This window comes from Acanthochromis polyacanthus, chromosome 12 (genome assembly GCF_021347895.1).
Source record: "Acanthochromis polyacanthus isolate Apoly-LR-REF ecotype Palm Island chromosome 12, KAUST_Apoly_ChrSc, whole genome shotgun sequence".
NCBI lineage: Eukaryota > Metazoa > Chordata > Actinopteri > Pomacentridae > Acanthochromis > Acanthochromis polyacanthus.
The window spans coordinates 5,019,042-5,163,220 of record NC_067124.1 but is presented as its reverse complement, the minus strand read 5'-3'; the positions used below and the strand labels follow the sequence as shown (position 1 = coordinate 5,163,220).

General features: G+C 39.8%; 3 protein-coding genes and 2 long non-coding RNA genes across 6 annotated transcripts in view; 1 reads left to right on the top strand and 4 right to left on the bottom strand.

Annotated features, from left to right (window-relative positions):
* The window catches only part of enpp2 (ectonucleotide pyrophosphatase/phosphodiesterase 2), a 38,144-nt gene extending 33,837 nt beyond the window's left edge, over positions 1 to 4,307 (bottom strand). The window contains exons 1-2 of the mRNA XM_022222153.2: positions 4,182 to 4,307; positions 3,427 to 3,532 (exon numbers count right to left, since the gene is read on the bottom strand). The gene's annotated coding sequence lies outside the window, so the exon portion shown is untranslated. The remainder of the gene's footprint in view (positions 1 to 3,426; positions 3,533 to 4,181) is intronic.
* A 2,755-nt stretch (positions 4,308 to 7,062) lies between these two features.
* taf2 (TAF2 RNA polymerase II, TATA box binding protein (TBP)-associated factor) lies at positions 7,063 to 48,565 on the bottom strand. 2 transcript variants are annotated; one of them, XM_051956413.1, is made up of 28 exons: positions 48,303 to 48,565; positions 48,025 to 48,202; positions 47,726 to 47,780; positions 46,528 to 46,688; positions 45,175 to 45,293; positions 44,448 to 44,589; positions 43,940 to 44,171; positions 41,377 to 41,561; positions 41,052 to 41,165; positions 37,836 to 37,935; positions 37,368 to 37,453; positions 37,111 to 37,246; positions 36,807 to 36,961; positions 36,364 to 36,478; positions 36,048 to 36,157; positions 35,616 to 35,681; positions 35,102 to 35,228; positions 34,295 to 34,420; positions 25,056 to 25,196; positions 24,276 to 24,386; positions 23,985 to 24,178; positions 22,285 to 22,424; positions 19,943 to 20,012; positions 19,551 to 19,660; positions 12,944 to 13,173; positions 11,927 to 12,091; positions 11,583 to 11,685; positions 7,063 to 8,728 (listed from the first exon to the last, which is right to left on the bottom strand). In XM_051956413.1, the coding sequence occupies exons 2-28, from the start codon at positions 48,072 to 48,074 to the stop codon at positions 8,430 to 8,432; spliced, it is 3,642 nt and encodes a 1,213-aa protein (XP_051812373.1). In that variant the 5' UTR covers positions 48,075 to 48,202; positions 48,303 to 48,565; the 3' UTR covers positions 7,063 to 8,429. The 2 variants fall into 2 exon arrangements, with proteins under 2 accessions (XP_051812373.1, XP_051812372.1); XM_051956412.1 differs by having other exon boundaries at positions 48,025 to 48,565.
* Positions 48,566 to 66,632: 18,067 nt separating this feature from the next.
* LOC127536376 (uncharacterized) lies at positions 66,633 to 70,154 on the bottom strand. The gene is made up of 2 exons (XR_007945370.1): positions 69,947 to 70,154; positions 66,633 to 68,518 (listed from the first exon to the last, which is right to left on the bottom strand). It is a non-coding gene; the product is annotated as an uncharacterized LOC127536376 (long non-coding RNA).
* Positions 70,155 to 77,797: 7,643 nt separating this feature from the next.
* cndp1 (carnosine dipeptidase 1) lies at positions 77,798 to 91,727 on the top strand. Its single transcript, XM_022216916.2, has 12 exons — positions 77,798 to 77,919; positions 78,196 to 78,306; positions 79,831 to 79,974; positions 80,646 to 80,808; positions 85,191 to 85,279; positions 85,928 to 86,125; positions 86,238 to 86,322; positions 87,534 to 87,694; positions 87,787 to 87,951; positions 88,048 to 88,189; positions 90,397 to 90,544; positions 91,230 to 91,727. Exons 2-12 carry the CDS (start codon positions 78,196 to 78,198, stop codon positions 91,306 to 91,308), a joined length of 1,485 nt encoding a protein of 494 aa, XP_022072608.2. The 5' UTR covers positions 77,798 to 77,919; the 3' UTR covers positions 91,309 to 91,727.
* Position 91,728: 1 nt separating this feature from the next.
* Positions 91,729 to 130,670, bottom strand: LOC110967346 (uncharacterized). The gene is made up of 3 exons (XR_002596797.2): positions 130,197 to 130,670; positions 117,910 to 117,981; positions 91,729 to 93,558 (listed from the first exon to the last, which is right to left on the bottom strand). It is a non-coding gene; the product is annotated as an uncharacterized LOC110967346 (long non-coding RNA).
* Between the last annotated feature and the right edge of the window lie 13,509 nt (positions 130,671 to 144,179).

The following is a 144,179-nucleotide window of genomic DNA, read 5'->3' as shown; positions in this document are numbered from 1 at the left end:
GAGCAATTACTTTGTACATTTAACAACTATTTTATTATTTTAAACAAAAATTGTTTAGGATTTATTGAGTTTGTCTGTTGTAAATGGCAGTATAGTGACCTTTTTAGCTCTGGACTGCTGGTTAGACATGTTTAGCAAACATTATCCAGTATATTTACTGACAAAAAGGTCAATTGATTACGCGAGATAACATTGTTTAGTTGTAGCCTCGCTCCACTATTAACTTTGCATTGTGTGCCTGGAAGGACACTGTTGCACTATATTGTAAATATGTTTACACACTCTGTACGAATTATTTAGGAAAAAACAAAGGAGAAAACACTACAGTGGTCTACACCTCAAAAAGGAGTTATTTTGGAAAAACATAAAAATGGTGAAGGCCTTTTCCCTCACCGGAATGGGAGTGCTGCTGAGCAGTCAATCTTCTATGGTTTGTGGTTCTGTTAGCAGAAACAGCCCCATAAGTCAACCAGCAGGTTATCACAGCATTTGATTGTTAAGCAGTCACTGGCAGTCATGTGAAGCAGTATTAGTTGTTTCAGCAAATACCTCAAAAACAGCATATGCTGACTTTAAAGAAACAGAAAAATATGGAGGAGGTCAGGGTGATGGATGGGTCAACCAAACATACAACTAGAACTGGTGACTGTTTTTATTTTCCATTTCAAATGTCTTTTTTAACCATGGCCATTACATAACCTCAACTGTTTGTCATTGTAATTATGATGACAAAAGTTGTATTAACAAAGTCCTTATTTTAACCCAAACCATGATCTCTCTGTAAATCTAACCAAGTTCCTGTACTAGATTTCACAAGGCACTACATGGCTGAAATGTCCAGGTTCATAATGAGCACAAATGCCTTTTTAATTGCATCTACTGCACAAAAAAATTCAAAAAAAGGCTGCAGCCATCATCTGCTGCTGTGACAGTCTGCACAGTTACTGTACAGTGCAGAAAAACTCTATGCCGACAGGGATTAAGATTTGGGGGGAGAAATGAGCTCCAATGCTCTCTTAATATTGACTCAAGGTAGTGCAGCACAAACACTCTCTCTCCTGAAAAAAACACTTGGGCTGTCCAATCACGACCTCACAGGGTCACAGTGAACCGTTGTAACTCCCCCCATCAGCACCACCACATGGTCTGCTCGCTCATTTCATATGCACTGGCAGACACTTCCTCACCCAGCAAATAAACGGAGCCAGAGAAATTCCACCAAAGCTGCAGTTGCTGGTTCTCATCTAAATGCATGTTGTTCATGTTCAGAGCAGTGATGGTGGAGATTGCATTCTGCTTGACATCTAGGTGACTGATTGCATTTGAAGCTCACATTGAGTTCAACACTACTTGAAAAACAACCTCAAAAGCTGTTTCTTGCTTGCATCTACAACCTGGAGAGCAGCTCCAGGCATGTCCTACCTGCACTAGGCCAAGATACATTAATGTGTGTCCAAAATACACTTTCACATTGCCCGTGCTGAGCCACTTTGGCAACTAAATTAAAGTGCATGTCATTTTTTCTTGTGTTGGCATTGCTGAACACGTGTGTAAAACACTGTTCTGAAAAGATTTCAGCTAAGCTTCTGCTATGCTATGAAAGACCAGGTATGAATTATTCTATATCCACTGTACAAACAAACAACTACACAATATGTGTAGATTGTTACTGGATTATTCTTGTGCACAAAATGTTAGAAAAACATCGATCTATCACCAGCGGAAAATCCCTAAGAAAATTCATTCAAATAGCAGCAGCTGAAACAACAGAGTGCCTGGCATATTTGCTTGGCAAAAGACTTAACCCATAAGAACCCACGGTGACACCAGTGTCACAAGCACTTTGAGCGCCACAGTCTCTTCCTGTAAAGTTTCATGTCTGACCTTAACTCATTAAGTCCTTTAAGGAAAAATGGGTCTGGGTTCTTATGGGTTAAAAGGATTGATTTTCAAAATGATTGTTGGCTTATTTTGCATTGTTTGACATTTGACTGATTTATTGTGACAGCCCTGGTGTGATGCAGTGATTATTGATCAACCGCCATATATAAAGCTAGAATACAATGATAGGGTCATTAGAGACATTCTGTTCTCTACAACACACCATGAAACAGCTACAGTTCATACACTCTAATATTGTGAAACAATCCCAAAACAAGTTCTCTCTCAAGTTATGCTAAAAGATATAATCTAAAAGGACAGAAAAAAAAGCTCAACCTGACAGAGGGGCAGTAAAACCTTTAAGCATAAAAACTACTCACAGCAACGAGTCACTGAAAAAAACTATGATTTGTAGATTGTTTTTTAATGTTAAACTGAGTAAATGTAAAAAAAATATATATTGGCAGTGGTAGTTAGCATGCAGGAAGTATCAAGCATACTTCTAGGGAAAAGAGAAGAAGGAGAATGGAAATAAATGAATAAAATAAACAGATAATGAAAGCAAAATATTAAAGAAAGCAGAGGAGAAACAAAATTGGGAAATAATATTTTCATGGATCAAGCTGTAGTAGGAAATGGAGATGAAGCACTGTCCACAGATGTTGTGCTAAGGATATACTCTCTAATTAAACGAGCTCTCAGATCATTTTTCAATCAAACAATAATATTCCAGTCCACAATCAATAGAACTGAATCCCTTCTTCCAATTCTCAGTCCAGTTTCTAATTCATTAAAATACTGTCTCTTGACTCGCCTTTCACAATACATTTAGCAACATTGTACATATAAATTAGTTGCATGAATGTACGAGTGTGAGTTTAACTGCACGGTATACTTTAATGCTAAAGTCAGCTTCCCACTTTACGAACAAAAAGGGTCCTACTAAACCAGAAAATGACACTTCTGCACAAAAGGGCAACAAATGGAGAGTCAACATTATGCCTACAGTTTGATTCAAGCTGTCCTATATTTCTATGGAGATCAATGAATTTAATATTTAATGTGTGCACATTTAATGCTACAAACATATTGTTCAATTAAGCCACAAACCTTGGCTCTGGAATGTTTACATGAGACGTTTTAGAGATTAGAGAAAAGAAACATTTTAATTAAAAAGAAGATCTTTTCTCTCGTCATGCTTTTAGTGAACAGGAACACCCTTCTGGAGCCAATTAAATATTACAACTTGTTCCAGTCTGTTCCAGTCACATTCATAGACATATGCATATCTCATGGCGTAAGACGATGGCTAAAATTAAGGAAATACTGTTGTTGTTGAATTTGCATGAGGCTAAGGGAAACTTTTCTCCAACTTTAGGTCATGAGGACATCTAAGGTCCCGGTTCTTCGGTTACAGAGTAGCCAGCTTGACACTGAGAGAACTCTGGTGTCCTTTCCAAGGACCTCAGCTGTGCAAATGCTTGCCATCTCAAGGTCAAGCAGTTCAAAGATGTTCCCTATACTTCCTAGGAATAATGTACTCACACTCTGTCCTGGCTGAAGTCCCATCCTCTCCAGAGCGTCTGGGCCGGTCATAGACAAATCCCAAACACGTATGAGAGCCACACAGAAGTGACAGGAAGCACACAAACTGAGAAAACAACATCACACCTGACATTAGAAAAGGCATTCATTCAGTATAAATGTGGCATGTGCTCATAAAAGGTCATGGTGTTTATTCATAAGAGAACAAAGGCAATAGGTAGAGGAAGGACAGCTTTACTCCAAGACTCTTTTCATGACTTTCATGCACTGTGTTTGTTCTAACGCTGTGATTTTTGTGTTATTTTGGTCAATTCTGAGCTTGGTGTGATTACTACACAATGCCTCAAAATGCAATAATTTGGAGCTTTACTGTACTACAGAAAAAGTAAAAGAAAAAAGCTTCTGACACATTAAAATCCTGCCACCGAGCCGTGCACTGACTGGCAGAGTTGAACGGAGCTCATGAGGCTGCAGTACAGCAGCGGTGCTGAGGTCAAAGTGAATGAGGACCACCCGCATCCGCATAACAATCGCCTTTTATAGTTTGAAAGAGGAATCAGCAATTGTTCTGCAAATGCTTAACAGCAGGAAAGGGAGAAAGCGGTGAAAATTCTGAAAACAGCAAGACGACGTCCTTTCACGAAATACCAAAATGCACTGCCAAATGCGTAATTGCGCACGGATTTACGCACCGCAATATGTATTCTCTGCAGGGTCATACAGTTAAAATCTGTAGACATGGACTCTTACCGTACCAGTTTCTGTAGCAACATGTTCCTCTGTATGCCTGAGTGTAGTCTTGTGCTGTAGGTTGGAGAGTGACTGATGCTGACTCCGAAAACGAAGGACCACCGGAGAGGAGGGACGATGGGGGAGGTGACTGAAGGGAACGGACCGGATTGTTATTGGTGTCGGTTTGGAGGAGGACTTTCATCTGAGCTCGTATTTAGGTAATATGTGTAAAGGGAACCGCAGCATGCAGTCAGCAGTAGGAGTATACAAGCTCTAAAGATAAGACATAGTTATTATGTAGAACACTGGGACAGACAGTTTCACAGCAATCCGCTGTATTAACATTGATAAGAAGACTGGATTGATTCGTGGACAGTATGGTGTAAATAAATAACGTAAATATAATAGTACCGGCGTAGATAATAAAGCACTGTAACAGCCTATATATATGCATTAGTCTAGTACTTTGCAAGCGGTGGTTGAAAGTCAAAATGCTGTATAACACAAGCAAAAATACAACTATGTTAAAAGTGGTAAAAACAAAGGCGTGCTGTGCAGAAGAACAACGCTGGAGAAAGGATATTTGTCTTTTATGCAATCTGCAACTGGCAGATGCTTTTTTTTTGACACAGAAGAGAACTCACAACAAGGGAGACAAAGCAGGAAGACATTAAACAAGCTACCCTTCACACTCACGGTCCTGACAACATAACACTTAACTAAACCAACTAGACTGACTAAGTAACAAAAATGAAATCGCTACAGTATTTTTTTTTTTACTAAATATAAATAAGTCCATATTTTGGTGGGAGTTGATAAAAATAAGTGTAATTTCACAAATAACCAAAGCATAAAATAACGTAAAGCAGCATAAAATTGGTTGTTTGTCTCGTTTGTTGATTTTCTTTCCTTTGTTGGAGATTTTACTCATTTAGTAGCCCAAAATAGGCAAGTCACTCTCCTTACCTTATTCTTGCAACAGTTGTCCTTTTAGGAGAGGCCCTTTGTAAGTTGAAAAGCAACTTTTTCTTTTTTTGTCTCATCACTGTTGTGAAATTTAGCCTCATTTTAGTTCGTTTTTGGTCTTCGTTATTAGCATAAATGGGATTACCAGCTAGTTAACCACTGATTCTCACGGGCAATGCTTAGAAAAACAAAACACTTACCAAGACTGTCCTTCAACAGAATAATAATTATAAATATAATTAACATTTTTAGTTTTCTTTTTTCGAATCTTTTTCCAGATAATACTCGCTTCACAAACCGTCTCCTACCCAGGTCATGTATTAGTGCGCATGTGCAGTGGGTCGATCAAAGTTAAAAGAAGCCTTCCATCACTGCATGTTGAACTAGACCAGCCCGCAGTATGGCAGAACCATGCCCAGACCTACTGAGCAGGGGACCTTAGACCGATCTTCAGTGCAAAGTTTGATTATCCTGTCTTCAGCACTTGCAGAGATATCTGAACGGACATACACACATGCATACTTACCCAGCCAGCTATGAAGGTAGATTTGTTTCTTTATTCTTCAATCGAAAAAAAAGTTGCTCCAATCGCAAAACATGTTTTCAATCAGAAAAAACTTCTTTTCAATCAAAGAAAAAACTTGTTCAAACGCAAAAAAAAAATTGAGATCCAAAAAAAATTGCATATAAACACGTTATATTAATCCGTTGTACTTCAGTTGCGCTTCAGTGTCCCGCCCGCGGTTCACTTTGAGATCTGCATAAGCAATTTGCTAAATGTCTGAAACTGCAAACATGAATATACAAACACTATACGCCGATGGAAAGCTCAGATTCTCATGAATCCGCCGGTATAAACCATATAACGTGTTTAACAGTGTTTATATAGCCTATAATATGAAGTGTGCTGAGGGCATTGTACTCACAGTAAATTCAGTATCGTGGATACTACAATGCAGCTGCAGCTGGTGGTGGAATAAGTAGTGGCCTGCGCCTGCAACCACAGATGCAGTGTCAGCTGCACAAACATACGACTACAGAAAAGACTGACTTCCCCGCACACAAGTAGCTTCTTCTGGAGAGAGATTCGTCATTGGTGTGGACACCTGTCACTCAAACATGCCCGACCAATGGAGAAGCATCCGCCCACTGTGGGATGTTTGTGTCAAAATGATTCAATCGCAAAAACAGGCTTCAAAACTTTTTTCACTTCGATCGGAAAAAAAGGTGTTTGAATGCCAAAACAAAGTCGAAACACTCCGAACACTTTTTTTTTTGCTTTGATTGAAAATATTTTTTTTGATTGAAGTTATATCTTTTGTGATTGAGTAATAAAGAAACAAACGTCCTACTCATTTTATGGCTCAAATCCAAAAATATGACTTCAATCAGAAAATATATTTTCAGTCAAATAAAAACTGAATTCAATAATGAAAAAATTTCAATCAAAGAAAAAACGTGTTCGAATGCATTTGTTTTTTAGTCTCAAATATTTTTTTCTATTGGGTAAACGTTTTTTCTTTGATTGAATTTTTATTATTATTATTGAAGTGACCTTTTTTTTATTGAAAACATTTTTTGAGATTGGGGCTGCTTTTGTTTTCATTGAGTAATAAAGAAACAAATGTCCTACCCATAATATGGCTCAAATCCAAAAATATGACTTCAATCAAAAAATGAATTTTCAACAAAAAAAAAAAAATTCTATCAAAGAAAAAACGTGTTTATATGCAATTTTTTTGGATCTCAAATTTTTTTTTTTTTTGCGTTTGAACAAGTTTTTTCTTTGATTGAAAATGTTTTTTTTGATTGAAGTGAAGTTTTTTCTGATTGAAAACATGTTTTGCGATTGGAGCAACTTTTTTTTCGATTGAAGAATAAAGAAACAAATCTACCTTCATAGCCAGCCAAATACCGAAGCGAATGCAGTAACCCCGCTGACGTTATATCAGGCGTGTTTAATTATGCACAAGTATTTAAAAAAAAGAACATATTTACTTCTTTCAGAAACAACAAGAATTGCAACACAGAAAATATTATACCCAGGTTCCTAAGTTACATTGCATCAATATGAATTCTTCTTTCAATGAATATCTTCTACATTTCTGTCATGACTGGAGCATCTACTACAGTACAGTGATATCACCTCAGTTTTCAGTAGATGATGGTGTTCAATATAAGAAACAGGCTGGTAGAAATCCTATTTTTACCACTTAGTAAGCAGTTTGAAATCTCATTCATCTCCTACTATGCAGGAGAGAAGGGTTCCCTAAATAATTCACATGCACTTAGGAGGAATAAATGCAAACATTTACTAATTAAGAATCTTCATATAAATGTCAACACTTTGTCTTTTATTGTCTTTAGACAAGACAAGATGGCTCATTACATGAGGAAACCATTCTTGACCCTTGGATTCACAGTTTGTAGCTGGGGGTATTGAATTCTACATCTTCTTTTCATTGTTTAAAACCACCTAATCAAACCTAAGAAACATTGCCAGAGAAACCCAGCCACAAATGCCATTGTGGAGCTGGATTTGGTCTAGTTAAAACATTTGCAGATACAAAAGCATCTTTGATCAATGACAACAGTTGGAAAGCAAATATACTGGAGAAAAAAAACAAAACAAAATACTAGTATTACTTGAGTTTCAATCGACAATACAGTCAATTTCCCCTGTTTAACTTTGATTTGTGAGCAAACTGGGAAATGTGATTTGCAGGATGTTAAAGACACCAAAGGCTTAGTCCATACAGAATCCACAGCATGATCCATCATGTTTCCCCTCAGAAGCCGCTCTCTGAATGTTGGGATTGAGCTGTGGGGATGAGGCACACCAAAGTGGTGTCTCTGTTCAGGGGAAAAGTGTATGAGTTTGGTTAAGACTGTACTTGACTGTGGAGAGAGGTGAATGTGGTTGCATGCCTCACACGGCCTGGAAGCAGCGTTAAAAGTCCACAAACATGCGAGTGTGTGTGGTTTGATGACACAGATGCCTCTGGAGAATTTACCCTAATGACACAGGAGCCTCAGTTCAGTCCATTTTTCCCCTTTTAAGCAAACATGCACTTCTGTTTCTGGGGGAAAAAAATCACTGTTTATGTGAAGATTATGACTGAAGTGCAGTTTTGTCCAAATCCATCTTACTGCTTGTTAACCTACTTACTAATCAATACTGAGCTCAATTAAACATTGACACAAACTCTGAACAGGGATGCAAGCCTTCTACTGTAAGACAAATATATGCAGATGGCCCTGTTGGAGCCAACGGCAGCAGGAAACCGAACCACCCTCCAGAATGTTCAGTCAGACAGAGAGGGTGAGCGCAGGGATCTGCCGCTGGCCGGGCTGTTGCTGTAGGCGTGAGAGTTGTCCCTGTCTCTGTCCTTCTCCTTGTCTTTGCTTTCATGTTTGTGCTTGTGCTTGTGTTTATGCTTGTGCTTTTTCTTCTTTTTCTTGTGTTCGTGATGGTGGTGGTGGTGGTGGTGTCCATGGTCACCTCCGTGCTTTGAGGATGAGGAGGTGGTCTCCTTAGCGAAGGATGGCACCGGTGTGGCTGGCATGGAGAGCAGGGACTGTTCAACCGACGGTGGCTCTTTACCTGAAAAGAGAAATACGGCGAGTTTAAAAGGGGGTATTGATGTGTAATCCATGGGCATTTATCGTTAAGAAATAACATCAAATATTCTAACAAAAATGTGGTAAATACATTAAAAAAAATTTAAAAAATAGTTTTTGATTAACCAGTTAAAGGGCAGGTTAACCCTTTAAGCTTCAGTCAATTCCAGCCGTTTTCAGTACAAAAAAATCGCTAATATTCTATTTTTAAATAAAAAAAATTACGAAAAATACAGGGAATATTGGACGGGCATCGCGAGGTGCATTTCCTTGAAAACGACCGATTCGTGGATTTTATACCGACTTCAGGACATGTTTTGGATAAAATAGTTTACTGGCTTGTGTCATCTGGATGTAAAAGGTTGGATTATGGCCGTTTTTTGTGGAATCTTTTTTTTGTGTGTAATAATGAACCCGGAAATGTGAGTCGCGCTGTGTACGTTGAAGCCGTGTATAGAGAACGGATGGATGGATATTCGTTTTTGTCGGACAAATGTGTTTTTCTCACCCGCTGTGGTAATCGCATCTGAAAGTGGTTTATACCGGCGGATTCATGAGAATCTAAGCTTTCCATCGGCGTATAGTGTTTGTATAATCAGGTTTGCAGCCGTCGGACATTCTTGAAATTCCTATGCAAATTAGTAGGTGTACCGCCGGCGGTACACTGAAGCTTAAGGGGTTAAACAGTCTTTAGGTTCACTAGGACTATCTAGTTGACATTTAACAACTGTAATGGGTGTTATTCTAGACCTGATCCAATCTGGTCTGAATAGAGGAAAAAAGTGAACGAATCAAATCCAAGTTGGGTAATTATTAACGTAAGTGTTTAAAACCTGGAACCAGCTAAGTAAATATATTTTAGATTGGTCTGCAGCATTAAACCAGCAAGCTAACTATTGTCACAAAAAGAAGCACTGATATAACCAAATATTATAATTCTAATTATATTATAATCCGTCAAAGTTAGCAACAAGGGATGGGAACGAGGGAATTTAACTGACTACACACTTATTAACCGCTAAGGCGGAAGAGGAAAGACATGCAGGTCTAAAAATGAACTGCAGTTTAGCTGTAGTACCTGTTTAGACCACCAAGTGGAGTCTCTCACTGTTTAACACTAACAATGTGAGCGGTGAGAGGTGTTCAGCTAGTAAAGTGGCACCATGACTCCTGTGACATTTAATGCCTACTTGCTAGAGCGCTTGTCTCATCTTTGGAATAGTAGCGGATTGTCTACGTGATATAAGCCGCAGGAGCAGCTTCAAAGCAGCTTCACAGAATGATCACCGCTGAGATCCTTTTGTGGGAGTGAATAAACTATTATTGATTGATAACGCTGCCAAATATAAGTTAGGAAAATGGTTCAAAATTTAACACAGAACTAAAACCTTAATCAAATTATGATTTGAGATAATTATGTTTCATGTGCACCAGATTTTGATCATATTCTAAATATGGTGTTTGCATGGGGAACAGAGAAATCAGGCTATTTATATCCTTTTATACATGAAAAATTGTAGTATTCCAGTCGCTGATCAGTGTGTGCTGCGTGTGATTACGACACAAACTATCAATATAACCTGATATTCCTGTAATTGTTATCCTTACCCTCAGTTAATTGAAAATAAGGCTACCGTGGCTTCTAGCATGCTTAGCACTATTAAATGCCAACATGTTTGGCATGATGTGTAGAGGCCAAAAATACAAAAATGAGTCCCATCATCATTTGCATTCTTCAATCGTTTCCCAGTAAAATATTCTGTTAAAGAAGCTGTTAAACTAATAGAAGTGTTCAATGCAGTTTTCTGCTGGAGTGAAGGGAGTGAAGCCAGCGTCTGGTCTACTGCTGTCTGGACTGAAAAAATACAGTGAAACTGCCTTTTTTGCTTTTATAAATGAATGATTTACATATCTAAAAGTAGGTTTCAAATGGCAATTTCTATAATGTTTAAAGCCCCTTTGCAACAGTAAGCAGAGCAACAACAAAAAAATCTATCCAAGTCAGTGTTGCAACTTAAGTTTCCTTTACATTTCCCACTAATGGATTAATTGGAAACCAACTTCGGTGTTATGTCTGTACATAAATAAATCATATCTAAAAGTAGCCAGTATGCAATAAAAAATACAGTGGAAGAGTAGTTAGTGAACAAGGAATATAACAGAACAGCAAAATAAAAACAAAAACAACATAACTTTCTATGAGCAAGTTCTTGTCATTCTCATTTATTTTCATGCTAAGAAAGACCACGAAAACCCTGTATATGTAAATGTACCCAATCCAAGCATAGGATGTATGTTTGTAATGCAGATTTGTTCACTTAATCCTGTCCATGTCCTTTACTACAAATGCTACAGTGTATCCTGTTATATAAAAGATGATTTTTCCAAAACACAGATGAAGTGTATAAGTACAAATACAGCACAACTGTCTGTGGTTCAGAATTACAAAAGATGAACTCATCATCTATGTCAGCTACTTTTTAAAATGATTGTATTTTCCAATTGGCATAAACATAGCTGATACTGAAAACCACAGCGAGGGAAGCATGGCGTCGTCCACACTGTGCTCTTATTAGTGACAGTAATATGTTGTTGTTGTTCTAGTTGTTCCTTACATAATGCAAGCTCTAAAAAACAACATCTGCTGATAGATCTTTGAGTTTTGTTGGCAGTTCTGAATGCTGTGGTTTCATTCAATCAGAACATTCATGCTGCCAAACCTTTTTTAAAAATGTGTTATCAGATGACAGATATTTTATTTCTTTTTCTGAATGATGTAAGACATGCCATGTCAGCTGAAGTTATGGTCACACAAACGTGCATGTGTGAGTGTTTACCTGGTGTAGAAGGTCTTTCTAACAGATTGAGATGTTGGTGAATGAAGGCCTGACTGTCATGAACAGTCTCCATATCAATGTCTTCATCTTCCATAGTGTTGAACTGCAGCAAAGCAGAGAGAACTACACTGTAACATCCTACGAATAACATTGATTTGTTGTATTTTCAGTCAACACAGATTGATCTGATCATTTTCAGAGATTCTCTTGATAACGGAGATGCTTCTTAAGAAAACACTGCAGATGTCAGTAAAGAGTTAATTAATTTGCTGCCTAAATTAAACTCAGAGCAGCCCATGCAAAAGAAATGGAAGTAGTTAAGAAGGAAAAACCAAATATCTTACCCTGATCTTGAAGCGCCCTCCTCTTCCATCATCATCCTGTTGCTGCAGTACCTGTCCTGGCTCTGGAGGAGACCCCAGTGGGGTCTCAGCTTTCCTCTTCATGCCCTGAGGGGGCTGACCTACCCCACACACTCCCAGTGAAATAGGATCTGGCTCTTCATCCACCTGACAGAAAAAAATTAAAAATATTATGTTGCATTTTGCCTTTATTTTTGTTATAGTACTGTAATATGAGTAATGCATTTGCAGCAAATCCAGATGGTGTATAGAAATCCATTGAATATATTTAATTTTGAGTAAAATAACAATAATGTAGTCAACATGGGTATTGGCTAGGCTAACAGAGGATTAATCAACAGTCAGAGATTTTATCATGAAAAACCAGCCACAGGGCCACAGGGCTGCTCTCTCTGGTAATTCTGAGTGATGCAATGAGAATGAGATATAGCCAAATACTGTTGGCAGCACTAACCTGTTGTGCCCATAATTACATAGATCCAATCTAAGACAACCCAGTTTTCATGGAAGTAGTTTCTATGTGTACTATGCAGTACTACTAAATCAAAGGACCACCAAGCAGCTTGCTGCTTACATCACCACTGAGATATAAAAGCCAATGAAACCTGACACATTATACTGACACATGACTCATTATTATAGTAAATTGCTGCTTCTGGAGACTGGAAGGGTCCTCCAAGGCAAACCACTGCCATATATCCTGGTCTTGCTCAATATTAAGTTCAGAAGGTTCATAAAGTTTTACAAAAAGATCTCCAGGTTTAAATCAGTCCTCTTGCCTGTAAGGACAGATACTCATCTTGGATTAGTTGAAGCTAATTACTGACTAGACTGAGATGATTTCCATTTTTTAACATGGAAAGAACAACTTTCTCTTTTTTATCTTTAAAGTGATCAAAACATCATAATATTCAGGTTCTAGTGATCAGTGGACAACATAGCTAGCTCAAACCTAAATAATTTGCTATACTGATAATTAAATGGCTCCACTGCACTTACCGTTGTGTAGCTCATGCCCACACCATGGATGCCTATACTGGCAGGGGTGTCCATGACAGTGCTGACACCCAGCTCAGGCTTGATGGTGGGGTTGAGGACAGCTTTCTTCTCCTTCAGGTTGAGCACCAGGCCCAGTTCTGGCAGTGGCAAGCACGAGGGCCGAGTTAGACCAAACAATGTGTAGTAAAGATTCACAGCATCGCAGCGAAGCCGCCAGTCATTGGAGGTCCCTGGAAAAACAAGGGGCAATGTGGAACAACAGTCTGGGGTGACGAGTAAATTGTCATTGCATGCTACATTTTGCAATCTTATCACCACACAAAACAGAAAAGTATGAAGGAAGAGCTGTTTCAGGTAAACTAAATCCAGTGCTTTACAAGCTAATCAAGACTGTCAAAACCCTGTATAAGGCAGCACGCTTAAAAGAAGGGCTTGTCATAGTATTGGACCTAGCACCTGTCAATCAGAAGCCCTCCTGATGTAGGCGTCACTTCTGACACCCAGCTGGGGCTGACATAATGGTATCTGAGCTTCTGATTAGGTCACACAGGAGGCGTACCGTAGTAAGACACCAAATGAATGCTAAGAATGTTGTGCTTTGAAATTTCCATACATACACACACTACCAGTCAAAGGTTTGGACACACCTTCTCATTCAACGCTTTTCATTTATTTTTATTATTTGATACATTTTAGATCAATACTGAAGATGACCTTTTTTGGTTAACATAATTCCATATGTATTCTTTTATAGTTTTGATGTCTTCAGCACTAAGCTACGATGTGGGCGGCTGTGGCTCAGGTGGTAGAGCGGGTCGTTCATCAATGATCAAAGGGTCGGCGGTTCAAGACACTTTACCCACCTTGCCTCCAGTGCTGCTCTCACACTGGTGTGTGAATGTTGGTGGTGGTCGGAGGGGCCTTAGGTGCAGATTGGCAGCCACGTTTCCGTTAGTCTGTCCCAGGGCAGCTGTGGCTACAAATGTAGCTTACCACCACCAGAGTGAGAAATTGTTTGAGTGTATGTAAATATTGGATCCATTGTGAAGCGCTTTGAGTGGCCCGAAAAGCACTATATAAATGTAATCCATTATTACTATAGAAAATAATTAAATAAAAACCACTAAGTTTGTGTCCAAACTTTTGACTGGTAGTGTAAATATATAATGAGCATTATTGTCATGGAAACATTGTGCTTTTAATGATTTTGTCAAAGTGTTCTTATTTGGGATGCAATGAAACACAACAGTTGGGAAAATCATTGAAAGCACAATATAGTGTTTGTAAAGTTCAGACCATAACTGCAACTTTTAAATGTGCTCTGCTTGTACCACTTCTAGTGCGATCAACACTGAAAACCTTGGAGTAAAGGCTGCCAAAAAAGGGTGCTCCATATCATCACCTTTTGCCCTTCTCTGTAACAACAGGCTTTTCATCCTGTGTTTCTGTGCAGCCATTCAGAAAATCATCATCAGCACTGCAGTGACTGTGTTCCTTCTGACACAGTCATTGCATGCATTACTTTTTTAAGGAGTTAATCCTGAGCTGCACACGCTTCAACCACACATTTTATTTGACATTCCCGCAGAGACAATACCAGCACAACTAAACACAAGATAATAAGCTCTTAGTGACACGAGAGCTAAATGTACCATGATATGAGTCATTTGAGAAGCTGAAGGAATACATGAAGCACCAAATCTTCGTAAAGCTGACAATCCAAAAGCCAGGTGCCTCACATGGGGGGTGGACTGTGGCTTTCAGAGGTGGTTGAAATAAATGAATAACAGCAGCAGAAAGTCCTCTGAGTTTGTGTTCTTACAGCACTGACCTTCAGCCAGTGAAACATCATCCTGTGTGAATGTGTGTGTTTAACACATGGGGGGCTATTGGATATGGGGGAAGGGGAATAAAACAACCACCACATTTCCATAACATCGTATTTAAGGTAACCACACTGTTCACTATGTATTTAAACTGGCAGTGCTGTCCAGCAGCCACCCACGCTAACCTGACCAACAAATAGAAGTTCACTGGAAATAATGATCAATCCATATTTTTGTCCATTCTTCAAGCTTGTAAGTCAATAAACTAAATAACATGTTGCAACAAGATCCCAGTGGTCTACAGGAATATGGAACTGTGAACATATACTGGTATTTGGCTTTTGAGGTGGTGTGTATTTGGATTGGCAGACTAAACCTTTATGGCCTGGCTAGCAGGCTGAAAGACACACAGGACCCCCTGAAAGAGAAAGAAATAATGAAACCTGAGGACACAATAGAAGGCAGAACCTTGTGTGTATATAGAGGCAATGCACCAAGACGTAGGCCTGAAACTTTTTTTATAACTGCAAAAATATAATCAGGAAGTAATTAATGAAAGAGACAAGGAGCATATTTCATCTGAGACACGCTCTCAGCCAGTAAATAGACATCACTTCCATGGGAACAATATTCCTGGTCCTGACATTATTTAATTGGTTCTTATTGGACCTAACAAGAATATGTGTTGTCTAAAAATAACACAAACAATAATACATAAGGACAGCAGATTCAACAGCAGTTCCATTAAATGATCTTGATTTTACCATGGCATCACCCAAAGGACCTAGTATAGGTTCTACTATTATTGGAAAAATGTAATAACAATGAGGAGAATGTACCAAATCTGGAGTGGATTTTTACTACAGCCCCGATTTTAAGAGAACTGAATCACAAGAGAAAAAAATTATGTGGATACAAAAAAGCAGAGAAAAGCAGTTATATTATCCCGAGGATAAAGCAACAATGTTCCTATAAAAATGCAAAATAACTAAAGTGTTCTGAGAATTTTTTGAAACGTCTGTATTACATTGGCTTCAGTATAAATACTCACAGCAGCGGGACAGACAGAAACTCTTGATTTCTAACAGCTAAAGACCATAAATAAGAAACTAGTTCAGATGGCTGTGAGCTTTCAAAGAGATTTTTTTAGGTAAAATAATCAGCCTCAAAAGACAATAATTAACAACCTTTCCATATGTATTACAGTTTGCTGTCCTTACTTTCTTAACTTTACTGCCTCTGTTGTAACTGCTCTCTGCCTTTGCAGGGCAGACTACTTTCGAGAACAAAGAATTAATTAGCAACAACAAAAGTTCATTCCATTATGAAAATATTGCTTAGTTGCAGCCATGCTATGGAACCACAACAGTAGTTATCGGGCATAATCTGTCAACTACAGGACATGCGGCTATAAATTTACAGGGAATGAGTGTGCAGCCACGTGTCTGGAGGTAAGCAAGTGGAGGATAAGCCCAGACTACTTTATGTCTAAGAAGTCAACTTAAAAAGAAGAGAGAACACAAATATGAGGAAAGAGAGTTGAAAAGCAATCAAATCTTAGATAATGCAGCAAAAAACTGGCAAAAACCAAATGCTACTTCACTTCAGCATGTGGCAGTATAGCAAAGATTTGTGGTTATTCTTTTCTTTTTTTCAGAACAGCAAAAAGCAGAGTCTGGAAACCAGCTGACAGATACACACAAGTGTTGCATTACCAATCTAAAAACAATAATTTGAGGCAGAATCAAGTCTTTCCTTGAGATTCCTTTAAAGTTAAAGCCTAAGTATTTGAAATCTATTCTAGAGGATTATAGTGAATCGTTTAATAGTGTCAGAGAGTTGATGAACAGCAGATTGGTTTAGTCTGACAGAAGTCTGTCCTTTGATGCACATGTGGAAAAGGAATGTTTTTTTAAGCCTGACTGGCCTGAAAGACAAAATGAGATTATAGATAACAGGTTATCAAATATCAATAGGAATATATAACACGTGTGTTTTGGTTCTACTTTGTGCTCTTCTCTAGTTCTCTTCTCTGAACAACACAAGGAATGGCAAACATAGCTTTAAAATAAGCAGCATGAAATAAATAAGGTACAGAAATATGATTCACACAATGTTTTAACAATGTCTGTATGCTCGAATAAACTGCTGTTTCTTTCTCTGTTACTGGAAAACAAGAATCCTGCTGGATTCTTGTTCACTTCCCTGACCAAAGCCCTTCCTGCCTAGTTACTGATTGTGGGTTTAAGGCAGTTCAAAAAGAAGCCCTGGTGGCTCCAAACTTCCATGTCAGTGACAGAGCCAACTGTGTGGCTTGAAACTTTAAAATTAACTTTAAATCAAATCCATAACACAACAAAATCTGCAAAGTGTCTTACTGCTTTCTGAAGCCACTCTGGCATTTGTCTTACATTCAGAAAGTCCCACTATGTTTTGAAATATCTCCGAAGAAGTTTGCAGCTACAGTGTTTTGAGGCCAGAGGAGTACTAATAGAACAAAAGTAGCTGCTGCCGTGCAAGTTTTGAGAGTTTCAGTGATACAGAGAATAGACATTGCTGAATTTGATAGACCATAAACAGTCAAATATCAGAATGAAATCCTTTAACCCTTTAAGCTGCAGTCAATTCCAGCCGTTTTCAGTACAAAAAAATCGCTAATATTCTATTTTTAAATAAAAAAAATTACTAAAAATACGGGGAATATTGGATGCGCATCGCGAGGTGCATTTCCTTTAAAACGACCGATTCGTGGATTTTATACCGACTTCAGGACATGTTTTGGACAAAATAGTTTACTGGCTTGTGTCGTCTGGATGTAAAAGGTTGGATTATGGCCGTTTTTTGTGGAATCTTTTTTTCTGTGTGTAATAATGAACCCGGAAATGTGAGTCGCGCTGTGTACGTTGAAGCCGTGTATAGAGAACGGATGGATGAATATTCATTTTTGTTGGACAAATGTGTTTTTCTCACCCGCTGTGGTAATCACATCTGAAAGTGGTTTATACTGGCGAATTCATGAGAATCTAAGCTTTCCATCGGCGTATAGTGTTTGTATAATCGCATTTGCAGCCGTCGGACATTCTTGAAATTCCTATGCAAATTAGTAGGTGTACCGCCGGCGGTACGCTGAAGTTTAAGGGGTTAAATATAATCAGGGTTCTGCAAGTTCTCATCTACAAGGAGGAAGCTCTTCAGCTAAAATGGATTTACTGGAACTTTGTCCCACAGGAAACCAAAGACAACATGTTATGAGAAAAAAGTAATGTTTTTTTGGTTCTGCTGCATGCCGTGTGTGTTAGCTGTGACAGCAGTTCCTGCAAGGAAAACTGAGTATTCATTAACTGAATTCCCACCAGTGTAATGTGCCCTACTTGTGGTTGGATAAGCCCATTCGTGGTTAGATTCTATGTCATGAGAGGAAAAGAAAAAGCTACTCTGATTTGTTTTTGAGGAACAAAAGCCAGAAAGCAACAGTCCAAAATCCATTCATCATCAATCAGATACAGTATATTTCCAAACCTCCTCTGCAGTCTGAGAGTGAAGCAATACCATCATTTTAGCAAATGACCAATAGCAATACTGTCACCAGTGAGAAATGGGTCATAAAAAAAATCGCCTCAGTAGTCACAGGCACATGAGGTTCTGCAAAACTGTTGAGTGACTAATATGATTGAATTTGACATGTTTGTTCAAGAAAATGACAAGATGAAAACTGTAATTAAGTGCCACATTTGTTTTTGAAGCCACAGTCACACAGCTTTGCATCAGATCCCTAATACACTGTCAGCTGAATTTAATTAAAAGAGCACGCAGGACTTAGAAAAGGTTCAGTCATATCAAGTCACAGGCTTCATAAAAACAAAAAAAACTCCTGATACACAACACAGACAGTACTACAGTGAGAACCTGTTAAAGATTTAGCATCCTCTTTTAGGTAAAGATAGACTCTAATAGCGGGTTCTGTTTTGGATAAAAGTCCTAGCTGGCAAAATACTTGGATTCATTAAGCTGCAAGACTAATAAATCTCTCAGGAAATCTTATTAACAAAGACCAGGGATGGAAAAATGCTGCTCATGTTAGCAGTTCTCGTTTCTTGCCGTGGCTTCTCCAGTTAAAATCACCAGTGTCACCAATGGCAGACTGACATCAGCTGCAGTGGACTAACTTTAAAAAATAAATAAATAAAAAATAAACTTTAGTCGGTTGGTTGATGTTGGTTAATGCGCTCTATCCAAGCTGCTGACTGAACCGTCCCACAAATTGTAAGTGAAGCGAGACATCATCTGTATCGTCAATCCACAACCACCAGTAAACATGTGATCAGCCGGTCATAGCACATATTACACATTCAATCAGCATTTACAATCCATTAAGCTTCTAATAGTGAAATAGGGTCTCCATATAGGGAAAAAAAATCAGTGTGTTCATTAATATCAATGCTGACTCACTTAGTAGCAACAACCAAAAGCAACAGTATTTCTGGCTTCTCGCTCAACAACAGTTCATCAGATTTCTAAAGTGAGCCCACAGCTCGTATTTAGCTAAGTTACTTGCAAATGATGAAACATAAACTTGACAACCGAATAATGAGAATCCACAAAGGATTCAAAAGGATTAGGGTTTTATAGCTAGATTAAAATCAATAAAATGTTATCCCACCTCTCACCTTGTTTAAGCAATCCTTTTTGCACACTTTGTCAGTTTTAAAGGCATCAACAACATACACTCTTATCATTAAATTAAGAGTGCAGGTTTGTGTGTGCGTGCGTGCGTGTCTTACCTGAGTTCATAAGTTTCCAGAGCTGGTCCACCAGAGCTTCATTACACAGAGCCGAGTCTGTTGTCTTGGTAAAGGGTGGATTCTTACACAGCACACCCAGGATCTTATGTCTGATAGGACATAAAACAAAAAAGATGAACAATTAGAATCTGGATTTGGACTCTTGTGCAGTCAGGGAACACTCGCTGGAGACCAAGCAGCAACTTCTCGGGCTGAAGCAATTTAGGCTAACCCACTAGTGACAGAAACTGCAGTTCATTGAGTTGCATGTGGACCACTCCCCATTGATCCTCATGTTAAAATGCACAACTGCACAGCAGAAATGAATATGTTCACAGCAAACATGGTACATCCTCAAGAGTTAATGTATTTATTATAAGGTGTGAGCTGACCTGACATAGTGAGTTGGATCATTCTGGACCAGGTTGAGCAGCCACTGCAGTTCTGCTGAACTCCTTTCAACTGTAGAACAAAGAGAATGAACACAACAAACCTAAATACAAGGACACATCTCTATGGAAAACTATACATGCTGAAGATAGGTCTGAATAAAACAATGCTTTAGCAAAACAGCATTTCTTTTAAAAACATTCGAATAGGGTTGTATTTATACACGTATGGGCACATTAAGGAGAGATTTGATCCATGTTGTCAAGTGGGGCCTAGTTATTTGAGATCCCAGGAGCAACCACCACCTCAACAAAAGCTTTAAGCAAACCAATGAAAAGTTAAAATGAGAAACTATATAAGTTAACCACATGATTATGCTTATGCTTGATGCAAGAATGATTTTAATAGGCTGATATATATTCTGGAAATGATGATTGCTATAGAAGAGAATGACTTAAAATGAGTTATTTGATCATGCTAAGAAGAATGATTTAAAAAGTGATTCAGTGTAACTAAATGAGTTTTGAATGGAAGTAATCTGTGCTGTTCTGAGCTGTGTGCAGGGCAAAAAGCAGAAGTCACCATGACACTGCAGAAAGGAGGACATTGAGGAAGTTCTGTGGCCAAATATGGTCTTGGCAACATGTCTCAAGCAATGTGTGTGTGTGTGTTAACAACGGAAGGTGGATGCTGTGTACTTGCTGGAAAAACATGATTTCTGTGTAACTGATGTATGTGTAATAGGAAGAAGGTTGTGTCTTAAACCTATGAATTAATTAATTGGGCGTACCTACTAGTTAGAATTGTGTGTGAAAATGTGTATGTGCTAAGCTGAAGTCGAGCTACGGTATAAAACCCAGAGACACAGACAATGAGTTCGGAGTTCTCCCCCGGAGGGGAGAGATGCTGCTCGCCGGAGCTGCAAGAGATGCTGCTCGCTGGAGCTGCCGGAGAGCATTGCCAAAGTTCTGAAGAGTTGACACCGGACTCTTTTGCCCAAGAGACGTGAAGACAACGCGGGACTTAGGCTCCAGGGATCGCTGAGAACATCGTTGGAAGCAAAGTTGTTCTAACTTTGTTCAACAAGCGAGGACCACACTCTGCCAGACGGAGAGTCCTGAGAGGTCTGCAGTTATCCAAAGAGATGAAGAGAGGCAAGCACCTACGACATCCAGAGAGGCAAAGGAGGAAGCAGCAGAGGGCTGCTCCACTCCAGGGGCTGGAGGACCCAGTGACCCACCACAGCCTGATGAGACGGGGGCTTTCCACCACCACCATCCGACTGAGAAGACAGCTGAGACGCCCGCACTTGTGTTCCAGCTGCTACTAAAGATAACTGCCAGACCAACGATTGGCTATCGGGACCTTTCCACTCCCCCTGCCTAGGAAGAACACCCTCCATCCACAAAGAAGACTTTGTACCGAGTCTACTGGTCGATCGAGTGGCTCTCCCAGATGCAGGTCAAGACTGGGCGTGACAGCTTGGCCGCGCTGTCCGCTCTCTCTCCTAAATTTACTAATTAGAGAAGATTCTTAGGTACGCTCAGCTTAGTTTAATTTAGTTAAGTTAGAAATAATCAGAAATAATTAAATTGTTTAATCATGAATTAATGCTGTGCCCCTGCTAATAATTGCTTAATAAAACGCTATATTGCATTTAAAGAGAAGTCTAATGAAATGATTATGATTCACCTATTCTGCATAGTGGTAAAAAGTTAAGCTGATTGTGTGCATTAAATCTAATGGTTCTTAAAGGTTACTTTAATCCAACTAGTTATTTAAACATTACCCCTGAGGTTAGTTATCCAAACCTCTAAAACGAACCTAGGAATATCAACAAGTGCCACAGTTTTAAGAGGAAAGCTGTCGTTAACAAACGTGGTCAATAAATCAATTCTACTACTTAGGAGGGCTGCTTAGTGAGAGAGTATTTATTGGAGTAAGAGGGGTAAGACGTTTGGAAGAAGACAGTTAGGACCTAGGCGAGTATTCCTCGACACCAGCTTAATTATTCTGCTGAAACCTGTTAGGTGGAATACTAATAGGCAGATAGAATCTAACCCTTTAAACGGAGAGCTGGTCCTGATTTAACCTGAGGCAAGGGTTAAAGAAGGCTATACTGACCGACAATGTCAGCAAAGACACATCTCAATCTACCTAAAAAAATAAAGAAATAGTAAATAGGAAAACGTCCACTGAGTTCATCATACAATGACAAGTGGCTTGCCATAGTGTCTAAAATAAGTGCTGACTGAGATCCAGTAATGCTGGTCTCAAGTATCTGCGGGGTGGATTAACAACCTCTATGAGAATGCTAATGATGACAATAATAAGAATGCCTTACCTGTTGTGTAGTCCACCAGAGCTTCCAGTGCTGCAATGCGAACATCTACAAAGTGTCCGTACTCAGCGTAGGACTTAAAGAGTGACGGGTCACTGGGAATATGGCCATTCTTTTGAAGCTGACGAATTGCTCTCAAACAGCTGCGGAAAGGGAGGGTGGAAACAACATTTATTAGCTGTGTGAGATGAATTCAGAAAAATCACCAACAGAAAGGTTGGAAATGATTTTCTATTCAAAAAATGGCCGGAATTAGCATTTTAAATAGATCAATGCAAAAAATAAAAAATACAATCGTCTTTTCTTTCATTTGTTTGCTGCTCTCTAGATTTTCAAATATTTAGCAGGGGTTCACATGAGTCTATGCTACTCTGCATTGTACCTGTTACACACTCACTGATCGCTTTATTAGGTACGCTTGTTCAATTGCTTGTTCACACAAAAAGGATTAAATGACTTTGAACACGGCATAGTTGTTGGTGACAGACAGGCTGGTCTGAGTGTTTCACAAACTGCTGATCTACTGGGATTTTCATGCACGACCATCTCTAGGGTTTACAGAGAATGGTCTGAAAAACAGAAAATATCCAGTCAGTGGCAGTTATGTGGACCAAAGTGTCTTGTTGATGTGAGAGGTCATAGGAGAATGGGCAGACTGGTTCAAGATGATAGAACAGCAACAGTAGTTCAAATAACCTCCTATTACAACCAAGGAATGCAGAATATCATCTCTGAACATACAACATGTCCAGCGTTGAAGATGTTCCATAACAGCAGAAGACCACACTGGGTGCCACTCCTGTCAGCTAAGAACAGGAAACTGATGCTACAATTCACACAGGGTCACCAAAAATGGATAATAGAAGATTGGTACAACATTGCCTGGTCTGATGAGTCTCCATTTCAGCTGCAACATTCAGATGGTCAGAATTTGGTGTAAACAAAATGAAAGCATGGATCCATCCTGTCTTGTATCAACGGTTCAGGCTGCTTGTTGTGTAACGGTGTGGTGGAAATTTTCTTGACACATTTTGGTCCCCTTAGTACCAACGGAGCATCACGTAAACACCACAGCCTACCTGAGTGTTGTTGCTAACCATGTCCATCCCTTTATGACCACACTGTACTCACCTTTTGATGCTACTTCCAGCAGGAAGATAGATCATGTCAAGGAGTTCACTGTACTCCAACAGCCTCTACAGTCACCAGATCTCAATCCAACAGAACTTTTGGGATGTGGTGGAACGGGAGATTCACATCATGGATGTGCAGATGACACATCTGCAGCAACTGTGTGATGCTATCATGCTAATACGCACCTAAATCTCTGAGGAATGTTTCCAACACCTTGTTGAAAGTATACTACAGAGAATGAAAGCAGTTTTGAAGTCAAAGAAGTTCCAACCTTTAACTGGCAAGGTGTATCTAATGGAGTGACCAGTGACTGTATTTAGCTTCCAATACTGAACATTTTATGCAAACAGAAGTCTTACACACCTACTTATGCTTTCTCGGATGTGTATTTTGCACGAGATACTGATCCAAATATTGCATTCTATACACTCAATTTGTTAAATGGTTACTGTGTCAGAATTCATCGCAAAAACACATTAGAAAAATTTCTGGAAAGAATTAATGACTGGTTGCGGTTGGAGCTGTGACATCCACTTTAGATACACAGGCCAACGCATTCCACTCCGTACCTGACAGTGATGGTGTTTCTAAAGCTCGGCAACAATTTCTCCATATTTAGGCATCTTGTGATCTCCTCCAAAATGAGACGGACATCAGCATTTAAATTATCCACTGTCCGGACCTCATTGTTGATGCTGAAGGCTGGAGTCAAGGAGTTAGTCAGTGCTTCAATCAGATCCGCACGGTAGTAGTTATCTGAAAACTAGAAATAGACAAGTGGAGGGAGGGGAGAGATTTTACTTATTGTACTAGACTGTGACTATGTTACATATCAAGTTTAACCCGGTGAATGTCTTTACTTTGTTTTTCCTGTTGTCGTTGTACTTGATGAGGTCCAGGATAAAGTTGAGGACATCTTTAGGACAGAGGTTTTGCACATCTCTGAGCAACGCCATGGCAACTGGCATGGTCTGACATGAGCGACAAAGACAAAACAGCCATCATAAGCTATGGCTACAAATTAGACAGAAAACAGAATTTGTCAGCTGATTCTCTGTTATATTATAATGATGTTATGCCTAAATGCACTTCATGATTTCAAACTACTGCATAACTATGACTGTGAACTCATATAACCCAATGCACACAGTATTTCCCTGATTTCACTTTGACCATGTAAATATAACAAGTTGATCTGTAAGCAGGTTCAAAGTGGCTGCTCAGAAACTGATAATACCAAAGTAACTTGTTTATGTGCCTGCTTATTATCTAAATTGTTTCAACCTATTGTCAGTCACTCGTTCAGACCCTGCTCTGTTCAAGCGATTCCTTGTGCAAGTAAAACCTTGCTTTGACTTGAAGACGACTCTGAGTATTAATTTGGAGAAGTCAGGACTCCATTTTCCTGACATGCTCCCAATGTATCTGAGTGTACTATGTGGACTTGTAAGTAGAACCTAAACGATGACGGGATTTTGAAGAAGATTTTTGGAACATGGCTAATGTTGCCTTATTTAGATAGTTTCAGTAACAAGCATATTCACATATAGTCATGGCACAGTCATATAAATGTATGCATGGCCCGCTAAAAGTCAGTGTAGGAAAGGAAGGAACACGTTGGTTTGCTCTTTTTGATGTACCTTTTGCAGGAAGTAGCTCTGGAAGTTGATGAAGTTATTGGTCTTGACGATGTTGGGGCAGCTTTTACAGCAGAACATTCTGGTGAACAGCGACTTCATAGCTGGTGGACCTTGCCATGTGCTCATCATGGAGTTGGCTATCTGCAAGGATAATGCGATCACAGAAAAACACAATTACACAGTCAGTCAGTTACTTTATTTCAGATCTGTTCAAGTTGTACCATTGTAGAGGACTATATCTGTTAGCTGTTCTCCATCTTCTGTCATCGCAGTCAATAATAACAGTGGAGAACATGAAACAGTCAACATTATTGCAAACCATAAGGAATGAAAAATGTAAGCAGAAGCATATGCTGCATTCATGAGTTATAGTAGGTATTTAAGGAACACTGCATGGCTAACAAATGACAAGTAAAGAATGCTGTAATTTTTATAACAATGCCCTTTCTGTCCATTATACTTTGTGGTGAGAACGGTGCTACAAAGTAAACAGCAAATGTACCCAAGAGCAGTACATGAGTTTCTATAGGTATGAAGATCAGTGGCTCCAGTGGTCTTTGAGCTCCAACAGGATATTGGGGAATTTATGTTAATGTGGTAATATGGGGCTAAGGGTCACTGACACAGGATGTTGTCATTTGGTTAGATAAATAAAGGGGGGCATGCACACCGGAATGTTTTTGTATGTGTGTATGCTCGTCCCTGAATTTTTCCAGTCAGTATTTTGAACATATGCATGTATTTGTCGGTTTCTGTGTGTGTCCAAGCCAAATCCTTCTTTCTTCCCACATTTTCTACTAATAACATGCAACTAAAATCCATACCAACCAATCTTAATGCAGCCAAGTCCATCAGAGGATTAAAGTGTACGATACTTCACTCTTTGTGGTCAGTCTGAGTGTGGAAGTCTGTGAGTGCATGTGTTTATGTGCACGTCACAGTGAGTGTTTGAGCTTGCATGTCAATCTGTCTTTGTGTGTGCGTGTGTAGTGTATACCAAAGGTGATTACGATGGAGTCTGTTGGGGGTTTTGTGGCCATACGCTGCAACTTAATGGAAGTGTAGTGCTGCCATTTCAACTTCCACTCAGTTTATCATGTTGTGAAAATATTGTTTCAGGTGGGACCTGAAAGATGGAAATCCAGTGGGGTGAAAGTTGGAAGAGACCAGATCCAGAGAATAGAGAATTTCCTGTAGCCACAGAATGGGATTATTCAGTCAACTGAGTTTATATGCAGCAAGGGTTAAACTGGTGGACGGCTGTGCTTGCAGGGAATTTATATGTTGTTCTCCAACTGTACCTTCTTTGACAGCATTGTTTAAACCAGACATTTGGTCAAAATTCTCACTTTTATTAACATACTAAATGAACAGAGGTAACACTGTGCAAGAATTCTGGTCTTCTTTCATCTGTTAATCTATTTAGCAGAAAGCAGTCTCTGTGTTCTGCTTTCAATCATTATAATTTAAAATTAATTCATTCCTGAATCATTTAAAACATCAATGGTAAAACTGAACTCTGCATTGTCTTTCCATAGAAGCATATTAAGCATATTATTGTGACCTCTGAAACATTCATTGAGTTGAGATAAACATACACAGCAAAACCAGATCTTTTGAATCTTAGACTACATGCTTAGAATGGCAATGGTTGAGGAACTTGTAGTGTTAATCCGTTAAACAGTTTTAGTGGAAATAAGGTTAATTTAAAGTGAAAAGTATCATGTAACCAGTACTTGGCTTCAGGTTCAGAGTCAGTACACTCATTTTCATTACAAGAGGAGCTGAGAGAAGTTTACTTTCCAAGACCAAAACAGCAGACCAAGTTGAAATGTTGGATATTTACATTGAAGGACTGCAGGAGAAGGTGTTTGGTATGATCACTTAACAGACCAAGAGGACGGTGGACAGATGAGGAAAAATGCATTTACCTTTTGATAGTCAGCTCAAAACCTTGACACTACTCTCAGGGATGTGATTTGAGGAAAGTGAAATTATCTGAAAAATTCAGCCGGGGGTCTGGGGGTCAGCGGGTCCAGGGCAGCGCCCGGTGGGGGGACAAGGGGGGCGAACCCCCCAAAGCGCCTGGGTTTTAGTGTTATTTAAGTGTCAAAAGTGGACTAAAATAGCAAGTAAACATAAAAGAAACAAGTCATTATATTCATCATATACACATGTATTCAAGTCAATATGTAATATGATAAACTAACAAGGAGCAGAAGATACCATTCATCATGACTCAAAAAAAAAGATTTAAGAACTTACTGAGTACATTGTTGGCTCTAGCCATATATACATATATAAACAAAATACTGACTAATGAACACATTTCTATACAAAACAATATTTATATATATCTATATTATCATTTTCTGATATATCTTTTTTAATATATATGTATGAATTATATTGATAGTCTATATATGATTTATATAATAATTTTCTCTGATATATTGATTCTATTAATACTCCATCTATCATTTATATATATTCATTTTCTCTGATATATAACTTCTATTTATTGTTTTATATAGAAATATGTGTTCATTAGTCAGTATTTTGTTTATATATTTATATATGGCGTAATCATATACTGTCTCTTCAAATTATTAAAATAATTGACTTTACTGCCATTATCTGCTTCTCTAACATATATTAGTGTGTGTGTGTTTACAGTGTTTGCAAAATACCTGTCTACAGTCGAGCTTAATACCAGAATATTCTATTACTGTTAATCCCGATATGAATATTAAAATACGCCGAACCATTTGTACTGTATCATAGCTACATGTATGACATTTGCAGCAAAAAATAAAAACGCGTGAAAATCAGTTTAATATTCAGAGTTAAGATGGATTAAATGCGCTGTCAAACAGCGCTGAGTGGAGCGGGTGACCGGACCAAGAGGGCGGCCGTATTTCTCGCTGCGCAGCAGTCCGAGCGGCGTCTACTCTTTATTATGTCTATGGTTGCAAGTACACACTACTGATCCCGTATGTTTGGTCCTGTTGTCGCGTCTCTTCCCTCCGCCTGGTGAAAAAATTGCTGGGCATTTGGTGGTTAGAGCGCTTTTCGTACAATTTCCTGGCATGATTTTTCGTTTTCATGTGGTCTATCAGCGCTTGGCATCCTCTGTCGCTGTATTTTGTCTCATAGTCGCACACCATGCACCTCGCTTTCCCAGCTACATCTAACTTTCGATAATGCTCTCTAATCGTTGTTTCCAACTCGTGCTTTTGCCAGCGCACTGTTGACAACTAACCCTATACCCCTTACACCCTATATTTTTTTTTCTCATCGAATTTGGGCGATTCACGTTGGGTCTCAAAATTGATACACCACATAACATGCCTGATACGGTCTCGGAATATCTAAAAGTCGTACCTTGGGGGAAACGAAATCGGATTTTTTGGGGTGAAAAAAATCGGAATTTTTTTTTTGAAACGTAAAAAAGCGGAATTCCGCGAATTCGCGGAAAATTCACATCCCGGGACAAGGTACGTTTTATCAGTTTGTTTCCTGGCTATAAAAGACACAAGCAGAAACAAAAAATCAAGCCGTTTTTTCATTTCCTGGCTATAAAAGACACGAGCAGAAACAAAAAATCAAGCCGTTTTTTCATTTCCTGGCTTTAAAAGACACGAGCAGAAACAAAAATCAAGCCGTTTCTTCGTTTTTTCAAAAGCAAAAAAAAAAAAAAACAGGAAACGGTTCGTTTTTTCGTTTTCACCCCCAAAATGAAAATACGACTCTATATTTCGTTTCATTGGTGGGCGAGGCTTCGGAGCCCGCTGGTGCGGTGCCCTTCACAATAAAGCTCCCGAAATAATAACTCTAATTTAGCATTTCCCAATGTGTTTTGCTCGCGCAACGTTGCTCGGGGTGCTGCGCAGCGAGAAATACGGCCGCCGTCTTGGTCCGGTCAGCCGCTCCACTCAGCGCTGTTTGACAGCGCATTTAATCCATCTTAACTCTGAATATTAAACTGATTTTCACGCGTTTTTTATTTTTATTTTTTGCTACAAACGTCATACATGTAGCTATGATCAGTGGTGTAGTCTACGTGATACGCAGGTATACACCCCACCACTAGAAAACTTTCCAAATTTCTGTATACCCACTTAAAAATGCGCAAAGATACGTATACCCAGGGGTGTAAACACGCAGGTATACGCCTTATACCCACTAGAAAAGGTCTCGAATTTCCATATAACCACTTAAAAATGCGCAAACACATGTATTAGTATGTTTTTTTTGACATAACGTTCACTTTTCTCTGTGTCAGGAAGCGGTGAAGCTGTATGGGACGGGGGAAGGTGTCTGGCTGAGAACAGGGCTCACTAAAGGCCGACCGTGGTCCGGATCCGGACCCAGACGCCGTCTATACGGGTGTAAATTTGACAGGTCGCTTCTATTTAACCGGTGCAGCTTTCCAGTGTTTATCTTTGACGCTGTTCAGCCAATGACGTCGCTGAATCGCATCGCAGCTCTGCCTTCAAAAAGCAGCTGAGAGATGAGGGACAGAGAGGACAGTAATGATGGGAGTTCGGCTCTTTTTTAGAGAGCTTTTGGCACTGCTCAAAGAATAGCCGGTTCTTTCGGCTCCCAAACGGCTCCTAATTTATTATTCTTTGTAGCCTCATGTTTTTGCCTAACCAGGCAAATATGAATCATTTGTGTTTTGACAAACACTTTCTCATTCAGTGTTTTTATGAGAAGCCTTATAATTGACTCATTTTGTACATTTGCTCTGTTACAAAAACAGGTATTCTTACTTTTGTTTAATATTTCAACCAAACTTTTTTGCGCAAAAAATAAATGAACAAAACTCTGCACATTAACCCACAGAACCAGAACAGAACCAGAACCAGACTCAGTATTCAAACAGTATAAATGTCCTCAGAGCAGGCTGACATTTAGAAAAATCAGATGGCTGAGCTTGGATGGGCTGATACATTTCTTCTTTCAGTGAATATCTGCCGTGCTTTTGAGAAGATTCTCTCAGATGGAAGAAGTTGTCTCTCCTCCATCACCTTCACCAGGTGGGGCAGACTGAGGCCTTGTCCTGCTCCAGCTCAGAGGGTCGTCTGCTGGTTGGATGAGGGGTTCCTCTAGATATCATCCTCCATTACCACATCAGCTGTAGGATTTCTCCTGAATCATCTCCTGTAGCTCTTCCATCAAAGAGCCTCCACACAGCAGAAGTTTGAGGTTCCTCCTCCACTTGGTCCTCTAATGGTGGAGGTGTCAGGCTGCTGCTCTTATTCTCTGAAGTGTCTCATCAACAGTTCTGTTGTCACTGAAGGCAAGCTTCTTTAATCTAGGATCCAGTAACATGTTTTCTGCTAGGACAGTGTTAAACTCCATACTCCATTAAATACGTTAGGAGTCGGCTCTTCAGATTCACTACAAAGCATCGGCTCTGAGAGTCGTATCTTTTGTGCCTTATACATCTCTAGAGGACAGACTGTGGTCACATGCTGACCATGTTTGGCTCAGCAAACAGCTGTAAGGCAGCTTTCTCAACTATGAACATAATCAAAATATGTTTTGAGAATGGCTCAAACAAGCAGCAGCTCAGTTCTCCCATTAAGCCGCAGAGATATTAGGGGAGTGATATGAGACAGACAAAAATGTAAAAGTGTTCAAATGTTTACATTTATGAAATAGGTATTGTTAAAGATGTATAGAAGTTGATTCAGGTTGTTCAGTCATGCTTTTTTAAGTTCTGCACTTTATTTTAAGATATACAGTTATATATAAGTTATTTATTTATTTATTTATTAATAAATGTCAAAATGTTTTTGAACCGTACTGAATTTGTTTGACGGTCAGTTTTTGATTACAGGCAGACTCTAATAAAACTACCAGGTTACATCAGCATATATCACAGTAACTCAAGTTAGACATTATGATGTTCTGGACCTTTGTTGACTGGACCTCTCTGAATTTTAGCTGAATACCCCTGGCTTAGAAGAAGAGGGACATGAGTCTAGAACAGGGGTGTCAAACTCAGTTCCTGGAGGGCCACTATCCTGCATGTTTTAGATGTTTCCCTCTTCCAACACACCTGATTCAAATGATCAGCTTATCATCAAGCTCAGCAGAAGCCTGATAATGAGCCTGATCATTTCAATCAGGTGTGTTGGAAGAGGGAAACATCTAAAACATGCAGGATAGTGGCCCTCCAGGAACGGATCTTGACACCCCTGGTCTAGAACTTCTAATGACCCAACATCAGTCAGTGGAGAAAAAATAAGAAAAAGAAAGCAAAGCTAAATGAAACTATTTCAGTGTTTTAATAAGCCTGTTGCTTGTCCTGTGAATACTGCCACTTTAGGGAACACTACAGCTGGAGCTAAGGTTAAAGTTTAGGAAAGGGAGCCTGATGAAGAGGAAACATCAGGTCTACCTGATGAAGAGGAAACATCAGGTCTACCTGATGAAGAGGAAACATCAGGTCTACCTGATGAAGAGGAAACATCAGGTCTACCTGATGAAGAGGAAACATCAGGTCTACCTGATGGAGAGGAAACATCAGCTCTACCTGATGGAGAGGAAACATCAGCTCTACCTGATGGAGAGGAAACATCAGCTCTACCTGATGAAGAGGAAACATCAGCTCTACCTGATGAAGAGGAAACATCAGTTCTACCTGATGAAGAGGAAACATCAGGTCTACCTGATGAAGAGGAAACATCAGGTCTACCTGATGGAGAGGAAACATCAGCTCTACCTGATGGAGAGGAAACATCAGCTCTACCTGATGAAGAGGAAACATCAGCTCTACCTGATGAAGAGGAAACATCAGTTCTACCTGATGAAGAGGAAACATCAGCTCTACCTGATGGAGAGGAAACATCAGGTCTACCTGATGGAGAGGAAACATCAGCTCTACCTGATGGAGAGGAAACATCAGCTCTACCTGATGAAGAGGAAACATCAGCTCTACCTGATGAAGAGGAAACATCAGGTCTACCTGATGAAGAGGAAACATCAGGTCTACCTGATGAAGAGGAAACATCAGGTCTACCTGATGGCAGGAGGAGGAGCTGCTGACGCTATAATGTCTATAAGTATCTAATTGGTAGTTTGAAATAAAGGAGCTGCTGCTGCTGCTGTGTGTGTGTGTGTGTGTGTGTGTGTGTGTGTGTGTGTGTGTGTGTGTGTGTGTGTGTGTGTGTGTGTGTGTGTGTGTGTGTGTGTGTGTGTGTGTGTGTGTACATGTGAGTGCACGCGCACATATATGAGAACCTGACTTGGCTTTGGTTTATGAGGTTGGAGTATACCCAGTAGAAAAAACTAGACTACACCACTGGTTATGACTGTCATTGCTGTGTACACGACTTGCTGTGATTTAGAGTTAGGGGAAGTGCAGTGGGGGCAGGCAATACAATGAAAGTCAGTCTGTCTATGAATGCCAGCGCAAGAGCTTTATTGTGATGGGCAGGAGCTTTATTGTGCACTGGCAGGCTCCGAAGCCCCGCCCACCAATGGAACGGAATATTGAGTCCTATTTTCATTTTGGGGGTGAAAACGAAAAAAGGACCCGTTTCCTGTTTTTTTTGTTTTTTTGTTCAAAACGAAAAAAGAAAAAACGAACCGTTTCCTGTTTTTTTGTTTTTTGCTCAAAACGAAAAAACGGCTTGATTTTTGTTTCTGCTTGTGTCTTTTATAGCCAGGAAACAAACTGATAAAACGTACCTTGTCCAGAAAGGCTTGCCAACCGCCATATTCCAGGCAGGTAGCTTAGTTGAAGAATCCCGTATCCAATAACAGTTTTGGCTCACATATCATGGAAAGACAGTGTGTGACACTTGTCCCTGGCATTAAAACTGTTAACAAGCCAAGCTAACGCAGGGATTAAAGCAAATATTTTTCATCTGACTGAAAATTTTCTTCTGGTCAAAATAATTGGCCACTATTAAAAATGATGCAATACAATACTACTATAGCGTACAAGTTTATATAGTCAAATTTGGCAATACTGTAAAACACACTGAATGGGAGAGTGTACAGGTGTAGAAGATTAGTAACATGGATAGATAAAATGTCATGAGTGGTAGTGGGGGGTCTAAGGGTCCTGCCCCAGAAAATGTATAAAGCTTCAGGTAAATTTTGGCGCTCTCTGGTTAATTTTAAAGGGTATGAACACCTTTGAAGCAAGTGAAAATAATAACTAGAAGAACCCCTTACTGCAAAAAAAATGAGTGAAAAACGTCCTCAAGCCTCTGTCCACAAACCCCACCCGCCAATATCATGTTCTCTTTTGATTGGAAGGAATTATGTCAACTGTACGCAGTACAAACAGAAATTATATTCCGTTACAGATACTCTCTAAGGATATTTAAAATACAGTGGCTTTGCAAATACCAAGGGTATTACTCATTAATTCAATGTTATCTTCGTACTGTACCACACAGATAGAAATAAGACGCTAAATGGGTCAAAAAAAGCACTTATGCAGTCGGGCGTGTAACCGCATAAGGCCGCGGCGCGCACAGCCGCATGCATGGGAAGGGTACACACACACACACACTAGTCATATACCGGAGAAAAGCTATTAACCCAAACATGAAGATACATGTAGATCAGTTCTGTCTTCTTAGCTTTTCGCTGTGGTTCTTTCATAATGAAAGCTACTTGTTAGCACTAAACTACAGTTAGCGTCTGGAGGCTGAACTTCGGTAAAGCTTGACTTGTCCATGTGTTTCTGAGGCACATAATGAGCAGCGTTTCCTTCCAAAGATAAACAGTCATCAATCTCTCCTCCCGACATAAAAATAAAGAAGTCATCTTATTATCATCACTGTTAAACCTATTAGCCCCCTGTGCCTGTGTTAAACACCTGCAGACCGGAGCGCTGCAGATTCAGGACAGCAGACCCAGGACAGGATCGCGGTGCCGACTGAACTCCGCGAAACACGGGGAAGTTACTTCAATATGACTCCCCCCCCCCTCCCCCTCAATTTTTCCATTTGACAGAAATCCGTCGTGGTGACGGAGAACTTTAATCTGAGCTAAGCCCAGATGATTTGTTGAATGAACCATTAAATTCCATCATCCATCCATCCATTCTCTATACACCGCTTTATCCTCACTAGGGTCGCGGGGGTGCTGGAGTCTATCCCAGCTGACTCGGGCGAAGGCAGGGGACACCCTGGACAGGTCGCCAGTCTGTCGCAGGGCCCATTAAATTCCAGTACTGCTGAATTAAACACAAACATTGTGACACATACCTTTGCCAAACAGAAACAGGCCTGCATGCGGACTTTGTAGAAACACTGTTCCTGCTCGAGGATGTCAGTCAGAGCCAGTCTGGAGGCAGGAGTTGGGAATTTCTCCAGCGCTGAGATGGCCTCCTCCTATTAGAGTTGAGCCACATAATTAAATTGATTTTTTTGTAATGTAAGCAAGTCCTAACAACCCATAACATCGTTTTTAGCCACTCTGTAGTAGTTAGGGCTACCATTTGTTGCAAAACACAATGGAAGTTATAGGAACACTAAATTTGCTTCAGCTGTGACACAGATATAAATCCTACCAACACCTGTGTTCAAGATGGGTAGAAAAAACACTAAACTCTAAAAGAGCGGCATCAGAAACTTGTGAGAAACTATCAGAAACATTTATTTATGGTCATGGAGGTCAAATGAAGCCTGAGGCTCAGGGATGAATAACTCGTCTTGTAGGATGTTTTGTAGAATAATATATTTTTGACGAACGCCTAGGTTGGATTAACTAACTTCAATATTAGTACTACTTCTAAGTTCAACATTGTAATGTCAAGAATCACTGATATATGCATTACTAAACTTTGTTTACCTGTTTACCAAGGCTCTAGTTCTACGTTTTCATTGCATTACATTCACATTGTCATAGAATGTCTTGCAGATACAGAAGGTTGAATGATTGCAACCGTATATGCTCATTAGAAACACATCAAGCTGGAGTGCTGAGATTTGTCATATCTGTGGTTTAAAAAAAACACAAATGTTCAAACACAAAGGCCTGTGTGGACACTTGCACTCTCAACATTAGCCCACCTGTGCAACCACGTCCCTCTCGTAGCGCAGCTGATACTGCCACATAAAGTCCGCCTGCTCAAACTCCACCTTCCTCAGAATGGACATGTCAGGGTCGATTCGGATCCAGAGAAGAGGAGAGTCAGCACTGCAGAGGAAAGGATCGACAGTGACATTTTGAACAAAAGAAATGTTAAGTTGCTTAAGTTAACTCAAATGAGTCCTTCTATGCAGCTGTGGAAACTGCCTTGAAGAAATCTATTAGCATTTTCACAGAATGAATGCTAACACGGCATCAATGATATGAGTAAAGTGGATTTGATGTTAAGCGCATAGAGGAGCTGTTCATTTCAGTGAGACTAGTCCAGTTTTAGATACAGCAGCTTAAATAGAATGCAGATGTAACAGAAACATTCATATAATGTACTATGGATTAAATAATGCTAGAGCAAAATCCACATTAGTTCATATATGTCAAGTCCTCTCATTGTGAAGCAGCAGCTGACAGCAAAAAATGACCAGAACATGGACTTACTCCATTGCAGATAAATCCATGTCAACCTCCTCTCCATTCATCAGGGGGATCTTCTTCTTCTTGTTTCTGGAAAAAGAAATCAATAGAACAATCTATAATTAGTCAGCCAAAGACTACAAGACGAACATGGGTAGAATTAGTTTTGTTGACATTTCTGTTTCACTGTGGAAAGAAATGACAAAGATGGAATACAGATTTTAAGCATTAACATATTAGCAGGAACCACAGTGACCAGCAAAAGCTAAAGTTCGACATTGACGAAATAGAGTGTCTGACAGTGAAATACTCCACTAGATGGCCAAACACTCCCTCTACACTGCTGCTGCTGCAACATCAGCAATTCCAGCACGGCAACAGCACCAAGACTGAGAAGTCTGCAAAAATACAGTCTTTACTGAACTTAACAGAAGGAACTAATGTGCTTTGCTGTACCTTCTGCTCTTTGAGTGGCAGGGAATATCATGTTTGAGGCTGTTCTCCTCTATCTGCAGTGTGTGGTTGAAGGACCCATCCAGCTCCTGGACTGTCACCTTGATGGGACCCTGCAGAGAAACATTCATGTGGCTGTTTCATAAAAGAAAGTCTTGATCTTCATCTGGAGGAGCATTAAGCAGGGTTTTGATATAGAATATATATGTTTTTTCAGTCTCTTTCACATGTGGAATCTGAAACATTACAAGCTTCATTAATTTAAGTCACACACATATTTTACATATTGTATGTTTTTTTGTTGTATCTTAAGGCTCACCACATATTTCTGAGTTCCAGATGATGTGTAGTCCTGACGGATCTCCAGCTCTAGTACATTCCTCTTCCTGTTGAAGGCAAAACTGCCAAAGAATTTCACCACGCTACTCTGGTCTCTGGATTTGAAAAGTTAAGCCTAGAACATGTGCAGATAACCACGAACAGTTGGAGAAATAAAATCCAGTGCAGAGATCATGGAGAAATATTTATCATGAATACTGCAGTGATATTTTATATTATGAATTAGGTTTCTTTTTAGTTCAAGAAAAAAAACCCTGCTGAGGAAATATATTTTGAAAGGCAATGTAAGGCCCGACATGACTCATGACTTGCCTTTGCAAGTTCCTGTGCTCTATTGTTCTCAGTGTAGTGAGGTCTATAGTGCAAGCAGTTTGTTTAGCTAAGTTGATCTGTAAACACGAATCCATAGTACAAAAGGGATACACCCATTGTTTAATGAGGGGGCCTATGTCTTTGCCAGACACATTGGAGATGGATTTGAGGAAGGCGTGAGTGGACAGAAGCATCTGGCTCCACATGTGACTCTGGTACTTCTGTGATGAGGCGGTACTGGCCAGACTCAGGAGCTTGTTGAAAACCTAGAGAGGGAGATGCAACAGAGACCAATACAAAAAACAGACTTTAGATCAAGAAGAGGAGCAAAGCAGTTTGAAGGTAACTCTAGCCTCTTTACCTACAACAATTACACAAGCCAAAAAATACAAGAAAACCCTGGTTGTGTCTTGACCTGTAACATGAACTCCATGCTGATCCTGTTTTCTATCAGCCTCATCACCAGGTGGGCCTTACACTGGAACATCTTGTAGTACTCCCAGGACAGAGTGTGGGGGTGTTTGATGGAGAAGTGAAGGTGGGGAGTGGGACTGAAGAGGACAAAGCGCAGTTAGATATGATCCAGCAAAGTTACCTGTTATTTATACTATAAACTTTTAAAGAGATTCACTATAAATGCATAGTGATTCAAATTGAATTTTAATGTATTACTTGTCTTTCTCTTTGCCTCCGCTGAAAGTTGGATGCAACAGAACCCCTCCCATTTTTAGTTCATAGTCCACAATCTTGTCCAGTTCCTGTCGAACAACAAAATAAAATATATTAACTTTTATACAAGAAGAAAGCTCTTCCTGGAGTTCTCTTTCTCCTCTCTGTCAAAAGCACTTCTACAAGCACACCCCTCAAGTACATTGAGACAGTCAAGCTCAATATTTATGGTGGCATCACTTGAGATTCTAACCTTACTCTCCTGACAAAAAGTCCTCCACCTCACTCATTGTGCCACCACATCCTACTCTCAACACAGAACGTGTTGTCGTTTATACTGGCTCACCTCCCACTGAAGTATTTGATATTTTTTCTAAAGACTGGGTAACTATTACTACCTCCATTACCCAGACCTCTGAAGGAAATGAAGAAACCGATTTGTCACAAGATAATTTAAACTAAAACAGTTACCTCCTTGATCCAGTGCCGGTACTCATTGACTCCAAAGGTCTTCTTCAGATAGAGGCCGTAGATATATCCCGAGATTCCCTTCAACACCCACTCATCAGCCCTTCAGAGGTAACAAAATGTCAGGCCACTGCTATCTCACAAAATACAAAACATTACAAAATATCAGTGAATTTATGCACAGTTATCAAGTGTGTTTAAGGTTTAGGGTATAAACTTTTCAGCCATACTCAGAAGGAATCATTGCACAATGGCAGTAAATTAACATCTATTTAACTCCACAACTTTTGAGTGATTTGCTGTTGGACTCTGGGATTCTGGGGAAAAATAGTTGCTATTTAGCCAGGCAGCACAGATCAGTCTGAAACACTTTCCTATTAACAGAGTCAAGGCTGTGTGCACTGCACATTGCTCATCAGCGCACCCACAGAATTGATAGTTAGCAGAGTGTGAAGACGTGTTTACTGAATTAGACAGGAAGTGCAGTGAATTGCAATTGATTAATCTAATTTTGAACTTCTTAGTAAGTGTTTTATGGCACTAGAGAAGGCTGTTGGTCATTCTTTCTGCACGTTCTCCTTGTGGAGTTGAGTCATGTGCAGGTAAATGTAGTTGTGAGAGTGAACATCTGCTGATTCTCTCCCTTTTAATTTGTCCTAATCAGCACACTGCTTTGAGCTCTTTCACGGTGCATAATGTCTTGAAATCCTCCCTGGCCAAACTTGAAATGCGTCATTATTTTGCAACAGTAAGCTTTACCTTGGGTTATTTCATAGAATAAAATTCAGCACGACACACATTCATAAACTTATCTGTCACAATTTATTAGCTTGTGAAAACGAGACTCAGTATGGTGATACAAGTTTGGTGGTTTCACCGCCTGAGCTGAATCCAGTCTGGCTTACGTGGTGACGATGACTTCATCTGTGTATCTGCTATGATCAACATTGTGGAGGGAAATATTTTCCTATAAAGACTTCATCCTCCTTGTCCTAAGACTCTGTATATGGATCATATTATAACTGATAATTTAGACCCGTGGAACTCTTAAGCTGTGATTTCCTTTCTTTCATGATTTCAGCCTCACAGCTGTAAGAGAGCTTTCAGGAAAAGAACCCCCAGCTTCAGGCTTGGAAAACTGAAAAATGCCCTAAAACACAGCATGACAGATAACAAAACCCTCTGTAACTGCAGGTCAGGTCTCTCTTCAGCAGACATTAACCAACAAGAAACCCATTATCTTCTATATACACAAAGTATAAAAACTGTCTTTTCCAAAGCTCATAACCAACTTCACCATTTGTCAGTTAAGTTATAGATTTAGAAAAGAGCAGTTTTTTGTTAATTTGTGCGTTCTCTTTAATACGTCTGACAGGCTACAGAGCTTGGCCTGTTTTCAATTACAGGCCCAAGTTAACCCCCACTCTGATTAATTGCTAGCAGCCAGTGCCGTGCTTTGTTAAAATCAAAGAGATCTGACTTTCCTGAGGTTTTTTTCTTACACAACACCAGGCAGCTCAACAACATAAGCAAACCAAGGCCCCACATCTGATATATGTTTAGAGGTCAGTGAGGAGAAAGGGAAGGAACTGAAGATAAATGGAAGATGAATACAGAGGTAAATGAAGGACACCGTGTCTTTTTCCACAGCATTAGGAGAACTATAGTGTCAAAGTCCCACTGATGGGCCTCTACACACAAGCAAACCTCTCTGAATCACTCAGTCTCTCACGGACACCGACCACGCTGGCCAAGCTGCAGAGCAGTAACACAGCAATCCATCATACTGGGGAATACAGAGATTCAGGCCAGGGCTGGCCCGACTTCTGACTCCGAGTTCTGACAAAATAGCTTACTTCTGTTGTAAATCTCTCATCACCAGCCTTATATGAAAAGGTCTCAGCACTAAATGTTACCACACTTGTCAAAAAGACCAGAACGCAATGGGGAGAACTGCTTGGCACTGTTGAAAATGGTTTGCATGTTCTATGAGTATGCTTCCAAACAATAATGTCAGTTCTTTTCCATTACTTAAAAATGGCTTTTGAGGCCAATCATGGTCCTTCTCAGAATACTTAATACAAATTATTTATTTATTTAAGTACAACTAATGTGATCACATCTAAATGCAAAAGTATGCATAGCTGTTCTACATCACCACCTCAAAGGTGGGATGCTGTTTTACGGGCAGAAAGAGGTGAGACATAGCAAACTGTTACAACATACACTTTAAGACAATCTCTCCTTGAAGGTGTTGACAGGGTTGCAATTAGCAGGTTGTATAGAGAGTGAAGAAGAGGACATGTCTGCATTATCAAACAACAGGCATGTTGAAAGAACATTATCTCTTCAGTTGATGCAAACTACATCAATAAAGCAAGTTTTCATGGTGGACGAGCTCTTGTAAATTTCACCATCTCAAATAAACCACTCAACTTGTAGCCCTCAATGCAATATTTATACTGCTGACAAGAGACCCATCTATGTTTGTTTCTTTGCTTTTGTTTTATCTTCGTTTCTTTCAGGTACAGAAAAGTGCGCCCACATTGTCCACGGACACTGCCAACATGCAAGAGTTACTGTTTAAAATTGTAGGTTTGAACAGTAAATCTGACTTTAGTCATGCTTCCATTAAAAGTACACAGAAGTTTTTGTCCTACAAACTTCAAGAAACCAAAGATTCATTTTGATCACTGGTTAACTGTTGTTCCAACGCAATCTAAAGACTCCTAAAGATTAGGCAAATGAGTTCACCCAACGACTAAGAAAACAATGTTTTTTTTACACGTCTTTGCAGCAGTTAACTATGCATCAAACTGCTCCACTGCAGTCTTGTAGACGGCAGTGAGGCTGATGTTGATCATAATTTACTTCTCTGCATATGTGGTTGAGTAAATGCTAAATAAAGGACAAACACCAATAGCAAGGCATTTTCAAAATATAGAAAGGCTAGACTAAAATTAAGCAAATGGAGTGATGGTAAGATGACTGAGACGTACTGAATGAAATAAAACGATGCGAGTACTCGACTAATCAGAAACGTTTAGTAGTGCAAGCACCAACCCCAAAGTTACAGAACTTTTAGAAAGTACTACCCTCTGAGTTCCTGCAGAGGTTCCAAGTCCACAGGGAAAGCTCCTGTGGTGAAAACGTGGCTTTTGTGGGCTAGACCTCACGTCTCCGGTTTTTGCGTTGCCACTATCAAAAGTTAAGTCTCACCATGACATCCTGGAGATGAAACAGCCAAAGAACTGCTGAGCCAAGGCCTGAGCCAGACAACGGCGAGTCTGTGGGGTCTGGTCTATGATCATAGCACTGTGGAGCATGTTGGTACTGCAAGACAGAGGCAACAGCTGAAGGTTCAGACTTCATGAGAGAAATCGTAATAATACTGCAGTATGACCATAACTTGCATTAGTGACAATGAATGGCAAATTATCCTTGTGAAACCCACTTCATGTTGTAGCTGCTCATTTCTTGTGCCAATCCCATCTTTACCTCAAAAACACAGGACTAGAGGCATACAAACAATCTCATGGCCTACCTGAAAATACTCATAGATGCATAGGAGGACACTTGAACATAGGCCTCATCCACAAACACAGTTTTGAAACAGGCGTAAGGATAGCGGCAGGTGAGGATCTCCTCGTAGAACTCAAAAATCTCATGTAGGTAGGACATGGAGTGTTTGAGCAGAGGGAGCAGCTGCGGCAGGCAGAAATGGGTGACCTGAGAGGAGACAGGACAAAGCACAATGGTTTTATAAAAGCTTGGTGAGTGTAGAAATGATGTGAAATGATGGCAGCCCAATACATAATGAGTAATTCTGTCAGTGGTTAATCTTTTGCTTGCATATTTTAGTCCATAAATTGTAAAAAAAAAAATGTATGGTGAACAATGCACTAATAATTTCTTAGAGGCAAAATATAAATAAAACCTCAAAACAAAAAACAGAAATGACTCTTTTTAAGGTTTTATTTTGGACCTTTTTTGCCTTTACTAAAGAGGACAGTGGAGAGAGAAACAGGAAACTGTGGAGAAGACTGGGGGAAAGAGCAAATGGAGGTGGGTTGGACCTGAACCCATGGGCGCTGGGTCAAGACTATAGCCTGTTCATGGGTCGCCACCTCAACCTGTTGAGCTACCTAGGCACCCAGAAATTACTCATATTTGGTGAGCTTCCAAAACAGAAAACTAAGGACACCAAGGATCCTCAAGAACTACAGCTTTTAGTAAAAATACTTTTAGAATAGTCCAACCACACCTTACATAAATAGTTTGTCTTGTATCTCAATATGCTCTACTGCTACTCTTCCATGAAACTGTCTGACTGCCTGATAAAGACGATTTGACAAAAATTACTATTATTTTTAAAAATTCATAACACTGTCCTTTAGAAAAACACTTGGTAGAGGAGACCTTGATTTGTGTTTCACCTTGTGAGTAGTGACATCTAGTGGTCAGTAATAGAAAATACAACAGCGGAAAAACAACACAACCGTAAAATTACAACACGGGGTGTATGAAGCAAAATTAGCAGGGTTAGCATGGTATATTGATCCTAAAGCTAGAGTTTTTTTAATGTCATCAGGGTGGCTCTCTTTCAACCTGGCTAGATCCCCATGATAGATTATACTGCACAGCCAACCTGTTCATCAGGAGGTTATATTCAGAGTTACATATTTAAATTAGGTGTAAGAAGTATCTTCCTGTCAACAATTTGTTTCCTGGTATTTCTCTATGAGTGAAACAGATTGTTGGCTGACGAACATGTAGTATGTGCAAACCTGTTAAGCTGTGTGTTAGTAATCTTACTGAGGTCATGCAAATTAGTTTTGCACACCGTATGCACTGTGTTGGCGCAGACATAGATCAATTTAGTTGGTGAAAATAATTGTGTTAACAAAGACAGTACCCATTACCACCGATTGTGATTTTAGGTTTTTGTCTAGCCAGTGTACACAAAGTCTAAATATGGCAGACTTTCTTCACAGCTCCTACCTACAGTTTAAAAGACTTAATCTACAACTAGAAGTTTTATGCTTGTAAAGCATAGACGAGGGCAAATGCCATACAGCTGACACTTCCTAGGGCCAGATTCAAACTACATGCAGACGTAGGACTAAAACTGTGTGTACGCTAACAAACAGAAATACAGCATGTATCCTCAGTCTTTATAACAGATTTATAAGTTTAGTCCACTTCTATAAATCTCTATATCTCTATAGGGACAGAGTGCATGTGCACAAGCTTCATTTCCAATCCCATAATTGACCATACATAGATATAGAAATAACCTAAACATCAGTTTTCCATTGAGACTTGCATAAAATTCATTGCTCACTAGACCTGTTGGTGAGAAGAACAGCAAAGAAGCAGTGCAGCTGGAACTATTTAGAATGCTAGTACCAGTCGTTAGTCCTCTCATGCGTTTGCTGGGTCTCTCAGACGTCATTATTTTATGTCAGATCGATGATGAATTCACAATGGTCATGTTGAAACTGACTTTACTAATAATAAATGAGAAAGTTCATCACTCACATACAGACATTTTAAGTTAAGTTAATAAATGAGTCTTTCAGCAAAATGTTGACCAATTTTTGCTGTGTTAAAATAATCCTTGTACCTGGCTGCGACACGTTGCAGTGAAGAGTGAATCATAACAATCGTGTTTGTCATATACCATCTAATGCTGTCTCAGTGCTACAGAGTTACTTGATATGACACTTCATGCAACTGTCTTTGTGATTCGTGGAAATCACTGCACGTAAGCAATCAGCATATAGGCAGCAGGTAAAGTGTAGCATGCTTTGTCAGCTGAAACAAGTCACAAATAATATAATTAACAAACATATCATGACTAATCTGCATGATATGTTAGTTTATTAGTGTAGTAAGGGTAGTGTGAAACTTTGTCTTATGGTTCCTTTATAAAAGCAGTTTCAGTGTGTGTATTGTAAAAACAATTGTTTCAACTTAACGTTTTTGTTGGGAGTATTTTTGTAGTATGTTTTATGTTTCTCTTTTCATTTATCCTGTATTGACCATTTACTTGAAGGCTGAAATAAATGTCACTTTTATTTGTGTTGCATGTTATTTAAACTCACCTCGTGCATGTAGGGGTCTACAAGGATTTCAAAGGGCCCCACCGCGAGCGAGATGTTGGGGGCTGCAGTCGGGATGGGAAGGACATAGTGGAATGTCTTCTTCCTCATGTCATGTGTGTAGATGGTCTCCACCAGATCCCCACAAGACACTGCCACCATAGACGCATCCACAGTGAACTCTAACTTCCATGTGCATAGCTCTGAGTAGGAGTCCACACAGGGGAACCAGAACCTGGGGGAGGAGATGACTTGAATGAAGGCACTGAGGACTGTATAGTCAATGGTATGAAGACGGAGGAAATTAAGGACTTAAGTGTATTTTCATATTTTTTCATTTAACTTCTTACAGTAGTAGCATTTTGTCCAATTTCAACACAATGGCAACTTAAAAAGACAAGACAGCAAGAAGTAATTCAGTTTTACATATTTTAACTGCCATCATGGAGCTGAAGAATGTGTTGTTAATTATCCAACTAACTACTGGAAACCAAGATAATTGTTTCTAGACCTTGTAGAGTTCTGATATCCAAAAGAGAACACGTGGGCCCCTCTTTCAGCCATGCTGCCTTCCACATCAGGAACAACAAAGTGGAGACCCCCTTTTGGCTGGTCCAGGGAAAATTCTATGTATACCTTCAACACTTTTAGATCTGGAGAAATAAAACACAAAACAGCTGTCAGAGCAGTCTTTATCTTGCATAGAAATTTTCCACTTATTTTAATGAAAATTGTTATTGTGATCATATTATTTCAAGCTGAATTTTGATTATGGAGGTTAAATCTTATTTACCCATTTGACAACTACTGAATTTTAAAAGGACATGAGATTCTGAAAGTTAGACTGACAAAAAACAAGACAACATGGTCATCAATATCCCCCACCACATGTGATGTCTATGAGTCTATATCAAAAATAGTGATCAAGGGCCATAACTCTGTTAAATATTATCGCACAGGTCTCATTTTTGAACTTGATCAAGGTGTCCATGGTGTGAAGCTACACACTAAATTTCGTAATCCTAGCTGTAATAGTTTCCGAGAAAAGCTGTCCCCTTCATCTCGGACGGATGGACGGATGGACGGACGCACGGAGGCCAAACCTATATCCCCCTTTTCCACTTCGTGGAGGCGGGGGACAAAAAAAACCTTTCATATTCTGGCTTCTGCTTTTCACATCGTATATGATACCAAAGAACTATGTGTGCTTTGTAAATTTTCAGTAGTCAAACTCTTACCATCTCCTTGTTTCCAGAGCTCAGATGGAACTTTGATGACCAGCTCTCCATGTCCTGCATCTGGGTCCACAGCACTGACTGCAGCTGTGTAGGCGCTAGAGAAATAGTTGAGGTTCCTCCTACACATTAAAGATTCAGACAGAAAGGTCACATCATTACCACACAGTTCATCTTCAAGTAGACAGACAGTGAAGTTGATATTAATACACTCAGCCCATGGAAAATGCAAGACAGCGAGTGGAGTCTAAATGTGAGGAGATAAAAACATGCTCATTTTCTCTTCTTAATAAATGATATGGGTTTCTTACCCCCTGGTCAAATCTACTCAGCAAAATAGCAATACTGTTTAAAGCAGTAACCTACAATCAGATATTAAACAGAAGTACATATTAGGACAATAAGCTGGACATTCAATACAGAGATAGTCAACAGGTAAGAACAACTACCACAGCTACCATGGGAGTGAATTTAATGATTGATGTTGAACTCCTTTCAATCATGGACCGCCATAAAGAAATGCACTTTACTGTCCTCGGTTCAACCACAGGTATTAAAGGGAGACATTCCTACCATACAGACTTTTTTTTCTGACAGCATACATATGCACTGTATCAAATGGTAGACATCACCACTCAAAAGTCTGAACACACTCACTATTTTTTTGGTGCTATTTTCTACATTGTAGAACAAAAAACACGTATGTAACTATGTAGTAAACAAATCAAAATTTTGTCTATATTAAGGTTCTTCAAAGTGGCTTCCTTTTTCTTTAAAACCATCTTTGTGCATCATTTCTTGAGCATGTCTATCCAATATTGTGACTGCAGGCAGTTCAGTCATGTTGAAAGTGATACAGAAATCTTACTAGATAATTAATAAAAAGTAAAATTGAAAAAAAAAAATCTTACTAGGTAGATTGCTGTTGTGATTTATACAGAAAAATGACCAGGGTACACATTCTGCCATGAAACCGACACTGCCAACAGGAAGCAATGCATGTCTGATGGTGGCTTGTGTACTGATGTAATCATTCATATTTAAGAGCAGACAAATCAATTTGACATATTTAGAATGACAGCTAGCTACTCAACTCAGTGACTTGATGCCTTAGAGCTGATGAAGCAAAAATACCATGGCAGTCATTTTGTTATTTTAAAACTCCTAAAAACATGACTAGTCATCATCATTGTCACTCACTGCCATTTGGTGCATTAAGTAACCACTGAACTATGTTATGTTTGCTTAATTTAAAGTTCTGATTTCAGACAGCGGAGTATAGTTGGTGTGCTAAAAGCATTTCACCAGATTCTTTGAAATGTGCTTTGAAAGAAAGCAGTGGAGTGATATACTCACTGCTTGGACTCATGGTGACACACTTCCAGTGTGGGGTCATTGTAAATGAACGGGGCTTCAAGCTCATTGACTCGGACCCTGTAGATGCGGCACTGTTTGCTGTTCAGCTTGATCCTGTTCAAGTTGACCACTGTGGGGAAAATAGTCAGCTCAACATAGCCCTATGGGATGCAATAAAGAGAAGGAGGTTAGCAAAAACTAATGATTGTAAGGACAAAAAGCACAAAGTGAGATGCTACAGAGGATTTGTGCACAGAGAGTCATCTTTGTAACGTATGTTTGTTCCATAGAAACAATCACACATCAGCCTGCTTAACATTAACAAATGAAAATTATGAAACAAAGGACTATTTAATCAGGACACATCGTTAGTGGAATAAGTTCAGATTACAGAAAGTAATTCCCCTCGACTGGATGAATGTAAAGTGAAAACAGGCGGACAAAAGAGCAGGAAACACCTTTGTCAAGAATTTATGTCTTCCTCTTAAATTTCATTTTAAATTTTGTCTGTGTTGGATTAAGGAGATCTTTGGTACATGAATGCTTCTGCTCAATGTCTTCGAATGGTTGACACTGTTTACAATGCTTCTGTGATGTTTATTATGAATTGTGAGGTGTCAACACAATTCTTGGACTACTGCCCACCTACATTTGTTCCCTAACTACACAGAAAAGTACTGATCTTTACTGTCTCTGTTCACAAGATCATTTGTTGGTTTCTGTTCCATATGCTCATACTGAATTAGGTAGAAAGGCTCTTGTTTACTCTGCACCTTTTGCATAGAATATGTTGAAGAACGACTGGAAACTAATCAAGTTGATCTCCTTGAGTGCTTTTAAATCCAAACTGTGAGTTCTTAAGGCCAACTCCACAACATGTTTTTCATAACTTGCTTTCAAATACATTTTTTTAATTTTGCTTTTTACATGTGTTCAAATTACATTGTAACTGTGTAATTTCATAACTGTGTTTTGGATTTGCTGCTGTCTATCTTGGCCAGGGCTCCCTTGAAAAAGAAGTTGTTAATCTCAGTGGGATTTTTCCTGGTTAAATGAAAGCTAATAAATACATAAATAAATTTACAAAAGGTAAAATAACTGAAGAGTATGCAAACAAATGCACTATTGGTTGCTCTGCAAGAACTGTAGATTGACTGCAGAAAGGCTGATGTATATGTTTTGTTAAGGCTGTACTCACAATGACAGACTTCCTCTGGAAGTTGATGTTATTGATGCACACCACCTGGTGGGTCGTAAAAACAATAACAGAACCAAAAGAATGTTAATATGTGACGTCAACAATGCTACAAAGTAAACTAAACATCGCTTCTTCAGACTGTTTGTGAGCTCAGGGGACATTAAGTGAATTTCTGCCCTGCATGCAAGAGTTCCTCATTTCTAGCAACGTTAACTGTGATTCAGCTGCAGTCGAACCTGACAGTAACTGGTTTCATTCATTGCATGCTAATATGGATAAAATAATACAAAGATACTTATAATTTAAAGGGACGTGGGCTTTCAAATCCTTTATCCTTCTTCCTGTTCATCCTCGTCTATTGTTGTTGTGTCTTGACAGAGGTTTCAAAATGCCATAACTCCGCTCCGAGATGCTTCCTTTTCCACAGTCCTGAAGAGCTGCTTTGCTGTCTCAACGTTCAGCAACTACGGGCATTTGCTAGATAGAAAAGAGTAAAATATCTGCCGTAGCACAGTAATAATAACTTCATATGCAACACAGCCGATAATAGAGTCGAGTGTAGAAGCCTGTAGTGTACCAGCCGTTGTAAGCAGCTGTGTCTGCGGTTTGTATCCCCGGAGCCTGCAGTGTAGTATTTCACGGCAAAACCAGCGGACACATTGCTTCATTTAAGTCGACCATAAGTAACAAACGGTCCTTTAACGTTATAAAAAATAACTCCATTCAGTAGCAACTACACTCGAAGCGCACAAAAAAGTCCAACCATATCCTCTCCGTCCAGCTGCTCACAGCATTGTGACTGTAGCACCAGTGCGTTCGGCCATTTTGTTAGTAACCTTTGACCTCCCGCGTAAAAATAATATGACATTTTTTATCTATAAGACTAACATTTTCAAATATAACAGCAAATGTATTATAGACCACATATATCGGTTTATAAATCGAATTCAACATAATCAAAAACAGTTAAATAAAAAAAAAATATGGTATCCGTCTCTGCTGCGTCATAGAGGGGCGGAGACTGTCTTTCTAGCAGGAAGTTCACGAGCTCCACGGGAGCGCGCACAACAAGAGTAAAGCTTCAACCAGTTCACTTCACAAATGGAGTATGTAGGTGCTAGCAGTGAAACACTGTTACAAACACCTTTAGGTTGAGTTACTTGGCAGAGTTCAATTAATACACGGAACACTAGTGCTTTGTGAGAAGGATGAGTCCTCATGCAATAAATTTGGGCAGATATGAAGGATTGTGGGAGAGTTACCAGACCAGACTGCCAAGATATTATTTCATCATTAGTAAGCAGACCACATTAAAACTGTACAATAGCGCTGTTTATTAAAAAAAAAAAAAAGAAATATACTGCAGAATCCAAATGAAATAAAATCATATACAAATCAAAATAGCATAAATCGACCAGCAGACTGTGAGCCCTTAAAGGTTTATGCTTGGGAGGAATAAAAACCCAGTGGGAAAACCTTTCCTACCACCCCCCTGTAAGTTTGGAAATAGATCAAATGAACCAAATTTATGGAGTGGCGATCCTAGAGATCTGCACAACAGATAATTTGTCTGTTATCTAAGAGCTTCACCTTGCACAGCAAACAAGACTACTGTCACATTATTTATGTAACAGTATTATTTGGCATTATCACAAATAATTGTTACAACAACACATAATTGGTAATGATTATAAAATAGTAAAAAAAAAACATGCAAAATTCAGATCAAATTTGGATCAAAGGATTAAAAATTACACATAAACCTACAATTCATAATACTATCAATCATATTGTAAACATTTCAACAATATTATCACAGTACTATATCAAGTCATTGATTATTTGTTTCATTTAAAAATTGATTCAGAAATCCATATCCTCCAAACAACTGTCAACATTCTCTCCACACTTATCACAGACTGAATTAAATGGAGGAACCCACTGATCCAACTTAACTTCATCACTCACAAATCCAATATTAATCACTTGTTTGATCAACAATTGTGTTGCTGGTACATTTCATAGGACACTTCACCATGGTTATTACGCAGCACACTGTGAACAGAAATTCAAGCACAATATTAATATTGACGTTAGGAATCTCAACAAACTTGCACCCCAGGACCCAAACAGTCCTGAAAAATTACAAAAATCAAACCCATGTGTTTCATGTAGTTCTTTAAATCCCTGAACAGTATCATGTACCATATACTTTACCTTAACTGTAGCATCAGCGATATATCAGCAGGATCCATCACCTATCACCTTACAAATTCCTCCCTGAACTATGAGCAGGAGTGCCCTTAGATGACCCTATGTGAGATGTACAAACCATATGAAGGGAGAATAATACCCAGCACATGTTAACTGTGAGACACTTCTCTTCTACGCCTACAAAGTGGGTAATGTAATAATGCTATCTCTGCTGGCTGCACTTCTCTGCTCAATGGGACTAGGTAAGTTAGACAGCACAAACACCATCCAGCGATTGGTATGGCATGCAGCTATATGCTTTATCTCCACAAACCAAGTACAACCTTTCTGGGAGAGGAGATTGTTTTATCATTGCAGGTACCTCACAAATACATGTGCTGATCCCTAAGTGTTCATGGTTGTCAAAATGGGGTTCGAGAGGAGACATACGTTAAAAACACAAGGACACATTTTAGAGTTCCTGTGCCTGGATAGGTGGCAAGTATTGAGTGCAGTCTCTAAGGGGAGTTTTGTCGCTTGATATGACAGCGGAACAATTATGCACAATCATACTAATTCTTTTCACCTCTTTTGTTCTGAACAAATGTTGTACCTCAAGTAATACATCTACTAATACAGAGGGAGTGAATGGTTGCAGCACACATTTTGAGTTCAGATGGGGCTTATCACAATTAATGTGAAGTAGGGTTAAAGACATTCTGTACTTCAGTAACAGAGGCACACTGGACACTCAGATGACTTAGGTTGAGAGTAAAGTTTACTGATATATCAGGAGAAATGAAACAAGAAAGCAGCACATTCATGTGAGCATTGCCTGCGTCAATTCTCAGGATTCTCTTCGACCTTCGGGTAAACATTGGGTTGGGAGGAATGCTAGATTTAAACTCCAACTTAACATGGGGACAACTTATCTGCTCAGGCATGTCAGACTAGACAATATCAGTGCTTGACAAGGTCAGGGAGTCCTGACAAATCTTCCTCCTACAAGAGTTGTCTCTGTTATGGTCATATTAGCAGGAGAGAAGGCCTGAACGTACTTACAGGAGAAGTAAATAGGAACAGAGTTCAGAGATGATAACCTGCAGGATAATCTCAGGTGACCTATAGGAGCTACAGGATGATTTAAAGTGGCGACAGTTGACAGATGCAACCTGTATGAGGGGTGGACAGAACAAGTTCTGTCTGGTAGCTGACGTCTTTGGCTACCAGCTGCAAAGAAATACCTAAGTAAGGGGAAAGAGAGTGATTTGTGCTTCACAAGTCCCTCTTTTTTGATTGTAATATTAAGCCTAAACACCAAATCAAAAGGGAAAATTACAAATGGGGAACCCTTATCAGAGAATCATAGAACTGATCCCGTAACATTCAAAACAACACTTGTATCAATGCTCAGGAGTCTCTCTCTGACCTTGGGTATATATGGAGTTGGGAGGAATGCCATGTTTAGATTACAGCCCAAATATGGTGAAAGCTTTGTCTGTTCAGGAACACAAACTGGACAATAATCTAATCATGTTTTCTTTACAACAGTTGTCTCTTACTTATATATCTTCTTTGGCAGGCGTCTGTCTCAGGGCCACATTAGGAACAGAGAGGGCATAAACATGTTTACAGTCTCAATTTGAGAGAAACAGGTGTGAACAGGGGTCAAAAGTGACAGCCTGTAGGATAATCTGAGGTGACTTGTAGGATCTACAACTTGATTTAAGGTGACTGCAGTTGGCAGATGCAATGACATCTGGGATTTTGGAAACTAACAGCTGCGAGAAATTACCTTAATCAGGAGAAACCTTAACTTTAATCAAAAGGGAAAATTACCATAGAGAACTCCAGAAAACCAATGCTGTAACATTTAAAAACATTTCAAATCAAAATATTAATCAAAATACAATTGATCACATTCTCCAGTACATTTTGAAATACAAATATTACTGCAATCAATCACAAAGCAGATGGTATAATTGAAATAACAGACTGTGAGCCACAAAGGTTTAGATAGGCAGGAACCAAATGCCAGTGGGACAAAACTTTCCTACCATCCTGCTATAAGCTTGGTAATAGATTGACTACATCAAATTCATGGAGCAGTGATCCTGGAGATCTGCATAAAAGCTCTATAGCCTCTCTCCCTATGAGCTTCACTTTAAACAGGCAATACTGTTACTGTCTTAGTACTTAAATGGTTATTATCACAAATCAATCATATAATAAAGCAGACTTGATGATGAATCTCCATCAGATTACTGCTTTATCCAAATCTATGTGGTCCACTTAATGATTATGAACAGCAAAAACTCATACACGTGTGATAAGATGTGCATGAGTGTGGGTGTCGCAGGGCATTCCCATGACTGTGTATGATGTGTGTGTTGTGTGTATGTAAGCAGCTGCATTCCTTCTATCTGATCTGGTCCAATCCATCATGTATTCATTCCCTCAGAGCCTGGGAATGATGCTTTAACCCATCTTATTTATCTCAGGCAGTACAACCAAAATTGGCACAGCAATGTAATGTGTACATCAGTATAAAGCTAGCAACACACTGAATAAAATTAACAAACCCCAATACTAACTCTTTAATGATAATCATTGATCAATCATGTTGTAAATACTTAAATCACATTATTATATCCAGTCATTGTTCTTGATTATTCATTTCATTATCAAAATGCAGTAATCTTTCATCCAACGATCACTGTTCTCTACCCCTTTTCACAGTCTGAATTATATTGGAGAGCCATTGATCCATTTCAACTTTTCACTTACAGAGTCATAATTTGTCCTTTTAGATGCTTGATGAACAATTGTGTTGTCGGTACATTTCATAGGACATTTCACCATGGTTATTATGCAGCAGACTATGAACAGAAATGAAAGCACAAACACTAATATTCACATTGGGAATCTCACCAAACCTGTACCCCAAGACCCAAACAGCCCTGAAAAGTTTCCAAAATCAAACCATGTGTTTCATGTAGTTCTCTCAGTCCCTGAGCTGTGTCATGTACCATGTCCTTTATTTCTACTTCAGTATCAGAGATATATGTCCAGCACTCACCACCCATCACCTTTCAAGCAGGAGGTTGAGTGCCATTAGATTCTGCAGATCAATGGTTTTAACATCCTGTAATTCTTCCTGCTCTGCTCACAAAGCTCAACTAGATGCATCAAGATGACTTTCTAGCACCTTGGAGAGAATCATGATTTCCCTGTGTGAGATGTACAAACCATATGAAGGGAGAATACTACCCAGCACATGTTCACTCTGAGACACTTCTCTTCTATCCCTACTTAGTGGATTATGTAATAATGCTTTCTCTGCTGGCCGTCTGAATCATAACCAGGGTAAACAATATTACAGTCATCTCCTGTACACCTGGCATTTAAACAGTAAAAAATGACCTCAGTTGTAGGTATCTTTTCCATGAGATTACATACAGAGTCAGAGTTCACAGAGTCAATTTCTCTTTCCTTTTCTCCTTGGAAATCATCAGTGTCAGTGTACTAGGAGCAATTCAAACATTCCATTGTCTTTTCTTCCTGCTCCACTTCATGTATCAGTGCATGTATATGTTGCTGCAACTGCACAGGTGAATGCATTAGGTTTCAGAGTATCAAGGGAAACAGATGTCGCATGGCCAGGAGATGAGGGGCTCGTTCCTGTCGGGAATGCTCCACATACATCTCTCACCTCTCCGCCTTCTGTGGAGTGGTTGCTCACCTTCAGGAGTAATAGCAGCACCAACATCACACCTGTCCTGGCCCTTCCTTGCTGTCAGGTGCCAGCCGGCACCAAGTTGTTTGCACCCATTCTGCTCTGCTCTTCACAGCCATCCAGATCACCAACAGCACCTGCTAGGAACCTTTCCACCTGATGTATCTCAGTCAGACATTTCACATACTCAGTCATGTATTCATCAGTCCATAACAGAGCGACTTTGTGTGGAGTCAAATGTGGGCTAGCTCCTGTGGACATAGGTCAACCCATGAGAACCTCATAGGGACTCAGTCCTGCAGTCAAATTTGCAGCGCTGTGGATTGAATACAGTTCATTTGGGAGAGCATCAGGTCATTTTAATCTTGTTGTCAGCATTGTATTTTGTCAATTTTTCTTTGATGGTGGAGTTCATTCTTTCTACCTGTCCTGAGCTCTGTAGGTGATGAAACCCTAGTATTGCTGCTAGGCTGTATTCACCAACATTTATGAAACCTGTGTATTTCCCACTGCAACCACTGTGATCGAATGATTTCATTTATCCCTCCTTTTCCAACATGAGCTGGACAGTGTGCCAAAACAAGGAGGAGAGCACGGGGACGAACAGGACGATCATCGGGGTGGAGCCACAGCCTGTTGATGTCAACATTTCCTAACCCAAAAATTTCTCCTCATTGTCAGCACAGTTTTCTAACACTGCAGCATCATCAAGGAGTGTGTAGCTCTCTGTTAAACTGAACCTTCTTCTTCTTAAAAGTACTCCTAGTTTTCAACTGTAATGAAAATTTATGTAACTACAGCACTCTTAAAACAAACATAGACATCAAAGACAAAAGTAATCACATTCTACAGTAATTCATTAAGAAACCCATCAAATCAAATTCAATTCTATATTCTGCTGATTACGACAGAAAACTGATTCTCATCTTGAGTCACCTGTTCCTCACACAGCTTTAAACTCTGTGAAGCACTGTGAGGTCAGCGATCTAATGTTAATACATCGAATATCCTCTATCAATCAGTAACAAGTTATTTAGTGTAAAATACCAATAAGAAGTTTCTAGAGCCCAAAGGGACCCTTAAACTAATTCTCAGTTGTGATTATTAGTTTAAAACCAAAACACAAACCTAACAAATATAGCAAATCACCACCTCTGATAAAGTTTAAAGGAGATTTACATTCATAAATGAATTGAACTATCCAAAGTGGCTGATCAAAACTCTAAATGTCTGACAGTTCACACTTCTCTGTCTAATTTGGAACAAACAGTGTCATTACTGAAAGAAAAGCCACTAATACTCCAGCTACAACAAACTATATCATCCTACGACAGGGTCAGAAGGCTGCATTGAGGTACATTGTTGTACCACAGAAAGGAAAGAAACAGCTGGTTGTTTATACTTATTTAGGTGCTGCATCAACTTGTGCTTTTCCAAAAGAAACAGAGTCAGAACCAGAAATGTGTGCCTCACATTTTAAAATAGCCAGTTGTTTAGACAAGAAAATTGCATCAATCAAGTCATTGATCATTTGGTGATGTTTGGGTTAAATTTGAGCAAAATCATGAGTTGCTCCGAAAGCATAGCTTGAGTCTATGTAAATGATAGAGACTGTCCTTGGAGATAATGTAGGCTCTGAGAAGAGTGACCAGTTCAGCGTCCTGTGCACTTTCTTCTACAACTTCCCAGTCATTAACTACCGCATAACCTGCATGACGTGTAGATTGTCTGCTGGCTGAACCATGTCTGTACAGAGTCAAATCTTGATTTGTAATTGGTGTCTGCATCAGGTCAGCTCAAAGTGGTGTGCTGCTGTTTATTACCATCTCAGTCATAATTGTCATCTGATTCTGAAATAGGAAGAAATTTAGCAGGGCTTAAAACTGGCGCTCTTTTCACAACGATGTGTGGACTGGACAAAATGATTGATTCATAACCTGATCTACATGCAGCTGATATGTGTTGTGTGGCAGATACATTAAGTATGTGCAGCACTGAATGTGGAGCATACACAAAGCCGTCATGAGCTAACACCAGAGGCGCAGATTTCTCTATTAGCAACAGCAACCACAGACCTCAACCAGGCATGCCACAAACTACTGTACAGAGTCCTGATGAGTAATACACCACTGGGTGATAGTGTGATCCATGTTTCTGCACCAGCACACCTAAAGCAAACCCCTCTCTCTCACTGATGTACAGATTAAATGGTTGCATGTAGTCCGGCAGTCCCAGGACTGGAGCTGAAGCCAGAGCAGTCTTTAAATCTACAAAGGCCTTATGCATGCTTTCTGTCCATTGTACTACAGGTGGAGCCTCCTACAGTCTGGCAGCTCTCATCACAGAGTCCATAGCAGCAGAAACACAGATCCAGTGATGGCAGTGGTTCATCTTCCTCAAGAAAGAAAGCATTTCCTTCTTAGTCTTAGGAGGCTTCATGTTACACAGCAGTGTCAGTCTTTCAGGAGATAGCATCCACTGTCCTTCATTCAACACATGACCCAGACAGGGGACTTTTGGACTGCAGTACTGCAGTTTCACCAGAGAAGCGCAGTGTCCTCTTTCAGCCAGTCTCTTTAGCAGAAGCACAGAATCAATAAGACCAATAGATCATCAGCACAAAAAAGGAGAGTGCTACCACCAGCCAGATGCAGATCCACTAAATCACGTCTCACCACTGCAGCATACACTGTCGGACTCTCCACATAGCCTTGTGGCAGCCTGGTCCATGTTAACTGACGCCACTTACGTAAATGCAAATGCAAATGCAAACAGATACTGAGTTTCTGGATTCAAGGTAATAGAGAAAAGTGCTGAGCTCAGATCAACAACTGTGTGATATTTTGAATCTGGTGGCAAATAGATCAAAATAGTATTAGTATCTGGTGCAACTGGAGCAATTACTTGCAAATCTTGAACAAATCGCTGTTCATCAGAATGACTAGGCTTAGGAATTGGCAATATGGGAGCTTTAGAAGGACTATTTGTCTCCACTAGCACTCCTTGATCCAAGAGGGACTGAATTACACCCTCTTTGCCTGTAATTGCCCTTAGTGGTAAATTATACTGCCTAATCATAGGAAATTTAGTTTTTAGAGGTGTAACTTGAAAAACATGAGGTGGAGCAGTTGTCACACGTCCAACATGGTTCTTGTGTTTAGCCCTAAGCTCATTAGGGACCTCAAATACATCTAAAGGAGGCCCATAAAAAACAGGAAAGGGTGCTTTCTGTAAGACAAACATGCGTTCAGGAAGAGTGAAATTCACAGGAGTCTTTAATAAAAACATCTCATCTCCCAAGGCTGCTGTGGCAGCAGTCAGTGGACCAGAGACAGTCTCTTACAGATTGCTGTACCTTCTTATCAAATCACTCACTTGTTTTTCTTCTGCCCCAGTCAACACAGCAACCTTGGTAAGGGACAGGGTGTCTTGATCATTGTACAGAGTTTTCTGTGCATCTGTTAATTTTATTGGCAAAATGCACCCTTCAGGACCTACAATCGAGAAATCTTCACAGATTATCTCATCATGTTGTTCTTAGTAAAATGATGCCATATTTTGATACTCAGTGGATGGATTAGCAGCAGCAACACAACAATACAACACGGGTCTCATAGCAGACAACAAACATGGACAAATTGGAGAAGATTTTGCAATATTTTGAATGTTCTCCACAGTGAAAGTTTCTTTCCCTCCACTGTCCAACAATAACAAAAATCATTAGTTGAATGCAAACACTGTATTGCCTGTAAAACCTTATCATTAGGAAGAGTTAAAAACAATCAATCTGGAGTACAATGGACACTTGCATTCAATTTACAAAGATCTCTTCCCATCAGACTCAAAGGTGTCCCTGCAGAAATTAGAAACAAGTGTTGCACATCAGATTCTGTAACTGAAACATTAACTTGTTCAGAAATTAGTTGAATTATAGGGTTACCACCAGAGACTCTACTGTGGTGAGTAGTAGCAACGCACATATCATCAGTAGAGCGTGCAGCAGAAAGAGAAGCTCCACTATCAACTAATATTTCAATTTTTGTACCATCAATTTCAACTGGCATTACTGGATTTTCAGTGAGGAAATGACAAAGCGTGGTTCTGATTCTGTTTCTCTAAGGCCTCCCTATGGGTGAGCTCTGTCCTGGGTGCCAGCTGCTCTGTGCAGGAGGATTGGGAGGAGGAGGGGCAGAGCTGCCCACCTTCCAGGCTGCTGATCAGGCAAATAACACCTTGTTGCTCTGCAGTCTCTGGCCCAGTGACCCATCCTACCACAATTCCAGCATTTTCCACGTCTCTGCTCTGTGAAGGGAGCAGCCTTTTGAGAAAAAGGACGCTGTGGATAAACCATTTAATTAACTTTAGCAGATTGTTTATTGGAAAAACAACATTCCCTGTACCTGTCCATCAATATAGTCACTGAGTCTGTCCACTTAATAATACGCCATGACCGATTTGAGAATCTGTACATGCGAGCAATCTCAGGATGTACATTTTCCATAAATATGTGAAGGGCCATTGTGCTGTTGTCATCAATATCACTACCCATGGCTGACTCCCATGTGTCCTCAAACCGGCTTATAAATGTTGGCAGGGACTCATCATCTGATTGCACACAACAGAGAAGCTTGTGAGGTTTAGCTGTACAGTGTGCATGTTTATATACTGCATCCTTAGCTTTCTCTGTTAGCCATTGTTGAACATCCATGTGTCCTGGCCACTGGCCACTGTCAGTGTGAGGTAAATCAAAAGAAGCTTTAACCCTCAGCCCCTCTTGAGTGTAGGTATATTGCAACAATATCTCAATGTCTGGCACTAAAACGTTGTACAACGTGGCTGTAACCGTCAACCAACGAAGATATTTTGTGGGACTAGTGAAAGGATCTGGTGCATCAGAAACTATATCTCTGACCTCTGCAGGGGTCCAAGGCCGACACACAGCTGTGTTACAGAACATACATTTCCGGCAAGATTCATTAGCTTGGGAAGGTTCTGGCTTCTCTGCCTGACCTGCAGATCGCTCTCCCTGAAGTTTCACATTTCGAGCAGCAATATGTGAAACACGGCCAGACTTTTTTATCGTTTTCTTTCCTTTCTCTTGACTCATTCCGTCATCTGCATCACCGCCTCCTGAATCCAAACCTGATCCTGTGCTAGGTCCACGTTTCTGCTTTTCTTTCTTTATCTTTTTTGATTCTTCTAGAACGTTAGCACAGATCAAAAAGACTTTTTCTGTGCTCTTAACTCTGGCTAATGCCTCTTCTCTGTTTTGATGATGATTACTCATGATTCATTCACTCACTCATCAACATGCGCTCTTCAAACACACACACAAAAGAGACAAAAGAATCAAGGATATTTGCTGTCATTGCATTTGTACAATGAAAAAACACAGTTTAACAGTCAACAAATAGCTTTATAAAAACAAATATTTTAAAAAATGCAATGAGGTACAATGTCTGTTTATAATTTATAATAAAATATAGCAGCAGTAATTATAAGCAGCATATGCACATCCATTACTTTCAACTGCATTAAAGCTCTCATGTGTCAATCCTCTGTCAAAATCAGACAGACTGAATTTTACTCTTTAAATAAGGTCGGACAGATTCAACTCAAAACTGATGCAGTTATTGTGACAATTATCGTTTCAAGATGATTTTTTCAGCGCGCCAAAAAACTTCTCAGGAATTTATTTCTTCTGAGGCTTACAGCTGGTCTTGCAATTCCACAGATAAATATGTTTGAATTTACCTAAAACGTCTTCTCAGAGGTGGGAAGCTCACACACTGTCCCTTATGGTTCAGTCCGAATCCCCTTCTTAAAGGGTTGGACCCAGGATAAATACCTGATCACTGCCGACGCTGTAACTCACCTTTGAGTCAGTCAGCTGGCATTAACACTTAACAATACATGAATTCAAAATTTAACAGATTACTAGAATCTTATCAAACTCAGACATGGCAGTTTGCAAGAATTTCATTTGAACTTACCAGTCATCATTCTGTTGAGGTCCTGTTTGTTGTAGGATTACAGCGGTGTGCAGAGAGGATGAGGAGGGAGATGCAGAGAGACACTCTGGAGACTCAGATAGGCTGAAAGTAAAGTTTACTGACGCCAGGAGAAGTGACACACCAAAGCAGCAGTTCATGTGAGCTCTGTCAGTATCAGGTCTGAGGATTCTCTTTGACCTTCGGGTATATATTGTAGCTGGGAGGGAGACCGGATTTCATTTGCCCAACATGGAGACAACTAGTCTAGGCAAAATCTATTTACCTAACCTTGAAAACTCATATGTTCTTCCTACAACAACTGTCTTTCTCAAGTCATATAACATGGTGCCATAAAGTCTAAATCTGCTCGTGGCCTTAGGCATTCAGGGGTAGAAGGGAAAACAGAGTTTAAAGGATCAAAGGTGGTAACCTGCTCTAACCTATAGGATGATTTAGGATGACTTCAGCTAACAGATGCAAGGAGGTACCTTAGCAAAGGGAAAGAGTCATTATTCCCCTCAAACCTGTGAAATGCATCCGTGCTTTAAATACAGGATAAAATATATTGTTTTTATATCAAAAATATTTTTTCTGACTTGTTTTCACTTCATGTAGAATGAATATTTCATTCATCATTTCCCCACGTAAAACATCTAACTAAAGGTGGCTGATATATTAATATTTTGAGTAAAAACATCATTCGAACACATCATCTGTAAACCTGAAAAGACAATAAATGTTATAAAAAATGTGAGTTAAAAACAAAAATAAAGAGATACATGTATTAGATATTTAGTCCAGAAACGTCTGAGACTTCCTCGTCTCTGGGCTTCATTTAAACCAAACCAGGTCTCAGACAGGAAAACTACAAAGACTAAAATTATCCACTCAAGTTTTTTTTATTTTCTATTCCTTTTATTCTTTGTACAACTCCTTCCAGAGAACAAGCCAAACACTGACATTGACTCTTCAGCGGTTTTTATGGTCTCTGATGATGATATGGTTCGTCCTGCTGTCCAGTGAGTGTGAGGTGACAGCAGCGAGACAAAACTCCCTCTGAGAGGAAGATACCTTGGCAGAAAGTTTTTTTTATTAACAGAAGTACATCTCCCACTTTGAAATTCTCCTTGATCCCTTCCTTTTCATTTTGTTTGTGAACTCTTGTTCTTTTTTACTAGTGTCCTGTATATGCTTGTTTTTTTTTTAGTTGTTGTTTTTCAAAATCGTACATTGCACACCTCTTCCCGCAGCAGCAAATTCTTAAGACATTAATGGATTACCTCGATCTAAAATTTTTACAATTTTTTTTTCTTCTGTTGAGAATATTAAGACTGCTTGGTTTGTAATCCTTTGTCACCTCTGACAGATACCTGGCCTCCCTCCCAAACATCAGAAAATACAGACTATATCAAACAAATCTCATAGAATGTTCTGCAACTGGTTTATTTAGGGACCTTAACATTGAAAATTCAAGAGCAGGTAGGGTAAAATTTGACTTTTTATGTATATAAGACAGAACATATTCTGATTTTACTTTCCTTGTTCCAAGTTACAAAATCAATTAAAATGAGTTACCCTTTGAATTGTGCCATTTAACTAATCCTACAAGGTCATTTGTCTGGATGGTGTGGTGAGCAGAGGCTTCACTCCATACCCAAATAATTATCAAACAAGCCTTAATTCACCTTTAAAAGTTTTGTAGGACAAATAAAAAACAGGTCAGTGCAGTCAGAGTTATATGTTCAGGATTCATTCTGTATCAGTAGTGTGCCTTGAGTGCTGATCTGTTAACAGTTTTTAGGTGCGCCAGATCTGCAAAACCAATCAAGAATACAACTAATGATCTCACCTGCTGTTTCACTGTGCGTAGGCCTCTGCCCATCAGCCAGTAATTAACCATGGCACATATGTACTGGTTGTCACCATCTGCCAAAGTGAGTTTACCCACTAGGTCCATCCCTACCAGCTCTAGAGGCTCTATTACCTGGATGAGCAAAATGAAAAGGCAGGTGCATGACATCCCATCCCTGCAGGTCTGTTGGAACCTGACAGAGTATTCAGGTGTTTCCTTTCATATTGCAGTGTACACACGTGGACAAAATTGTTGGTACCCCTCAGTTAAAGAAGGAAAAACCCACAATTCTCACTGAAATCACTTGAAACTCACTAAAGTAACAATAAATACAAATTTAAATAATCAAAATCAGCCATCACTTTTGAATTGTTGATTAACATAATTATTTAAAAAAACAAACTAATGAAATAGGGCTGGACAAAAATGATGGTACCCATAACTTAATATTTTGTTGCACAACCTTTTGAGGCAATCACTGCAATTAAACGATTTCTGCATTTGTCAATGAGCGTTCTGCAGCTGTCAACAGGTATTTTGGCCCACTCCTCATGAGCAAACAGCTCCAGTTGTCTCAGGTTTGATGGGTGTCTTCTCCAAATGGCATGTTTCAGCTCCTTCCACATATGTTCAATGGGATTCAGATCTGGGCTCATAGAAGGCCACTTTAGAATAGTCCAACGCTTTTCTCTCAGCCATTCTTGGGTGTTTTTGGCTGTGTGTTTTGGATCGTTGTCCTGTTGGAAGACCCATGACCTGCGACTGAGACCAAGCTTTCTGACACTAGTCAGCACATTTCTCTCCAGAATGCCTTGATAGTCTTCAGATTTCATCGTACCTTGCACACTTTCAAGACACCCTGTGCCAGATGCAGCAAAGCAGCCCCAAAACATTACTGAGCCTCCTCCATGTTTCACCGTAGGGACAGTGTTCTTTTCTTCGTATGCTTGGTTTTTGAGTCTATGAACATAGAGTTGATGTACCTTACCAAAAAGCTCCAGTTTGGTCTCATCTGTCCAAAGGACATTCTCCCAGAAGCTTTGTGGCTTGTCAACATGCATTTTTGCAAATTCCAGTCTCGCTTTTTTATGAGTTTTTTCAGCAGTGGTGTCCTCCTTGGTCGTCTCCCATGAAGTCCACTTTGGCTCAAACAACGACGAATGGTGCGATCTGACACTGATGTACCTTGGCCTTGGAGTTCACCTTTAATTTCTTTGGAGGTTGCTCTGGGCTCTTTGGATACAATTCCAACGATCCGTCTCTTCAATTTGTCATCAATTTTCCTCTTGCGGCCACGTCCAGGGAGGTTGGCTACTGTCCCGTGGGTCTTGAACTTCTGAATAATATGAGCCACTGTTGTCACAGGAACTTCAAGCTGTTTAGAGATGGTCTTATAGCCTTTACCTTTAACATGTTTGTCTATAATTTTTTTTCGGATGTCCTGGGACAATTCTCTCCTTCGCTTTCTGTTGTCCATGTTCAGTGTGGTACACACCTTTTCACCAAACAGCAGGGTGACTACTTGTCTCCCTTTAAATAGGCAGACTGACTGATTATGAGTTTGGAAACACCTGTGATGTCAATTAAATGACACACCTGAGTTAATCATGTCACTCTGGTCAAATAGTTTTCAATCTTTTATAGAGGTACCATCATTTTTGTCCAGGCCTGTTTCATTAGTTTGTTTTTTAAAATAATTATGTTAATCAACAATTCAAAAGTAATGGCTGTTTTTGATTATTTAATTTTCAATAAATTTTTATTTATTGTTACTTTTGTGAGTTTCAAGTGATTTCAGTGAGAATTGTGGGTTTTTCCTTCTTTAACTGAGGGGTACCAACAATTTTGTCCACGTGTGTATGTTTTCTTTAATACTGGCTCACTTGGATTGGCACTCTTACTATGCACTCTAAGTAGACAAATCAGCTGCTATTGTTTCCATATTACAATCACTGTAAAGCAAATTAATTCTAATACTTAAAGTGCAACTCTGAGAACCATTAAGAATAATAAGTAAAATACGCCATTACACCTGCTGAGCAAAGAGTCAGTATTAAAACCTCAGTCTGGCTTTCTAAATATACTGTATGCACCAACAATGAGCCCGTGTGTATGTTTTGAAACCCATTCATTTGAACTCACTTTCAGATGTCACTTTCCATGCCAGACCAATATAACAGCTTATGATGGCACCGTGGGTCTTCTCCCAACCACAGTGGCCCCCAGAATGACTTCCATGGAATTCACAGTGTACGTCGATTTCCTCTTTTGCAGAGCCAACAAGTTTTGCTAGGTGCTCAAATAGTTTTTTCTTGCACAGATGAAGTATGTACAGATGAAAGTATAGGTGTTCTGTTTGAATGTGAAGAACAGTCGCCATCAAAGTATAGTGTTTCATCTAGTTTACCTACTATAAACCCTTACCCTACACTCTTACCCTTTAACTTGGTGCTCTCAGCTCTTCTTTTTATTTCATATCTCACCTGCAGTGTTCCCTACAGGATATTGGGTGCACAGTTTAAGATCAAGCACCTCTTTTACAACTTCGGGGCCAATGTGAGGCCCTTATCTATAGCTGCTAACCTTATCCATCTGTCTGTGTATCTACTTCTCTACTTCTAGTTAATTCTACACTTTCCAACCTACCTACCGAGTTTTTTTTACTGAGATATCTATCAGTCTTCACCACTAACATTTACCAAAAGATACATAGACACAAAAACAACACACAGAAAACATTTAGAATCACAGAAGGACAATTAACAACACCAGGCTCTCAAACAAATTCACACACCTCATCTTAGTCCCTCTCACTTCCTTACAATCACTGTGTCACATGCAACCCTAAATAACAACAACATTCACTGCATCTCCATGGATAAATTGCTTTCTAGTCACTTTTCTTCACCAACCCCTTTAAGTTTTCATGGTCTCTGCCCTGATTTGCTGACAGTCTCTCCTCCTGCTTTCCCTCTCTGGATCTGTCTGTGTAGGACTGAGCTGCTGCCAAACCAGCAGCAAATGAAGACACCTGTAACCAGTTAACACTGCTCTCTATTAAACGCTGGTTCAGACTATCACTTATTACCAGATCTTCATCTTTGACACATGCAAATATCCTTCCCTCCTTTGCATTTTTGGTGGTGGCATGTGCTGTCCAACATGTTAATCAAACAATGTCTTTACATGTTCGACTGGGTTAAGATGTGATGGATGTGAAGGTTCAGAATATTTTCTAAATTTTATTACCTTTCTGGCAGCTTTCTGTGGATTCATCCTTATTTGCTGCATTGTTTGTTGTCTAAAAACCAGTGGACTGGATTTGTATTTTTGTGCTGCCCCATCAGTGAGCTCTGGCTGTTCTTAGTCTATTGCCAGAATCACTACATTTTGGTAGCATGACAGAAGAGGAGACTCGTTACCAGCATGTTTAGTGTGCTTGTGAGGTTTTCTGACGAACGTTAGAGTGCCTGTATAACAGAGTGGCAACAACTGGGGATTTGACGCCATTTTGTTTCCATTCACTGTGCCACGCACTAATGCACCCGTGACTGTGTGTGTACTCGCTTAGTGCACGCTATGTGTTTTATTTGGATTTTTACATTCTAAGCTTTCTAGTCATCGTTCAAAAGTAAAAAAGGATGATTGCTTATCAATAATAATGATTTTTTTTTACAATTTAGAGGACACAGGAACTCTACTGGAGCTTATCCCAAATATGTGACGCGCAGCGCCAGGTGCACATTCACGAAAACTAGCTATTTGTGGATTGTTTACTGATTTCAAGACATGTTTTGGACAAAATATTTTCCTGGCTTGTTTTGTCTGGATGTCCAAGGTTGGATTATGGGCGTTTTTTGTGGAATATTTTCATCTGTGACTAGTTATGAGCCTTCAAAGGTGAGTTGTGCTGTTTACGTTATTTGTTGTTTGTTGGACAAATGTGTTTATATTACCCACTGTGGTAATAACATCTGAAAGTGGTTTATACCGGCGGATTCATGAGAATCTAAGCTTTCCATGGGTGTATAATGTTTCTATCATTGAGTTTGCAGCTTCGGTCAATTTAGCAAAATACGTTTGCACATCTCAAGACGGCATCTCAAGACGGTATGCTCACTGTCACCAGTAACACATCTCCATGCATGAAAATTATCAAAGTCAAAATAACTACAACTGCTTAAAATCACATCAAACTTTTCTATCTGTCATTCACCCATACATCATAAAATGAAAGTACATACATGGGACTAACCTGGCACAAAAACGATGATGAAGTCGGTTTCCATCCCACTCTCCGGACTTTATTTTCCTACAGTTTCCTTCTTTCAGGATCACTGGGAAACCTAAACATGTGGAATCCCTTCTCCAATCGATTTGTGCACCCAAAGGCACAACAGCCTGTCATTTTTCAGGGAATTTAGGAAGCGTTGGAAGACCTGTAATTACTCTCTGCGGTGTAAACAACATTAACAGGAAAACCCAGCTTTCATGAATAGGAAACAAAATGGCGCCCATAGATCACGTGACCAAAATTTTTTGGACCCGTCATGTCGCCACTCTGGTATACAGGCACTCTAACGAACGTAAGTGTAGGATGCCACCCTGTGGACACACAGAGAAATTGCTGCCAAACTACCAAACAGTGGAAAGCCCACATTTTCAAAATAAGGTCATTTTTCTTCTAACACCACAGAAAAATGAATGCACAGTTTTTACTCCTCGATTATATAACATTTCTTTTACTGTTGTATTATTCTACTTAATTGTGCTCAAGGTTTTAGTAAATCCTCATTTCTCTGATTGAATATGATCTTTCATTTATTTATTTTCCCAATTTAGGGACCTTGCTTTACTTCTGTAGCGGTACTACGTTATGATTTATTGCTCTCGTTATTAATAATTTGGGCACCACCCTAGATCTCTGGGGAAAAATATTAATTTTAATAAAAAATTAATATTCATAAAAATTTTGATCAATCTCATATCAAAAAGTCTTGAATCCTCGGTTAAATTGACCACATTCTACACAAAGAAACACTTAAGACTGTAGTTTGGTCTATAATGAGGTATTTATTAACTATTCTATGAAAATAATGACAAGTGAACTATATACAATGTAGATATGGTGTGTGTGTGTGTGTGTGTGTGTGTGTGTGTGTGTGTGTGTGTGTGTGTGTGTGTGTGTGTGTGTGTGTGCGTGCATGTGTGGAATGTGGGGGTGTGTGTGTGGTGTGTGCGTGTGTGAGAGATGTGGAAGTATGTGTGAGAGAGAAGGAAATATGGTGAGGATTAGCCAGAGCTAACCTGACGAGGTAACCGGTAATTTGGATTAAGAATTCTCATGATTTGTAAAAGAATAAATTGATTAAATGAATTAATTGACCCAGCGGTTAGTACATCACCCATAGAATGGAATCAGAGCAAACTCAGCTGGAGTTATTGAAGTGAACCGTCATGGGGCTGGGACTTGCGGGGCCTTCAGATTCGCAGCACAACCGTCTGGACTTGCAGGTTCGGAGCGGTGCGTCGTCGTTATGGCCGCCTGGATGTCCTGCCGCGGGTTGATCGGTTCTATGCAAAGACCTGATCCAGCAGGCCTCCGGAGTTCTCAGCTGAGTGTTGCTTGGTTTAAAAATGATGGTTCTCAGGCTTTAGCCAAGAAAAACGGGTGTTGATGAAAAATTGTCAAAATTAAGAAAAATAAATGCTGGTTCTGAATCGGTTCTTCAGATTAAAACGAATAACGAGCAAAATGTCTCCTTAAGTTACAAAAATATTAAGAGATAAATAGTTAACAAACTTAGATGGTGAGGGAATTTCAAAGATAGGAAAAACGCGCTTTAGGTAAGAAAATAGTGGGAATCTCTGTTATAGATTCCTCAGGTAGTGAAGAAGAGTAAGAGAGGGGTAAGAGAGTAGGTCGGTAAGAGACAAGAAGGCTAAGATAGCAAGAGAGCGAAGGTGGGGGCTGCTTAGGCTTATATCAGGCCAAAGGGACCATGGGAGGACCCCAAGGCGGAGGGAAGCTTCGGCGTGAATCTCTGGGTGGTAACATGACCCCTTCCTTTGTCTCAAAGAGGAGAGATGGAAAACTACTCCAGAGGGAATTAAAACATTGGGATATTAAATGATTAAAACGCGATCTGTCTATCTCTCCACCATATTTCAGTTGTGTGAAAGAGACAGGCATGTTCCTAAATGTGTAGATTAATACATATGTTCATATGATGTGAATCATTTCATTCATAACTATATGTTTATGTTTATGACATTAAAAATATGCATCACAGTGAAAATATAACAACAAGTCAGAGATTTGGTAACAGGTAAATACAATGGCCATCATTCAACCTAAATGGAGAGGAAATTCAGAGATTAATAAGGGAATTCAGTCCAAAATCATAGTATCCTGGGGAAGAAATGATTAAACATCACAAATTAATAAATCGACTTCTGTAACAGATATAACTATCAAATTCGGATATGATGTACAACATAATCTCACTATAACTTTGGTAATCAGGAAAGAGCAAAATAAATTTTAGAAATATGAACTTTGAAGTAATTAGTCTCTTCAGTTAAAGAGTGTGTCTCTCTCTGTTCCAGCCTTCTGCCATAAAGTTTTACGACTTGTTATCTGAGCTGTGGAATGCAGAGACGTCTCCGGCTGAGGGTCTCCTAAAGCTGACAAGGGATTTTAGCATGAAAATTCATTAAACAAACATCCATAGCATATAATTGAAAGTCATTGTCTTTTAAAAAGAAGAAGTTATTCCAGGGGTTTAAATGTTCACAGGAGCTCCATCCTTCTGTGAATGAAAACCTACAGAAATACAAATGTCTCAATCCTCCTATAGAGATGGGTGTTGGTCAGAGCTGAAGAGAGGGACAGCTTATCTGAGTTTTGATCAGTTCAGGAATTCCAGGGCCTTTGCAGTCTTGCTACACTTCAGTATTTGCTTTGTGTCTTTGTATGCTGCACAGTCGCTTTCGATTGCAGCCCATTCTCTCAGAGCCTGAAACACACATACAAACACACAACATTTAAAATATCATCACTGGGGCGCCCCTGTAGCTAGAAGATCCCTGGTTCGCATCTCGTCTGGGCTTGGCATCTTTCTGCATGGAGTTTGCATGATCTCCCTGTGCATATGCGGGTTTATTGTGCGGTATCCTGATCTGTTACCTGCTGCAAAATACAGTATCTTAGAGGGGGATGAGATCCATCCATCCATTCTCTATACACCACTTTATCCTCACTAGGGTCGTGGGGGTGCTGGAGTCTATCTATCTATCCGCCAGTATCCCGAGAGCCCTCACTGAAGACACGAAGACCCTCGTTGTTTCTCCCATTGTCAATAAAACATACTATTTCATTCATCAAAGCATAATGAGTTGTTATTCTTGAATATATATTTTGTGTATGTCTTAAAATGGTTATAGTGAGTCAACTCCTGCCTCATCAGAAGTGGCTGGACACTATCTGCTGAATGGACTGTTGTTACTCTGCTTTTCAATAACTCCCAGACTACGGGTAAGTGAATCAGAGAAATATAGACATTGTCTGGAAATACAATAATTCAGCTGGGCAAAAATTAACATCTTCAATCATCTTACATTTCTGTGTAAAAGTCGATTTTCCATGCTAACACGAATGTGAAACATTCCCTCCAAAACCCCGAAAGTGTCTTTAATATGTCATGGCTCAAAATGTAAAACTGACATTTACATACATACTCCAATGAATTAATAATCAAACAAGTACTTGGAGGTGTGATTTTATTCCTTTTTTACCGTGAAATCGAAGCTCTCAGTCCCATAGAAGGAAATGACAGCGCTGCCTGTTTGGAACTATTCAGGCTTACATGAACCACGTGACCGCCCCGCTGCGAGAGCATGAGTGTCGCAACTCATAGGCTGAATCCCAAACCGGCCCCTACACACTCCCCCTCCACTACCGAGTGTCACTCCAAAAGAAGTCACACTCGCAGCTGTGGAGGGCACCTATTATTGAAGGGGGAGGGTATAAATACGATCGTCAGGAATGGGATGCCCTGTCGCCTCACCGGAAAATGGAAGACGTCATTGCCATGGTAACACAAAGACGCCTACTGTGCATGGCTGTAGCGCTGTGGCACAGGTTGCAACTAACAAGGATCGCTGCTGCTTCCAGAAGACGAAAGCATCCCACTTTTTTTTCACTCACATGTTTTCCAATCCTATTATCTGGCATTTCAAATCCAACAAATGAATGAATGAATGAATAAATGAATTCTATCAGTTGTGTTCAAATTTTAAGGTGTCAGGGGGTGCACAATTAAATCAAATGTCAGCAGAGAAGAAGATTTGTTTCTTTTGATTTATCTTTTTTCACCACTCTTTTTGTGATGTTCTGTCAGTGTGAAAAAGGCGTGGGAGAAATAAAGGACGCACGTGGAACTCACATCAATATGTTGTTTCCTCCTCCATTTCGACGTTGCACTTCCTGAAAAAGTTGTCCAGAGTGAGCATCGATGCAGACTCGCTATTTAAGGGCTGAACAGTCCACTCCCCCTCCACACTACGCGGTTTGGGACGGCCCTTAATATGGAGGACCCTCCGTGGGAACGCACAAACGGAGGGGTAGTGTAGGGATAGTGTGTAGGGGGCGGTTTGGGATTCAGCCTTACTATCTCTAGGGCTCTGTGGGTATCAATGCTGTCAACCAATAGAAGGCTGGCGAGCTTTGACCAATCACATTATCCCTGTTTGTATACGGGTGCATTCGCTGTTTTTCCGAGGAGCGTCGCATAAGGGCATGCACTCTTTCAACAGGTTTTATCCACTCCCTACCTCCGGGGCTGTAATAAATGTGATTTCTTTTATTTTTTTTGACCACTGTTGGAATAAAATATCATTCAATACATACAACAGCGTCCGAGCTTCTTATGAAAATGGCTATATTGTATAATAATAGCGGCATCGAACACTGCTCTTTGAGGTGTGCTGGTGGAGAAAACAAAGTCACCATCCTGAAGCTAGCGGGACAGCTGGCTAAAACAGGCTGGGCTTACGCCGGTAAGCGTGGCTTGAATAAGCGGCAACTTTAATCTCAGCTGCAAGTAGATCCACGAACGAGGCTCAGCTGTTTTTCAGAGACGCTTATTCAAGCCAGGCTGATCCAAGCTGCAGCTGAGCGCGCGTCCGGGGGAGATAAAAAGCCCCGACGTGTCGGTCGTCGAAATGATGATATTATGTCTAAAAACAGAGCGGAGACTTTCTCTTTGGCGGAGCAGAAACTTCTCACGGAGTTGTACGAGGACTACAGGAAGATTATCACAAGAAAAGGCAACACGGTTGCGATAAATAAAGCTCCAGACGCTGCCTGGCAAAGTATTGCCGACCGTTTAAATGCGTGTTTATTTTCTTTTTAATGAAGCACTTAGTCTGAGTGTACACACGCACACGTCTGAAAATTTAATTTTCAGAGGGCAGGTTTTTGACACTGATTAGGGATAACCCACAACTGCAGTGGTTGATGACTTTTTTTTTCCTCACCCTGAAGTTTGTCACACTACTGTGGCCCAGAGGAGATCAATCTTCATGAAATAAAGCTTTTCAAAACCCATTGAAGACATTTTTTATGTGTGTATAAACACACACACACACACACACACACACACACACACACACACACACACACACACACACACACACACACACCTGAACTTGATCCAAGATTTGACCAAATTCTGAATTTAACCTTGTTCTAACCTGTATGCCAGACTTGAAAATGTCTGGCATACATTCAATTTGAAAGTAAACACTAATTTGCATTTTTTTAAAAAAAAAACCTTTGTCATCAAAGGTACTGAAGTGATGATGTCACTACAGCCAGTCCAATTTCTTAGGAATACAGCTCAAATCTGACAGATTCGCCAGGTACTAGGGAGTAACTCACTGATGAACCGTCACCGAACAAGTGATTGAACCAGAAACTTCACGATGACCGGAGAAGTTGAAAGTACCTTAGACTTCCAAGTAAAAACCTGCAATTTATTTTAATGATTCAGAAAAGACATTTCTTAGAAATGTGTTTGCCTGAATTCCCAGAGGACCGTCCAACCTGGAGGAGCTGAAACATCACCATGGATCAGATAACACACACACACACACACACACACACACTCACACACACACACACACACATATATATATATATATATATATATATATATATATATATATGAGAGAACGAGGCTACAACATAGCCTGGTTTTGTGTAATGTGATGGTGGTTTTCACTTTTTACTCTGGTAGGCCTAATTCATGTTCTTGTTTTGACAAATATATATCCACCATAGATGAATAAAGCAGCAACATAGGTAACACCTAAAACCAAAGTAGGAATACTTTTGATAAAAAGGGCAACTTCTTGTGGAGATGTTTCATCAAACACTCAAACTTTGAATGAAAAAGAAGACAAAAACATGTAGGCCTATAGAGGAGATGTCATTTTTATTAGAGATGATCGTGCTACTGTGCCCTCCATTTAAATAAGGGAGAAGACACAAATGAGCTTGTACACAAAATAGTTGTCTCATCATTTGGCATCACCTTTGGATTATCATCATGATCAGATTGGACTGCTGGTAAAAGGAAGGTATTCTTTCTGGAAAACTGTGGCTGTTGTGTCCTGCTTATTTTAAGACAATCTGTGCCTATTCCTGTTACGTGTTGACTGCACTTTGAGGGTGAAAGAAGAAAGAAAATCAGATATTTCCAAGTATTTACCGCTGGTGGATTCTAACCCATGGCACAATGAAAAGTGAAACCACATTTAATCTACTTAACTACGCTCTAACCACTGAGCCACAGTTGCACACTGTGACAAAATGTGTAGTGTAATATGATATAGTTTGATTCATGGTTATTCTGGCGTTATTTTAAAAAGGTCTCAATGTATGTCACCGAACAAGAACATCATTGATTACAGATCAAGATGATTTTAATGTGTAACATGCGGATCACAGGCGTCTTTCTGAAGCTCGTCAGAACCTTCTCTGACATGGAGCTAAAGTAAGCTTGACTGTTAGCCTGCCCCGGACCAGGCTTGTCGCTCTGGCTGAGTTACCATGGTTACCCAGCCAGGCTAGCCCTAAGCCTTGTTGGCGGAACAAAACTCTCACTAAAGTTAGCGAAGCTGACCGAAATAAACCAGGCTTAGACCTAAGCCAGCTTCATGGAATACCCCCCAGGTTGCTATATAATCCATAGTTTGTTTTGTAAAAACCTATTTCTTGCCTTAATCTCTCGCTCTTCTGTTCACAATTCGTTGTTACAGAAATATTGTAAAGCAAAACAACAAAATATTCCCCATTAGTGTGGAATAACAACCATGGACAGATTAACACAGGATGCATTCCACATAGCCTGTACTTTAAAAGTTATTTTCTCTGCACATTAGGTACTCCTTTCTGTAAAATCCATCTCATGTGCCAAGATCTAACTTTTTAGATAATCTGATTCTTAAAATACAGATTAGATGAAGGTCTGGAGACACAAACATGAAATCAATTAGCAAATACAGAAGAGCCATCTACTGTGTCGACTGATTAGCGGCTACACAGTTTCAAACTCTTTCTCCAACAGGAATTCCTGGATTCTAATTTTTACCCTGCACTGCCTCTCTGTAGGATGTTGTCAGCCTCCTCATGGCTGGAACTGAGCTCAGCAGGAAGAGTGCAACATCGTCTTTGTCACTATTCTTGGGCTGAGGCATCCTGAACTTCTCCACCGGATCAGGCAGCTACTCTGCCTCTGAGTCACTCTTTAATGTCAAAGTGAAAACAGATTTCTATAAAGTAATGTTAATGAAATAAAATTACATAAATGAAAATAATTATTCACCCCTTTTTAATTTAATGGTCTAATTTAGTAGAGGTCCATCAAATTGTTGCCAATAGTCTCACAATTAGTAAAATGAAGATCACCTGAGTGGTGTGGGTGTGTTTCAAGTGACTGAGTTGTAAAACACCTGTCTGAAGGGTCCAGAGAGTGGTTGATCAGTATTCCTGGCTACCATTACACCATGAAGACAGAAGAACACTCGAAAGGGTTATTGAGAAGTACAATTCAGGGGATGGTTACAAAAAAATTTCCAAGGCACTGAACATCCCCAGAGTTGAGTGAAATCAATTATCAAGAAAAGGAAGGAATATGGCACTTGTGTGAATCTGCCTAGATCAGGCTGCCCTCGTAAACTGAGTGACTGTGCAAGTAGGAGACTAGTGAGAGAAGCCACCAAGATCCCTACAACTACTCTGAAGGAGTTACAAGCTTCAGCTGAGATGGGAGAGACTGTGCATGTAGCAACTGCTGCCCAGGTTCTTCACCGGTCAAAGCTTTATGGGAGAGTGGCAACGAGAAAGCCACTGTTGAAGAAAAGTCATATTAGATCTCGAGTAGAGTTTGCCAAAAAGCACGTGGAAGATTTCATGGTCAAGTGGAAGAAGATTCTTTGGTCTGATGAGACCAAAATGGAGCTTTTTGGCCATCAGACAAGACGTTATGTTTGGCGGAAACCAAACACTGCACATCACCAAAAACACACCATCCCCACTGTGAAGCATGGTGGTGGCAGCATCATGCTGTGGGGATGTTTCTCAGCAACTGGACCTGGAAGGCTTGTAAAGATAGAGGGCAGAATGAATGCTGCAAAATACACTGAAATCCTGGGGGACAGTCTTTTTCAGTCTGCAAGAGAAATTCGTCTTGGGAGAAGATTTATTTTCCAGCAAAACAATGATCCAAAACATAATGCAAAAGCTACACAGGAATGGTTAAAAAAGAACCAGGTAAACGTTCTGGAGTGGCCGAGTCAAGGCCTTGACCTCAATCCTAGAGAGAATTTGTGGCTGGACTTGAAAAGGGCTGTTCATGCCTGATACCCGCGCAACCTGACAGAGCTTGAGCAGTTTTGCAAAGAAGAATGGAGCAAAATTGCAGTGGGCAGATGTGCAAGACTGATTGAGACCTATCCACACAGACTCACTGCTGTGATTGCAGCCAAAGGTGCATCTACTAAATACTGACTTGAAGGGGGTGAATAATTATGCAAACAATTATTTTCATTTATGTAATTTTCTTTCATTGACATTACTTTATAGAAATCTGTTTTCACTTTGACATTAAAGAGTTTTTTCCAATAATTTGTTTGTTAAAAAAGCTAAATTTATCGACCATGATTGATTTATGAAAGCAATAAAAGGGTACAACATCAGAGGGGGTGAATACTTATGATAGGCACTGTAGACTGCCATTCAGACATAACTAACAAGCTCAATGGATGTACCACCGAACATGCTAAAACTTCTCCCTACTTCACCACAGCAGAGAACTGAAGTTACTTGTAGATTACTTTCAAAATAAAATGGATCCAGTCCTCTAATCACCTCTTTCTTGTGGGAAACTTTAGTTCACAAATCATCAAAGAACCTTCCGAGAGACACAGTGATGCTACAGTAACAGACATGAAACACAACCCAATGAAGGAGTACAGAAAGCTGGAAAACCAGTCTGCATTTTACAGATGAAAAAAGTCATTTATGATATCTGCATCATCTTAGGCTGACAGTTTATAAAGATAAGATAAAATAATGTAAGATAAAATAAGATGAGATAAGATAAGATAATCCTTTATTTCTCCCCATGCCAGGGGAAATTTCCATTGTTACAGCAGCTAATGTAGCAATAGACATAGTAATAGTAATAAAATAATAATAAAATAGTAGTAATAATATTTACAATGTATAAAGGGATGAGAAATGGGAATGAGATAGCACAGTATTGACACACTGTAAGTAATACGATATAAAGTGGCTTGTGAAAGTAAGTTTAAAAAGTGCAAAGATGAAGATAAAAGTATAATAGATAATGCTAATGCATCGCAGAACATGAATAATAAATGTAGATAGTTAACCACACCTGATGTACGTCAGCAGAGTTACTGCATTCGCGTCGGTATCTGGCTGGCTGGGTAAGTATGTATGTATGTGTGTGTGGGGGTATGTCCGGTCAGATATCGCTGAAAGTGATGAAGTCAGGATAATCAAACTTGGCACTGAAGATCAGTCCTCTGCTCGGTTGTGGAGTTAAAGGTCAGCAGCTCAAGTAGGAAGGGATATACGTAGGATGATCAAAATTGATACAGAGTATCATGCATGGGCGTGGTTCTGCTCTCTATGAGGGCTCGTCTAGTTGCATCCTGCGTTGTCTTGCTTGTCTATACTCAGCAGACGAGGCATGCTTGCTGGTCTTTTAACTTTTATTATGACCACAACAATGCTTCATATATACTCGCGTGTCTCTTACTTCCAGCCAATCTACACGTGACTCGACGTCCGGCCACTTCCTCGTTCTGCCCCCCGTGGCATGCTGGGTTATGGAGTTCTTCTCCACAAAACACTCATTACATCACATCTTCCCCCTTTTAAAGAAAAACAATATCAACCAAAATCGAAGCGATGCCAATGCCTTGTAGCTTTACTCTCGTCCTTTAAAACACAATATATTAGCAGGAAAAACAATCTCTGACATTAGAGCTTAACTTTTTCTTGTCTTCACACCAACACTTGTTTTTATTTATTTTTTTTGAATTTGTAGCTATTGCTATTTGCTTATTAACCTGACATTCTATCAAGTCTTTAACAACTCTCTATCGTTCTTTTAGGAGGGTGAACATGTCTCCTCGGTCTTGACAGTAGTACAACAGCTGGTGACTTCACCTGCTTGGAAAGTTTTACAGCAGCTGGCGATGCAGATGCTGCTGTCGGCCTGCAATCAGTGGGTTCAGGCCCACTCTCAGTGTTCTCTGTAGCCTCCATTGAGTCCTTTTCAACAGTCTCTTTAGCTGGGTCTTCATCAGCTGACTGTAGTTGAAGATCCGTACGATTCCTCCTCAGGGTCGAACCATTTTCTGTCTGGATCCTGTAGGAACGCGGCGCAACTTCCTCTTCCATGTGCCCCTTCTGTCTCCAGGAACCTGTGGAAGCGTCTCTGAAAAGTACTAAATCTCCAGGCTTCAAAATAGGCAGGTGTTTTGTCGATCGATCATGCAACTGCTTTTGTTTCTGCTTTTCTCCCTCCTTTGCCTTTCTGACTTTGTGTGCACCTTTAGGTGTAAGCAGGTCTTCATTTACTGGCAGGTTGGAGCGAATACGCCTTCCCATCAGCATTTGGGCTGGAGACAGTCCATTTGGCAGAGGTGCACTCCTGTAAATCAGCAAGCTTTTCTGGAAATCATCTCTGTCTTGCGCTTTCTTCATCAGACTCTTTACTGTTTTCACAGAGCTTTCTGCCAGCCCATTGGATTTTGGATAGTTTGGGCTTGAGGTGAAATGTTGAAAACCCCATTCTTTTGCAAAGGCAGCAAACTCACAGCTAGAAAATTGGGGTCCATTGTCTGAGAAAAGTTCACACGGAACTCCATGTCTGGCGAAGATGGTTTTGAGGTAGCTGATGACGCTTTGCTTGCTTTAGACTGTAGCGCTCCTACTTCAGGATAATTAGAGAAGTAGTCTGTGACCACAATGTAGCTCTTTCCATCACAGTCAAACAGGTCAGTCCCAACCTTGCAGTACACTCATTTCATCACGCATCCCACCACTTTTTACCATTTGAACCCTTCTCACCAGGATATTCAAACTGGTGTTTAGAATAAGCTCAGATTAACCGCAGCCTGAAAGGGAGATCCTATAGATGAAGACGAAAAAAATTGGAGTGCTGTATTTTCAACTCTGAAGGTAAAAACCCACATGCAGGCGCAACACATGCTCACAGCTAAAATGCTGCATTCGCCAGCTAAGGGCTTTTTTCACCCCCATGAATTTTCTTTTCCTGTAAGGGTGACAAATCCTCAGACTTTTGTGCCATTTCCTGCTGAGATACATAGAAAAAAACAGGATGTTTTAACCAAGCACAATTTATCCAATGAACATGAAGAGGTGATGGGATTAAATAGCTTCAGACAAACCTAGTTTAGGGTATTAATCCAATTTAACACAAGGTTCAGCGCAGTGGGACATCTGCCTAATATGGAACAAGAAAAGCCGTCCTGCTTTTGTGTAACTGGCTGAGTTTGCTTGGAGATTCCAAAACACAAACAACAGGAATTTCACATGCTGCTTTGTTCTCGCTGAACCCCCCGGCACGCATTTTTGCAGCGACATCAATAGATTAGAGTGTAATTCTTGTGCCTGTCAGCAAGAAAAATTTAATTTGTCAGCTGTCTTGGCACAGTCAGGAAATGTTTGACTGTGTGACCCCAGGGCCCAGTAGGAGTGTGATATGAAGGGAGGGTGTATAAATGTCCAGCCAGCAGTGCAGGGCCACAGTCAGCCTGCCTGAGGAGACTGTCACACACCTCCAGCAGAGTAAAGGTAAGACAAAAGGTCATTTCCTGAGGATCGTTTTACTTTGAGACAATTCACAAGTATTGGACAGATCAAACTTAGAAGAAATACTGTCTATTATACGAAACTACCTGAAACTAAAATTTAATATAATCAAAGAATTTTATATTTTTAGTTTATCTGCTGTTCTTATTGTGGTTAAGGTTGCAGTAAATTAACTTAGCTTCATGTTCCTAATTTATGTGTTTACGTATTTTACAGCCATCTGCAGTTTCATTAACGAGTTTGTGACTTCCCCAACAGATGAATCCTCAAGTTCTGCTGTCCGTCTTGCTGGTCATTTCTGCTGTCCATAGCTTCCAGTATACAGAACTGGTGCAGTATGTTGACAACCACACAGAAGAATATGTACAGGTATCAAATATGCTTCTCTTGTATCACCACTGCCACAGAGTTTCTAAGTCACAGAGCAACTAAATGTAGTGCAAAATGACAAAAACAATTTTCACAATAAAATCACCATTGTTGTGGAGTAAAACGCAGTGTTGTGTAAGTTGTAGAGAAAAGATGGTGTGACTACCTGAATAAAAATCAATAACTAACTGAGAATTATTGTAACTAAACTAAAAAGATTAAACTGTGTATTGGTGTGTGTCACAATAATTAAGATAAAGATTTAGTTGTCAACATGATGACTTTTCTTTCACTATTATTTTGAAGAAAACGTATTTAGATTTTGTCCCTTCAAAGTAAAAATAAACAAACAAACAAATGTTTTTAAGAAACAGTGCTGTTAGATGATGCAGTTAACTTAACTTCCATGTAACAATATTGAACACAAAGCAAATATCACAAAGACACAGGTTGTCATTAAAGTATCAATTCTGCTCAAAAGAATTTTATGTAACCAGTTTTGAACACAAGATGGTGCTGTTGGCTTCCAGTCTTTAATTCTTCTGGAAAATTGACAAAGCCTCTTAAATATTTGTGCTCTTTCAATGTTATAGGGAATAGAAGATTTTAGACATTATTTTGATTATTATTATTTTTTAAAATACATTCATTCAGTCGAGCAGTCTAATTGAATTTACAATAACATCAGGGGTTTTCTGATCAAGTTTTGTTGCTCTTGATCTGACCTGAGTCATTTGACATTTAGTATGTACCTGTGCCCAGTACTATTTTCCTAATTAACGAACACTTCAAGTATTGTAGGTTAACTTCCGGCCAGTCACAAGTATTATATTATTTTAATGCAGGGAAAAATTACACAATTGCTTTGTAAGTCTTGAAGAAAGAACGGCATTCTTTAATTCTGTACAAGAAGCTGAGCATGATTGTACATTTTTAAAATACTGTAACATACTGATGGAAGTGCTGATTAAATCCTTGCCAGTTTTATACATAATGTTTTCTGTTAAACAAGAATTTTGATCATGTTTGACTGTAAGTGGATCACAGTGATTTGCTACAGTGACAAAGACAATTTGTTGTACCTCATGCATGACTTTGTGGATGATTTCCTAGTGCTCTTACAAACAAGAGTGTGATAGCCAAAAGGTGGAAGTATGATGAATTAACTTTTCTGATTAAATAACTCTGCATTTCTCTTTAAATTTCATTGATTTAAATTAATTAAGAGCACATTTTGGGTTTTTAACACCATCAGTGTGCAGCAATAGGGGTGTATTATATATAAAACTGTATGGAAGGGGATTATGGCCTGTTTGCCTTTATTATAGTGCACTTTATTATAGTGCACAGTGGACAGAGAGACAGGAAATGTGGGGAGAAGAGTGGGGGAACAACATTCAAACCCATGACTGCTGCATTGGTGACTAAAGCCCATATTTATTGGTCGCCCACTCAACCTGTTGAGCTACATGGGCACCCCAGTGATGATACTTTAAATGTTGTGTGTTTGTATGTGTGTTTCAGGCTCTGAGGGAATGGGTTGCAATCGAAAGTGACTCCAGCAATGTCCTGAAGAGACCAGACCTCCACCGTATGATGGAAATGACGGCTCAGAAGCTGAGACTGATGGGAGGGACTGTGGAGTTGGTGGACATCGGAGAGCAAGAAGTCAGTGACAGAGGCATCTCTCTCAATGAAAACCAGCCCCCTTCTTCTCTTTCAATAACACTGTTTGAGATATTAGAGCTTTGTATGCAATCATCAGCCTAATTGGTTAGTAAATGTTACGTGTTTCATGCAGACGTTGGCTCATCAGGCAGGGTGACAGTGGCAAATGAGCTGCTAACTTCAAAAACGGCAGCGGAGCGGTCAGGACTAAATCTACCTCCTCATTACTGGCAGAGACACATCAAAGCTCCTTCCCAAACTCATTAAACATATAGTGTATTTGAGGTCAAACTAGAGGTCAACATCCTCAGTTTCTCACCAGTAATTAGCAGCAACATAGCATGAGCTGCTTCTGTATTATATAGTTTTACTCAGTGGTAAAAACAATAGCTGATGATCTTTTGACATCAAACCACAGCATAGGGATGTTACACACCATGAATCATTGAAATTCCTTTGATATTTGAGAAATATGCACACAAACTGAGTGGGTAGCTAATTCAGCACTGGCCTATACTGCTGCAACCTATAAAAGCAAAGTACTTGATGCACCGTACAGTTCCACAGGAGCCGAGTTGACTTTCAAATCAAAAGTATAGAGGGATGATAAATGGACTATAAGAAACTATGCAGCACTTTTACTGACCTTAGCACTCCTTTTCTATCTGCAGCTTCCTGATGGCCAGACGCTGGCATTGCCTAAAGTGGTGACAGCTACGTTTGGCACTGACCCCAACAAGCACACAATATGTGTCTACGGTCATGTGGACGTTCAGCCGGCGAAGCTGGAGGACGGCTGGGCCACAGATCCATACAACCTGACTGACATCAATGGTAATATGATATTACAGCATTGTTCAGACACACAGAATGTCATTAAGAGTTTTAAAAAGTTTCAAGCTTCCAAAAATGCCAGTGTATCAGGGTGAATAGTGGGGATTTTTTTTTTTTTTTTATAAAATGATGCACAAAATATGTAGGATGTTTTAAAAGAATGGCTTTTTTGCAGCCTTTGAAACACTGGGTCTTAGGTTGGAAAATTTTATTCAGTATAGACATTATATACAAAGCAGCTGCAAGAGACTGGTGTATATTGACAGTGGATTTGATTGTCTTTTAACAGTACAAAACACGATAATCTCAACATAGTAGTGCCTGTGAGGTCCATCTACCAACTACCAGCTCATGACTCATTTACAGAGTAATCCTCATAGAATACACCAGACAGAAATAAGGACAAATGGGACACTCGACCAAAGATAAAGGAATCCACTCATTCCACTTGTGATTCCATAAAGAAGAATATTCCTAAACTATTAAAGGAAAGATGTTTTAGGAAAGCAAGTAAGTCATGAGACATGTTATTTTTTAGTTTATGAATAGAAATAAGATGATTGTTTCAACCGGATTCATAAACCTCGAAGAACTGCTTGTTGATGTCAATCATGAAACACTGAATGATTCAGTTATATGAGGGACAGGACTGGATTTTTTCTGAATTGTTCAAAGGGGACCTATTCATTGTTCGTTTCCAAAATGTAAAAGATTCTGAAATAGCCCTTTAGATTCCTAAATAATTTTCTGATTACAACAACAAAACAGCATCAGTTTAACTTAAACAAGAAAAGCATTCAGAGCGAGCAGTACTCCACCAAGGCTGTTCATTCCTCCATATGGCATTGTCAGAAATGCAGCGTTACTCCTTTTTTATTGCATTATTTGTTTATTAGTTATTGATGATCAGAAATCATGCGCGACATAGAATGTGGCCTTTTAGTGTGAATGTACCAACAAACAAAACCACCTTGCACTGAGCACAGGTGTGTGTTATGTATGTATATGTTATGTACGGATACTAAATCGTGTGACCTAAATTTGTAGCGGCCAGTGGGGATGGATGGGACTCAGAAACACCCCCACAATTTAATCAGTTGTTCCTTGTATGATTTCTGACAGATAAGTCCCGATAAGTCCACAGTGGTGGATTTGTAGTAGGATCACAATCATGTGATCGTCAGCAGACAGCTGACATAGTGTTCACTTGTTGTCATGGTTACAGTGACGCTGTGTCGCTATCTTGCCATGATACAGAAGCCTTTAACGAATCCATGGATCCAGACTATAACCCGCATCACTACCAAAATCTAACTTATCATTTTTGACCTTCCCAACGTTACTAATGGATTTGGATGAAATTTTCATTTCTTCCAAATCCGTCTGTTTTACAGTAATGTTGCACACAGATGGAATAACAGATGGACAAACAACTCCAGCTCCTGCCACCAACACAGCTCAAACACAAGACATGGATTTTTGAATACCTCTAAAGGTCAAATTTTAGCAGTAGATCCATCATGTTCTGGAAGCTGTGGGTGGGGCCTCCATGGATTGGACTTGTCATACTAGAACATCCCACAAATGCTCGATTGGACTGAGATCTGTGGAAGTTTAAAGCTGCTGTCCGGAGTTTCCGTTTGTTTTCAATCTCTGTATCATTTTTTTAACAAAGCTTAAATGTGTTAGTCTAGTTCGATACTATAATATAAAGTTAGAATAACGCGATATGAAAATTTATTCCTGAGCTCCGCCTTCCTCTCATAGACCCCCATGTTATTCCAAAAAGCGCCGGTCGCTGCCGACCAATCAAGTTCGAGCTTCAGCTTTGTCATGCTGTCAATCAACGGTTACGCGCACAGCAAGCAAGCCCATGCAGAGGTGGGCGAGCTACGCACTACGCAACCGCGCGCACATTTGTTTTGCTTGTGGAGGAGAGAGCATCAGGGCTCAGCAACTTCCAGAAAAGTTACCAATCCTACGGCTTGTCAGGCCAAGAGACTGCAGGACGTTTTTTGGCTCGGGGTGCTCGCGTCGCTCCCCGACCACGGCCTCCATAGCCCGCCTGACGGCTTCGTTTAGATGCCCGACCTCTGGAGGAAGATGTTGGGGCGTCTGGGACATACTCTTCGTCAGAGGAGTCATGCAATTCTGAACTCTAGATAGAAATAAATAAACAATGTAACACATATATACGCGTAAATGCACTAAGTTTGATAAACAACGTCATCAAGAGAGATACACGAGTGTAATCACATATTGAAACTTTACTCGTTCGTCCTAGCAGATTCATGTTATTTTGGTATTAGGACAAGTTAGACTCAATACAGCATTCTAACGTAATTCCTTTATTATTTACTAAATGTACTAAATGTAGAAGAGGGGAAAACAGCAAAACAGGCGAGATGCTGCAGCACTCCGGGCACTTCTCTCATGTACTGCGCGCGTGCACAAATAAAGGGGCGAAATCAGAGGGAGGGAGGGTGGGACCACCAGTGTTCTGGGAGACGCTGCGATTCAAACTCCGGACAGCAGCTTTAAGGCTAAGTCACCTTCAGCACTATTTGTCATGTTCTTCTATCCATTGCTGAAGCGACTTCGAAGTCGGCCCCTGCAATCTGGGAATATTGTTGCCATGAAGGGTGTACATGGTCTGCAACAAAAGTTAAGTTTAATCCTTATATTATATATGACACGCAACTTGGGTCAAAAGTGACCCAAATCCAATGAAAAATGTTTATTTCCTGACCCACACTGTGCATCAATAGATTATATAGGTAGTACATAACAAAGTACCATAAATGGTAGGACGCAAGGTGTCAAGCAGAGCATTACAACTGTCTCAGCTGTATGGTCATCACAGATTGGTCCTTGTTGCTCAGACTTTCATGCTTACTCACTCTTTCTGCTTCCAACGTATCAACATATTACATGTATTAAATTTAAACATAATAAGTGTTTAATCTTCTTTTTAACTCTAAAGTTGTTTCACCTACAGTCATCTTCACTGTGTTCATATAATCTTAAATGTGGCAACTTTAAGAGAAATGCTTCACCAGAGGGATTAATCAAAACTTTGGAAATTATTTTCAATAGATCAGATTCTTATGGCTTCACTAACACTAATGAACACTAAATATTTCAGTGCAGGGAAATTGATGGACAACTTCACAGAGTTCCAGCGTCATGAAGATGTGTATGGATTTTAAGCAGTTCATGAATCTACTATATTGAAAATTTGAATGTGAGGACATAGATTACCATCTTTGTTCTTACATAATGACTGATCGTAAAAGCAGTAGCATTAATGAAGATAGGCCTTGGGTAACAAACTTTTATCCAGCTGGGATTTTGATCTTCCCCTAGTATAAGCTTTTATAGATTATTGTCCTCTGATATGCAGTTTGACTGTTTGAATGAGAAAAACAAAGCAGTTTGTTAGACATCTGCTTCAGCCATGCTGTGGGGCGGCGTGGCTCAGTGGGTAGAGTGGCCGTCTTGTAACTGGAAGGTTGCTGGTTTGATCCTCAGGCCGTTGAGCTCATGTTGAGGTATTAGCGCCTCGCATGGCAGCTTCCGCCATCAGAGTGTGAGTGGGTTAATGTGATGTATCATGTAAAGCGCTATATAAATACAACCATTTACCATTTAGACAGGAGGGAGGAAAACAGAGAGAGACTCATGTATGTTAAAAATAAACTGCCAGTAAGCAGGTTAGCTTCACAGCGTTATGGTGATTTCAGTAACTGTTTCACAGTTAATGCCATAAATGTTTCTGGAATGGAAAAGTTTTACTTTCACAAAAGACATTCAACCAAGACGAGGATAGATTTGGATGATCACTGCCAAATACAATACATACAGTAAAAACACTATTTAAGAACGAGTGTGTGAGATTTAGTGGCATCTCGCAGCAAGGCTGCGAAATACAACCAACCGTCACCCCCCTCCCTTTTCAGGCATGCAGGAGACTACAGTGGTTGTCACTTCAGTGAAAAACACAAAGTTTAGAGTCAGTGTTTGTCCGTTCTGGGCTACAGTTGAAACGTAGGGTGCTCTGCAAAAGAAGACCTGCTTCCTATGTCGGTATGAAGGGCTCATTTTAAGCTGAGGTAAACACAACAATTATAGGTGATTATACACTAATGAAATTGCAATTTTGACAAAACTATATTCTATTTTTGCCAACAGATCCCCCTACATCCTACACACTGGTTCTTTACCTGCTTTCAGCAATGATAGATAAAGACACAAAACCCTGGATGTGCTGAGAATCTATTCTCTGATTTAATGGTGTACTTATTTTAAAAACTAAGGCTGTTGTGTTGGCAACAACTACATGATAAATAAGTAGAATGATTTTTCTGTCCTTGTGCTTGTAGGTAACCTTTATGGAAGAGGAGCATCAGACAATAAAGCCCCAGTTTTGGCCTGGATCCATGCTGTAGAGGCTTACCAGGCCCTCAGTGTGGTGAGAGCGAGTTTGCTATATTACTGGATGCATTAAAATCAAATGTGCAAGGGAGCTGCAGAGGAATCACAACTTCAAGACAGACAGAGCATTTACTCTATCACCTTTGTCTTTAAAACATTTCAAATATAATTTGGGGAACAGAGAGAGGTGCCTTAGGCAGAGTAGATTAAAAACATAACTTTCCCTTATTTAAGCAGATTGTTTAAGTCAAGTAAAGCATTCAGCAGGTTTAGCAGGAACATAGTGTGTAGCTTCAGGTTAGTGTGAGAGGAGAGCTGTGCTTCAGCCAGGCTAACTTGCAAAGTCACTGCTGTTTCTGCAAAGTCACTGCAACAGCCTCTTTCCACAGTCCTCGCTGCTGCTTTGTGTTGTGAGAGAATATGCAGTTGGATGTGCACATCAAAAGGCCTCTGCCAAATGCACCGAGCAGAAAGCAACAGTGTTAGTGTGGGTGCTGATAAGACTAGTTTGAAATAAAGTGCATGCTTCTGGAGTTTGCAAAGCTTCTTGAAATACTATTATACTTTCCAAAATAAGTTGTTTTTGATAAGAGGTTTTTTAATCGTTAATACCTCTCCCCATCCCAACTTCCTGGTGTTGCTTTCACTTGCTGTCAAACATGGAGCTGCTTTTACTGTCCACCAGGAGCTGCCAGTGAATGTGAAGTTTGTCATTGAGGGCATGGAGGAGACGGGCTCTAATGGGCTGGACGCCATGATTCTGGCCCAGAGAGACACCTTCTTCTCAGATGTGGATTACATCATTATTTCAGACTGCGGTTGGATCAGCAGTCGGCCCGCCCTCACCTACGGCACCAGAGGCAACTGCTACTTCTTTGCTGAGGTTGTGTATCAAAACTATAAAACAGATTTCAACAGGCTGAATAATTCTTTACAAACCGAACCTGTGTGCTCTGGTGCTCCTTCATGGTAATGGTTTCCTCTGGTGTGTTTAGGTTGAAGGACCTAAACAAGACTTACATTCTGGTGTTTATGGAGGCACTGTTATCGAACCAATGACCGACCTCATTGGCATTCTTGGTGAGTATTCTCCAAGTGTGTAACACTGGTTTTGTCATGGCAGATACCTATGAGAGGGGGAGTATCTCAGAAAGTCTCTTCAGATACTGGAGACATGTCTGTCCTCAAAGCCAACACAATGATTCAAGCCATATTTCTTAAAATGATCTATAGAAAGGATAGTAGTCGCTGTTTATGTTGATACTGTCACATATGCAAAGTTATTCATTCATATCAGTTTCAATAGAAAGAATAGAATTTTGATTTTAAGCAAAAATCATCTTTGGATGCAGTGTTTTAATCTAAGCAGTAAACGGACATTACGGACATTCCCATACACAGACTTTTCAAGTCTATTTATTAAATCCTGTTTGTATGGCATCTAATCATTTTAATACAGTGAGACTCAAGAAACCACGTAAGTCTTACAAACTGCCACGAACTCCATGCTCCATTGGTTCTGCTCTTGAAGTGTACTTTGCTCATCATGTAACATTCAGAACACTGCAGAAAAAAAATCTAATTTGTATGGAAATATCCACGTGCTGTAGCATGGAGTCCCTATATCCAACAAAACCTCAAAAATAGTTATCAGAAGGTATTCATTGAACTTATGTCTTATGTACTCATTAATTATGTCCAAATAGACAATATAAAAGGCATATTAGCAAGAAAGGGCTGCACTGTAGTATAGTGGTTAGCACTTTTGCTTTGCAGCAAGAAGATCCCTGGTTCAAATCCCAGCCTGGGCCTGGGATCTTTCTGCATGGAGTTTGCATGTTCTCCCTGTGCATGTGTGGGTTTTCTCCGGGTACTCCGGCTTCCTTCCACAGTCCAAAAATATGCTGAGGTTAATTGATTACTCTAAATTGCCCGTGTGTGTGATTGTGTGTCTGTATATGTAGCCCTGTGACAGACTGGTGACCTGTCCAGGGTGTCCCCTGCCTTCGCCTGAGTCAGGTGGGATAGGCACCAGCACCCCCCGCGACCCGAGTGAGGATAAAGCGGTGTATAGAGAATGGATGGATGGATATTAGCAAGAAAATGAATGCTTTGTCAATCTGCCACAAACTGTCTGACACACAGCAGGCATTTCCATTTCCAAACCCTCTAAGCTCTTGCAGCTCTGTTATCTTCTGCTCTTCAACAGAGCCGGGAACCTTTGTGAAATGTGACTTAGTTCGTTAAAAAAAAACACCACCAGTCAGTTCTATTGTTCCTCCACCCCTCAGACACTCTGATCAGTCCCAGTGGAAAGATCCTGATTCCTGGAATCAGAGAGGCCGTAGCGCCCCTCTCTGATGAGGAATGGAAAATGTACCAGGATATCCAGTTCGACATGGACAGCTACAAGAGTAAGATTGGTGTCACCCAGCTCATGTACAGCAACAAGGTAACAAGAACAAAATCTTGAAAATGGGTGATAACATTGTTCTAAGAACAGATGAACACAACAACTAAAGCGGTTATATTTCTATCTCAAAGGTGGACTTGTTGGCTCACAGGTGGCGCTACCCGACCGTCTCAGTCCACGGCATTGAGGGAGCTTTCTCTGATCCTGGCAGTAAGACTGTCATTCCTGCTAAGGTCACTGCTAAGTTTTCAATCAGACAAGTTCCTAATATGGACCCTGCTATGGTCAAGAAACAGGTAAAAGACATGATCACGACTTGTGTGTGTTCTATTCTATCACAGTTCCCTTTTTTAACAGTACCTCTGCTCTGACCTTGTTGTTTTGGGTTTTAGGTTACGGACTACCTCAATTCTGTGTTTGCTAAGAGGAAGAGTCCCAACAAGCTGAAAGTCACTATGGTGATCGGGGCCAAACCTTGGCTGGCTGACACTCAGCATCCTCTGTATGAGGCTGGAAAGGCTGCTATTAAAAGAGGTACAGAACACACATATCACCTGACATTAAACACCTATCAGTGCCTTAAAATCCCTTAGAAGCAAACGGTAAAACACTATAATGACATACAGCAGTAATAAACATACGAATAAAATGTTTTATTGTGATTCTTCTTAGGGGCTGAATAAGTTACATCAAGTGATGGAGTAATGCTCCACTGCTAGTTTCACCTCTGACCTTTATGCAGTTAATATAGCAGGTCTTCACAGGCTGTGAGATAATAGGTATTAAAACATTAAGATATATAATAATTTAGAATGACGTATGTTATTTTTCACCTTTTTAAAAAAAACAACAACCATGAACTAGAAATTGAACATCTAAGAAAACAGAAAATTGGAGTACCTATTTGAAGTCAAGTATTTGAGTTGAGACCCTGATTGGTAACACCAGATATACAAGCTGATACCAATTACCGGTATAGATGAGCAGCCCCTTTGGAGAAACTATGTCTTTCTTAATATCAGCATTAAAATGTAGTGTTACATATCATTTGTTTGAGGGGTGTTTTTCACCATTCACACTTTTCAGTTAGGCTTCTTCCTGCTAATATACAGGTAGGAAGCCAGTTTAACTCTGTTCTGTACTGCATCTCTTGTTGCTTAAGCAAATCTTCCTGAACACAAAAAGTACAGCTTCTGTTATTCTCACTAGAAACAAAAGTAACAAGAAAAGCACTCAGTGAGTGCAGTACTCTGCCAACACTGCTCAGTCATTGTTAGATTACCTCCACCGAGGAGGTTATGTGACACCCGGCGTTTGTGTGTCCGTCTGTCTGTCTGTCCGTCCGTCTGTCTGTTAGCAAGATAACTCAAAAACGCCTGGGCAGATTCAGATGAAATTTTGAGGGGATGTAAACTATGGTAAGAGGAAGAGCTGATTTAATTTTGGTGGCAATCCGGAAAGGATCCTGGATTCTGGATCACTTTGAATTTTTTAGTATGTTGTATGTGGTCCAAAATATGACAAAAACATCATAGGTTAGTATGTCTTCCAACAAATTGGAGCAAGGTGTCCAGATAGCTCAACTAGTTAAGAAGGTGATTCGTAAACAGATCTGTGTCAGAGATGCAGGTTCAATTCCAGCTCATGATCCTTTACTGCATGGGTTTCCTGTTTTCCTCTCTATCCTTGGCGGAGGTCTGCACTCTGAGTGCTTTTCTAGTTTCCAATGGATGAAATCTTGAAAAAATTTGTGTCAGAAATCACAGCAACATAGAATGTGTCCGTTTAATATAGATGTACACAAAATGACCTTGTGCTGAGCACAGGCGTGTGTTACGCATGTGTATGTTATGATACCAAATCGCGTGACCTAAATATGTAACAGGCGGTGGGAATTGAAGGGATTTAGAAACACACCCACAATTTAATCAGTTGTTCCTTGTGTCATTTCCAATGGATAAGTCCTGATAAGTCCGCAGTGATCGATAATGCAATCGCAATCATGTGATCGTCTTGTTGTCATAGTTGCAATGACACTGTGCTGCTATCTCACAATGAAACAGAAATCTTTACCAAATCCATAGATCCAGACTATAGTCCACATCACTACCAAAATCTAATCACTTGGTCCTTGTCTCTTTTCTGACCTTCCCTAAAAATTTCATCCAAATCAATCTGTTTTTGTGCAATGTTGCTAACAGACAGACAGACAGAGAAACAAACAGACAAATGTACATCAATCATCACAAAACTCCACCGAGTTCCTTTGCGGAGTAATTATTTCCCAAGGATGTTAGCTGGATTAATCTTTACTTTTGTGGATGTGGTTTCATCATGCTCTTTTGATAAAATAATCGTTACTGTTGACCACTCTTATCTGTTTTTGCTGTACACCTATATTAGTAATTTTGTTTTTGATCATTTTGTGGGAAAATAGCTAGCACTACAAGAGTGTGTTAAGACATCTTACTAAAATGGCACATAAGACACATATTCCCCCCCTTAGCTGTTTCATTCTATGGTGGGATCGTAACCAAGGCAACAGCTGGTGTTTTAATGTATCCTTGTTTAGCAGTATAAAGGTAGATAAAGAGTATAAAAGGTAGATTCTATGAAAGGGGGTTTCCAAAGAAGAAGTAATATATGCAGTATTTTAAATTGACTCTCGAACCTCGACTTTCCCTGAGATGTATGAGAATTCATATCTGTTGTAAAAATACAAAATGTCGTCCCTTCTGCAGTTTTCGATGTGGATCCTGATCTGATCCGTGAGGGCGGGACCATCCCTATTGCTAGAACTTTCCAGGATGTGACGGGGAAAAGCATCATCATGTTGCCCATCGGAGGCTTTGATGATGGGATGCACTCCCAGAACGAGAAAATGAGCAGGTTTGATGCCACCGGCTTTACACTCGTGTCTTCTTATTTCACATTACAGGAGGTTTTGGAGAATTGAAACGACAACAAGATGCAGAAGGGAAGCTGGGATTTAATCAGAAGGAAGGCAGCTTAAACAGTCTTTTCTTCTCTTAATCATCAATAACTGTGAACTCAAAAAACCCTTTAACCCTATATTCACCATACTGAAAACCCACAGAACTGCAGGGCAAGGGGGATTTAAGTAATGTGAGACATGCAACAACCTTAGTCACAAAACCAACACAGGAAACTGGCTATGAATGAAATATGAATGAAATTTTTATGCAGCCTAAAACACCACAAGGACAAATGAACAGCAACTGGAAAAGGAACATACGGCTAAAATGCTATTCAAGGTCCTAATAGTCATTTCTAAAAATAAGATGGATGCTGTGACACGTAAATAGCAGAAACAAAGATAAGTTGGTCTGTTTCAAAAAGATGTAAGTCTTACTAGCTGCTGGCAGCAGCGAAGCAGAACAAGGATTACATTTTTTTGTGCTTTGGGGACTTTTAAAAGGAAAATGTACCCATCTGTTGATGTGGCTAATGGTATGTTTACATTAATTCTATTTATGTTTTACTTGCTTTTGTTAATGTCCTGTGAGACACCAGCTTTAGCTGATAACTGTCCCTTTCTCCCTTTCTCTCCCAGGTACAACTATATTGAAGGAACCAAGTTATTCATTGCCTACCTGAACGAAGTGTCCCAGATTAATAAGACCAGTGTGTGATGTTCCATGCTATGATGACCTCTTCAGCTACCAGTCCAGCTACAGCGAAGTGTGGTTCGATATTTTCACTGTGCCTTTTTCTATATCTCATGCGTTGTTGTGTCTTTTGATGACAAGCTTCTCTATCTATCTATCTATCTATCTATCTATCTATCTATCTATCTATCTATCTATCTATCTATCTATCTATCTATCTATCTATCTATCTATCTATCTATCTATCTATCTATCTATCTATCTGTGTTATTACTTTGGCATTGTGACTGAATGTAATGACTACGACTTCTGATTGGTTGAAGAATCTTGAGTCACCCCTTGATGCAGTTTTGCATATGTGGCATATTTTTATGTTCCATATAATGTCAGTCAGTACTGTAAGAATGTGTGTGTGTGTCATCTAGTAAAAACTGTACAATGCAGTAGTTTGTATACGTATTTCTTTATTTTGTGTGTACAAATTCTCTTTTTTTAAACGAGACAAACACATTCATGTTGTTCCTTCAGCCATTTATTCACCACTCAAACATTCACTAAATACTCGTACAGTGACTTAATCCAGAGCCAAGTCTGAAGGCCTGTATGGACGCTGACTGTCCACTTTGAGGTTATGCTGCAAGCAGTCAATGTACGTATGGAACAAGTCCAATCAGTGTCTGATTCTAGAGAATTCTACCCAGAACTAAATCCTAATCGGGCTCAGGCATGAGCTGTATGCATTACATTCACCTTGACAGCTGGCATTGCTAAATTAGAATGTAAAAAAACATTCTAAACAAGTTCTTTAGTCTTAGATTTGGCTTGAAAGATGTGATTGTCACACTGTAGCAAGACAAACAATTAATTAGGATTAGTCTGCTTGTTCCCAGTCAAGTTTTTCTTTTTAATGTCAAAGTTTATTCTGAAATGAGTGTCTGTAGTTTAGTGTAAAATAAGACAGGATGAAAAACAGACAAAAATAAGAACATTTCTTAAAAATGTTTGCCCAAAAAAACTAACTTCTCTAATCATCTAATCCATAATTTGTGTATTTTATATATATGTACACCTTCTTTAATACATGTATCAAATATACATGTACAAATAATTCATTGGTGTCACAAAGACAAACGGTCGCATCATTTTATGTCAGAACATACATTATTCAGCCCATAGAATATAAATGTATCTGTGTCAGCTACATTATTACATCAAGTGTTGACCAAATTTGTATTTATTTCAGTAAAATAGTTGAAATTAAAGAATCCTGCCCAATGCAGTAAGATTATCTCACCTATTTCCAATCTGTCAAAGAAAGCCCCTTGTAAAAAAACTGTCTTTTTCTTTATACTCTTTCGTGCTGATATCCATATTAATAAATCTCTAAAGCAAGTGAAAATACAATGAGCACATCTGTGGTGGTATGTGTGGTCATTCCACATACATTTTAAAATAATATAGCATCATAAATGCCAAAAGAATAGTCTTTTTTGATATAATGAAACACAGTTGTTCTTGCACATCAAAAAATTACAACAGTTTTGGACACACTACATTTTATTTATGAATGCACAATTTACTTTCAAAAATCAAATATCTTTGCAGGAGGATGATTTCAGATGTCCAACCTTTAATTCCACAGGAGCATTTATTAAAAGCACACACACATGCTGATGTACATTACTGTCATGTTGCAGATGTGTCATGTATCCCAGCAGGAAGTGGTGGGGAGGAACCCTGGTGTTGTGAAGAAGCCGTGTCTGACACTTCAGCGGCCTGATTCACAACACCAGCTGACCCTCCCCACCCACTCACACTCAACACTCACACACTCACCACAGTACTGTAGTACAGTGCAGAGGCAGTGTGAAAGGAAGTTCGTCTTCAGTGACCCCATGACAGAAACGAGTCACTGACAAGATATCACCTCAGTGTTCATGTTACCTTATTGTTCTCAGACGGTGGCGCACACAGTGGAGCCGCCTTTTATTGGAAGCATTTAGGAAGCGATCTGCCATATTGGCAATAAAAGCAGAGATACACTCACCTTTCCTCTGCAGTATACTCATGGCTTAGGCTACAATTAAAACAGCTGACTGCAGGAGTAGTAGAGGTGTGTAACATTAAGTAACTCTGACTGGAGGCCAAGAGATCAGCATGCATGAAGTACACACTGTCTCCACTGGAGGGCACTTTGCACACAGCATCTTCCCCTGCTCCAGCACTTCAAGGCTGATTATCTGATGCCAAGCTGGTCACACACTATGACTTGACCTGTAGAAAACAAGACACAAAGAGGGAGAATAATTCACAGCTGGAGCATTTGGTTTTGAAAACAGCAACATTTGACCCATGGACTGCCTTTTAAATCATGTGGAAATCTGCAATATAAAGAGAGTGCATGATTATCTTTCACAAACCTTTTACAATAAAAAAATAAACTGTGTGTCTGCATAGTGAAACACAAGCCAAGGTCCTCAGATGTAACGGTGCTCTATTTGGTTGCCTATTTATAAAGTGCTTTGGAATTGAGGACAAGAGCTGAGAATAACTTTGGTTTCACAGCGGCAAGCCTTAATCCACCTTGAAGCATCCCGCCGTGTACGAAAACTCAAACCGTGTCATGATAAAGTAGGTTTACACTAAAATAATCTGCATGCAGAGTTTCAGTATAACATGAGATTTTAGCAAATAAAGTCCTTAATAGGTTCAGTCATTAAAACGGTCCTTGACAAACTGATATGAAACACCCAGAAGCAAAATGCACCATTGGAACGGACATATTTAGTGATTATGTGAAAATTAAAAACAGTACTCAATGATCACTAATATTTATTATTCAAGGACACACACACACACACACACACACACAATGATGTATTATATATATATATATATATATATATATATATATATATATATATAAAATTGTATTCTGAGCCTCATCTGCTGGAGGTGCACATTTTTCTGTCCTTTGATAGTAAGTAATATATTAATGCTTCATCCTACTTATTTGTTCCACCTATTCATCTGATCTGGGTTGTGCCATGCACCGTATTTGTGTTTGTGACAGGATGACTTTAATCAGCTGTCCCAGTGAGCTCTCATAAAACTTTAAGTCCTTGCTATCTTACTGGGCACTTTGGCACTTTGGCAATTACCCAAAATATGTCGCCCAAGTAGGCACTTGACCCAAAATCTAACCCTTCTGGGACAGAGCCAGACCCAGAATCTATATCCTGTAGAAGAAGCTGGCTCTAGTGGATCATGCGGAGGTCTCATTGTTCGGAAGTTTCAACGGTTTGATAGTTTGAGAGAGTATATCTGACTATAATAGTGCTATGATTTCTTATTACCTTTATGAATGCAATTGCAGTCGTGCTGAAATAAGCGAGTTAAGCTAATCCTGTTGACATATCAATATATAATGATAAAGAATTAATATGTTTAAATGTAATATGTATCTTTGCTCTGTTGTTAAACAAATCATTTCAGATTATTCCTTTTTGAAAGACTGCACTGGAATCCACTCCATTACAAACAATGAGCTGATTGTGAACACTGGAGCCAGACTATCATTAAAACAACAGGATTTGAACCAAAAAAAATTTACATTTCATTTTACAGGCCTCAGTGGTGAAATGTTCTCTTTTCACTGGGATTTCATCTGGGAATTTCCAGGTACTGATGGACATTTTAAATACACACGTGGACAAAATTGTTGGTACCCCTCAGTTAAAGAAGGAAAAACCCACAATTCTCACTGAAATCACTTGAAACTCACAAAAGTAACAATAAATAAAAATTTATTGAAAATTAAATAATCAAAATCAGCCATCACTTTTGAATTGTTGATTAACATAATTATTTAAAAAAACAAACTAATGAAATAGGGCTGGACAAAAATGATGGTACCCATAACTTAATATTTTGTTGCACAACCTTTTGAGGCAATCACTGCAATTAAACGATTTCTGTATTTGTCAATGAGCGTTCTGCAGCTGTCAACAGGTATTTTGGCCCACTCCTCATGAGCAAACAGCTCCAGTTGTCTCAGGTTTGATGGGTGTCTTCTCCAAATGGCATGTTTCAGCTCCTTCCACATATGTTCAATGGGATTCAGATCTGGGCTCATAGAAGGCCACTTTAGAATAGTCCAACGCTTTTCTCTCAGCCATTCTTGGGTGTTTTTGGCTGTGTGTTTTGGATCGTTGTCCTGTTGGAAGACCCATGACCTGCGACTGAGACCAAGCTTTCTGACACTAGGCAGCACATTTCTCTCCAGAATGCCTTGATAGTCTTCAGATTTCATCGTACCTTGCACACTTTCAAGACACCCTGTGCCAGATGCAGCAAAGCAGCCCCAAAACATTACTGAGCCTCCTCCATGTTTCACCGTAGGGACAGTGTTCTTTTCTTCGTATGCTTGGTTTTTGAGTCTATGAACATAGAGTTGATGTGCCTTACCAAAAAGCTCCAGTTTGGTCTCATCCGTCCAAAGGACATTCTCCCAGAAGCTTTGTGGCTTGTCAACATGCATTTTTGCAAATTCCAGTCTGGCTTTTTTATGAGTTTTTTTCAGCAGTGGTGTCCTCCTTGGTCGTCTCCCATGAAGTCCACTTTGGCTCAAACAACGACGAATGGTGCGATCTGACACTGATGTACCTTGGCCTTGGAGTTCACCTTTAATTTCTTTGGAGGTTGCTCTGGGCTCTTTGGATACAATTCCAACGATCCGTCTCTTCAATTTGTCATCAATTTTCCTCTTGCGGCCACGTCCAGGGAGGTTGGCTACTGTCCCGTGGGTCTTGAACTTCTGAATAATATGAGCCACTGTTGTCACAGGAACTTCAAGCTGTTTAGAGATGGTCTTATAGCCTTTACCTTTAAGATGTTTGTCTATAATTTTTTTTCAGATGTCCTGGGACAATTCTCTCCTTCGCTTTCTGTTGTCCATGTTCAGTGTGGTACACACCTTTTCACCAAACAGCAGGGTGACTACTTGTCTCCCTTTAAATAGGCAGACTGACTGATTATGAGTTTGGAAACACCTGTGATGTCAATTAAATGACACACCTGAGTTAATCATGTCACTCTGGTCAAATAGTTTTCAATCTTTTATAGAGGTACCATCATTTTTGTCCAGGCCTGTTTCATTAGTTTGTTTTTTTAAATAATTATGTTAATCAACAATTCAAAAGTAATGGCTGTTTTTGATTATTTAATTTTCAATAAATTTTTATTTATTGTTACTTTTGTGAGTTTCAAGTGATTTCAGTGAGAATTGTGGGTTTTTCCTTCTTTAACTGAGGGGTACCAACAATTTTGTCCACGTGTGTACTCTAATGTGGTACTTAGTAAGCAACAATTCGCAAATCATATACAAGACTGCATTAATATTGATATCTTTGGCTACATGGGGTCTAGTGAATGAGCTGAAAACATACTTCTGATGCATCATTACATTTTAAAGGTATTCATGCTAAAGGTAATAAGGATAATGGCAAGCTACTGCAAACTGACATTCAAGCATTCATGAAGAACATCATTATACAAACACAACATATGTCTGTGGTCTTTCTGACCATCAGATGAAAGCCAAAATTATTTATGAACTCAACCAACTCCTGAGATGAACATTTGTCTCATTGGTGGTATTGAAGACCTTACCAACACATATATGTTTGTTTGTTTGTTTTTTAAATATAGCTTTTTCTGTATGTTCTGACCATGAAACACAGTATTAGGTCAGTGAAAATTGAGCTTTTGTAAAACTTATTCTATGAGAACATTCCATGCAGATTGGGAGACGCTGAGGTTTTGGCTTGTGATGTCTGAGTGAGTTGTTATCTTGTTTGATCACAGGAGGAGGATTTTGTTCTGAGGCAAAGGTGACGAAAACAGCACGGCAGTGGGACTTTGTAAATGCTTACATAAAAATTATGTCCAATTGTTGTTAGCCTTATGGAAGTGGAAATAGTTTGCCTTTGTAATCTTCTCATTGGTCAACATGGTGTAAGTGTTGGGGTTATATTGCCACCTGTTGACGTTGGCAGTGTAGTGTAAATGGCAGGAAACCCTTAGTTTTACCTAAGCACATGTGGACTGTGTCATCGGTTCTAAACAGGAAGGGCAAAGTGGGGTTTTCCTTGAGAGAGGAGACTTACAGGGGTAAAACATGAACTGAAGGGATCTATTTTCCATTACACTAACATATTGGTTCTGTCGTGAAAAAATATTGCAAATAGCATCTTTTGATGTGGTCTGCATAGTGTCTCGGTGGTTAGCACTGTTGCTTCACAGCTAGAAGATCCCCGGTTTGCATCCCGACATGGGTCTGGGATCTTTCTGCATGGAGTTTGCATGTTCTCCCTGTGTATGCATGGGTTTTTTCCTGGTTCTCTGGCTTCCTCCCACAGTCCAAAAACATGCTGAGGTTAATTGATGATTCTAAATTGACCGTAGGTGTGAATGTGAGTGTGATTGTTTGTCTCCATGTGTAGTCCTGTGACAGACTGGTGACCTGTCCAGGTGTCCCCTGCCTTCACAATAAGTCAGTGGGGATAGACTCCAGCCCCCCATGACCCTAATGAAGATTAAGTGTATAGAAAATGCATGGATGTATCTTTTAGCGGACCACTCGAGTAAACATAGTTGCTGCAGACTGAACAACTAATCTACACAATTGTGAGATTGAAGTTATTCAGTTATACATGTTTGAATGATTTGGCCTCATCCTGAGTGGAGACAGGCTTTGTTGTGTGTGAATCCCCAAATGTCTATTGATTCACTTTTAATGTGGAAGTGCTCAGCCGTGGCTGCTCATTTTACTCATGATATGTCTTCTAGCATATAAAAAAACACCATTGTTTATTGTTTATTTCACAATTTTATTTACATTCATATTATATGTTGTTTTTTAAGTTGTGAAAAATGAACTCCCAAAAAGCTCACGCTTACAGACAGGGGTCCATGTCCACCCTTCCACCAGTTAACAGTCTCTGTGAAATGAGGAACAGCTTGTCAACACCAAAGTGCACCCATAAACCATAATTAAATAACACAAAATTAAATATATATACATACACATATTCGTATGCACATATACATAAAATATAGAAGCAATACATGAAGACAGCGTGTCCTGCTTTTAGTCAGATGTAATAAACACAAATGTTTATAATGATAAGACCATATGGACATGTTAACAAGGTGAAACCCTTGGTTTTCATTATGCTACAGGCAGTTAGTCCCTGATGCAAGTCACCGGCTTCAGTTAAAAATCAATGAGGCAGCAAGAGCATAAAACTATATCTGATATTTCTGTGTACAGAGAAGCATTAGTCCAGGCACGCTTCCTGCTCGGTGTCCGCCTGCAGCGTTGTTGGCTAAACTCTGCACCTTCACATAATGAAGCTGCACCCAGCTGCTTCAGAGTGCTGTGCTGAGCTGCTGATGGGAGCGGAGGTTTACTGTACCGCATGTGCTGCTGAGTAGGACCAGTATTCACACTCTTGTTGCAAAATTGAGTTTAAAGCGTAGCCTTTGACCACTTCATTAATCACTGGTTTGTCCTTCTGCCTGGCCAGTCCAGGACAGGTCAGACCTTCACTAATTCTTCCACAAGCTGCCGTGTCACACTCAACATAATATCCCAGCAATACATTTCTCCTAATCCCTTTTTATCAGGTTCGCTGGCCTTTCTGGTCAATCTAATTGCAACAAAGCCCACATAAGGGCTTTTGTGCCACAAGAAAGTTCTTTTACGGTTTCAATTAAACGGCTGGGCCGGCCCAGCGGAAGCACTTGGCTGAATGCCAGTGTCCTTCAGACAAAGAATGTCACTGCGCATAATGGATAGATAGAAACACTTCGGTGAGGAAGAAGGAAAAGAGGTGCAGAATGTGGGGGGAAAGAAAGCCCACCCAGCTGCTTGCCTCACAGTTTAGTTCATTTCAGAACCAAAGGTTTTAGATTTTTTTCTCAGAGGGAAGGAGCACAGAGATTTAAGTAACAATCAAAACTAGCCTCAGGGATTACGAGCTGGAGAAAGTGTGTGTGTGTGTGTGTGTGTGTAGATGTGTGTGTGTTGGTGTGTGTGTGTTGGTGTGTGTGTGCAGGTGTGTGTGTGTGTGTGTGTGTGTGTGTGTGTGTGTGTGTGTGTAGATGTGTGTGTGTGTGTGTGTGTGTGTGTGTGTGTGTGTGTGTGTGTGTGTGTGTGTGTGTGTGTTCTTGTACTTGCTACATTGTGAGAACCATTTTCTGCATTTAACTATCAAAGTGAGGACATTTTTACAAAGTGAGGACATTTTGGCCGGTCCTCACTTTGAAACAGCCATGTTTGAGGGTGAAGACTTGTTTTTAGAGAACAGGTATGAATTGAGGTTTGGTTAGGGTTAGGGTAAGGATTAGGGTTAGGTGATCAGTTGTGATGGTTAAGGTTAGGGTAAGGCTCTAGGAAATGCATTACGCCTATGGATGTCCTCACTAAGATAGAAGTACAAACATGTGTGTGTGTGTGTGTGTGCAGGTGTGTGTGTGTGTGTGTGTGTGTGTGTGTGTGTGTGTGGTTTGAGCAAATAGAAATACAGAGAATGGCTCAGTTAAAGTGAGTTATTTGAGGAAGTACATCAGAAGAGGTAAAAACAATAATCTGAGTTTGAAGGTTTTAGGGAATGGGTTATTTAAAGGTTCTGACTGATTTCTATTTTGTGAAATGTACTAACAAGTTCGAATTTTTATTTTTTTTTTGCTTTGGTTTTTCCTATCTTCAGCTACTTACTCTACATGTGCTGATTTCCAGTCTGCATATATTTACAGCATACCTTCCCATTATGATTCTTCCATCACCAGCAGGAGAACTCTCATCCAGGCCCAGTCTTCCTAACAGCTCAACCTTCCAAGTACATTACAGCAAATCTCTAACATCCTTGTTGGCTTCCTCTAAATGTCAGAATTGATCTCTCAGTAGCCTTGACATGCTGAACCTGTGAGTCAGCTAGACCTTGTTTCTCATCTGGATTGAGTCTTTGGTTTCCACAGCAGGTCTTGATACAGCTCTACACCCCGCTGTGTAGGAGCTTCAAAAAACTGAAAACATATTTCTTTGTCTACTTTGCTGAGTCTCTCGGTCAATATACTACTTAGCCTTGTGACCATTTTTTTCTACTTGGCATTCAAAAGAAAAACAATCCCAAGGATGTATTTTCCTCATCAACTGTCACTGTAAAAGAGAAGTCAGATTTTTTTTCTTTTTCATCATTAATTTTAGAGATTTTATATTCATAAAATGTATATGGGAAATGGGACAAATGGGAATCACCCAGTGGCGAAAGAAATCAGCAGATCTTTCACTTTACTGGAGTAAAAAGCTTAATTACAAGTTAAAGCCTTAAATTCTAATTTTACTGTAAATTATCTAATTTTACTTAAAGTATCAAAAGTAAAAGAAGTATTAATGGTAAACACTTCAGATATTTATTGATTAATTAACTGACATGTACATGCAAGCAGCAGTTAAATGCTGTTGAGTTAATTTTAACAACTGATGCTACTGATCTCTCTTCAGCAGTTGCCTGTACCTGACACCACTATAACTCCATATTGTCTGTCTGAATCCATTCCATCCTCATCTTATCAGGTTTCTCTCACTGACTGTTTAATGGAACTCAGCTGTCTGTCAGTCTACCTGACCATCTGTTTGTCTGTGACGGCCCCTGACTGAATCCAATAAGGGGAGAAAAACCTGCTCAGCACCTCTACAGACCCCCTGCTGGTTTCATCTGCAGTTTCATTCATCGTAATATTTTGCCTAGCAGACACCTCTGGCATGATGACTGATGCAGGAACATCAGAGGAACTGAAGAAAAAATGTATTCCCAAGGTGAGGATTATGCTCATCTTATGCGTCCATTGCAAAAGTGTGACACAAGGAATAACTAAATCATGCATGTCATCACATCTTTTATGGTGGAAAGCAGGCAGCAGCTTCTGAAAACGTCTAGATCCCTGCCACTGTTTGAATGTACTTGTATCATATTTTTAATCCTGGCAATATGCCTGTTTGTCTGAAAGCAATGGAACAAATTTACATATGGATTTGAATTGCATAGTGTTTCATTTTTATTTAATTATTTTTACTGATTTTGTGAGTTGCCCTGCAGCTAGAAGATCTCTGGTTCCGTATGGAAAGACCCCGGCCTTCCTGGGAACGTTCTGCATGGAGTTTCATTTTCTCCTTGTACATATGTGGGTTTTCTCCAGCTTCCTTCCACAGTCCAAAAGCATGCTGAAGTGAATTGGTAACTCTAAATTGTCTAAAGTGTGATTGTCTCTATATGTAGCCCTGTGACAGACTGTTACCTGTCCAGGTGTCCCCTTCTTCACCCTAAGTCAGCTGGGACAGACTCCAGCCCCCCATGACCCTAATGAGGATAAAGCGGTGTGTAGATAATGCATGGATGATTTTGTGAGTTTAAGGTGAACTTGCAATATATCTGTTCATCCATATTTTTCTTTTGGTTGTATTTTTTCCTGGTTTTTGGCAGCAGGATTTTTCACACTTAGTATCCTAATCCTTCTTTCTGAAGCAATACTTTTTAAATCATGTGAGTCCTCTGCATTTGAATTATTATTGTCCGTCTCATCCTCCTTAAACAAACTTTCTCAAAGAAATAGAGTCTCTGAAAGTAGCTGAATTAAAAGCTTTCTACTATTATGACCTCCTTTTCTATCAGCTCCAGCATATTTAACCTGCTGTAGCCTGAACAGGCTGACTGAAGGCAGACTGTCAGTACTGAGGATTCTCTCCACACAAAGACAGACTGACACACAGTTGGAGATAATTTCTGACACTTCCTGAGAACCTGTTCTGCCAGAGAAGGATGGCCTTAGGCAAACCTCCTAATATGGTTTATTACAGCTTGGGTCTTCCTTCTTATAATTGTGGCCAATAGGGCACGTAAGGATACAAAGGCAGGCTGCGAGGATTTGATTCTTCCTGCTGTACTTGAGCTGAAGCTTTGTGCCATGTGAACTGCTTTCCTCTGCAAGAAGAGGTTATCGCTGACCTACCTGACAACCTCACTTTCAGTTTCACCTTCAGACAATCTGCTTTAGATCATCGGAATCAACTTTTTGACAGCCTGTCTAATCATCTAACTGTTTTCTTTTCTTTTCATAGAAGAAAAAAAAATCACTTGGATTTTTTTTTCACAACTGAAAGTCAAATGACAAAATAATGTTGAAATTCAGTACCACATTTAGTGGCATTTAAATGTTTTACTTAATAAATTATTTTTGTCAGATTTGTTGTGAAAAATGTCCAGAACTTCATTTTTAGTGTTGTGGGTTTGGTCTGACAGAATGAAGTGAACATGAGAACAGAGGACTGATCGGTTGTTCATTTTTGATCATTAATTGTTTTATTTTTCCATTTTCTAATCAAAAACAAAACAAAAAACAAAACAACTGTAGCCACTTTAATCCACCTGCCTTTCAAAAATATTCAGGGTTTTATTTGAATTTTTTAAACCAATAGTTTCCTAAATGTTTCAAGTACATGAATTCAAAACACATGAATTCAGATAGATATTTCTGTGTTATTTAAACATTAGTATGAATTATGTGGTGTCTAAATTCACAAATAAGTGTTTAATTGGTTAATGTGAGTTTATTTATAATTCAAATCCATTCTTTGCTTCCATATTGGTCCCAGAGCCACAGTCATCATCTTGGTAAATACAGTGGCATCAATGCTTAGAAAAATGATGAAAAGAAAAAAGACCCAAGTTGGTAGAAATTATATTTACTAAAGCACCAACGTTATTTTCGTTTCATGCAATGTTTTCCTTCTAATCTGCTCCGTTTTGCATTTTACTCCACTACTTACTCTGACAATAAAGAATTCACATACAAAGCGTGTTACATTATAATCATGAAATATCATTTCTGTGGGTGTAGATTTAATTATCTTACAGCATAAAACATAACTACAATAATAAACGGCCTAAATCCATAATATTAATTCAATAAAATAATAACACACTGATGACTTAATGCTGCTGCTTTAAAATGTCACATTAAAAATTCTAGAAAGCAGGTTTTTGCTAATACTTCTATACTTTTACCAAAGGCAGATTGTCAGAAAGTCAGATTTTAACTTGTGTTGGTTTCATTCACTTTGAGGTTTTAATGTAAAAGATTCAAAACTTTTTTTGCCCTATTTCCTTTACATTTTATTATATAGCTGTAATAAATGACAAATAAATGATAATTAATAAACTTGAGCTTGCAGCAGTCATATAGATGTTACAGGCAGTAAGTACCAAAAACACAGCAGTGTACCCAGCAGCATTTACAGCCCATAGCAGCCTGATCAGTTTGCTGCTCCTTTTGTTATATCATCAAATAAAAATTGAGAGCAAATTAAAATGGTGAGCAAAGCTGCAATAGCACTGAAATAGATTTAGGCTCATAAATTCATGATCTTTTCATATTTAACTTGCTGTGTTACTTGTTGCTCACAAGCAGCTTCTTCAACCACCGACCCTTTTAGGATGAAATGTAATTACATCATAAAATGCTCTGAGCTTTTGTCCATCTTCATCTGGACCTTCTGGATGTGGAACATTTTACCTACAAAAACGAGTCATTTATATGCAACTAAACTGTAACAGTAAAGGGAATTTATTGCTTCTGGATTATGTTTTCTTTAAAGTGCTGAGGAAATGCTTATTAACTAATTAGTAATTTATTAAAAGACTATCTAGTTTGTTTGTTTTTTAATATACACTACCGTTCAAAAGTTTGGGGTCACATAGAAATGTCCTTATTTGTCAAAGAAAAGCAGTTCTTTTTGCAGTGAAGATAACATTAAATGAATGATAAACACAGTCCAGACATTGTTAATGTGGTAAATGAATATTCTAGCTACATACCATAATATCTGATCTCGCAGAACGACACCCACTTGAAACAATATTGAGCTTTTTTATGGTTAAGATTTAGCAGCTCCTGGTTTAGAAAGAAAAAATAATGTTCTTTTTAATAGAAAGCAACCAGCAGTTATCCTGCACCTAAACATAACTGGGAAACAGTTCAGTTGTATCTACGTATACACACGTGGACAAAATTGTTGGTACCCCTCAGTTAAAGAAGGAAAAACCCACAATTCTCACTGAAATCACTTGAAACTCACAAAAGTAACAATAAATAAAAATTTATTGAAAATTAAATAATCAAAATCAGCCATCACTTTTGAATTGTTGATTAACATAATTATTTAAAAAAACAAACTAATGAAATAGGGCTGGACAAAAATGATGGTACCCATAACTTAATATTTTGCTGCACAACCTTTTGAGGCAATCACTGCAATTAAACGATTTCTGTATTTGTCAATGAGCGTTCTGCAGCTGTCAACAGGTATTTTGGCCCACTCCTCATGAGCAAACAGCTCCAGTTGTCTCAGGTTTGATGGGTGTCTTCTCCAAATGGCATGTTTCAGCTCCTTCCACATATGTTCAATGGGATTCAGATCTGGGCTCATAGAAGGCCACTTTAGAATAGTCCAACGCTTTTCTCTCAGCCATTCTTGGGTGTTTTTGGCTGTGTGTTTTGGATCGTTGTCCTGTTGGAAGACCCATGACCTGCGACTGAGACCAAGCTTCCTGACACTAGGCAGCACATTTCTCTCCAGAATGCCTTGATAGTCTTCAGATTTCATCGTACCTTGCACACTTTCAAGACACCCTGTGCCAGATGCAGCAAAGCAGCCCCAAAACATTACTGAGCCTCCTCCATGTTTCACCGTAGGGACAGTGTTCTTTTCTTCGTATGCTTGGTTTTTCAGTCTATGAACACAGAGTTGATGTGCCTTACCAAAAAGCTCCAGTTTGGTCTCATCTGTCCAAAGGACATTCTCCCAGAAGCTTTGTGGCTTGTCAACATGCATTTTTGCAAATTCCAGTCTGGCTTTTTTATGAGTTTTTTTCAGCAGTGGTGTCCTCCTTGGTCGTCTCCCATGAAGTCCACTTTGGCTCAAACAACGACGAATGGTGCGATCTGACACTGATGTACCTTGGCCTTGGAGTTCACCTTTAATTTCTTTGGAGGTTGCTCTGGGCTCTTTGGATACAATTCCAACGATCCGTCTCTTCAATTTGTCATCAATTTTCCTCTTGCGGCCACGTCCAGGGAGGTTGGCTACTGTCCCGTGGGTCTTGAACTTCTGAATAATATGAGCCACTGTTGTCACAGGAACTTCAAGCTGTTTAGAGATGGTCTTATAGCCTTTACCTTTAAGATGTTTGTCTATCATTTTTTTTCGGATGTCCTGGGACAATTCTCTCCTTCGCTTTCTGTTGTCCATGTTCAGTGTGGTACACACCTTTTCACCAAACAGCAGGGTGACTACTTGTCTCCCTTTAAATAGGCAGACTGACTGATTATGAGTTTGGAAACACCTGTGATGTCAATTAAATGACACACCTGAGTTAATCATGTCACTCTGGTCAAATAGTTTTCAATCTTTTATAGAGGTACCATCATTTTTGTCCAGGCCTGTTTCATTAGTTTGTTTTTTTAAATAATTATGTTAATCAACAATTCAAAAGTAATGGCTGTTTTTGATTATTTAATTTTCAATAAATTTTTATTTATTGTTACTTTTGTGAGTTTCAAGTGATTTCAGTGAGAATTGTGGGTTTTTCCTTCTTTAACTGAGGGGTACCAACAATTTTGTCCACGTGTGTATAAAGAAGCTATTTTCAGTTTCAGTGTGCAGCACTTTTACTGAATCATTGTTTTCTAAATTGCATGTATCTTGTGCTAGTGCTAGCAGTATTTTACTACTGTATTGTGGAAGGCATCATTCTGCTCTGAATCTTATCAGAAAAACCAACAGTGTTTGAAAGAATAGATTCTTTACTTTGTTATAGGAGTGAGTGAATATTACTTTATTTTTTCTCATGTCTGTAGGGGTGCCTACCTTTTGAATCACTATGTGCTGCATTCTGTTTTCACTAATGATCAAAATACTTTCAAGATGTTAATCTCTTCAGATAAAAAAAATTAAAAAGGGATGTTAAGAAGTTAAAGGCCAATTTAAATGAGAGAATATCAACTATAACAGCTGAGGTGTGTGCCATTGGTTCGTGCTATAAACGTGACTTTGAGCCAAATGTACTTGACCTTTCAGCATCAGACTGTGTGTTTTAGTTCCCTGGTAGCTCAACAGGCTGACTGGGCGACCCGTAAACAGGGACCATGGGTTTGAATCCAGCCCCTGGCCCTTTGCTGCAGGTCTACCCCCATTCTTCTACCTGCTTTCCTGTCTCTACTATCTTGCCAATGAAGCCGAAACTCAAAAAAATAATAAAGAATACGTTTTTTAAAAAGCGTATTTATAGAAGGTTCCCTGCTCTGTTCGCTGAATGTGTAAAAGGAAAAGGAGGCAGAGGAGTTGTGATTGTGCTCACTGTGCTGCAGCTTGGCCACAGCTTCCCTCCGTGCGGCCAAAGAGCCACACCCAGTTAACACTGCTCTCCCCCGGGTCCGTGCCTCCCTGCCTCCCCCCTCCGTCTCCCCCGGCTCCCGTTAGAGGCGTCCATCCTTCACCCCGCTTTCAGACAGCTGTGCTTACTCTGCACTACACAGAGAGAGGCTGGGGAAGAAAGAGACGGGGAGAGAAATAGACTCTGCCTGCTGCTGGATAAAAGCAAGCTTTTTGTTTCCTAATGGAGCCTTGCCCATTTTATTTAGATCAGTCATTCAGACAGCGCCTGACATTGGCATCATTGATTTAACATCATTCATTTTATAAGGAGCAGGAGGGAAATGAGGAGATGAAGGTGGCTGACACTTCAGAGGAATGAGGAGAGCGACGGGGGATTCTGCATTCAGTCACTCATTAAGTCACATTCTCTTTAAATATATATGTATATAAATTAAATGTATGCTCTGTATAATCACATTCTTTTGATTTGAGTTACCCCCATTTTTAAGTTCTTTTCATGGCTTGAGCAGATGTTTTCCTATTTTTTTTTTTTTTTTGGTGTGTTTGTGAATCAGTTCCATCACACAGATTATTATGCTAATCTGAACAAAAGCTTGAATTCTCGGACTAAAACTGAAGCCATTTCTCAGCTACCGTATAAAAACTAAAAACCCACAAAAGGGATTTTAAAAACAAGCTCTTTTAGCCTAGTGGCTGGCTGACTGACGGACTGACAGTGAGAAATATGGGCTGCAGTTTGTGAGGAGACAGACAGAGAGGCTGAGCGATCGGCAGACGGCCAGATTGAGTCCAGTATTTTCAGCCCCAGAATAAACTCCAGTCTTATCACAGGAGGAGCAGCTGGCTGCCGAGCAGGACAGGTGACAGAGATGATGCTGACAGCAGCCCAGCCTGCCAATCTAACGTCTCTCCGGATTCCCAGGGCAAAGGGGGGAAAGTGGAGGCGAGCTCCACTGATAGACGTCTGAAAGGAACTGTACAGTTAAAGTTGTGGTCATCTTAAAGTCGCAGCTATATGAGCGGAAAATTCAGCTGATTTGGTGATTGATGGAGCTGCATTTACAGCTTGTGTAACCCGGGGAATGCAAAATTTGACTCCTTGACAAGCACGATCTAATAGGATCTAGGAATTTGGAGCAATCCCCATGTTGAATGACTGATACAGCATGCTGAAAATGTAGTGACAGAGGCTGATCTCAGACAAAACTCCCTCAAACTTTCCCCAAAATAAATGTTGATGAGCTGAGCTGACACAAGACGCTTTTATCGGCTGAACGGGGAACGTTTCTCTGTGCTCATCTTAAATCTTGGTTTACCATGTGGATGTACAAGCAGGATTTTGTCACAATTAGTTCTTAGCTTTTAATGGTCCAGAACCGCACTTAGGAACATGTGATATGGGAGCATGCAATCCATTTACATTACAAGTCACTTTAAGAGGGTGACTAAACTCTTTTTTTAGAAACAATTATTATTCAGAGCAACATATTTTTAGATAACTGTGCCTAGAGGATCCATAAAAAAGCAAACCAGGGCATCATACCCAAAAGCATATTGTTTTCATTCATTTCAGTCTTTTATACTTGTGTTCTTTCATAGGTGAGTTTGATGTAAAAGGAATGTTAAATTACAAAATAAAAAAAACTATCACTCACAGATTAATCCAACACCACTGTTACAACAGTGTCTGTCATCATCCTTTCTTACTAAAATGCCTATATATATATATGTATATATCTATAGGGGGACAGTACTACCAGCAGCCGGGCTGCCGCGTTCCTGTTCCCGCTGGGGTGGGAGAGATCCAGTTACGAACTTAAAATGTGTGTGCATGCCATAGTGGAAGTGCTACGACAGAGCAGCTGTAATTCAAGTTCATAACTCTGGAACGGTGATGATAGGTAGGGAGCTGAAATTTATACACACGTGGACAAAATTGTTGGTACCCCTCAGTTAAAGAAGGAAAAACCCACAATTCTCACTGAAATCACTTGAAACTCACAAAAGTAACAATAAATAAAAATTTATTGAAAATTAAATAATCAAAATCAGCCATCACTTTTGAATTGTTGATTAACATAATTATTTAAAAAAACAAACTAATGAAATAGGGCTGGACAAAAATGATGGTACCCATAACTTAATATTTTGCTGCACAACCTTTTGAGGCAATCACTGCAATTAAACGATTTCTGTATTTGTCAATGAGCGTTCTGCAGCTGTCAACAGGTATTTTGGCCCACTCCTCATGAGCAAACAGCTCCAGTTGTCTCAGGTTTGATGGGTGTCTTCTCCAAATGGCATGTTTCAGCTCCTTCCACATATGTTCAATGGGATTCAGATCTGGGCTCATAGAAGGCCACTTTAGAATAGTCCAACGCTTTTCTCTCAGCCATTCTTGGGTGTTTTTGGCTGTGTGTTTTGGATCGTTGTCCTGTTGGAAGACCCATGACCTGCGACTGAGACCAAGCTTCCTGACACTAGGCAGCACATTTCTCTCCAGAATGCCTTGATAGTCTTCAGATTTCATCGTACCTTGCACACTTTCAAGACACCCTGTGCCAGATGCAGCAAAGCAGCCCCAAAACATTACTGAGCCTCCTCCATGTTTCACCGTAGGGACAGTGTTCTTTTCTTCGTATGCTTGGTTTTTCAGTCTATGAACACAGAGTTGATGTGCCTTACCAAAAAGCTCCAGTTTGGTCTCATCTGTCCAAAGGACATTCTCCCAGAAGCTTTGTGGCTTGTCAACATGCATTTTTGCAAATTCCAGTCTGGCTTTTTTATGAGTTTTTTTCAGCAGTGGTGTCCTCCTTGGTCGTCTCCCATGAAGTCCACTTTGGCTCAAACAACGACGAATGGTGCGATCTGACACTGATGTACCTTGGCCTTGGAGTTCACCTTTAATTTCTTTGGAGGTTGCTCTGGGCTCTTTGGATACAATTCCAACGATCCGTCTCTTCAATTTGTCATCAATTTTCCTCTTGCGGCCACGTCCAGGGAGGTTGGCTACTGTCCCGTGGGTCTTGAACTTCTGAATAATATGAGCCACTGTTGTCACAGGAACTTCAAGCTGTTTAGAGATGGTCTTATAGCCTTTACCTTTAAGATGTTTGTCTATCATTTTTTTTCGGATGTCCTGGGACAATTCTCTCCTTCGCTTTCTGTTGTCCATGTTCAGTGTGGTACACACCTTTTCACCAAACAGCAGGGTGACTACTTGTCTCCCTTTAAATAGGCAGACTGACTGATTATGAGTTTGGAAACACCTGTGATGTCAATTAAATGACACACCTGAGTTAATCATGTCACTCTGGTCAAATAGTTTTCAATCTTTTATAGAGGTACCATCATTTTTGTCCAGGCCTGTTTCATTAGTTTGTTTTTTTAAATAATTATGTTAATCAACAATTCAAAAGTAATGGCTGTTTTTGATTATTTAATTTTCAATAAATTTTATTTATTGTTACTTTTGTGAGTTTCAAGTGATTTCAGTGAGAATTGTGGGTTTTTCCTTCTTTAACTGAGGGGTACCAACAATTTTGTCCACGTGTGTATATATATATATATATATATATATATATATATATATATATATATATGTGACAGTTTAATGTCATCCTGAGCACTAGGAAATTTTAGTACAGGGTGTCCCTAAAGTCTGGACCCATAGGAAATTAATTGCAATTATTTTATCTCCACAGACTAAATATAGCTTTGTCAAAAGAAGAAAGAGTTGAACTGGTACTAGTGGATGTGAAGGATGAACATATGGAAAGACAGCAGATGAATTTAATGCTGGTCATCCAGGGAGGATTCCACTTGGCTTTTCCAAGGTGGTGAAGGTGGTTACAAGGTTTACAGAAACAGGCAGTGTCACGGACAAACCTCGTTCTGGATGACCAAATCTATCAGACCAAACTAAAGAACTGCTCATGGCTAAAATTCATGCTAGCCCCCAAAAATCACTTCCCTAAGCTTAACCCTATCTTTCCTTATGTCCATTCTTCAAGTCCACTGAGAAGAACCAACTCTTGCATCTTTTGACGAAGCCACATTTAATCTGTGGAGGCAAAAAAAGATAGTTAAGATTTCCTATGCGTCCAGACTTTAGGGATATCCTGCAGAATTTATTTATTTATACCAGTTTACTTACATTTTATCAGTTAAACCGTGATTAGCTGAGAAACTAATCTGCACATTAATTGATAATGAAATGAATTAGTGTTCACAGCTCCAGCTGAGTGACAACACATCCTGTGTGCATGCAGCATCACATGAAACACATCCTTTGAAAGTTTCACTGAGAACAACTGCTGCTGAGTCTCCAGACTGAATGTCTGTAAAGCAGCATGGGAACGATCCACATTTGCTTCCCAAAGTGAAGATGACAGTATCTCCAGGTCCATCAGGACAGTGGCAGAGCAGCAGGAAGAATAATTAATGCCAATAAATAGGAAACTGAGTCTTTCTGTACTGTCTGTACTGGTAGACAGTCCAAACTTAACCAGTCCTTAACAGACTGCATCTGAATGCAAAAAAAAAAGGATATTTAAAAATATGTTTCTCTTTTTCTCTCTCCCGGTAGATTTTGTCTTGGAGAACTGTATAAATGTTGACTTTCTTCTTTAAGAATGCAACTTTTAGTGCTTAATTAGTTCATAAAATCTTGTAGGGTGTGCCAGCCCTGAAGCAGGGTCCCCACGGCAGACCAACAACAGTCTGCTCATTAGAAGAAGCCACTGGTCTGTGTCTGTCGCTCTGCATGGGCTGCTATCAAAGTCTCTGTGGTTTAGAGCAAGCTACAGGAACAGACATGCTTAAACCACATGTACCACAAAACTCTGCTCTAAAGGGTGAGATTTGATATTTCCACACAAAAAGACCAAAACTAACAGTGACTTGATCCTTCTAACAAATATTGTGTGTGTATCAGAGCCTGATCTATGTTTTTCCTCCCTGCCACAGAGCGTCACCATTCTCCACAAACTATTAAAAACACATCAGCTGACATGTCCTGGAGTTTATTTGGACTCAGTTCCCTCATCCATCAGAACACTGCACTGCTGCCAGAATTACTTTGTGACAAAATGTGTACTAATCCGCAACAGAAAATAGACCCCTAGAAATGTAGTGTTTCCATATTTTTTAGTAACATTTTCTAAAAACTACATTGACCAGCTGTGTTAGGAAATTTCTGATATATTTGAGAAAATCTTTAAAGAGATTCATGTGTTCATTCTTTTGTGTGAGTTATGTTTTTGGTTAGGGTTGGCTAAATCAGATAGAGGGCTGCCTCTTCTTAGGTCGTGCAGAATGCAACTGTGGACCAAAAATATAGACATAAAAAAGGGAATCTTTCAAACTGTATGCTTCGATGAAACAGAATTTAAAACAAGAAAAACGAACTAACAAAAATTGTACAGCACTGTAGGATGTGATAAGAAGTGGATATGGAATATGAGGAGGTGAAAAAAAGATGTGTTTGAACACTGTAAACGATAAAATACAGAGCAGTATGGATCGTAAAGTCTTGAAATCTGCAAGCGAGCATAACACTGTAGTTCATTAAATATGGTTACATGTAGTGTTCTAAAATGTTCTATGTAGAGATGGATGTAATATAACTAAGTACACTCACATACATCACCAGTCAAATGTTTGGACACACCTTCTCATTTAAAGCTTTTTATTTAGTTGCAATATTTTAATACAGTATAAATTAATACTGAAGATGAACACTTTTTTAAAGAACATAGCTCCATATGTATACTTTTATAATTTTGATGTCTTCTGTATTAATCTACAATGTGGAAAATAATGGAATAAAAGCCATCGAATCAGAAGGTGTGTCCGGACTTTCTATTGGTAAGTTCTCAAGTGTTGCACTTGAGAACAATTTTGAGGTTTTTGTACTTTGCAAATATCTGTCTTATGCTAGATTTACTCTTCTCAGTTATATATATTTTAGGGGTCATTATATTTAGTTTTCATCTACATTACATTCTGCACAACCACTGTATTTACTAGTTAATGTGTAGATAAGGTTTCACGCACAGGGCATGCTGTGAGGTTATGAAATATGTGTATTTATTAGATAATCTGTCTCACACAACACAGTAAAATTCCAGTATTCCTTTGAAAACAACAGACTACAGCTATTTCGTGAAATTATTTAAGCTTTTTAATATATGAAACTTTGCATAAGGAAGCTGTTTTTTGTTAAGATGCATGAGTTTTTCTTGAGTCGGAGCTGGTGGGTAAGCCAGCAAGTATGGAGACGGTAGCACGTAGCTGGCTCAGGTCTTTCTACTACATGTATTACTCCTTTCCTCTTACACCATCTTTGTGTAGCACTGTGTCAGTTTTAAACCGTGCTGCATTTGGTTAAATGAAATCAATCCTTAAGCATCATTTTGTAATTTTTCCTTATTGTGATTCTCTGTGCTGTTTTTCTTTCCCTTTTCAGGTTCAGCATGGCAGTTCCTCAAAGCCCCAGCGCAACAACATTACTGCCACCTGTGCCTGCAAGTGAATGGCACAATGTAACGAAGTGGCGTGTCATGTAATAGCAAGGCGAGGCCGTGGAGCCGCTGATAATTTCATGATGGGGGAGCTATTGTATTGCAGCTGCAGGGAGGAGGGTGGGGGGAAGAGAGAGTGACTCTAGACTGGATGTTTGGCAGGCTTGGCACCTCGCAGCAGCTCTGAACCAGCTGGCATCCACGGATAGACAGAAGGGAAGACGGAGAGAGACAGGAAGGAAGACGGGGAGGGATGCAAGTAGCATGACGGCTATGAGACAGATGAAGAGGTGGAGAAAGAATGAGACAAGGTTAGGATGGAGGAAGAGGAAGGAAAGAAGGAAAGACAGTTACTCAGTGTGTATAAAAGTGCACGAAATCAGCCTTTCCAGGGCTGCACCATCATCCCTGCCTCTCCCTCCCATCTCTTGCTGTGTGCAGCAGCTTCAAATTGAGTTGTCATCTGCAGAGCCAGTGGTGCAGAATTACCAGCTCCTACTAAATTGTTGCTTTTCCTAATTAGCTCCAATGTGAACTCGGAGGCTCGGCGTCCTGAAATGTGTGTCACTTTTTATAATCCGTCCCGCAGAGTAATTTAAATCGGAGGTAGCTACCTTTAGGCTGCACCGTGGCTGGAGTCATTTCCAGGCCACATTAAATGATAAGATCTGTAATAAGACTGAAATATAGCTTCGCTGATTGAGCCAGGTGAAGGAGAGAGCTCTTGTTATATTAATCCTAATGTGAAAATGATGGAAGAAAAATGAAGTCAGATAGCGAATAAATGATTAATCACACAAGTAGCGGGATGTGTGAGCGGCGCAGCCCAAATTATATTGATGCATTTATACAATTATGTAATTTGCTAAATACCTCAAAGAGTGTGAATGCAAATTGAATACAGTGACTCATGGCTACTAAGCAGGTGCACACGAGCAGAGGCAGGATTATCAGATTGAATCCAACCCAGAACTCCAAACTAATTAAAACATTCTCAGACACAAGAGCTTTATCTTCCAGTCTTTATGAGCAAGTTTGTTGTATATTTAGAGGAGATTTTGTCAATAAAGTAGGAACTTTGAGGCATAAGAGTGAAGGCGCGGGATTGTTTGCAGGGAAAAAAGAGGTTGCTATGGCGGCCCTCGAGAGCTGCGCAGTGTGGCCAACAGTTTGCTTTATCCCTCTAGTTAACTGAGTAGAATGTCTGCCAAGTTCCCGAGGGAGAGTGTGTGTGTGTGTGTGTGTGTGTGTGTGTGTGTGTGTGTGTGTGTGTGTGTGTGTGTGTGTGTGTGTGTGTGTGTGTGTGTGTGTGTGTGTGTGTGTGTGTATGTTATTGAAAGAAAAAAGAGAGAGAGGAAGGAGAGCGGTTCCACTGGGGCAGGATTTGCTGAATGGACAGACTGACAGCCAGAGACTTCCTGTGTGCGGCCCGTCTTAACGCACACACGACCACACCAGAGGACAGACGCCTGACATGCTCAGGCTTTTGCACCTCAGCTGGCTGACAAATTCAATTTTCATACTATATAGGCAAAGTCTCAGCGAGAGGCCACGATGCTATGTAGGTCACAACTTGGCGGAGAAGTCAGGACATGTTCAGGATTTCTATGCTTGCATCTTGTACATGCTGCTGTTGTACAGAAAAATAATTCTATACATTTAAGACATTTTATACAACTAGCAGCAGCAAGAAAAACATATTGCTGACTGGATTCTAACAGTAAAATGAGGAAATGTTAATATAGTTGACAAGTCAGTAAAATGTTGGCTAACCATGTATTAACTTTTGTGGTTAATTCAAAGCACTGGCAGTACTTAATCTAGATTATAAGGCATACGTGTTGCTCATGTTTAACCAAAGTGCTTCTCTATATTGTGGCCACCCTGGTTTTGTGCTTTGAATGCCTTGTTTCTTTCCCAACCACCTCCTGCTGACTGTGATGCAGTGAACGAATGTGTTTTTCATTCTTTCAAAAAAGAAAAACACAAAAAACATTGGTTCTAAATCTAATTTATCCTGTGATTTTGTTTGTTAGTACATAGTAAATGGGAAGCAATTTAGTAAATAAACGTAATTTTGTAGGACATAGAGGTGGGTGAGCAGAATCAACACAAGTCAATGAGAAAATCTTTATTGTTGAAAATGTGAAGGAATCTTCATTTTTCGCTTTTGCAAATTCTTTGTATACTCGCTGGTGATATGTCCTGTGTAGCTGCTATGGTTGGTAAATACCTGACAGGAAACTATGGTGTGTTATATGTAGCTGAGAACCTCATCTCAAATACTGTGGTTGAGACCACTTCAACTAGAATGACTTTAGGGGATCCTGAGGGGTCCGTGAAGACACATATTCATCCGTTGAGCAGTCTAAGGCGTTACACATGTGCACAGCTGTTACTTGTTGATTAGTTATTTGTACCACTATCTTGCAGCGTAGACTAAGGTGGGTGCTGAGTTACTAACTAACCGGCCCCATCTTGTGGTGGGACCCTGTGAGATATCCTGTGTTAAAATCTTTTTTGTATTGTCCTCATGTGGAACATGTTCCCAGATAAAGCTGTTTTTAATCATTTTACTACAATCTAAGACGTCCTGACTTTGATTTCTGCACAGAAGCTGTGGTTGTTATAGGTCACATATTTGTTGGGGACTGAAAGCACGTTTTTGCCCAGGGGACCCTAAAAGGAAAGTCTGAATGTGCTCTGGACCCGTCTAAGAGGTCAGAAAGGATCTGAGAGAATTAGGAAAAAATGCCATATTATTTACACAAAACATTTAAAGTTTTTTAGTCTGTTCTTTCCGATTTTTACTGAATACATTTCCCTCTTCACCTTTGAATCCTCAGTTACTAGAGTCATCAGTCATTGCATTACTTACACATGTTGCACTGCTCTTTTAAGGACTTTAATTTCCCTGTTTGCTGTACATTTTTAGTTAACATTTGACACTTTATGGTACATTTTTTAAAATTTTGTACATTATTATATTCATAGCATACTTTACACAAAATAAAGATGCTTTCTAAAACTCCTTATTTCAAATTTTGGGGATTTTGTGTTTTTATTTATTTGTATAAATGTAACACTTGATCTGAATAAATTCACTGTGAGAAAGTTCAAAACAGTCTTTTTTTTCTTCATGTTCATGAAAAGTGACTGACTTCTAAACTGATGGAGATCCAAATAATGTAGCAGCAAGAAATATTCAGCAGTAACTAAAGCTGATGTAGTGAAGTAGTTAAACCAGAGCAAGGACACGTTAGAAAAGCAGATGCGTTTGTTAAAGGAGTGAATTCATGGAAGAGACTGAACGAGTATGAAGATGAATGTTAAAGAAAGTATAAAAGAAGAAGCACAAAAATAAAATAATGAAAAAATATTGTCCATCATGGTACTTTGGGTCTTTTTTTATTTGATGACAGAGTTCAGTCAGTTTAAAAAAAACATTTATATATCTATTCAAATCGAATATAAAGCATTCATTCAGTCTCTTTTAGGAGGATTTACGGCAGCTTCTTTCCTGTGACGGCAACATGAAGCTTTATGATGAAAATGATACAGAATTGTATCCATTCATCTATTAACTTGTTATCTGTAACTTGTAATGCGTTTTAAAACCCTACAAGAAGAGAGAACTTACCAACAGCATCTTTTACTTTCTGATCATGCTTCCAAAATGGCATACCCTGTTTAGGAATAATTACCAAATACATACTTCCACTTTACAGGACAAGCAGCAAAGAACTAAATGAGTTTTTCATTTCAGCTTGACTGCAGTCAGGACAGTTTTTCTTTTGATCGGACATTGACCACATCCCACACACCTCTCTGAGTGTCCCTGAGGTGGCTTGTTAGTGCTGCTTATTGACAATAAAAGGACAATTTCAAATGTCAGCGTAACCCTTAAATAACTTCTATGCAGCATTTCAGCTGAGTCATATGAGTTTCCAGGGCGATCAGTCGCTCCCACCTCATGCTGTCGGCCACAGGGCTCTGATAATCAGCAGCAGAACCAGCGATGACTAAACAACATGGCAGAGATGTTAAAAATGATCTTGTCCTATTTGGCAACTACAAGTACTAGCATTAGTTGACGAAAACCGGATGTATTTGAACTACAAAAAACAAAAATATTTAGGATGTCTTCAGCTATTGATATAGTAAATCCACTGAAGTCTGGCTTATATATTTAAAATGTATTTGACTCAATTTGTAGCGTTAAGATTTTTGCACCAGTCTATAAAAATCAATCTGTTCACAGTGAACTCTTGTGCTGTTTTAAGTTTTCATTACTCTCCTCTTGCCTCTGTGAAAGATTCATTCCTACTTTGCAAAAGGAATAAAAAGGCACAGTTAAATACTGAAATGATACAACAGATCAATTGTTTTTTCCTTTACAGAGGTTGGTTAAAATGTGCCCTGATTCCAGTAAAGTTTGAAGGGAAGAAACACAAACACAAACAAGTTTCAATCTGATCCAATCAGTGTAATCAAAGTCAAATAAAGCTGACCTTTATCTTCACACTATTGCAGTAAACAGGCAGTAGAAAGGCAGTAAACTGTTTAATTTGCAGTAATTCCTACCTGTCAGCTGATTCCAGGGCTGCAGGTAGTGTAGAAAACCCTCTGCTCTCCAAATAAAGGCTGACGGCCGCCCTGCGGGAAGAAAGCAAATGTCAAAGTAATTAATTTGTTTTCCTTTAAGAGTAATAATAAAAGGCCAGTGGTGTGTGTTACACAGGACGGACTGTGACTCCTCACACACACACACACACACACACACACACACACACACACACACACATGTTTGTACTTCTATCTTAGTGAGGACATCCATAGGCGTAATGCATTTCCTAGAGCCTTACCCTAACCTTAACCATCACAACTGATTGCCTAACCCTAATCCTTACCCTAACCTTAACCAAACCTCAATTCATACCTGTTCTCTAAAAACAAGTCTTCACCCTCAAACATGGCTGTTTCAAAGTGAGGACCGGCCAAAATGTCCTCACTTTGTAAAAATGTCCTCACTTTGATAGTTAAATGCAGAAAATGGTACTCACCATGTAGCAAGTACAAGAACACACACACACACACACACACACACACACACACACACACACACACACACACACACACACACACACACACACACACACACACACACACACACACACACACACACACAGTGCATGGTTTTTAATTCAGTGTAATAAATCACTTAAAAGGTGGCAGCGACTGCACATAGGCATCGGATGCATGTGTTTTGCGTGTGTGTGTGTGTGCGCTTATGGCTGCATATACATTAATTTCTGATGTGTGTGTTTGTGCGTATGTGTGTGTGTGTCGTCCCTGCAGCCTGCCTGTGCAGCCTCCCTATTGACTGCGTCTCTCTCTCTCAGTGATGAGGTCCGTTCTGCGTTGATAATAAGCTCATTAATCATGCAGCCATACGGCCTGCAGCTCCCCAGCTATGATTATCAACATTGATTGGCTCGGGGAGAAAGCAGTCGCTGCCTCTGGACCAATGGAGGCAGAGGTTGTTGGGGTATAACAGCCAAGCAGACAACTATCGATTTAAGCATGAGAGGAGACTAAATGGAATCCAAATGTTTTTCCCAGAGTTGAGACAGCTATCAGCGGTGTGGGGTGGCAGGAGGAGGTAAGTCCCCACAGGATGGACTCCGATTTGGGTTCCTTTAGAAGATTATAAAATAAAGGTACACATTCACTTCAATATTTTCTTTTGAATAATTAGTTGTGTTATCTGTGTTTTATGTTGTGTTCCCATGTTGGGTGGTCGAGTTTTGCGTTCAGTCTATGCAATAGAAATGAATGATGAAAAGTTTTCACAGGGGGTTAAGTGATTATTCTGCTCTATTGGAATATATACAATATATTTGGAAATCAGCTGCAGTTATTCAACAATCAATCCATAATTACAGAAATTAAAAATGAGTCTTAACCAGTCAGCATTAACAATATGAACACAATGTTCATTTAAGTCAAAGGCAGCCGGTCAAATGCAAACAATCTGAACATAATTCAAATTATGCTTGAAATATAGATAATATAGAGAATATACAAATAAGTGAATAATCACAATTCAAAACATTCTGACACTGTCATCATATAAAAATTGAATTTATTGAAAGCTTCTGTGCAAAGAAGAAACCGTGGGCTGTGTGGTTTTAAAATAAAAGTTCAAGAATCTGTTTCCATCATTGTTCATTAAATTGATGTACATTTATTTATTTATTTATCTATTTATTAGCCTTAGTTTCTATGTATTGTGTCATAGGCAACTTTGGAGTGTTGGGGTCTGTTCTGTGATTATAATCATTAGGGTATGTACCTTTCCATGTGAAGTGCTACGAGATGACATATGTTGTGAACTGGAACTACATAAATAAAATTCCACCGAACTGAATTGTTTTAGTTTGACCCAACAGCTCCAAGGAATACGCCCCGTTTGCACATTTTCAGTTTAACAGCCAGCACTAGTGACACATACTGTTGCTCTCAGTCATACAAAGATCATCTGACTGACTCACACACAAACTGGATCCTGTGTTTATTGAAACCAAAAGAAGAAAAAACCCAGGGAACAGTTTACACAGCTTACAGAGGCCTCACAGCTTGTTAGCAGTACCTGTCAGGTTTATGTACAACGTAATACGTCAAAAGGATTCCATAACATTAAAATATATTAAAGGTCAGCTCACCCCTTCTGCGAGCTGAATCTTTATTATCATGTGAGTGAAAGTCTCTGCATTCCATCTGTAAGTTACACATAATGATGGCAAACATACAGCACTTGGAGCTGCATTGTGCTCACATGTATCTTTGTTGGCATCATGCTGAATGCTGTACTTTGTGTTACAACAGCCCCTCACCTCCTGCACAAGAAAGGAGGATATAGAATTAGGGCAGCCTAAAAAAGAGATTGGAATAAAAAGATGAGCACAGAGGCTCCAGGGTTTGGTCAAAATTACCTCAGCCTGCTCCTCAAATGAAAGTAAATGTATCCTCACAGTTCTACTAGAAGCATCAGGCGGACACACAGACACACACGAGGCTTTGAATAGAACACTGAATTAGCTTTCCACTGCATCGTTTTGAAGAGGCACGAACATTTGAGTATTGATTAACAAACTAGTTGCCACTCGATGCTGGGAATCATACACATTCTTGTATGAAGAATAGCTCAAAAGATTGATTTCTGTCTCTTTCTTTTTGGAGGTGATTCGAACAGCGTGAGAATCCACGGATCTCGACAGAAATCATTCAAGTCTTTAGAAAAGTGACAAACAAGGACCTTTATGTCGTGTGAAGCCCCTGAGTGGCTTTTCAAAGCTCACTGATTTCAAGTTTCTGCTGGGATCAAGAGGCTTTTCAGACAGCCGTTTATTCCGATGTTCTCGATGGAAGCTGCACCTGGTTCACCTCGCCTCACCCCCCAGCCTCCCACCGACACACACAGCTCCTCCAAACGGGGCCAAAAACAGCAGAGAGTGACAGAATTAAAGAGACAGAGAACAAATCGAGGACTCGCTAAGACCACACACATAAATCTTCTCTCTTTCTCACAAGCCTGAGCGCACACACACACTCACATCCTCCGATAAAACCCAATAGCAAACTCTGTCACTCAATTAATGTCTCGTTTTATCTGGTTTTAACATACCTGCCATCCTCAGCTGGAATTAAAGCCTCACCTCTTTCTCCTTCTCCCCTGCACACACACTTTTTTCTCTCTCTAAGTAGCTACACACAGTGTGTGGGATTAGGCGCTGTGGTAATAACTTCCATATTGAAAAATGCAAGACTGGGCTTCCTCATGTTCACAAAGACTTTAGTTCTTACAAACAGAATTGCCTTACACTTCGCATATGGCTCCAGACTGAACCCATGTCTGTCCTTTATAGTTTTATTTCCAGTTCTATCATGGTAAAACTGCAGTCTGCTGTTCATATTTGTAGGGCTTTTTTTTCATTGGATTTGATGATTCCAAGCGAGGCTAATGCCACGAACTGTCTTGTACACTGTTTTCCACAGTGTTTTGCAGTTCAAATGGTGGATTGGAAAGTGCTGACATTCCGGTGGCAGATATTGCTCTCTTGCCCGCCAGCACCCTAAATCCCCTGTTGCGAGGAGTGTGGTGTGAAATCCATTTACCACAGATTCCTGCAGAAAGCTTGTCATCTCATTGAAAAGATCCCCCTGAAATATGGAAGAAGCCTTTACTGTAGATTTTTTTTTAAAGCAGGATGCTCTTCTTCTGCCACATTTCACTCCCTCTTTGTCTATCAGTCTGTTTCTTTGTTTCTTGTTCAATTTCCTGCTGAAGAAAGCAATGCCTCTTGGTAGTAAACAAAGATGGCAGCACTAGCTCTGTCACAGTGGGGTGAATCTTTCATAAAAGACATCAGGAGACTGTATACAGTCTGAGTCCCTGAGGCATGGGAACGCTAACAGGCATAAGTGAGGGCATATGATTTATTTTATTTCAGTACAAGGAGCTGCTGTTGCACTCATGCCCTGGCAATGCACCCAGCATTTAACCTATGACTGATCTGAAACAAAAAAACACTCACTAGTGCATTAATCATATTTGTCCCAGGTTTGAATCCCGCTGTGGCTGTGAATGTTCCCTCTTTGTTCAGGCCGAAAAATTGCGCCATATGAAATCAAAAGGCTGCTTTTACTGAGAATCTATATGCATCAAGCATTCCCGTTTTACCGCCCACAACAGACGCTTCGGCTCTGGTTTCCAAATACAAAACTGGAACGGAAAAAAATTGATCTCTGGGAAATGTACATTCAGTCTAATGACTCATGTCGTGTCTCTAGAAGAACTCCAGCTGCAGTGGAGTCATCTTGCCTCAGGTTAAGGACAGTCTCAAAGCGAGCTGATGTGCTCTCTAGAGTCAATACCACCTCTTTTGTCTGAGGAGAAACAAAGGTCTCATACAGCTGCTCTTGAAAGCGATGTTATCATTAGTGTGTTTAATAACATCAGTGCAGAAGAGGACAGAAATTCTGTCTTTAATCAGGAACACAGATGAAAATGCAATTTAAACAAAAGCACTGTTTGATCATAGTCGTGTTCTCCAGCATCAGCATGAAGTCAGGTTTGAACCAATCACAAGTGGTCCTGATGTGAGAGAGAGAATGTGCGTGCGTGTGTGTGGTGCGTGTAGGTGTGTGTGTGTGTGTGTGTGTGTGTGTGTGTGTGTGTGTGTGTGGTGCCTTTGCTCTCCAGTGCTATTTCAGGTCTGGATGCCTTTGTGTGCAGCTATATGTCAAACAAAGGGCCGCTATGCCTGCCTGCCTGCTGTCCATACGCCCGGGCTGGGGGAGGGAGGACAGAGATGTGCTCTGTGTGTGTGTGTGTGTGTGTGTGTGTGTGTGTGTGTGTGTGTGTGTGTGTGTGTGTGTGTGTGTGTGTGTGTGTGTGTGTGTGTGTGTGTGTGTGGTGTGTGAGAATGTGTGTGTCTTTTGGTTTGGAGTGGAGGGGGTGTGCTGTCTGCAGGGAGCAACCAGGCGTGTGAAAATACTCCACACTGACTCTCTCTTTCCTCCTCCTCCTGACGCCTTTGTGCCGTTCCTTTCATTCCGCCGTCCTTTCCCTTCATTTTCATACGTTTGCTTCATCTCCACAACATTTTACCTTTCACCCTCTGATCTTTCCAATTTCTCTGACACCTCCCCTCTTTCCCTACTCTCTCTTCTTCTCTGTCCTCAGATGTCATCCAGCTAATATAAGCCTGCAACAAATTATAATGGAAAGTTTACCGTCCATTACAGCTCCTTTGGTGAGAGACAATCTTTGATATGGAAATGCTGCCACCACAGTGTCGGATGCATACATATGCGCTACATTTGGTGGTGCATGTGTGTGCTATTCCCTGTGCGTGAGAAAGAGACAAGCGTGGGAAGACAATGAAAAATGGAAGGTGTATCCTCAGGGAACCCTGTCGTAAACCGTTTCGACAAATTGGGACTGAGGGTATGTTATCTCAGAGGGTTTGTCACAGCCCACAGCCAATATACACACACATCAAACTGACACACGACAAATGGTAGGTGTGGATGATGGAGTTACTACGAGCCAATAATCTCTTTAACGTATTCAATCCTGCTTAGGCATACTAAGTATCTAAGTGCTCAAAGTAGAGAAAGGTTAGCGGGCGCTAACAGTAAGGCAGGCAGTAATGAACAAAGAAAAATGAGTGTACAGTTAACATCCATCAGTTTGATAGTTGGGACTCAAATATGTCCGAGCACCGAGAGATAAAGAAATTCAATTTTTAAAAAAAAAAATTCCAAAACATCCAAGTCATGATCAAATGTAATCAAATGACTGAAGGAATCTACAGAGACAAAGAAAAAGACTTACCTTCCAGTTCCACAGCCACATGTGAGAGTCCATCGCTTCTCAGACACACACACACACACACACTTAAACACACAGTCATCACACATGTGCTCCCACGCGCTCACACACACCGTGTGCAAGGAGGGAGAGACGAGAACCCATCATTGTTCTCATAACCCCTCCCACACGGATGCGTAGCTCTGTCTGGATGGAAACATGTAGGAGTAGCACTCACACACTCACACAGACGCACACTTTCTCACAGTGTCTGGCTAAAAAACATGCAGCATCAACAGTCTACCTTGTTGCAGCCTTTCTATACTCCAGGAATTCCAATACACACACATATGCAAGCACACATTCACATGCACTCGCTCGCAGACTCACACATGCACATTTACACACACACACATCCACACACACACACACGCACGCACGCACGCACGCACGCACGCACACACACACACACTCATCCTCCATTCCTATATACTTACAGCACACAAAGACTCCACTCAAACCGTGCAATCATGTGATGTGTGTGATGCGCAATGCATGCATGTGAGAGCATGTGGTGTCTCTCCGCTGCCTGTTCCTCATCAGATACTTTGTCTACAGCGTGTGCTTTTTTTTGTGCTATGCTGTGGAACACTAATGTGTCATTTTCTCCATCTCCATGCCTGTGTGTATATTAACACAGAAGTGACCGTATGTATGCTTTTCACCCAAGGGGTTAGGTGTGAGGATAAACAAACATGCACTTTAACAAACCCTCATTTTGCACGGCCATCGGGGGGAAACAGCTCTCACGTCTGTTCTATTAGTCCCGAGGGGCAGTATGGCTACATGTACTTACCCCCTCTGCATTATTGATGGCTGGTAATGGTGCCATTACAACAGGATAGGAAGCTGGTGGATGTTTTAACACAGGGCTGATGAGGATGTGTGAGGAGTCCACATGGGCCAAGCAGGGTAAGCTATCCCTGATAAAAAAAAGCAGGATGGAGAGGCAGAGGGAGGTGTTTTGACAGGGAATGAGGGATGCTAAAGCAATGATGGTACAAGCTGTACACTACCAGGCTACTTTCCAAGCCATTATACAAGATAGGAAGCTAATAAATGTTTTACTATATGGCAATTTGGTATGACAAGCTGGTGCTAGTGCTTGCTTGAGCCATGCCGGTCTAAACCAGGCCAATCTGGGTTATTTCCTGCTGACTGTGGATGTTTGAGTCCAGCCGACTCGCCAACATTTTCTAACTGTGCAGACTTGGTGTAAATCTGAAAGTGGAATGGACGGATATGAATCTCAAAAAAGAGCAGACAGCTACCTTTTAGTAAAGAATGTCTGAGTGACAAAAAGCCGAGCTGGCTTCTCATTCAGTTCTGCATAACTGCTGCGTTTTTACAGCACCGCTATGAAAAAAGAAAAGGTTGTGAGGGCAGACTGTACCGAAGCAACATTTCTGATCTGTCCTACTAATAAAAAAAACACACACACACACACGCACACACACGCACACACACGCACACACACGCACACACACACACACACACACACACGTATAACAGACGCAAGTTAGTGGTGTGTGTATATTTATATATATACAGTATATACATATGTAGACGCATACACACACTCGTACACAATATAGAATATTTGTATTGTTTAAAAATGCATTGAAAGCACTCTCATAGTATATCAAACTCGTTTTTCAGCTTGCTACATTTCATTTTGTTGGTTATACAACTAAATTAATTAATGCTCCACCCAGTCTGAATTCATGGTTTCCCTAACAGTTTTGTTAAATGAGTTTTCAGATGATGTGTAATTAAACTAAATAAAAGGGTCCAGATGAAGTCATATTTGTAATTATTAACCCCTCTATGAAAGTGAAATTTAAACAATTTTACAACATGTCTCAGCGTTCACTGAAGCAATTTGTTCAACAAAAGTCAGAGTACAGATGTGTTAAACACTCATTAAAAATCTAATTAAATTTGTTGCTAACTGTCTTTGTTATCGACTCTGTGATGGAGAACAAAGGATTTCAATGTCCTTTTAGTGACACACACGTGTGCATGAACACACACACATACTCCAGTGAACATGGCCTGATGTGTGTTTTACAGTTCTGGTGAATGGAAACATTTGTCATTCGTATAATAAATATATAATTTGCTGTTGGTAATATTTTGACAGCTTCACTGTAGTTTCATGTGTAGATATTAAATGCAGCTGAGATGATACGGACTAGTAAAGTATTAAAATACTACTGAAGAAGCCTTTTGCCGTTACTTTGGTTTGGTCTCCTCTGGTTTCTTCCAAATTCAGCTCCTGATGAATTGATTTTTCTTCCTGTACTTACTTTTGAAATTCCTATTTATGAATTTAACATATACATTTTTTATACCTAAATATTAAATAAAATACCAAATGTCATAAACACTTGGTATTTTACTTTGTCATTATGGGCCAAACAAACAAAAAAGAAATGATAAAAAAATTATGCTTCTGTTATTGTCTGGTAAAATACTGTATATTTATATTTGATAGAGTTTCTATGTAGAAGGAAAACTGTTGCTGATGGGTCCCTGTGCTCTCCCCAACACAACACAAAAAGTGAATTCAGTCCTCCAGGGTTTGTATGGGTGGTTTTCACTGGCATTTCCAACAGTTCATACAAATATCATTTCATATAGTACAACTGATGTACAGTGTAGTTATTTTTCCCCCCGTAGAGATTTCTGGTGTTTTTTTCTTTAAAAAACATGACACCACAATAAATTTGTGACACTTTTTTTTGTATCGCGATGTAACTGACAATGTCCGGCTGATACTGAGATGCATTAAGAATAGTTTGAATCAATGGCCTTTTTTCTTTAAGACCACATGAAGTTCAAAACTCAGTAAAAATGCAGTAAGTGGCCCATGAGTTCCATATATTTCTTTAGTTTTCAACATGCAATTCTTTATTACTCCTTAATAATGTGGTTTCACCTGCAGAGAGCAGTACAGAAGCATTTATCTACTGGGTGGGAGTTCATGTGAACACAATGACACCTGATTTGAACTAATAACTTGCCACAATTAATAGAGGTTTTGGGTTTTAGGCTATGTTCCATCAAAAACAATATAAATGTAATATCTCCCCTACTTTGACAATGAATGAGTAATAACTGCACTAAAAACCATCTGAGTTTTTAAAAACATATTGAAACACAACCTATTACTGTTCTAATATTGTTCAAGCATCAGGTTCTACAAATGTTGGCATTCTTTCTTAGCATTACAGTATTTCAGCGTCAAGACAGAATGAAAAGAAAATGTACTGACATATTTGTGTCATTTTTCTACAGTAAAGAGAGGCATGGTTTAAGACATTGGTCTCTATAGTACAATATGCAGTGCAGAAAAATGTAAGAGGCAGTTACACCATTCACTCCAAACACACCACACAAAGTCCACTGAAAATGCATTTAATGAAACAAAAAAAAGTGACATGAACAAAAATCTAAGGAGAGGCAGCTGAAAATGCTGATAAAACTGTATGTACATAATGAAATACATCTGCATGGCACAAAGGCGTTTTCTCAGCGAATGCCACACCCAAGGGCCTCACTAAAAACAATATATGGATACTACAGTGCTCTCCTTCAGGTGCTATCTCAGTAACACACACACACACACCCATCCACAGGGTCAGCGCCCAGTGCTTCTGTATGAAACACAAGAAGCGTCTCCATATGTAATGATACTGCTGTATTCTCTGCAGAGAGAAACCACAGCCCAGCTAACGCGACTGGCGCCTCACAGCCTCTTGGAGAAAGAAGAAGGATGACCAAGCATTCAGCAAGACAACCAGATTAGATTACTGCTGATCAAATCCAACAAAACTAATTGAATTGAGAATGTCTCTTTTTTCCCCCTCGTCTTTATTGTAAACACTTTTTGTTTTAGATTTTTAAATTCACATGCAGTATTTCAACCAACTGACAGCACAGGTTTGCCTCCAAACAACTCTGGATGACAAAGCGGCAGCATAATGTGAATTAATGAGAGCTATTCTAATGTTTTACCCTGCGAGTTTGTATGTGTTGATAATGACTCACAGACAGGGGGGTAGTTGCATTACACAGTTGCATACAGTAACTGCTTTGTGCGTTTAGATATTCAAATTATCGCTTGCTTGCTGGCATGTGAGCGCGTAGAGGCTCCAGGGCATAAAAGCTGGCCAAATATACAAACTCATAAGCTATCAGTATCAACGCTTTGGGCAATTATTAGCACATAAAAGAAGCTGTTAGATGAAGGAGGGGGGAAATATACTGATGTCTCTAAGATAACGACTGCATGGAAAAATAACACGAATCGAGAGAAAATACAATTGTACGTGCATACATGTGTGTGAGTTCAGAAATTTCAGCGTGGACAGAGGAGAGCTGAGAATGGAGAACGGATGGGGGAGGGCTGGTGGCATATGTACAGTACCTGCTCTCTCCTGGCCTACTAATGAGCTAGCCAGCCATGTGTACTCTTCTCCTATTTGAGGCATTCAATGCAAATATGGAGATTTTGATCACAAGAGACGATGAAAATCACTCAAACGTCTTAAAGGTACTGCTGTGTTTTAGTTTCCCCGCTGCAACTCAGCACTGAGACACTCAGTTTGATTGAAACTATCAAAAAAGATCAAATCTTTGTGACATAATGTAGAATGTGTACCTCTTTTTCAGCTCAGATTCTTAAGTAGCCATTTTTAATGTTTTTTCTTCGGAAAAGATTACAAAAAGGCTTTCTGTTTCAGCCTAAATGCAGCTAAAGTTAATTCAACAAGAGCAGTGCAGAATTTGCCTAATTTACTTTAGTTGTGCACTAATGAATGAAATACACAAAGCAGAGCTGTGTTAATACTTTGCCGCTAACCAGCGTTAACACAGACAGAGAGCTTGTTGTTAGAGCACAAAGCTTGGACACAAAATGTCGCTGACCCCGCCTTGTTCCTGCCAGTAAACTTTACATCACTATGGCTTTGTCTGAGGATGATGATTTTAAAAAAATATTTTCAGCATCACAAACAGACTTCCAAACATGATTTCACAGATGGAGGGAAAAAAAAGCTGATGCAGGTAGACAGAAAGCACAATGGTCTCTCCAGACCAGGTGAGCTCCATCCATAGGGTCCCCACCCACTCAACTCCATCGCTACAACATCCACAATCTCCATGACAACCACTTACCATAACGACCCCCCTTCACCATGACGACCTCTGCCACCCAGCTGTCCTCCTGAGGCCTGTAACGGAGCTAATATGGCTGCTGCAGAGCAACCCAGGAGACTGAGAGCACCACCCTCTTCTCTTCTTTCCTGTAATTCCTCCACCCCAAGGGGGGTTAAAGCAACTGAATCTGACGAAGTGCTTCTCATTCAGACAATAAAACCCACTCTATCATCTGGTTCCACTGGGTTAAGTGACCCTTCGCCTCCAGGCACAGGAATCAATTGGATCTACAGTGCTGCTAACCAGCGACCTAAGAACTGACTGTTGAGCCTCTCTCTCTTGTAGCCTGGAGAAAATTTAACCCAAGACGCTTCTTCCCTTGAAAATTCCTTGAGTGGCTCCTCTAACCCAGTTTAGGGCCCAATTGCTTGCATATTTTGAAACTGAGGTGGATGTGTATAGAAATGAGAGGGCGATTGTGTGCTAGAGGAATGTATGTGAACTTAAGTGGAGCAAAAGTACAACCCTAACACACATGGACATACACACACAGCTTCTTAAAGCATCTCTTTGTGTCTGCGGGTTGCATAATGATTCCATGACAGCCTTTCAGACAACATATGAAATTGATTCCACACAGCCAAAGCTCCCCTCTCCCTCTCCACGCCATTATCTCCTGATGACTCCTCTGTTGATCAGCCTTATCTCTCATATTCTTTTTTTTTTTTTTTTAGTAATACCCCCTCATCCTCCAATGTGACAAAAAGAAATAAAAGTACAGACAACATTTGGAGGTGATATGAAAGTGTAGAGAACATTGTCACTGTCAATTTTTTGGGGCAGAAGTCCAGCTGTGGACTCAATACCTCTCCAGTGTTCCTTTTTTAAACACAGCATAGAGCGTTCGACCTGCAGGTTTGGCAAGATTACAACGGCTCTACTCACCTCTGGAAAACCAATGAATCTGAATTAAATAATTGTCATTACAACAAATATGTCATTTTAATTTTTTCTCCAAGGATTGTGTTATAATGTCCACTATGTGTGAAATTTAGCATTTAGGCCTTAAAGAAAGAAGATCAGAAGACATACATAAAGACGCTGTGTAAATGTGTGTAAATGCATGAATGAATGTGTGTGTGTGTGTGTGTGTGTGTGTGTGTGTGTGTGTGTGTGTGTGTGTGTGTGTGTGTGTGTGTGTGTGTGTGTGTGTGTGTGTGGCGGAGAATGCTGGATGCATGCATCTGTAGCAGAGTAGTGTGTGACTTACCCCCGGCTGTCCCTGAGGGCTGAACATGCTCTGACAGCGCTGATGCTTCTCAGCATCCCTCTCCTTCGAAAGCTTTCATCTACAGTATGTTCGCTATCACTCAAAACTCCCTCCTCTCCTTCCTAATCAGACTCTCTATCTCTTTCTTTTTACCGCTTTTGTCTTCCCATCCTACACCTCCATCCTGTCTGCCCCTTTCTCTCTACATCCCTCCTCTTTCACTTCCTCCTTCTCCCCCTTCTCTTCTCACTCTTTTACTTTCCTTGCTTTGCATTCTCCACTCTTTATTCACTTTCTACCTCTTTCTTTCTTCTCTACTCATCTCTCTCTCTCTCTCTCTCTCTTTCTCTCTCTTTTTCTCTCCCTCCCTGTCTCATCCTTTTTTTCTTCCTCCCCCCTCTCTCTGTCGACCCTCACCAGCACTCCAGGAGCTTGGTATCGCTTGTCTCTCGGTTGGCACAGAGAACAGGCAGACACATGGGAGGGCTGTTTTGTAATCCAGCAGGTCATACCACCCTGGCACAGGAAAGGGGGGCTGATGGGATGCTGAGAGGGAGGGGAGGGGAAGGGAGGACCAAACAGGCCTATACTACTACCTTCCAACCTATACCTTTCCTGCATCCCTCCGTCTGCGAAGCTGATGGTCTCTCCCTTTTTCCCACCGACGACGGGAGGTCTCGCCTCACTACATCCTCTCTGCGTGTCGAGGTTTTAGGGAAGAGGTAGGGAAGGAGAGCAGGAAAGGAAATGAGGAAGGAGAGAAGGAAGCGGCTAAATGGGAGTGGGAGGAAGTGTGGGAAGAAAAAGAGGGATAGAAAGGAGAGAGATGGGAATGAAAGGGACGACGGATAAAGAATGAACATGTGGGGGGAGGGATGCCTCGAAGAGCTGTAGACCGAAGCAGTGGAGACACTCAACTTGGGAGATATGTTTCAAGTACGGAAATCGATTGTATGATAAAAATGGAACAAAGGACCCCGTCATGATGTGTGATGCTGTATTCTTTGGGTGCACATTTGGTGCTAGTGATTGTATATAAAAGTGTGTTAAAAATGGACTGATGAGCAGAGGCAGAGTGAGCGAGTGAGAAACAGAGAAAGACAGAGGTTAGGTCTCAGGGCGACTGAGCGGCTGTCTGCCTCACTGCGAGCTGTCATCTCTCCTGCAGTTGGTCAAATTGCTGCCCATTCATCCTCACTTTCACCTCAGTCAGCTCAGGAAGGCGCTACTCTTCAGCAGTCAGAATGCTACGGATATGTGAGCTTCCCCCAATGCAGTACTGGGCAACACTGCAACATTTAGTAGCATTATATGTTTCAAAATAGTTTATTGGAAGTAAACTACATTGGAATAATTACTGAAAATACATATGTGAAACCTACACAGAGTGGACAAACCACACCTAATGAGAGTTTAATGGTGACCCAACAAATCCCACAAGAACCTTCATGCTCTCGTTTTCTTATTCTAAAACCAGCTTGTATGGTCACCAGCAGCTTGCACTGTTTCTGCACAGTGAAATGTTCACTGAAATGGCCATTAAAGAGGAAAACAGAATTTGTCTGTGATCCTGGACAGGGCGTTGTAGAACTGATTCTGCTTTGCAAGCAACACTATCCTCAGAAAAAGCTGTTTATTTACTATTAGGCGACCCTAAGTAATGAGCAAGTGACGTCACTGGTTGCAGGTGTGCCACTAATGTTAAACATCCATCCATCCATTCTCTATACACCGCTTTTATCCTCACTAGGGACGCGGGGGGTGCTGGAGCCTATCCCAGCTGACACGGGCGAAGGCAGGGGACACCCTGGACAGGTCACCAGTCTGTCACAGGGCTACATACAGAGACAAACAATCACTCTCACATTCACACCTACGGGCAATTTAGAGTAACCAATTAACCTCAGCATGTTTTTGGACGGTGGGAGGAAGCCGGAGTGCTCGGAGAAAACCCACGCGTGCACAGAGAGAACATGCAAACTCCATGCAGAAAGATCTCAGGCCCAGGCCAGGATCTTCTTGCTGCAAGGCAAAAGTGCTAACCACTACCCCACTGTGCAGCCCTAATGTTAAACATGTTTCAAAAAATTTTTCATACTGAAAGTCAGTGTCAGTGTTTGAATTTGCCAACACCAACCAACAGTCTCACTTCAACTTAGTTTTATCACACCATGATTATATTCATAATCGGCTCAGTAGTTGCTATGTGTGCCCCTGTCTCAACGCATTTATTGATTTACTAGCCAGCAGTATACTTGCAGTAAACTAACCAATTGTGTGTGTGTTGTATTAAATGAATGACCTTTATGTGTTGTATATAAATCAAAGAAAGCTTTGATCAATTAAATTCATGTAGGTCGATCCATGGGGAAAGAGGAGCCTCAGAACAAGGATTCTGATGTTGACATTGATGCATTTAATTAACACATGCATGAGTGCTTTGATCTAATCAGTTCACTTACTATTTATTAAGATTTAATAATGAATATAGAGTGATGGGCCGAAATATTTGGCATTGTTGGATTTCTCTGTTTTCGTTTTAAAAGGTCTTTCCTTACTATGTGAAGGACAGTGGTGTAAAAAGGTTTTCAGACACTTTGTGCATTTGTGAAATATTGCATTTAGAATCACTCTTAGGTCTTCATGGGCAATTTGTTTTAGTACAGTCACAGCCAAAATACTAAACAAGTCCTAATTAAGCCAGTAAAAACTTAAAATTGTTTGGTTCCATAAAAAATAAGAAATTTAGAGTATTGGGTCATTTTGGTTCCCTCTGGCAGCAGCTGTACCCTTCCTGGCTGAGAATCTGTATCTTCAGGCATGTTTTGTGTCTACATTAAGCCAGCACATTTGAAAGTTCTTCAGAGACAAAAATGGCTAAAATCATGGAACTTAATGCAGGAAACACACCTGAAGATATAGATTATCAACAAGGAATGGTACAGTTGTTGCCAGATAGCCAGGAAGTGCAGATGCAGTCCTTCAGCTGTTGGATACTCTCAGCAGAAATACAGATGAACCAACAGCTTGGAAGACAAACCAACATCTGGATGTCCAAGGGTTTCTTCAGCAAGAAATGACCACATCCTGATCCACATGTGCAGCAAAACCGCTAAATGACATCATAGGAGTTTCAGCAGCAGTGGTCAAACGACACTGGTGTCCAGTGTTCCACTCACACTGTATGTGGCCGACTTTTAGATCATGGCTTAAGGTCCTACAAAGCTGTTAAGATCAATGAGAGACAGAGGTTAGCCCAATGGTGCACAATACTATATGAGAAGTGAACAGATGCAGTCACTGTTGATGTAGGAGAAACTGTGCCCAAATTAGACAAGTGGCATCTCCAAAGGCTTGTGGAGTGCTCCCTGTTAGCAGTGGTAAGTACCTACTGAAAGTTGTCTGAACTGGGACTTTACTGTTGGCATCTTGGAGCTTGCGAAAACAGAACATGGTCAGGAAGTTTCTTCTACAATTTCCTTTTGCAGACGCTTTTATCCAAAGCAACATAGATCGATGTTTATCATCCAGCTGTGGCTTTAGTTAAAAAAAATGACATGGTATATACGTGGTCAGTTAATTCTTACAATTTGGAAAGTTGCATGCACTGCTACTTCTCTATCATAAACACATAAGAGACACAGAATCATGGATTTGCACTGCTGGATCTAATATATGCAATTTTGCAAAAGTACTTGTTTCCATTAATCTTGGGTACAAAGTCGGTACGACCCACGGTGCCACAATGCCCACATTTATGGTAAATAAGGCAGATTGAAAGAAATCATCCTTTGAAGTGTGTATGAGATGGAAAATTGTTTAAAGATAGAGAGAAAAGTTCAGTTTCTGCTTACTTTCTCACCTCTGCACTCCAGGCCAAATACTGAGCAAAGTGGGCGAGATTGCTAGACTGACAGTTTTGCAGAGTTACAAAAATCAGACACAGCCCACCCAATTCCACCATAAGAGGTTTGGGGGGAGGTTTTCATGCACTATTTGATGAGCCATCAAGCACTCTTAGACACTTTTATCCTTCAATGTTCTGCATGGCCCAGCTCATTCAGACAAAAATGAATAAAATCATTATATATGCAAACAAATGCCAACTAAATGATGATTTATATTACCGTTTTTTACCATTAAAGACAGCTTCAATGTTGCACAGTCTCAAGTATCACTAATGACCCAGAATGTTGTCTGGATGATCTTTTGGTGTTTTTTTGGACATACTGCAGACTATCATTATTTAGCATTAAAAATAGTGCTTAATATTGCTTTTAACGCATCTTTAAATGACTCACCCTGCTGCACCTTCATGCATTTTGTTCAGCTACACATAACTGCCTGTGTTAATACATGTAAGCACATTTTAATCTGCTGTAATTGACAAAGCTTTACCTATATTGTACAGTATACTGCCTCGAAATGCTGGAGTGGGAAATGCTAATGCGACCATATGAAAGTGGGCATGTGTGTTTGGGAGAATGAAGTTAGTGTGATTGAATGAATACCCACCGAACCATGAAGGAAGGTGACTAGAGGTGTGTGGATGTGTGAGTCTTTGTGAAAGAAGTCTTGCCTCCGTCTGCATGGCTAAGTGTTCATCTCATCTCGAAATGGAGAACATATAGATGTATCAAGAGATTTAAATATCTATTTATTTGCTTTTATTCCAAGACCCTAATATCAGTTCTCTAATGTAGTTCTTATCCCTCAATAGTCGTGACGCATTTTATATGTAAATGTAATTAAAATTCAAATACTTCTCAGGGTAGTTAAGCTCTCAAATTCAAGCACAATGTTGAAATATACAGCAAATCCATGCATAAAGAAGACTTTAAAGCCATGCATTACTATTTCAGAACAAGAAAGTGAAAGCATAAATGAGATTAACCATAAATGGGTGTAAGATATAGTATGGTGCCGAGAGAACGGACGCACACATTCTTTCATGTAAAGACAGTTCCCTTTGTGGTGGATGAAAGATGTGCATAGGAGAAAAAGCTGCCAGCATCCATGGCTCCATCCTCTGTTTACCTCCTAAGCAAAGATGAAGGCAACGTTTTGAGTGAAGGCTCAAAAAAAAGCTGTTTGAATTCACAGCTTTCCAGTTTATTTACCGAAAGACGTTCGCTACCCACACCTATATGTCGCATATGGATTGTTGTAAATTCACATCTATTGTTGAAGTAGGTTATTTATGCATTTGAGATGAGGTATTGATTATCATTCTACCACAGGCTGTCACAGTGGACTGTGAAATTAGCCCTGCCTACACCATATGTTTAACTGGCAACCCACAGCCCTCACACATGCACAGATTCTTCCATTATTTCTTTCATAAATGGAATCCTCAATAGGATTTGGTCTTTAATAATTCACTTTTGTGGTTATCTATTTCAATAAATCTTTTTTTCTGATTTAAAAAGACTCCCTGTGCACATAAATGTCAAAAAGTTAAATATTCTGGATCACGTGAAGTGACGGCTTACGTTTGTGTGTAGATATTTGAGGCTTTCTTCACAGTTTTTTACTTTTTCCGAACCACACATGGATGTTGCATTAGTGCTAGTGGATGTCTTCCTTCTGGGAATGGCTTTTTCCTCCAAAACAAACAAAAGCTTCTCACAATTTAATATGTTGTCTGCCTGAATGTTCTTGTGCTTTATTACACAGCTACATATTGTACGGGTATTACATTCTTAGTAGAGACTGATGTTTACTGTATACATGCAGTCTGTAATGTACACCACACCATCATGTCAGGCTGCAACTAACTCTCTATTTTCAGTATTGGTTGATCTGTCGGTAATTTTCCCATTTCTGTTTATCTATAAACCGGGAAAAAATGAACATCTTAAAATGCCCATTTCTAATCAGATACAGAACAACATTAGATTTATTTCTTTTTGAATCTGAGCTAAAACTAGGTTGACATATTAGATGTATATCAGTGCTTTACTAGAAACACACGCGAGTGTGCAAACAGCAGATTCCTGCAGCTTCTGGCACCCTAAGGCGAGGCTAATGGGTGCTGGGGCTCCTATCGACAGGCTGCATGATTGACAGATCCACAAAGAAGCCCTGCAGTCAAGGCTGAGCTCGCTGCAGCCATATTCTGTGCGGCCCCATTTACATGCCACCATGTGGAGTAACGTGCAGCTCGGAAACCAATTTTAACTGCTACGCTTGTGTAACAAATTGTATCATTAACCTATTTTAGCTTCATGAGCGGCATGGTAAGCTAAGTAGCTCTCTTTGACGGAGAGGGCGCTGTTGGATGCCGCTCAGAAATGTGAAGTGTTTCCGAAAGCCTTAAAATCAGTTACACAACACTGCTGCAAACACAGCTCAGGCACATGCATTGTTATCTATCCACACCACGTTCTGAAGAGCACATGAGGGTTTATGTAAATCCAGGTGTGTGAATGTGAGCACATATGTCATTGTGGACTTGTGTGTAGCGGTGTCTGGAGTGTTCTCCATGTCTGCCGCCTTTGTCTCGGTCAGACTGAGTCAGTGTGGGTGAGGGCAATAAGACGAGACAACTCCCTGATCTCTGATCCACATATCAACTCCTGCACTGCTTGTTGTGTGATTGGCGTGTTCTGTTGTGCATGTATGTATCCATAGATTCTGAATGTATTGTAGATTTACAGAAAAACCTCAACTCAAGCATGGACCTTTACACATGAAGCACTGTTGTCAGAGCTTCCAGAACTTCCATGAATGAACAATACTGACATATCTGCAAACACACACGTCCAGTGCACTGTTCACTTGTGAATCTGATGCTCTTGAGCATTTTTAAATATGTAACATGAAAGTTATGTCCTCATGAAAATTCTTGAAAACAAAATTGAACCCGGGCTGCACAGTGGCGTGGTGGTTAGCACTTTTTCCTCATAGCTAGAAAGTCCCCGGTCCACGTCCCTGCCTTCCCAGGATCTTTCTGTGTGTAGTTTACATGTTCTCCCTGTGCATGCATGAGTTTTCTCCAGGTTCTCCGGCTTCCTCCCAGAGTCCAAAAACATGCTGAGCTCAATCAGTGATTTTAAATTTTCTGTGAATGTCATTGTTTGTCTCTATACGTAGTTCTGCGACAGACTGGTGACCTGTCCACATGTCCCCTGGCTTCACTCTAAGTCAGCTGGGATAGACTCCCTAATGAGGATTAAGTGGGGAATAGATAATGGATAGATGGATGGAAAATTGAATCCAGTCTTTGGACCCGCTATTATTGAGATGCTACAGTCTTATATACACACGTGGACAAAATTGTTGGTACCCCTCAGTTAAAGAAGGAAAAACCCACAATTCTCACTGAAATCACTTGAAACTCACAAAAGTAACAATAAATAAAAATTTATTGAAAATTAAATAATCAAAAACAGCCATTACTTTTGAATTGTTGATTAACATAATTATTTAAAAAAAACAAACTAATGAAACAGGCCTGGACAAAAATGATGGTACCTCCATAAAAGATTGAAAACTATTTGACCAGAGTGACATGATTAACTCAGGTGTGTCATTTAATTGACATCACAGGTGTTTCCAAACTCATAATCAGTCAGTCTGCCTATTTAAAGGGAGACAAGTAGTCACCCTGCTGTTTGGTGAAAAGGTGTGTACCACACTGAACATGGACAACAGAAAGCGAAGGAGAGAATTGTCCCAGGACATCCGAAAAAAAATGATAGACAAACATCTTAAAGGTAAAGGCTATAAGACCATCTCTAAACAGCTTGAAGTTCCTGTGACAACAGTGGCTCATATTATTCAGAAGTTCAAGACCCACGGGACAGTAGCCAACCTCCCTGGACGTGGCCGCAAGAGGAAAATTGATGACAAATTGAAGAGACGGATCGTTGGAATTGTATCCAAAGAGCCCAGAGCAACCTCCAAAGAAATTAAAGGTGAACTCCAAGGCCAAGGTACATCAGTGTCAGATCGCACCATTCATCGTTGTTTGAGCCAAAGTGGACTTCATGGGAGACGACCAAGGAGGACACCACTGCTGAAAAAAACTCATAAAAAAGCGAGACTGGAATTTGCAAAAATGCATGTTGACAAGCCACAAAGCTTCTGGGAGAATGTCCTTTGGACGGATGAGACCAAACTGGAGCTTTTTGGTAAGGCACATCAACTCTATGTTCATAGACTCAAAAACCAAGCATACGAAGAAAAGAACACTGTCCCTACGGTGAAACATGGAGGAGGCTCAGTAATGTTTTGGGGCTGCTTTGCTGCATCTGGCACAGGGTGTCTTGAAAGTGTGCAAGGTACGATGAAATCTGAAGACTATCAAGGCATTCTGGAGAGAAATGTGCTGCCTAGTGTCAGAAAGCTTGGTCTCAGTCGCAGCCAAAAACACCCAAGAATGGCTGAGAGAAAAGCGTTGGACTATTCTAAAGTGGCCTTCTATGAGCCCAGATCTGAATCCCATTGAACATATGTGGAAGGAGCTGAAACATGCCATTTGGAGAAGACACCCATCAAACCTGAGACAACTGGAGCTGTTTGCTCATGAGGAGTGGGCCAAAATACCTGTTGACAGCTGCAGAACGCTCATTGACAAATACAGAAATCGTTTAATTGCAGTGATTGCCTCAAAAGGTTGTGCAACAAAATATTAAGTTAAGTTATGTTTGTCTATAATTTTTTTTCGGATGTCCTGGGACAATTCTCTCCTTCGCTTTCTGTTGTCCATGTTCAGTGTGGTACACACCTTTTCACCAAACAGCAGGGTGACTACTTGTCTCCCTTTAAATAGGCAGACTGACTGATTATGAGTTTGGAAACACCTGTGATGTCAATTAAATGACACACCTGAGTTAATCATGTCACTCTGGTCAAATAGTTTTCAATCTTTTATGGAGGTACCATCATTTTTGTCCAGCCCTATTTCATTAGTTTGTTTTTTTAAATAATTATGTTAATCAACAATTCAAAAGTAATGGCTGTTTTTGATTATTTAATTTTCAATAAATTTTTATTTATTGTTACTTTTGTGAGTTTCAAGTGATTTCAGTGAGAATTGTGGGTTTTTCCTTCTTTAACTGAGGGGTACCAACAATTTTGTCCACGTGTGTACATCCAGACAGAGGTTGGCTCTAACAGTGGAGGTGTGTTGCACAAACTGTCCAATCTCTTAAACACACATCTACTGTACACACCAGGTGATGTGTATTACATATATATGAACACTGTTTAATACCAACTCCTTCACAGAAATACAGAAAATTATTGATATTCCTCCACCTCTATGAGTTAAAACGGCCCAAACTAAGACATCTTCCAAAATACATAAAAGACATCAGTGCTGTGAATGAATGAAACACCACATTTCTGAACTGCATCAGAGTCAGAGGTTAATCTAAACCTCAACCTAAGTTCTGGACTGATCTATCCCCGTTTCACCCCTTCCAACAAACGAAGAAGAAATCTGGTCCAGGAACTTGGTTTGAATCGACATTTGGCCAGGATTTTTTACACTTGTTTACACTTCCTACACACTTGATATCAAACTTGTTTTGAAATGATGAAATGATGAAATGAAATGCTGGATGGTAATACACATGATCTTACTGCCCAATTGCCAGCAACACTAATCATTCAAGTCCTTAAGGCTAATGTTAGCTACAGATATTTAAACTGATAGTTAAGTTCATGCCTCAGTTCTCGTTGAAGAACAACAACTCAAACTGACCACTATTCTCCAACCATTTTCTCGCCCAAACTCGTTTTGCTTTCTGCTTGTGTTATTTTGTCACTGTAAAATATTATTGACGTTACAGCAAGATGTTGCTCCACATTCTTCATTTGAACATCTTCATCCCCATGAGATGACGTGAGGTGCTGCTCTGCTTCTTGACTGCCCCCTCTGGCATAATATTCTTAATAATATCCTGTAGTGTGTGATTTGCCATTATTTTGTGTGTGTATGACTCAGCTGGAGAGAATACCTGCAATCTTTCTTGTAATGTGTGTGATGCACCAATTTTGAAATCTGTTAGGATCTTAAAACTCCTGTGATGTGAGCAGAGCCTGAGGAAAAGATGTTAGTTTAGGTTACATGCACATTAAAATGTTGTGTTTCAAGTTACTGTAGACTCTTTTGGTATTAGGCCTTTTCTTAACCATAACCAATTACTGGCAGTGTCAACAATTAAGTTCAAGTTTAGTTTATTGTCATATACATTAGGGCACAAAGTACCAAAAGCAATGAAAAATGGTTTGCCCTTGGCAAACTCTCTACAAGTTAATACGATAAAAATAATAAATACAGTTTAAAAACACAACACCAACAACAGACAATAAAAAGTTATCAGCGCCTCTTCAGGCTAATGTTCATGAGCCGCACTGCCTGAGGATGAAAACTGTCTCTAGATCTACAGGTCTTAGTTTGTAGGTCTTAGTTTGTAGGCAGCGCAGACGTCTCACCGATGGCAGGTAGGAGAAGAGACAGCACACCATAAAAAGCTGAAAAATGCTGTCAATAAGGGTGGATATTTTACTGCAGGGCTGGCTCGCGTCCCAGCCTTCCCAGGATCTTTCTGCATGGAATTTGCATGTTATCCCTGTACAGGTGTGGGTTTTCTTCAGGCACTCCGGTTTCCTCCCACATTCCAAAAATATGCTGAGGTTAATTAATTATTCTAAATTTGCCCATAGGTGTGTGTGAGTGTTTGTCCTGTTTTAAGCTACTGTATTGTTTTTAAATTTTTTTCTTGTCTTTTACTGTGAAGCACTTTGGTCACCCTTTGGGGTGTTGTAAAGGGTGTTACAAATAAATAAACTTTAAAACTTTGATATTTTCGCAAAGAAAATTAATTGTCAGTGACTATATTACTAATATGTTCAGCAGTGTATTTACACCTGCTAACTATGTTGATTAACAGCATTTCCTCATTATGTTGTTAGAAGATGCAGTCTGATTGAAGCTAGTTTGCTTCAAAACATACTTCATAATTTAGGTATATTAGAAAAGCATTTCTTGGAGATGGAGATATTTTTTGTTTTGCTTTTTTAAGCAAATATTTTATTAGGATTTTGGTACATGAACAATACACAAGTATTTTCCGATTAACTGCAAAAAAAAGATGTAAAAATTTCACATCATATTTGTGAAAGAGGACACTGTAGGTACTTTATATGATCTTCATATGATATTTAATTTAACTTAGGCTTATCAAAATAACTTATATTGGGTTGCTTGCTAAGGTGTCAATTAAAGGACTGAAAGCAAAACAGGCATAGTCAATGTCAGTCAACGTCAGACATAGCACAAGCTGGAAAAACAGAATGCAGGAAGGCAACTAGGAAACACAGTTACAACCTGACGAGGTGAGTGGTGAAGCTGGGCGATGTACTATGTATCAACTGAAGGGACTAATCAGGGACATGGATACAGGTGAACAGGGAGTAGTGAGGGAGTCGTGGCAGGTCAAGTGGTATTAATGATGGGAGAGCAGGAGGAGGCCAGGTCTGAAGTGACAGGAGAGTTAGTGATGTTGTCTTGATGACAACAAGGATGAACGGCTACATGATGCACAGCAGCATAAAGTGTGACGATGTCATATTTTGCAAAACATATTGTGAAGTGAATCTAATTTAGTTTCTCATGTTAGGGCAACTCCAGAAAACATGAGCTGAGCATAGGATTTTGTTGACACTCTGCATGGGCCACAGTAAGAGTTAGCAGAAGGACACATCTGAGACATCTGCTGTCCAGACTGATGCGGTTGGGAGATGTCAATAGGCCCTACCGAGAACATACTGAAAGGAGTGAGCCTTTCCTAGAAGTTTTCTCTATTGATCCTTTGTGATCTCCGTATTTTGTAAGAAAATATACACTCGATAGCACTGCCATCACATAATTTACTTAATTTTATTTTAAAGAGATTTTTTATTTTAAAACCACTGTAAGATTCAAATTCTCATTCTAATTCTGCATTGCTAAAGATCAAAGAACATCAGATTTTCGAACAATGCCTTCTCACTTTTTAACAAGTCCATGGCAAAAGTAATCAGTTACAAGCTTATTCTGTTTCTTTACATAATGTAACATAGAAGGGGACTCATTTTGCTCTTCAGTTTGAATTGCACTTAGATAGTAGAAGCAGGGTAGCCTGCAAATATAAGCCCTGATTCCAACCAAATGTTCATTTCTGTTCATGCACACTCAGATCAGCTCAGAGGGATGAGGGTGTGTCAGTGGCAGGCTTTTTTCTTACATGGGTCAGTGTGTGGCGACGGCAAATGACCAGAAAAGAAGAATTTCAGTTGAATGGACTTTAAAACCATTTATGTAAGTATCACATCTGCTATTCTGAGGTTGACTTGTTTTTTTTTTCAAAACAAAATCAAAATTTAAAAATATTTTAAATAAGTGTTTATGTTGTAACAAATTCTGAATAATTGAATAAGCCATTTGGAGTCTTTACAGATGGTTGAGTGGCAACTTTGTGTGAACCTCTAGGAAAAATGCAACTGAAGTTGAAGAAGCTTCGAGGAGGGGGAGGAGAAGAATAAGGAAGAAGAGAGGTGTTATTTTTACACTAGCCATTGATATGTCTATGTGGAGCACTCAGCAGAGTGTCTCTCCATCTAGCCATACATTCATATAGTGCACATCTGGCTACAAAGGTTTCTTTCTTCTCGTAAAATCACAACTGTAACTTTTTTGCTGTCACCTAGATTCATATCACATTTCCCACTTGCTGGCTTTGCTGTTATACATGAAAACAGAAAATTAAACAGTTCAGAAATTTCGACACAATGAGCCAAATTAAACGGCATACTGTGGCCTTGTATGGATGTATGGTCACGTATGGGAATCAGTTTGTTTCTTACTTCACGGCATTAGCTCTTGCGTGTACTTTCATTTCATCTTATTTTTATCTGGGAGATTTACATTGATGAAGCCATTAGGAGGCTGTGAGCCCACTCCTCTGCCTGTGTTATGATTATATAAGCTAGCTGCTATATTATCATACCAACAATGTTGTTAATGGGACAGAGAAAAGAGCAACGCGACGCAGAAAGATTCTGCTAACGCTGTAATGATGGCTCGACTGATGATGGGATGTTTCTGTGCTGTCCCCATATTCACCAAATGTAGCTTTTAAGTAAAAAAGTGTGTTGGTAAATTGATAACCCAGGCTTTATTGTGTTTACTTGTGTGCTGTCTAAAAGGCTTTCTTTTATGAGCCATTTTTGCACTGAAGACAGTCAGCTGGTTTACTGTAGCCCATGTACAAATACAAAATGTCCCCCTTTATCCAGAGAATCTGCAACATTTTCTCCTGTGTTTCTATAGTGGGTTTATCCAGTTGATTTATTTGCTAACTGTCTAATTTCAAGAGTGAGAAAAATAAGGTACTTAAGCTGTCAAACATTTTATTATTATGATGATGTCTGCAACAGAATTTGTGACATTAATTAGACTATATTAACAAGCTCTTAACACATTGTGGTCGTAGGAACCCAGCACCAACAAGGAGTGACAGTATAGTAATTCTAAAGGAAATCGATTTATCTCATTAGTATGTAAATGTGTCATCAAGGCATCAAGGTGATCCACAATCTAATCAGATTATCTCCTCTATAGGAAGAGCACGAATGCTCAGTTATGTATTTTTCTGCAGTTATTGTGTGTGTGTGTCTGTGCATGTGTGCGTGTGCGTGCGTGCGTGTGTGTGTGTGTGTGTGTGTGTGTGTGTGTGTGTGTGTGTGTGTGTGTGTGTGTGTGTGTGTGTGTGTGTGTGTGTGTGTGTGCAGAAGTTACTATTACAGTGATGGAGGGGTGGTGATTAGGAACAATCAAGCATTGTGATGTGTGTTTTTTATGAGTTCTACTGCTATACAGCTCTACTGAGGAGGAAAGTTGGGTTTGATTGCAATCCTCACTCAGCAATCCAGAGCCCCAAATTCCTAAGTTAACTATGTAGCAATTAAAAAGGTGAGACTAGATGACAT

What these genes read in the sequence shown, in the direction of transcription:
- cndp1 (XM_022216916.2), top strand. Translation starts at nt 78,196, where the DNA reads ATGAATCCTCAAGTTCTGCTGTCCGTCTTGCTGGTCATTTCTGCTGTC. An exon ending in TGGACATCGGAGAGCAAGAA is followed by an intron (nt 79,975 to 80,645) that starts GTCAGTGACAGA and finishes TTCTATCTGCAG; the next exon opens with CTTCCTGATGGCCAGACGCT. An exon ending in CTTACCAGGCCCTCAGTGTG is followed by an intron (nt 85,280 to 85,927) that starts GTGAGAGCGAGT and finishes ACTGTCCACCAG; the next exon opens with GAGCTGCCAGTGAATGTGAA.
- taf2 (XM_051956412.1), bottom strand. Translation starts at nt 48,074, where the DNA reads ATGAACAGGAAGAAGGATAAAGGATTTGAAAGCCCACGTCCCTTTAAA. An exon ending in TCCAGAGGAAGTCTGTCATT is followed by an intron (nt 46,689 to 47,725) that starts GTGAGTACAGCC and finishes TGCATCCCATAG; the next exon opens with GGCTATGTTGAGCTGACTAT. An exon ending in CTGGAACTCAGAAATATGTG is followed by an intron (nt 36,158 to 36,363) that starts GTGAGCCTTAAG and finishes GTTTCTCTGCAG; the next exon opens with GGTCCCATCAAGGTGACAGT.